We start from the raw sequence: 144,179 nt of genomic DNA on the forward strand, positions 1-144,179 counted from the left end.
AATTGTGTGCCATTTACGGACCGACATTAATGGATAATGGAAGGGTTAGGCAATGATCCAGAGAGTTTCGGGAAGGGTATTCAAATGTTCCTGACGATGAGCGTAGCGGAAGACCTTGTGTTCAGACAGATAATCTGAAGTACGTGTTAACGAGAAACTACGATCAAATCGCCGATTCATAGCAACTAAACTCGCCAAAAAGCTTCCACACGTGTCTGTAGGTACAGTATCGAATTATGAATGACAAGCTGGGTTATCACAAACTGCATGCGGGGTGAGTGCCAAAAATGATGACAGATGTTCACAAAGAGCAAAAAATGACACCTGCACGTTCATTATTTATCCCGCTGGGAAAAAGATGAAAGTGGTCTCTTTCCTCACATAGTGAGGGTGTCATCTTTCCTTCGTAAATCGAAACATTTTCCCATTGTAATGATGTTAAACTATTTGTCATTTTGTAAATACAGAGTATTTTCTTAACTACGTTAAATTCGTCGCTTTTAATGGGACGTCTCTTACATTCCATTACTCACATCTATATGAACATACTCTGAATCTTGGAATAGCAATTTGTATCTCCTTGTGAGTAAACGGTACTTTTCGTGCCCTTTCTCTTACTTCGAAAATGACTCTGTGCAGAGGTAGATCTAAAACGTAAAAACTGGGGGGAGCAGGCAGAACACAGACTATGATAGGTATATCATGAGTTTACTGTAAACTTCCAAAAATATATAAATAATAGCTTAAATTAATTTTGTCACTCAAAAAACTGGAGGGCTAAGTCTCCCCGGCCCCAGGCTAGATTCACCATTGACTCTGTGACGGAAATCATATGTAATAATAGGAAAGATGGTAATGAAAATCTGTGTTCAATTTCCGGTGAAAAAACGTGTGATTTGGATGTCGGGTCCCACATTAAGGTGTAGACTAACGTCTCATGTAGCCTGGGCACTGAACGCAAATGCTAAGCTTTAAGAAAAAGAAAATGAAATATATTGCACAATACTTGTTTTTTTGGGAACCAAATTCAGCACATATGAAACTTCCTATTTTATTGAAGCATACCTTTAAAAGTACGAAGGGTGTCCAATAAGTTATTTACCTAGACAGGTGAGGATGGGCGGATCATAATAATGCCTGATACGCACGCCAAGGCCATTGTGTGGAACCTTGAGGTTTGTCAGAGTAACAGTGTTGCCGTGAGCAGTGTTTGTCTTACGCCCCGTAGCGAATGTTTGTATAACGGTCCGTAAGGTTCAGTCTACCATCACCCCTGTGGTTTCCAAATGTTGAATCATTCTTCCTGCAGTCCGGACATACCCCCTAGTGTCTATTTCCTTTTCCGAAACATGAAGAAACACCTGCGGGGACACCGTTTCTCGTCAGACAACGAGGTCCAACAGGCTCTTTCCCAGTGGTTTGGCCATGACAAAGACTATTTTTCCTCTGAGATTTCTTCGCTGCACACAAAGTGACGACGGTGCATATACCTCCATGGGGACTACATCGAAAACAAGTGATGACCAGGTTGAACCTATCTGCATCCCTTCCTGTCCTAGATAACTTATTCGACGCCACTCGTACGCATGGATTAATATTATTATTGTTCAAATTTTTATTAGATGCGTTCCTAATGCTATTTATGAATATTTTAATATTAAACATTGTCTTGCCTTTCATTCTTGAGCTTTCCATTACAATAGTTCATTCTACTTTCAGCGATGATGTGAATTTCAAAAATCACAGTGTTTTCCACATATATTTTGGCAGCGTAACATCAATTCGCATGAGGCAAGATGTGGTACTTTCATGGGAAGAATTACTAGGTAAGACAATAGAAAATTCTACTTCAATTTGAGTTTTGTCTGGTTTCGTTTACTGTCACAAACTCTACGTTAAGATGGTTTTTAAAATATTTCCTCCACTTGTGTTTGAAATATAATATTTGCCCAAATAAAAAAGATATTATGGTTATCTGTAAAGAATAGTTTAATATAAAATACAATGCGTGAAGTACAGTCAAGGTGTAACATGACACCTACAGATATTTGGCATTGATATTGATCCATTGATTTCAGAGCATAGCAAGGAGTTACTACTTCAGTAGAAACTTCTGGGATGCTGATGGATCCATTGTTCCACGGTGATCTGTGCTTCCTTGTCACAGGAGAACTCTTTACCATTGTTTAGCAGTGTTCTGTAGTTCCTTGTCACAGGTGAACTGTTGACAGTTCAGTGACATTTTTAAGGGCCGGAGATATGGTAATCACATGTAAAGATATCAGGCCTCTACGGAAAGTGTTTGAGAAATTTTCATTGAAAGGTTTTAGCAGGTGGAGGATCTTCTTGGTCACATGTGGCCCAGCGTTATCCTGCAGCAGCAGTATTCCGTTCGAGAGCTTCCTTCTGCGCTTGGTTTTGATATGCTGTTTTAACAGATTAAATTTCTGAATTATGCACTCCTTCTGCGCGAAGAAATCTGGTAATAGCTTGTTGCGCTGATAAGAAGGAATCCATAATGCACCCGACTGCGCGAAACAACTTTCCCCCAACTGAAGAAATCACAGAAGGAGTGGGTCAGTGGATCGTGGGTCAACAGTATTTTCTATGTGACCTACTGCGACCCACCACCTACCGTGGCCCACTTTGACCCACCAACCCACTCTGCTCAGTGCGTTGTAGACAGCATCTTCTGAACACTGCATTTGACTACGATTTACTTTCATGGCCTTCATCTTTCTTCCTTTTACCTACCTGAGATGATTATATCTAAGGGAAAACACAAACTTCCGCACTTTTGGATAATGATATTTGTTATTGTAATAACAGCAGTAGGACTTACTACCTGACTTTCGAGAGACAGTCGAATTTTACACTTTTTTCCTTTCTTTACGTTGCCCTGCTTAACCTTGATTTAAAACTTCCAAATTTCATCGTATTTTCCACTGAAAAGTAGCTATAATTTAACAAGCAAGTAATTATACATGATAATTAAATTGAAATTAATCGTAATATGGTCTATGACAAACACCTTACCATTTTATATCTTGAAGGTCATATCCACCGGTATTGTAAAAGAGCGGTGCTTGAGCGATTGACCGTAGAAATTAAAACTCCAATTAGAAAGAATTTCACATCCTTGTTTTATTACAAGTGTAAACTCTTTAGTCAGTGGAGAGGAGGGCGTGAATCATGGGTCAGAATGGGCCATGGTAGGTCAGAGTGGCTCACGTTGGGTTGTGGGTCAGTGGGTCATGAGTCAAGTTTTCATTGACCCACACCATCTTTCGAGGAAACAGCACGCGACACCGTTCACTACAAGCGTTTTATGTGTATATATACACAATTTTTCTTGCTACTTAAGTCTTTGAAGCACGGTGATACTAATATTTTTATACCACATTTTATATATCACCGTGCTTCAAAGAGGTAAATTTAGTAAACTTCTAGCTAGAAAACCAGATGGCACTACATTTCTAGCCAACTCCACGCACAACTCAGCTGAACGTATACGACCTGGTTTATCATAGCGTAACTATCATTGTACCGACAGATAGCGTATTTTAAGATTAGGATACAGGGGCGGATCCAGGACCGATTTCTGGAGTGGGCAGTGGGTTTTCATAATGCTACTTTTAAGGGATGGATTTTATTTACATATATAAAATAAAAAACTTTCCTCTTCTGGGGGGGATTCCCCGATCGCCCCACCTGGATCAGCCCCTATTAGAATAAAAATATTTTAGAATGTTATTTTTAATAATCATACTATATAGGGTAGGGTAAAGTATCCAATAGTCGACCGAATTTGATTACGAAAAACGTATGTCGTTATTTTGTGCTCTTTCTTTAATTGAATATGTCAAAAAAATGTGTATAGTACTCTGTGCACTCTCTAGAATCATGGGATTAAGTTAGTTTTCAAAAATGTTATTTCATTAATTTATTACACTTTTTTATTATAAATGTGACAAATTTTGCTGTAGTCGACCACCCAAAATCTAAGTTCGACCACTACGTATACCAGTAGTCGACCAGGACTTCCAAGATATAAAATTGTCCAGCTAATTTCATAAATTGATACAAAAACACAATAGAATAATTCACAATATTCTAAATAAAAATTGTGGCTACCATTGGATCTAAACCACAACAGTTTTGTTTAAATAAATACAGGCCTATTCGACAAATTTGTGCAAATTATAGTTGAATTTGCGAAGATAGGCTATTTTTAAAGTTGAGCAAGAAACTAACATAACGTATTATAAATATAGTTTATAACAGCAACTAATGGCTTCTCCTCTATAGAATAGTTATAATTAATAATACAAATGGGTTTAAATAGTCATTTCGAAGGACAACATTGACTCAGAAGAAAATCCTCATCGCTGCTGTCGCTATCTTCGCATTGATAGAAACAGCTTGAGCATTGGGAATCTTCATACTCTTCTGCAATATGTGCTTCCAAATCAGGAAAGAACGCTCTGTGAATTTGGGGAATGCATGGAAGATGCGTTTTGCACAAACAGTCTGCACAAGTTACACATTTGGGCTGTAATTTATTGCTTTCGTCGATATCTCCTTTGCATTGACAACAAATTTCCTGTTTAATTGTAGCACGTTCCACTGATTCAGGAATACAAGAATAATTCTCAGGGATATCAAAAGCACTGTTTTCGCATGGGTTGGATGTTTCTTGCTCTTGATTGCCACTATCAGGAATGTTTTTCTGGTTCTCAGAACTTGGTATCCCTTTGTGTACTTTCTTTCTATTGCCAGAACGCTTGTTGTTTTCTTTCGCTGAAAACTTCTCAAGGCGAGCCTTTTTTCGATTTTCTTTTTCTTCTTCCTTCCTTCGTTTCATTTCTTCCTTTCCCTCATAATAATTTTTCCATTCTGCTGAAGATATGGCACATGGAATTTTGTTCGAAGATCTCGATCTAGTTCCCCGGCAACGTGTTTTCTCAGAGTCTACCTTTGTTGGCCACCACAGATGCTGCTCAAAATTTTCCAATGAAGCTTGATTACTTCCACATTCGGGAGGAACATATTGCCCGCTGCTGAGAGCAGAATCATTAAATGTCAATGGACTAGTGCTTGTATGCTTAACATCAACTGTTAAAGCCTCAGGAGTTGAGAGTAAGGACCCTTGTTCATTCAAAGTTTCACTGTTGTGTTCAGTTTGTTTCTTTGCTTTCTGTTGTACTGTCAGCCAGAACTGAAATAACATTGTTTCTTCATCACGTACACTTAATTCGCCCTGCGATTCTCTCACCATCTCAAATTTGTCCAATCTTTCCAATCCTAGTTCATACTTCATCACTTCAAGAGTATTTTTATATGCCGCAACTGTTGGCTCACAAGCTGATGGGGTTTCACTCGGAGATTGAGGTGGTGAGATTTCACACACACTTACCGCGTGGCTGGATTGTGAGGTGTTTGGTGGAATAATGCATTTTGTGTAATCAGCGGCATTTGGGTCAAAGGGAAAGAATCCACACTTTCGAAAGGCATTCTTTATGATTTCAGGGCTGGCACGATTTTGTATAACTTTAGCTAGAAGTGGACAAAAATCTAACTTGGTGAGGACCTTATACGAATTTTCGGCTTGCCATTTGTGGACAACTTTCCGCCAAGCACCCTTTAAACTTCTAAATACACCTACATCTGCCGGTTGTAATATGTGGGTCGCGTTGGGGTACAAGGCATAAAGAATAATGCCATTTTTAGAGCACAAGTTACTAGTGTTCAAGTTTAAATGAGTTCTATGTCCGTCAACGAGGAAAAGCACGGGAAACTTTGTATTTCTTCTTTTCAACCAAGGTAGCAAAACGTTAGTAATGTATTCATAGAATGTTTCAGATTTCATCCACCCACTATCAGATAATCCTAATCCCCATTCTTTTGGTACAGTATTTACCAAATCTTTAGGTGGCTTCACATAGGGAAACACTACCATTGTTGGCAAAATGCTTCCTGCAGCATTGAATCCAGCTAGAACTGTGATTGTATCCTTTTCTGTTCCAGGAGCCACTTCATATAAGTTTTTCCAACCTTTGGGTCCCAAAATTACCCCAGTTCGAGGACACAGTTGAAAGTTTGTCTCATCAGCATTCAGAATTCTTTCTGGATCTTCCAGCAAATTACGACAATTAACACTAGTTAGGTACTCCTTCAGTTCCTGAAACCAAGATCTGATAGCAGTCTCTGTAACACACGCACGTGCTTTAGATACTGTTTCCGCTGTCCTCTCAGTCACTTCTGGGTGCCTTCTCAAAAATGAATGATACCAGGCAGGACCAGGTCTTCCATTCCTGAACGGCGTCGTTCTGTTATTATGCTGAACAATGTGTTGAACTGCATTTAATAAATCGTCCTTCTTCCTTGGAAAGCCCAATTTCGCCACGGATATTAACCACTCAGCAAGCTTATTCTCCTCTTCTTTGGACAAGACTGTTTTGGGTCCCATTTGTCGACCTTCTGGACGTCGACCACTCAGCTTGTCGAGTAGCGTTGTTTTCGGCACACCGTATAATGCTGAAGCTTTACGCACACTCATGTTCCTTGATCGTACAGCATGAAGAGCACTTTGCAATGCTTCCTCACTATATTTGAACAGTTGTCTTTTTTGAATGGAGCCATCACGTAAGCCTCGTGTAGGTTAAGTTATTGTAATGAAAAAAGAAAGAAAAACATAAGTGGACCCACGCCATTTCACGTAAAAATATAGCTACACTAATTCCGTCGGCTTTCATGAATTACACTTATCAGACCTGCAAAGGAAGAAAACTAACAAGACTGGATATGACTTCAGCTTATTGGAGAAAAATAAACAAATTAATGAATTAATCAAACAAGTAGCTTCATAGTATGAATGAGTCTCTTTCTCCCTGTTAGCAAGTCAAATAATGGATCAATATTCTGCAAGGAGAGAACACTCAACATTCTTCAGCACCTAAATCAAAGGCATGAAATCCAAGTCTGAATAGAATATTCAAAACTACAATATCAAATATTGGCATGCAATAGGTATTTACAGACATCCAATACTAATCTCTCTCTCTCTCTCTCTCTCTCTCTCTCTCTCTCTGTTTCTAGTTCAATTTTATTCATGTGCCTTTTCAAAGTTCTTCAAATTCATTTTATTTCATTTTCTTACCACAAATATTACTCTTCTCTAAAGTCGACCACTTTGTTTCCAGTACTCGACCTCCCCGGTCGCCTACTGCTTCCGTTGCTTTAAATTGATTCTTTTGTGATCTCAAGAGCATGTTAACTTCAAACCTTTCAAGCCATATACTTTGTTAATTAATTTCTAACGAATTTTCAAAATGGTATTAGTCGACCACCCTGGTCGACTATAGAAATTGATCGTTTGAAAGAATGCAGTAGTCGACCTCCCCGTTTTTTTGTCCCAAAAGAAACAAATTTTATTATATTCAAATATTAAACTAAAGAACTAACCCAACATAAGCTATTTGAATATTAAAACCTGAATTAGTAACGACCATGATTGTATAAACACATTTTTCCTACCTGTTGTCAGTATTCCAAAAAAATATGATTCTTCTGTGTTTCTTCCGTCTCCTGCTATAGCCCTAAACACTTTGGCGCGTTTCAGGCTAACCGTGTCAAACAAAACAATACAAGTTTGCAGTGATACCAGACAATGTTTAAAGTTTTCACTAAGACATTCACTGGAATTCCCAATGGAATAGATTTAATCTTAACAATGTATTTTTTCCAAGTGGTCGACTACTAACCTAGGTCGACTATAGCCGGTTCCACCCTACTCAGAATTGAGTTAAGACATCTATGTGTCTCTTTAAGTAAAGAAAAACTATTATCTAAGCCATTCTTAAGGTGGTAAAGGGCATAGCAAAAAATAGGGAGAATGTTATTTACCGATTACAACTGAAGTGAAAAGAAAATACCAAAACTATAGAAGAGATTTCACATATTTAGGTGCAAGATATTAATTTATAACCACCTTTTGTAAAGAAGCACAATCGATAAGACAATTATTTCATTCAAGAACCATCTTTGACTTTATATTTTGCTCTGATTCACATGAGCATCAAATAATTAGAAAGGTACTACAAATGTGTTTCCCTGAAATCAAGTATTACTTACCTATAGAGTATTGCGTAGTTTTCTTTATAAATCTATATATTCACTAACCATGTTTTAGAGATCACTTGAATAATGGACTATAACTTTTGAAATATTTTGAAACATTAGACATATGTTTAACTAAATCACTCTATGGCCTATGGAACCCGCGGTTCAATGTCGTGTCACAAATGCTCTCCATTGACGTCTGTCCTTAGCCAATTGGATCTTGTTTCTACTTTGTATTCCTATTTCTGCGAGATACATCTTAATATTTTTCTCTCATCTGTAACTAAGTTTTCCTAATGGTCGTTTTCCAATTGGACTTCCAGTTAAAATTTTAAAACGTTCCTACTTTCTTCCATCCTGGCTACATGACCTACCCACCTGAGCCTCCTAGATTTGATGACCCTAACAATGTTTGGTAAGCGGTATAAATTATGCAGCTCCTCGTTATGAAGTTTCCGCAATTCCCCATTCCCGTTCCTCTTGGGTCCCAATATTAGTCTCAGGATCTTGTTCTCAAATACTTTCAGACTTCGTTCTTCCCTCAGAGTAGGCGACGATTTTTTGCAACCGTACAGGACAACAGGCATGGTTATCGTTTTATAAATTTTAAGCTTGAAATTCCTCGGCAGACGACAAAAGAATTTGAATTGAAAATAACAAGAATTTCCTGCTTTCAGTTCATATTTAATTTCTTTGTGGAAATGCTTTTATCTGTTAACATTGATCCTAGATATCTGAAAGTCTATTTGTCATAAGTATTATTTGATATTTTGACGCATCCATAATTTGGACTATTTTACAAATTAAAATTTATAAAATAACTAAGTGAAAAATAAGAATAATTGAATATATATGTACTCTTTTACAGGTTCCTTCGGAGGCATATGTGGACTGTTTATGGGGTTTAGCATGATAAGCATCTTAGAGGTGGTGTATTTTTTCATAATTAGATTTTGCATGGTACTGAAAAATAGTGTTTTGTTACCAGGACCAATTCCACCTACAGTTGTGAGAAAAATTTCTCGGTCCGAGATCGTAGGACCAACGCCTCTTGTTCACGGCCTGAGAAGAACTCGCAGCTTTAGGGAAACTGTTTTTAAAACCAAAGAAAATTCTACGTTAATAAAAACTTTAGGTAGTTCCACAACAAGAAATGATAGATTGACCAGAAGATTTTTAGGGTTTCCTATTGACACGGGACAGCTGCCAACGGATGTCATTACATTTTAGACAAATAGGCTACCATTATGTTATCAGTAATAAATGACATTGACTAATTCAGTGTTTCAACATGATTTGGACACTGATTTGGTCAGAAACAACTTTTGGTCATTGTTTAACATGTCCAAAAATGTCTGGAAGTGCCTGTCAGTGAACAAGGAATGTCTAGAATGCCTCCTTACAGTGGTTAATACGAAGTATTCTGAGAGTTTTAAAAATGTATTTGAAGTTAATATATATATATATATATATATATATATATATTCAATGAGCCTACAAGTACAGAAACTAGTTTTAAACAGTGTTAGGATGCTTTGCACATTACGTAGTGTCTAGAATACCTTCTAACAGTTGTTAATAGAAACTGCCCTCAGTGTGTTCAAAATGTACCTGAACTTCTGCTGTGTCTAATGAATATGGACAAAGAAACGAGTTTTAAACAGTTTTAGGGGATTTTATACATTACGTAGTGTCTAGAATGCCTCCTAACAGTGGTTAATAAAAACTGTCCTCAAAATGTTCAAAATGTATCTGAACTTCTGATGTGTCAAACTAATATATTGGCACAGAAACGAGTTTTAAACAATGTTAAATTTTACACATTACATAGTGTCTAGAATGCCTCCTAACAGTGGTTAATAAAAACTGTCCTCAAAATGTTCAAAATGTATCTGAACTTCTGATGTGTCTAGCTAATATATTGGCACAGAAACGAGTTTTAAACAATGTTAGATTTTACACATTACATAGTGTCTAGTATGTCTCCTAACAGTGGTTAATAGGAACTGCCCTAGAGTGTTCAAAATGTACTTAAACTTCTAATGTGTCTAACTAATATATTGGCACAGAAACGAACTTTAAACAGTGTTAGAGTTTACCCATTACATGGTATCTAGAATATCTCCTAACAGTGATTAATAGGAACTGCCTTCAGTGTGTTCAAAATAAATATGAACATCTGATGTGTCTAATGATTCTACGGGCACAGAAACAATTTTTAAACAGTGTTAAGACACTTTACGCATTACCATGTACACACTTGCAAGTGGCTTTTTCCCGTATACTCACTGTACGCATCAAAAGGTACAAAGACAGGATCGTGTGATAGGATGGGCGGTGGGCCTAGTTTTTGAGTGAGTAGACATTGCAAATTAGAACTAATAGGCGTGTATAGTAGATGGAGGAAAAAACAAGAGGGTTTAATTCTTTGAATGACTATCTCTCATTCCTTCGAATAGTCCTTTCATCATAAGCATCATTTTCACTGTTAGAGGTATTCTAGACATTTTTGTTGACTTATATAATACCTCAGAATATTCTTGAATATGTTAAACAATTTCCAAGGACCATTTCTAAAAACAATGTTCGAACTCTAGACTTTTGTAGTGTAATATCAACGATATTGAGTACACAGATTGAGCAAAATGTAGTCGCAACAAGTTCTCACGTCAGAGAGCTGTCTCAACATTACAAGATTTCTTAGCTGATAAGTGAATGTAAAGCGATGAAGCGTAGGGAATGGTAACGATTCCGTGCTACTCATGAAAAGCAGCGCTGCCATGAAATAGAAGAAGCGCAATAACAATATGTTTCGGAAAGACAGTCAACATGAGTGGATCAAGATTGAAGTCGCACGTGGGACCAGTGCACACTAATATTTTTAGGAACTTCGTAACGATCTTTTCGCCAAAATGAAGAAACCACTTCACGGCAAGCACTAAGAGACAAGAGAAACCTTTTGGCGATTCGTACGGAACATCGGCAAAGATTGGCGCGCTGCAGTTGTCGTAGAAACTCTCCACACGTGTCGTAGACAGTGATATGGATAGGACAAAATCACATTGAATTAATGTAACAGGTATTCTCCTTCTGTGCATAATGTCAGGTACGAATTATAACAATAATTTATCCAGTCCTTGCAAATTTCAGGTACCATATTCAAGTGCTGAGATGAACCGAAAGCTTCGGAATTGTAATACAAGCTGTGACCGTTTAGTACCCGGAATTTACTGTAAAAATTCTACAATGTTGTTAGCGCATACTAAACACACAAATAAAAAGAGGTTTAGGGACAAAGATGTTATAAAAATAGAGGATCTGTCTATAGAAGAAAATCGTGAAACCATACGTCACAGTTTCGCCTAGCCTACTCCGCCTGCTCCTTCCACTAAAATCGCAACGTTTCCATCCAAAGTAGAGAAGCCAATCAGATGCTCGGTTGTTATTTTGGTTTTATTGAGTTCATAGGATGAAGATACATATAGACAGATCCTCTATTTTATAAATTCTTGTTCAGAGCTCAAACAACGATTGATGCATCTCGTTTGACCTAAACAAAATAACATAAATGATAGTAATGCCTTATGAATAATCTCCGAGAGAAGTTATGTTTCTAACCTAGCAATTGCTATTGTATCATAACCATGACATTTACCCTCTGCAAGCTTTTCATTATCCCATTAGCAGATTGAGAATAGGCCTAAACAATATACTTGATTAAATATAGTTTAAAATTATGATTAACTTTATCCAAGGATGAAAGATATACAGCCTCTGTCCAGAAAGATTGGTGAATGTGTCTATATTTCGAATGGATTGTTGTCTTACCTGAAACAGTGGTTACTGCCATTCAAAGTAATTCCCATTGATGGTACTGCACCTCTGAGAACGGCTGAACAGGTCCTAGGAACTCCTAGCGTACTCGTCTTTAGGGATAGCCTTCAGCTGGATCCTAATATTACGTTTAATGTCTGAAAACCTCTGGCGCTATAGGGCTGATTTCAATTTGAAGAACAAGAAAAATCCTGGAAAGACAAGTCTGAAGAGTAGGGTGGGTGATTGAGTGACACACTCCGCTCTTAACCAGGAACTGCTGTACCAGGAAAGCAGTGTGGCTGGGCATTGTCGTGGAGCAGCGTTCAGTCGTCTTGCTTGGCGTACTGGGGGCGTATCCGCTTGATCCGTTGCAGCACACGCTTCAGTATTTCAACGTACGTTGCGGCATTTAATATGGTGCACTCAGGAAAGAATTCTTTATGAATGAGACCCTCAGAGTCGAAGAACACCACTAGCATTGCCTTGATGCAGGATCTCTCACTTCGCACCTTCTTGCTTTTCGGCGACCCTGGACCACACTACTCCATACTTTGACCCTTGCCTTCGGGGTTGTGTCTCAGGCACTAGGTCTCGTCACCTGTTACGATGATTTTCAGGAAATTTGGATCTCGATCCGCCATGTCGATGAGATCTCCACAGGTGTCAAGCCGAAGTCACATTTATTCCTGCGTCAAAGTGTGGGGCGAGAGTCGGGAGCAAACCTTGCGTTTATCCAAATTCTAGGTCACTATAACGTCTCACGATAAATTACCACTTCCTCGGTTATCATTCGCTCTGCTACATGACGGTTTCGTGCTAAAAGTTCCTTCACTTTCTGTGCGCAGTCCGGGATACGTGCAGTTGACATTTGGGGAGGGGGCTACTTCCATGGTGTCCCACCCTTCTCTGAAACGATTAAACCACTCAGATACATACTTCAAGATGACAGCACATTTTTGGTAAACTGTTGTCACCATTTCATGAGTCTCTTTCACTGATTTTCCAAGTTTGAAATAGAACAACATATATGTACGCGGTTTCATTTTGGTACCCATTTTTGGTTTCTTTGCTCGCATTACGTCTTCACTCTACAAGGTGCTGTTTTCACACGATAAGCACACTCAGAGCGCACAGTGAGGCCACTCGGTAAGTTGTTCAGGCATGTCCTGCCTGTCCAGCGCGAGATGCGGCAGTGGTGCGCTCTTATGACCGTGAACAATATGATGTCGTTCACCGAACTTTCTGGACAGAGGTTATATTAATCGAAATTATGACATTGAGATTGACGGTAAATTCTCCTGTGAAAGTTTTGAGAAAAATGGCTTTTCTAAGGCACTAGAAAGTGTGTTTCATTGTCACAAATAATAATATTGATTAATTTTATTCTACTGGAAAAGTTTGTGCATTTTTATGTACTGTATATGGGAAAGAAATCAGTGTTAAGAAGCAGATTTATCTGTTCGTTAGTTTGTTGTCTAATGGTAACACAGACACTAACAATAACACAGATACTCCTAGCAGTAACACACTACTCTTAGCAGCGATGCACAAACTACTAAAATGTTTTCCTGCCTATATAGTAGGAGCTACCGCCAACTTGAAAGTACTTTCCCTGAAATGAAAGGATCACTGTTAGAAACTTCTAGCACAGAACGGAACATAGCCCAGTACACCGTATTTTCATCAGTATATGTCGCAAAATGTATGTATTTTTAATTCTTCGCAATATGATTTCACATGCCATTTTTCAACATTTGTGACAGCTTGTAACTGGGAAATGACGTCGAAATTCACACATGGACTATTTTCCTTTGTTTTCGTGTGGAGATCGTATATATATATAGTGTGTGTGTATGAGTGGTTTGGGTGAACATAATGCTAAGCGCCACTTCCAGTGAAATTGAGTTATTAGGTGGAATTGGATTGGAATTGAACTACAAAACAGTATGTAGTTCAGAAATGTACCTGCAGATGGCAGGTGAAGCTCGTTTGGTATGTGTTTGGTATTGCATTGAATTGCATAGGAATTTTGAACGACCTTTCCCAGCTTACCTATAACACTGGAGAATTTCCGTCCCTTCGCCCAAACTAAATCTAAAATAACATTACTGTGCACACTTTTTCTAGAAGCAGGAAAGACAACATCTTTTATATACTAAAATGCTGCTTGAAGAAGTTCTGGGCTGGTAACAACAAATTGGTAACACCCATTATTTAAAGAAATTTTATTTAAGAAAATAACTGAAAGTGTTTCAATATTTTATTGTCAAATATAACTATGACATAATTTAACTTAAAAGGTTAAAGATTTATATGGAAAATGTATTATTCTAAGAATAAATGTTAAGTGTATAGTAAGCGACAAAAGTTTTTCTGTTTGGTAAAATATCTTTTGAAAGGTAGAATGAACACCGTTTCACCAAGTTTCAAGATTGAAAAGTACAGAAAATTCTATTCTTTTAAATTTACTGAAAACTGTACTCAAACTGTCCTTCCATTCTGAAGTTATTTACGAAAATAATTTCATCAAACAGAAAGAACTTTTGTGGCTGACTGTACAAGATATTCTTTAATTTTCCATTTATTCAGATATTTATTCATCCATAATGTATATTCCTAGTCAACATTAGTGTAAAGAGTTAAAGTTGTACTACATGTGAAAGAAATGTGTTTCTCTTTACATTTTAATTTTTTAAATGTGCATTCAAACCTGGATAACGTCGCTGCGCCTTGAAGAATCGCTATGTGTTAAATTTTCAGGAGAAGCAAAACACATTCCAAAGTCTTAAAATTTTGCCAGATACACGGTAACACTTGAAAAATACAATAAAATTGGTTCTGCGTATATTATGCACTGGACATTGTTGTACCTTGCTTCAACAATATTATATTTCTATTTTTGTGTCTATTGCACCTTTAGAAGCACATAGAGGATTTGTATATATTAATCAATACGTACATGATGAGGACCTAAAGCCTTTAATTTCAATCTATTATATTCTCATTGTTGTGGCATTGAAACAATTGAATATGAGACGCTACCTGACAGTTTTCAGGTTTATTTCCAACTCAAAACTCATTTTCGACAAAAATGTCACATAGCGGGTCTTCGAGGCGCAGCGACGATAAAGGGATCGAAAGGGACCGCTAACTTAATCTCACTTGTAGAGATATCTCACTTATGGAATTCCTTACTTAGTAGGCTGAAAATGCCGATGTATCACTTATAGAGGTATAATATTGAAGACAAATTTCCCAGTAATAGAGGTTTCTCAGCTATTCAGGTCCCACTTATCCAGATTAGACCAGTGGTTCTCAACCTTTTTTGACTGACAACACAATTTACTCAATGTCGAGGACATCGCACCCTTGTTTCATTTTTGTTATAAATAATTATAATAATGAATATATATTATAGTAGTGAAACCAATTAGTTTTTATAATGACTCCATATGGCACTGAGTATTATTGCTACCTCTGGAGGTGTTGACTTGTACGTACAATTTGTCTCCTATTTTAACTAATTATTATTAAATTCTCCATGATTTTTAAATTCTAAATTTCGCGACACACCTTTGGGGACTGTGTGACATACAAGTTTGTCGCGATACATCGGTTGAGAACCACTGAGTTAGGCTGTATTTCTGATTTATTTATTTATTGTTTACTTTTCCAATCTCAAGTTTAACTAAATATCTTAATATTAATTGAAAATATTTTGATATAGTTGAAAGTCTTCGATGGCAAATAACCGACTTCTTTGTTAAATTGACAACTTTTTGTACAGTACATTATAATTAATACTTGTATTCTACGTAAATATAATTATAATTTTAAAAATAAAGCGATTATTTATAATATTTATTGTATATTAATTTATTCAACATTCCTTATTTAGTACAATCAGTAATTTGTCTGGAAACAATAATTGCATCTTTTCATGTCCTAAGTGTTACCATAAATCAGTAATTTGATTGGAAACAATAATTACATCTTTTACTGTCTTAAGTATTACCAATAATCAGTAATTTGATTGGAAACAATAATTACATCTTTTACTGTCTTAAGTATTACCATAAATCAGTAATTTGACTGGAAACAATAATTACATCTTTTACTGTCTTAAGTATTACCAATAATCAGTAATTTGACTGGAAACAATAATTACATCTTTTTCTGTTAGTGCTACCTTGTCTAAAGGGCATAATCATGGGATATTAAACTAAAAATTTCATTTCATTTTTTGTGCTGTTTTTGCATTTTGTGAATATTATTGAAAAATACTCAAAAGTATTGTATGCCCTTTAAAAGAACCATAATAAACGTGTTTTGTTGCTAGAAACAGAGCTTTAATGCACTTTCTACTGCTCTTTAAGTTAATCAGGCCAACTTATCTTCCCAACTTATCTTAACTAGATAGTTAGGATTAACGGGACTTTACTGTTTTTGCAATCTCATACTGAAGATTTGAGCCCATTGTACATTTTAAAGACTGGTCTTAGATTTTTACTTATTTCTTTTAAGAATTAAAAACCTGAATTCAAGGCGAATTGCCAACTGGAATTTTCTGGATAGAAAATGTCTGGACGTCGTTTAGTATACCAATGGTCATTAAACATAGATAAAGGTAACCAAGAAAGTTCTATCGCTTTTGTGGAGGTCTGTGTTCTACTGGCCCTCACACCGTGAGTTGAATGTGAATGGAGATAAGGCGCGTATATCTAACATACTACCTGGTTGTGGCAGTTTAGTTACACCGTGAACTTGCGTAAGGACAGACTGAGCATGGGATCTCCACAGAGTGTCATAAGGGCTTGTATGCTTTTCGAGTTCAATTTTTTGTCAAACACCGCTGCAGCGGGACGCAAGATATGCCAGGCCTTTGGTGAGGGTATCGTGAATACGCGAACAGTGCAGCGGTGGTTCAACAAATTTAAGGACGGTAACGAAACACTCGAAGATGCTCCACGTGCCAGAAAGACTACCACATGTACCGGTATAAAATGAAGATCTTCAGGCAGCAATTGAGGCGAACAGTGGCCAGACATGTGAGGAACTGGGACTACAATTCAGTGTGAGTGGGGAAACCATTCGAAAGCAACTCCATCAACTTGGGAAGCACTACAAGTTGGGTCGATGGATCCCACATGATTTGACTTCGAGCCAGAAGGTAACGCGAGAGACATCTGTGTTTCTTTTCTGTCGCGTCTGAGGAAGAACCCATTTTTGGCCAGGATGTTGACATATGATGAGAAGTGGGTCCAGTACGAAGCTCCGCGGCGCCGTCATCATTGGTCAGCATCCCATGAACCGGTTCCATAACTGCCGAAACCACCACTGCACCAGAAGAAGGTCCTCCTGTGTGTTTCGTGGATTGCTCACGGCATCGTACATCGAGAACTGCTACCAGCTGGTCAGAGCATCAATGCAAGTGTGTAATGTCAGCAGTTGAGCTATGTTCAAGAAAAACTCGAAACTCTGGAGCGAGCACTTATGAATTGCAAAGGTGTTCTCCTGTTACAGGACAACGCTAAGCCCCACGTGACTAGTTTGACCCGGGACACCATTCAACGCCTTGGACGAGAAAAACTATTGCATCCGCCATACTCCCCGATATTGTACCTTCCGATTATCACCTATTCCATTCCTTGGACAATCACTTTAGAGGATGCGAATCAAATCCTAGTAGAGGTACAAAATGCACTTGATATCTTATTCATTTCACGGCCCACCAAGTTCTACCGCGAAAGAATCCCTGGCCTTCCAGAAAGTTGGTAGAAAGTCTTCGATGCGGATGGGAATTATTTTTGATGTTCCAGGTACGTCTTAGATGGCATATCGATATTCGAAGGTGGTGGGTGAAAAAGCGATAGAACTTTCATGGTTACGTTTATTGCAACAGATCAATTTTCTTATTTGTAATGGTTTCCGGTATATATTAGAATAGAACCATTATTTTATTAGTCAACAAAGACCATTTCCTGTGCCTACATCGTATTCCCGGCTGACCAATCAACATTCTCTTCAAACGATACATAACACCGAGGTAATTAATTACCTAATTTAATGTCTGAACAGTTCTTCCTACACTATGTACTCAAGACCAACTCGTGTTTTTCATTCATTTGTTTCGTTATTCATAAACAAGAAATTGATCGAATGCTTTTGATATATCACGTTTTCCTTCGAAAAGTAATCACTCTTGTTCTTTCATGAAAACACTAATGAATCAATGAAGAGTAATACACGTGTATTCTTCTTACACTGTTGTCAACTCGTTATAATCTTCCTACAAATTTATTAGTGCCGAGTTTTTCGTAAACAAATAGATTTATTTAATTAAAAAAATACTTTATAAGAATGGCTTGATCACAAAGGCGTTGCTGTATCTGAAACTTAATAGCTCATTATAACTAGTGTCGGATTTAGGTTTGATAGAGCCCTAAGCTACTGGAAGGGGCCCTTTAGCTTACGTAAAAGTTTTTTACGAGCAAGCTTACGTAAAGTTTTAGAGGCCCTTTATACGTCAAACTGTCTTTTTCAGCAACAAAATGTCACCGCTTTTTAGGTCTGAATATATGCTATATGCTAATTTAGGGAGTTACTAGATATCTAAATGGAACCAAGGGCCTATTAGAAGCAGGGCTGGGAAACGAGGGCTCCATTATAAGCTAGGCTGGATAACAGGCTCCTCATTACAAGTGGAGCTGAGAAATAGAATATCATTACTTGCTTCATAAAAGCCAAAGTACTCGTACATAACAATACAAAACACCATTGTTGTATAAGCGTTTTATCTTATTTGTTTTTTCTTGTTATTTGGAAATTACGTTACACTAAGTTTTCTTCTTTAAATATTTTGGACCCCCAAGCGAGTGAGGCTCTAAGCTATAACTTGTTTATCTTATAAATAAATCCGGCACTGATTACAAGCTTATACAGCATTGTACGGAAATTGCATTGTAGCGATTTTTCTACAATAAAACTTTTCTACTCCCTGCCTTTTTCCATTTGTATTCTCTAGTGTTACCCACAAGGCAAGAAATAACGTTTTGTTGTCTCGTTTCATAGAGAAATGAAAACGAAATTATAATTTCTTTTATCATGTCCCTCGTATATGTTCTTTAAGGTAAAGGAAGGAAATGAACGATGAAAGTGAATGATTGAGACAGAATTTGTAGAAAGAGAATGTGTAAGAAAACGTGAGAAAGCATGAGGAAACCCAAGGAAATAATGTTATCTACCTGGGATCGAGCCAAGGACTTCTCGTTTTAACAAGGACCCCTACTAATGAGCCACTGAGCTGCCCGAGAACAAAAGAGAAAAGCACGTGACAAATGTTCGCTTCAATTTCCTTATAAATTCCACAGTGATAAAATTCTGAAACAACTTATTTTTATGACGAATTACAAAGACGTACGATAAATATATTGATTACTCTTTTGCAATTCATGGAGAGAAGTTAGTCATAAAAATCGACTTTCCGGTTAGTAATTTTTTAAAAAATTCATAACTCCGTTAACTTTCTAACGAAATAATTTCTTGAAATTACTAAAAAACAAAAAAAAAAAAGAAAAAGAAACAAAAAAGATGTGTACACTTTCTGTTTGAATGGAAGTTAAAGACCATTATTGTTGATTTCAATTACAAAGCATATCATTGATTTTTCCAGAGATAGGCGGATTATTATCCCTTTTAATAGTCTTTTGTGTGTATTTAATTTGATCTCTATCACATATCCACCTTGTCTTCTAGTGGCAGCCCCGCCTACTTCAGAATAAGAAGTTCATTGATAAACATAGAGACATGGAGAACAAACAAAGGTGACAAGGTCACAGGAAATTAGAAGATCGTTTTCTTTCGTGAGATATCTGCTAAGATATTGAGGGCACAGCGGGAGTGAGGGATGGGTGAGTCAAGCTGAATCACACAGAAAAAATAAGAAGTTGAGTTTACCAGAAAACACACGAGTTTCTACCTTTCATCAAACGTTCGTTCATACCAGAGATTCAAAGAAGAAACAACCAGTCAGAAATTATTGGAGGAGATTGGAATACATATTTCAGGTGCAAAGAGAGTGTTAATTGTTGAAAAGCTCGTGGTCAACAAGACAATAGTGAATCAATATATCATGCAACGTTATACACATACTTCGAAGTTAGCTGTGTTTTGTATCGTAATCATTGAGAAGTGTAAGAACAAACTTATGTAGTTACTGTATACATTGCCATAAAACCAATGCTTATGTTACGTCGAAAATTTACTTGCATTAACTTTTCCTTTAATTTTGTTACTACAACAAATTTACTTTTACCAAGTTTTCGTTAAATCTTCTGATCACAACAGATTTACTTATATTAACTTTTTCTTAATTCTTTTATCGCAACAAATTTACTTATATTGATTTTCCTCTAAGCTTCGTATCGCAACAAATTTATTTTATAAGCTTTTCCTTAAAGATAATTATCACAACAAATTTACTTATATTAACTTTTTCTTAAATCCTATCACAACAAATTTACTTACATTGAGCTTTCCTTTAAGCTTGTTACAACAACAGATTTATTATATAGACTTTTACTTAAAGATTCATATCACAACAAATTTACTTACATCAACTTTCCCTTAAAGCTTCATATCATAACAAACTTGCTTCTATCAACTTTTTCTTTGAGTTTTATCATCAAAAAGTTACTTATATAAACTTTTCCTTTATTATTCTTATCAAAACAAATTTACTTATGTCTGATTTTCCGTTAAGCTTGTTATCGCAACAACTTTACTTAGGGCTTATATGAAATTTTCTGTAAAGCTTAAATCTATTTCACTTACATCAAGTTTTTCTTTAAAATTCAATCACTTAATAAATGCAATGAATTTTCTCAAAACCGAAGTCATTTAATTGAACTCTAGAAGACTTTTTTAACCTTAAAAGAAAAAGACGTTGTGAAGTTTCTTTTGTGTATTAAATTATTGTGTAACACTATGATTGAAAGCTAAATGTAGCAGGTGCTAAAATGTTTTGTGCATTTTTACATGAAATTAAAAATTAAATCTTGAACCAACGAAATAATTACAGAAATATGAAAACACGGAAAATATTAATGGATTGAAGTGTTTCAAAGTTGCAAATTATCATGAGCAGTTTAGTGAAAGAAAATTGAGAAACTATTTCTACATGTTTTGAATTTAATTTGTTTTAGTATTGTAAGTGATTGCAGGTGAAAATTCTATGGTGCAAAGATCGAAAGCACTTGATTTTCTTTAATACATGAGCTTTGTCTTTTCATGAGTGACTCTTGAGAAATATGAGAAATACTTGAAAACTCAAAGAATTTCAACAGTTTATACAAATCAGTGTTATAACTACATAATTTGTGTATATTTGAAAACCATAACTTACAGGACATTTCGGTGTACGGAAAAATACACCGCACTATCATAATTTGGGTCTCAATTTTGAAGAATTTGTTTTATGACACAAATTAAAATTACTTGTGAAACAGAAAGATCTTAGTTGTTAAGTTAACAACAGTGTATGCTTGATTTATAAAATTATGAGACGTACAAGTTTCAGACGACGCTCGCGAAGGCGAATGCGAACGGCTACTCCTTGGAACAAAAACTGCGGAAATCATTACATTATTCTGAAGTCAGTCGCTCAAGAATACTGCAAGAAATCTTCAATTCATGGCCTCAAATACATCAGCGAAGCGGAATTGTCCATAAGTGAAAGGTTAGTTACAATTTTCATGTTTTGAAAATTTCGTCTTTTCATTTGTGTTTTTATTTAAAAGTTTCTACTTTATATAGCCTACCTAACACATAGTCTCAGGCTATTTCCTTTCTTCCTCTCCAATCCCCTGAGCAGTGTGATCGCCGAAAGACGTCATCCCTCTTACATGACGGGCTAACATAGCCGTAATTGCCGAAAGCCCAGAAATCTAATTCCTAATCCTAATCCTAGTGACGTGATAACATGGCCATAGAAGCCGAAAGCCCAGAAATCTATTTCCTAATCCTAATGCTAGTGACGTGATAACATGGCCATAGAAGCCGAAAGCCCAGAAATATAATTCCTAATCCTAATCCTAGTGACGTGATAACATGGCCATAGATGCCGAGAGCCCACAAATCTAATTCCTAATCCTAATCCTAGTGACGGGCTAACATGGCCATAGATGCCGAGAGCCCACAAATCTAATTCCTAATCCTAATCCTAGTGACGGACTAACATAGCTATAATTGCCGAAAGCCCAGAATTCTTATTCCTAATCCTAATCCTAAAATTTGAAATCGTAAAGCAAAAGATGTTTTACTAATGCAATATAACAAATTCCCAAAATCAATATGTGACTTTGATTTCGATTAATGTGAACGTTAATGAAGCTTCTATTATTCGAGTCCATTAGCATCTGTGTGTCTGTCCGTCTGTTCCATGATAACTCTCGTAAAAGTTATCCGGTTTTCATTAAGCTTGGCATATGCCTTCCTTCCACTTGAGAAATATTCCTATTTTTTTCGGATTGCAAAGCATAAGGAGGTTAATGTATTAAAATCCAACCCACGTTGCAAGTTTACACAGAAGTTAGAATTTTTTTTTTTCTGCATCGGTTCAACATTGGTCCATACTAAAAGAATATATTAGCAGTCTCACTTTAAAACCATTGAGCACCACAAGATGCGAGAGCCGAATTGATGCTCCGACTCCATTCAGATACGAGTCCCTCGTATCAAACAGGGAAAGTTTATGATGCCTTACTTCAAATAAGTAATGGCAATAGAACAGATAGAATGGTCACCGTCGATGCTCTGTGTATAGCAAACCAGCTGCATAACTTTCCTTTCCTTTACTCACTAGTTATTTGGCATGATTTTTTACTCCACATAAACATAGTAATTAAAAGTCTCCAAAGCATTGATTCTCGTGTGTTGGATGCAGTTGGGGTTTCTTGACAATATATCTGAATACTTTGAGAGGACTAGAAATGATGCAAAGTTTCAATCTTACTTAGTTGATATGATGGAGTTGTCATCAGCATTAGACATGGATGACCCACGGATAGTTAATACAGTGCAAGCTCGAAGTCGAAAGAGGAAGAGACAATTTCAGTACAAGGCAGAGGATGAAGCTATTGAAGCTTGCACTATATTACCTATCCGTGCGTCATCCATGTCTAATGCTGATAACAACTCCATCATATCAACTAAGTAAGATTGAAACTTTGCATCATTTCTACTCCTCTCAAAGTATTCAGATATATTGTCAAGAAACCCCAACTGCATCCAACACACGAGAATCAATGTTTTGGAGACTTTTAATTACTATGTTTATGTGGAGTATGTTCCGGGGAGTACATTTACCAATTATTATTGACTGGTTTTTATCCTAAATAAAATATACATTGTTGACTCTTTTTCCGTAATCCCTGTGTTTGAGATTAAAACCAGTCAAAAGTAATTGGTGAATGTACTCCCCTAATAGTGAGATGGATTACTCTCCACCCACTCCAGATATAAAAATATGATCCATGATATATTGATGTATCACTCTGTAGTCACGAAATTAAGCAAAAGGTAATTCAAAGCAAATGAAGCAGCTATACAAATGTAGCAAAAAATATCCATTTGGATGTGGTGTTAGTAGTGCCCATGTAAAATAGATTGCACTTCAAAAGTAATATAAAATTAATCAGTGACGCTGCTGATAAGCTTCTGACTTAACTATTAGATTAATGTTTTTCTCAATTAAAGAAGTGAGTATCTAATATCTGATTTCTAATCTATCTAATACGAATAAAATAAAGTGTTATTTTGTCTGTGTATCTGTCTGTCTGTGTGTGGTCTGGGGACCAGACAAGTGGACCGAGAGATACCAAATTTCGGTCACGGGTACCTAGGTCCAGGCCCCAGACCAAGACGAAGCGTTTTTTTTTTTCAAATTTGGAACCATGGGGGTCTCAGAGGAGGGCGTTTACCAGGACATATAAAAGTAGTAGAAAATAACCGATATTACAGTCGAATCCATAGTTTTCGCTGTCACTGAGATCAATGATGAAACTCCCACAGGCGTTGACTTCCAAATACAGCCCCTATGTAAAGAATGGGTATTTCAGCTAGTCAAATATAAAAGAAACATCAGATAGTCTCTAAGGTACCATAGGCATAGACCACGGAAAGATGCAGCCGATACAATGATTGGTGGTCAACTAAGATTAACACCACTCTCTGCGCCTAAAATGGACGATATACTCAATACATTTGTATCCTGTATTAATTCACGAAAAGTTTGTACCTGCAAACACATTTTTCCTGTTCGGAACATGATAAGAGATTTCTGAGGTTAATGTTGGTGAATCTATCTCATTATATACATAAGTTTGTTTAAAGACAGACAGGAAAGTAAGCTCTTCTTGTTTCAAGATAATGCAGTAATTAATTTGGTATAAGTGCAATTATATCGTGGTTATATCCTGCATCCTTGTATACTAAATAATGCACAAATTTAGATTGAATTAACTCTTATTGTTGCACATATTTTTCTGGACTAGGGTTCCAAATTATCGATGTGTATTTTATTTGGGACGTATATATGCATTGTGCAGAATTTTAAGCGTATTAATGTTCTGAAACTTAATTTTCAGTCTCATTACAAACCCAAGATTCTTGTAAGCCTGATTTACAATCCGATTCAGATGGGCATCAAACACGAGAACTATAATCTTTAGTCCAGGAACTTTAGTCAAAAAATGGGTGTTTCTTCGGAAAAATTAGAAGCCAAGGTTTTTCTTCACAAAAACGTTCATTAGGTCATTCTAAATGACATATCAAAAGTCCCCGACTTCCTGCTGTACGCTTCCCCTTTTTTCGGGGGGTGGAAGTGGGGGAGGAAAACGCAATTTAAAATACAATCAAATTCAGCTTATTTGCATGTTAACCTAAATATTCCGAATAAAAAAACAAAATTTACCGCGAACGCTTAGCACATTCGCTCGTAAATGTTTCACAGGAAGTCCCAAAGAATATCGGGTCGGGTTTCGGAAATATGACGTCATCACAATGGCCGACACCAGAATTTGTAGAGTGTTGTGGGAATGGTTATAACTTTCCGCAGAATAGTGGTAAAACCGTCGTTTTTGTTTCAGATTGAAGATAATTAATTACCAAATGTACGGAATGAAACGTGCTGTCTGTATCGTTAATTTTTTTCGAGATACAATAACAAAAAAACTAGTTTTTGAGTACCTGATTTTAAGTGTAAATGCAAATAACTCAGTAATCACAAAATGTTTCAAAATATATCTTCAAATAAAGATTGTAGAACATTATAAAGCCTTTCCAACGTTACTTGTACCTTCATTTTTTTATTATTATTATTTTGAAATGTAAAAACATTATTGTGGAACAGCTTGATTGCAGCCCAACACTTATCTCTAGTCTTCGAAATGCGGATGTCTTGTGGTTTTATGCTAAATATAAGGAAGTACTGCGCATTCCTGGGTGGAGTGGATTCATAGAGTTGTTGACACAACAGGAAGACCACTACAAATCACGTGTCATGTTTTTGGCATTTGTAAAGAGTCTTGCAAGCGACAACACAATTTACAGCACTTTACAATATGTTCTCGAAGATAGTCTCAAGTATGGGCACAATACTTGTGTAATAACCTTTGACCAGCCCTTTTATATTAAAGTAAGGGAAATCATTGCTTCATCCGGTGAAAATTCTGGTATATCCAAAATAGTGGTCAGACTAGGAGGTTTTCATATGTGCATGTCCTTTCTTGGTTCAATTATTTTCATCATGACTGGCAGTGGACTCAAAGAAGTGTTGAGTACTATTTACGCTTCTCATTCTGTTGACAAATGTTGATGGACCATGCTTACCCTCGAGCTGTCAGAGGTCATACTATTCTGCTAATAGCTCTGTCTAAAATAATTTTCAATGAACTGTCTTTATCCAGTGAAGAACAACAATTTATGGAAGTCAACCTACAAGACCTATATAAAACAACACCTTCATTTTCAACAGTAGAAAAGCTATGATTCCTCAGTGATATTAAAAGTAAGTATTAAGATAAGTGTTCCCAACTAAAAGAGAGAGGTCCAACTGCACAATTATGGGTCCAGTATTTAGATATGGTGTTAATCCTCAAAGAGTTTATTAGGGCAGAGAGGATGGGTGATTGGAAGGATATTTGTCTGCAGTGAAGAGGATGATTCCGTATTTAAACGCCGGAGGACATTTTTTGTACGCTAAAAGTGTCAACTTGTTTGTACAAGACATGGTAAAGTTGGAGAACACAATGGATGGAGACACCTATAGAAAATTTACTGCAGACTTTTTCACCGCTAAGCGATCAGACAATTTTTTTAGTGGAACTCCAACAGATATGGTAATAGAACAGTCACTCATGAAGTCTTCAAAGATACGAAGAGGCTTTGTGCATGGAAGAAGTACAAAAGAGAATGTTTTAACTAAGTTTGTTGTTGGTTTGTTAAGTGCGAGCAACATTTCTGAAGGACTAGAAAACTTTTGTGGGTTCCTTCTTCATCGGGTGGTGTGTTGTCAAAACGATTCTTTCATGGATATTTGTTATAAATATGTGACATATGTAGAAAAACACTTCGGTCAAAGCACTGTCATCGTATTTGATGGATATGGTAATCCTCAGAAAAATGTAAAAGGCATGAAGCAACTTCGACGGTGCTCGAAAACAGCATCAACAACATTTATATTTGATGGAAACATGGTTGCGACTACGAGCCAATAAAACTTTCTCACCAATACGAATAACAAAAGTAGGTTGATTGGTTTGCTCACTGATAAATTGAAGGCTGCCAATATTGATGCCAAACAAGCAGAGAATGATGCTGATGTCCCGTTATCAAAAATTAATTCTAATTCTACAGTTATTGTTGGTGAGGATATTGATTTGTTAGTAATCATGATAGCTCAAACTCCGCCGAATTTAGATTTTTTCCCTTGAAGCCAGGAAAAGGAAAGACAAAGCGGAAGATTTACTCATCAAGGAGTTTAGAAGGTGTATGCAAAAATCACATTTTATTTCTACATGCTTTTTCAAGCTGTGATGGAACATCTGCCATTTTTTAGAAGAGGAAATCAGCTTGTTTGAAATTATTACAAGAACGTCAAAATTTAAAACATGTCTTAGAAATTTTTAATCGAAGTAATGTTTCCCATGCAGAAATAACTGAAAATGGCATACAGTTTTTTGGGGGGTTTATACGGTGCATCTGCAAATGACATTTCACTAAATGATTGCCGTTATCATTATTTCACCAAATTAGTGAAGAGAAATAAGTCTGTTGATTTAAAAGCCCTACCACCGACTTCAGCTGCAGCACAACAACATTTGTTTCGGGTTTATTACCACGTACAAACATGGCTCGGAAACCAACTAAATCCTGAGGAGTGGGGTTGGGTTATGAAAGACAATTTGTTACTACCAATTCTATCAACGCAGCTACCTGATCCACCGATTTTCTGTTCATGTTCTAAAGGATGCGGCAATGTGTGTGGATGTCGAAATCTGGGTCTGTTCTGCTCTCTTGCCTGTACAAATTGTCACGGACAATTCTGTTTGAATGTCACTCCAACAGAAGGAATCTCTAAACGTGAAATATTCATGGAAGCCGAAGAAATAGAGGTGACAAACGAGGTGGACCTCCTATAATTACAATTATTATTTTCAATCAGCAAAGGAACTCAACAAGTAAACCATTTCAGGTAAGTTGAATAGTTTACATTTCTTATTCATTATTACTCTGAATTTTACATTTCTCATTCTACAAACGATAAGAATCTATCGCCGAACGTTGTAAATCCTCATTTTTGTATCTGTGTCTGGGGTGTATGTGACTTACGGATTCTAATGCGATATTGAATCTTATAACCATTTTTTTTCAAAATTAAAAAAAATACTCTTATATTGTCTTTACAAGAGTCGGTCTATTAAATAAAATAACATACCTTCCTTACATTTCAAAATGCAAAAAATGCAGCTACAGGTACCGTTGGAAAGTTTTATAATGCTCTACAACCATTGTTTGAAGATACATTTTGAAATATCTTTTGATTACTGAGTTATTTGCATTTACACTTAAAACCAGGTACTCAAAAACTAGTTTTTTTTGTTATTGCATCTCTAAAGAAATTAACGATACAGACACTACGTTTCATTCCGTACAATTGGTAATTAATTATCTTCAATCTGAAACAAAAACGACGGTTTTACCACTATTCTGCGGAAAGTTATAACCATTCCCACAACACACTACAAATTATGGTGTCGGCCATTTTGATGACGTCATATTTCCGAAACCCGACCCGATATTCTTTGGGACTTCCTGTGAAACATTTACGAGCGAATGTGCTAAGCGTTCGCGGTAAATTTTGTTTTTTTATTCGGAATATTTAGGTTAACATGCAAATAAGCTGAATTTGATTGTATTTTAAATTGCGTTTTCCTCCCCCACTTCCACCCCCCGAAAAAAGGGGAAGCGTACAGCAGAAAGTCGGGGACTTTTGATATGTCATTTAGAATGACCTAATGAACGTTTTTGTGAAGAAAAACCTTGGCTTCTAATTTTTCCGAAGAAAAATGCTAAAGTTCCTGGACTACTTATTAACACAACAAGTTTAGTTATACAGTCTATTCTTTGTAGTGGAATACTTACTAATAATATGATAGTTAAATCCAGGTCTTTTTAAAGTGTGAAGTATTTTTGTAATTACAGTGATGTGACAGTGAAATAACTGCAAACTATTAATTTAATTTGTTAAATTTTATTTAATTATTTTCACAATTATCTTTAACAAAGTCATAAGCTCTTTAAAATTCAAGGAATAAAAACTTTTTATTAAGATTATACATTTCCAAACAGCTTCTATGATCACATATTTGTTAACAAACACAACTAGTTTCCTTGTTTACCTTCTTACCCAGCTTGACATATCCAAGTTCACTGAACGTCAAAATCATTATTTTGCAACCAAACATAACCACGGAGGACATATCGACAGGGGGTATTCGCCACGAAGTTTAGGAAGGTGCAAAAATCATCGGAGGCAAGCAAATCCCAGTATTGGAGGACGTCCAACCCCATGTCCCGAAAATACCATTCTGTTGATTCATCGCCGCAGACACATTTGAATTTATCATCTGAATAGTGGCATAAAGGTGTAAAAAAGCATCATTGTAAAAGGCAATTCATCAAGAATAAGCTCGGCTCCTCTGGCAGTCCAGTAAAATTAAAATCCAGTTGTTGGCTAACTCCAGTACATCCACGCTCCTTCAGGGAAAAAAAAAAATCATCATCCAAATGACCGAAACAACACCAGTCTAGTTAAATTTGTTAGGCTAGTGCTCATCTTTATCTTTTAATCATAACTTATTTCTCTCTCTCACCTTTTCCCCAACTAGTCATTTTCCAAAATTAAAACATTTGAATTTTATTTAAATTCAACCATAATTTCGTAGTTAAGTACCCTGTTGTGCATCAGTTTTATCGCCAATTGTTACATTATTCTGTATAATATGTTGGGCACAAAAGGAATTTGGATTGCCAAAACTCCTTTATATATTACTCTGTCCGTCCGTCCGTACTGGAGTCAAAAATCTCAAGAAATATTTCATTAATTATCACCAAATTTGGTCAGAATGTAGGGCAATAAAAAATTAAGAATCGAGTTGTTCGTTTTCTGAGCCGATATTCAAACTAGAAATGGTAGAAATAAACCATTTCCGGTTTTAACGTTGGACGTAATAGAGCAAGAACGGTAGTTGACAGAAAGAAGCGGTTTTATGCAACTGTTTATGAACATTCAGTTCCAGCCCACAAGGCTCAATATATAGAACATGTGTATAGGGCCTACGTTGATACTACGCTAATCAAACTTGCTACTTTGGTGTTGCAAAAGAAGAGTCCAAGTGTATGACTATTACGACTGTCATGACCATTATCGAATGAATAAAAATAGTAGACTAAATATACGAGTCGAATAACAAACTTGATTTTGTTCAGCAATTCTACTCGATTCAATTAAAATATTGGAACGGGTCTACAAAATATAATACTTAAAATTAATTTTCGCAATATAGAAATAAGGGCGTTGAATTAATCTGCCCAACACCGAAAGATAGACATGACTTCTGGAAGTCCGAAGTCCTCTCAACTCTGAATACCCGGTACGTTAAGCTCTATTAATAAAGGGAATCTAGGAAGTCCGATTTCCTTTGGAGAAGTAATAGCAAGTCAAGTAGGAAATTTACTTGTTAATTTCTGTCAGTATTCTTTTATTTATTCCATTAATATTTTGTATATATTGTTATTTTATAATTTAGTATGTTTATGTATTTTTATGTATATACTTTAATATATTAGATACACCCAGTATAATAAATTTTCTTCTTTCTTTAAATAGATAAATAAAAATTATTATCGTATGTAGTGTAATCTGTCTTGAACAATGTTTATGAGAAAACTGTATTCACACTAATGGATTGTATGAAGAGCTTTTATTACAAGTAAAATAAATAATGCCACAAAATTTAATTATCTGTACAAATTTAATAATTAATAACACTGCTCGACAAAATGAAAGTTTTTGAAAGCTGTTTTTGATTTGACACCTGATTTTATATAATTTGAGGTTGCTAATTACGAAAATGAAATTAGTTTCTCCCCATCACGTCAGGTTTTTTCACAAATCGAAAAAAATGATTGCATAAACTGTGTTATTTACACAACAACGGTGCTAATATAGAGTAACATCACGACTATATATTTCTAACGAAGGAACATTATTTTGCTTAATAACCAATCTGAAAATTGATATTCTAAATTATTAAGGTCATTGATAAACAACTTACCTCATTTGTGTCTCTGAATTTTCATATAGAGACTCCTGAATCTAGACTTTCTTTTGTGAGTAGTTCGTGAATCTTTACGTACCAACGCCCAACAATAACCCGCAAGCATTCTTGTACTCTAACGTCTCTGATACCGGGATTCAATTGCTTTGATATCCTGGTGAAATCTTTCACCATGTTCTTCACTTAAATCCCAAATTGGAAGCAAAGCTGTTTAAATGTGAATACAGAAAATGAATCTTAAGAATCATTTTGCACTAATGTTTTAAACTTCTGGAACATGTTAGACACAATGTACTTGTAATTTTCTTGTTTGTTTTTCCCGAGAAAATTGTGATACGTCCCTAAATGCAGTCCATGCTTCCCTTTCAACACTTGTTACACAATGTTCAAAGTCTAAGTCCTTAAACAGCTTTCTGACCTGAGGGCCAATGAATATACCTTCTTTTAACTTAGTACTTGAAAGTTCCGGGAATTTAATCACTAGATACTGGAAGCACTGCCCATCTTTATTCAGAGTTTGATAGACTGTTTCATTAGACCCAATTTAATAAACAAAGGTGGTAATATGACTTTTGAAGGGTCTACGAGGCAGATCTTTTTCACATTTTTACTTCCTCTATTGCGGCTTTTCCTGACAGGCCAATCAGTTTGAGTTCAGTGTTTATCGCGTTCTCTCCTGTCCCATTCGCAAATGCGTCATGGATATTTGGTGTATCCTTGCTGCTGTCCAAAAAGCGAATATATCACATTTAGATTGCCGCACAATAACCACTGATGATCCTCATATTTGATTTTTTTTTTTCAAAAGCATTTTCATATTTTCGTTAGACTCGTTTAAATGTGTAGCATAAGCAATGGGTACAGAAGATTGTTGGTTACTGTTGTGAAGAAGCACACCCTTCAAACTTCACTTGTTGAAATCAATGAAAAGCCTCCATTCCTCTGCATTACATTCATCTCCTGTGAGATTTATCATGAGATTTGCAAAAAACTAAATTCCCGCCGGCAGGAAAGTATTGAACAAATTCTTTCTCACGATGTGTAAAATATGAACATGATGTCTCTGTAGCCAATAAATTCTTTTCATTAAGCCTTAAACCTCAGATTTCCGCTGCTTGCTTGCGTAGATTCAAATTTCGCACTAAATCGTTTAACTCGGGTTGTGTAAAGAACTTCGTCTCAGCAGTTTCCTCTTCTCTGCCGTACATCTCATCACTACATTCGGTGCTACTAGAAGCAGAATCTGTAGACAGTGGTTCTTGCTGTAGGTAAAGTACTGAAATACCAGGACCATGTGGTACAGGTCGTAATACAGATGGCAGGTTAGGATATGTAAGGCTTTGTTTGTTTTTAGCGGTAAAACCATTAACTTCACACGAACAAAAATAACAGTCTTTAGTATGATCTTTTGCTTCACGCCATATCATTGGTATTCCGAAACGTAGAGATTTCTTCTTACTTTTTGTCCAGTTCCTCAGGTCTTCGACATATACTTTACATATTGTGTGTGGCGCAAATGATTTGCCTTTATTCTCTAACTGTAGTCCGAAATAGGCATAATATGCACGTTTCACAAACGATGTAATTTTTGTCTCTGTTTCGACACTAAATAACTGCCACAAATGTAGCAGAAATAATCAGGATTGTTCCGACACTTCATACGTTTCATTTCGATTCAACAACAAATATCACAGCTAGACACAACAACAAACATATGGCGATCAGCTCTTCTCTCAATCACAGCTTACATAGCGCCGTTATTGCGTTCTCAACGTATAACACGTTGCGATACCATTTAGTCCTACCAGATACTGTACATATTTTTTCACTATTAGCACATCTTTTATTACAAATTCAAAGATGATCAGGATATGGCATCGAAAGTATCTTTTTATATTTGTAATTATAATCAGAATTTCTTCCGAAATATACATTTATATGGCTATTTTCCTCTCACCTTCCCCTCTAGTTTAAGAAAACTGCACGTGATAGAGCCAAACTAACTGCACGTGATAGAGCAAACTCCCAGGTCAAAAACATTAAAAAAACGTTAATAGTTTCCAAACAGGAAAATCATTGTAGAGCAGTGTAATTATTCAGCAATAAGGAACAGCCAACATGTAATAGTTTATAATAATTCAAATAATAGTAATAATAATATAGTAGTACTATTAGTAATACTATATCGCTTAGGATAGAAAAATGATTACATTAACAAGTGAAAAGTAAAACCGCTCTCAGACAGAAAAATGCTGATATTCTGTTTTCAGTTTGTGCAAACAGTAGCATTGTTTTTGGCTCCCAGTAGATTTAATTGGAAGATTGTCAAAAAATTGTAATTGGTGTATCAATACTTGGTTGATGGAAGTTGTCATTTAATGTAGTATACAAATAATTAATATATAAACCAATTGTAATATTAATTATCAGGAGAAACCTAAAAACAAAAGAGTTGTTGTCACTACTTCTACATTTGATTGATTAAATTTGTATTATTCCAATAGAGGAATATAGGGTGTTACAAAAATTTGTCTTATTGTTTTGGGAATTGATCTCTCACATCAAACTAGGAAAAAAAAGTTCATATGGACCTGTGGTCGGAAGTGGATAGTTTCTGAGTTATAAGGTGCCGAAAACGTGAATAAATGAACTTTAAAAGTCCATAGTTCCACTACTATGCGACCTATCGTAGTCGGGTCAAGAGGTCACTCAGGCACGTAGCCAGGATTTTGCAATAGGGGGGGGGGGGTCCGTGACGAAATACTGTGGTTATCACACTAGGGGTCGATCATTCTAAACTATTTTACTGGCAACATATATTCGTTCGTTTAGCCAGAATTTCGTAATGGCGGGGGGGGGAGGGGAGGCGTGACATGAAATACTGTGGTTACACACCAGGGGATCGATCAATCTAAACTATTTTACTGGCAACGTACCTATATTGGTTTTTAGGACAATGAAATGAGGTTATGATAGAAAGTATTTTAATCAGAAAAACTATGATGAAATCTTGAGTAAAAGAATATTAAAAAAGTATTGAAAAAGATATAGTTTTCCGAGGTCATTTGAACTCGGTTCTATTTGTCTTCTTCTTTTTCTTATCTTCGTTTAATGCCGTCAAGGATAGCAATAAGATCTCTTTCGGGAGTAAAGACATCCCATAAAATGGATTAGTGTTGCTGCGAAATTCAAAATGACTCATATTATTGGTGATTCTCGGCATTTCTTAAGTTCTATCTGAGAGTCTATCTTATTGAAACGGTTTATCGATCGTCATTTGTAGTCCATAGTATTAACATGGAGATAGACGGAATTCGGAATGTTTCGTTACGCTTGGTGTAGCTTTATACTTTTGACGCTGATTCATCTTTTTCTCGTTTCGTTTGTTTCATGTTTCCTTAATATATTCATTTCTGGATCCGAAGGGGGGGGGGAGTCCGGACCCCCCGGACCCACCCCTTGGCTACGTGCCTGGGTCACTGAGGAACTAGTATGTGAACTATAAAAATATCCCAGAACCTCCCTTTACTTGTATAATCATTTTTAGAAAGGCTGTTTACGAGTACTTGATCACTCTCCACATATCTCTAAAAATGATTGAGCAAGTACTGGAGCATTCTTAAACATGGATATTTGGATAGTTCACATACCAGTTCCTCAGTGATGTCTTGACCCGACTACGACAGGTCTTATAGAAGTTGAGCTATGAACTTTTCATGTTCACTTCTCTCGCGTTTTCGGCACCTTACAACTCCAAAACTATCCACTTTTGAACACAGGTCCATATGAACTTTTTTTTTCTTATTTTGATATGAGGAATCTCTTTCCAAAAGAGTGTGACAAATATTTGTAACAACCTGTATAGTTAGTGACTATTCTGAAGAGTTACAACATTCACATATTATAAAGAAAGTACAACTGATGTTGTATGAACAATAACGTATTTTCTAGCAGTTTCTATTGATACGCAGATTTCATTTAAACTAGAATAAACAAACACATTTTGCTACACAAATGTTTATTTTAATCTACTTTTGAAATATTAATCTTTGAATAATGTTTTTTTTTTTTTTTCAGAACTATTTGGTTCATAGTTAATATGGCAGCTTTCGTAGGAGCAGGAATTTTAATCTGGTTTGTTTGGGACAAATACGATTCCAGTCCAACCATCACCAGTGTGGAAACAACTCATTATCCAATATGGCACATTCCTTTTCCTGCTGTCACTATTTGTAACACCAATAAAATTCAGAAGTCGAAACTCATCAGGGAGCTCGATAGACTGTGAGTATTTTTTGGGTTATTTACTTAATTGGAGAAATAAAATTATGCTAAAGATAATAGAAACCTAATAGAAAAACCATGTGGATTTAATTTTAATTTCTCATAGAAGAGTTCCCCAGACAAAATATTCTATGAGACCTAGCCCATAAAACTTGATCGATTACCAGAAATTGATTCTACAATAACTAACTAACTAACACTTTGGCTTTAAAACAAGAAGATTCAATGCCGCGTTCACAAAAAGTTCTCTATCCACTTGTGTCCTTAGCCAACTGAATACAGTTTCTACTTTGTATTCCTATTTTTACGCGATCCATATTAACGTTGTCCTCCCATCTGCACCACTTTACTTATTAGTAAATTTTACATGCGAGCAACTCAGTAAAGAAAATTTAATAAATTACTCCATGACGAAGACTCCAGGGGAGAGTCGAAAGCTTAAAGGAAATTCAGGAATTACAAAAATCTGTAAGTAGAAGCAGTTATTTTAATGTAAAAATGTCAAATGTAGGGGGATATCGGAACTTGAAAGTTAATATTGCAAGTTAAAACTTAGCAGCGTATGTACACACACACACACACACTCATATATATATATAGTGGTGGATTCAGGATATGATCAAGACAGGGGCTAAACCATAGTTAGCCGCATTATCCAGTGTAAAACAGCATTAGGAGAAGCTATAGCCTCTATAACCCCCTTGGATCCGCACCTATATATATATATATATATATATATGGGAAATCTCTATTCCGAAAATTGCACCTCCTCCTCAAAAAATTTCTGTATCCGTCCCTGATTTTAATCCTTCTAAAAGTTAAGTACTACATATTGTCTTATTTCGCTGGAAGTATGTCTCCAGAATGTGGTAGTACTTCTCTTTTTAATTTCGTAAATGAACTTAAACTATGTAGCTACTAAGCCTTATATTTCATTTAACTAATGTTTAACCAGAACGAGGTAAATTTTCGTATAGAAATAACTTTTAAATTTTTCAATGAGCACTAATTGTATATTATGTTTGAAAGTGAATAGTAACTGAATTTAAATTTTAATCATTATATATTAAAATAGAGACTAAGATATTTCCCTATTCGTATGTTCTAAATGTTGAAGTAACATTTGTGAGTAGGTACTACACTTGATATTGCAAGCACTACTGAGGTATACTTGTTGATTTCCTTTAAAAGAAAAAGAGTTATTTAACTATGAATCAAGAATTTTATTTGAATCATGCTTTCAATGCCTTCCTTGTTTCATTCAGTATCAGATTTAATTGTATAATGCCAAAAAAAAAAAAAAAAAAAAAAAATAGTTGTTGAACAGGTAGTGTCTCCGATCTCTCACTTGCTTGCAGAGTGATGATCCTAATTACTCTACTACCAATGATGATCCCACTATTATCAGCAACATTACTAACTTTTGTATTTTTTTTTTCACGATTTATTCTTCAACTGGCTTGCCTTGCTTTTATACGTTATTGTTTGTCTACTGATGCATGGTACATACGAAATAATATAAGTAAACATTGTTATTAAAATTTGTAATTAAAATAAAACTCTTATTAAAATTTCGGCAATATATACTGTATTTTAAAACCTTATAATAGTTTCGTCATTACCTTCATCAGACATATTATTTAACGTTAGATAATGTGACTGATGATGGCAACGATACATTTCCAAAACTAGAACACATTGTTAATACAGTAGACTCCCGAAGTATTCGGCATAATGTGGCGGAAGGGCAGATCGGATAACAAAAAAAGTCGGATAGGCTGGAGTTCTATGAACTCATTTCTTTATGAACATTAAACATACCCCAAGAACAATTTACAAATACAGTACTGTACGTACTGTACAGTTATAAACAGGAACAGTGGCAAGTGTACTGTATTGAGGTCCGTTACACACTGACGAAACAATTAACAAGGAGCAGAACCGCTGCTCTTTTCCTGTCACAACCTGTATTTTGCACACGACACGTAGGAGGATCATAGCAGACGCCCACTTCCAATGCCTTAACAATGTTGCCAATCCAACGCCTTGCCTTCCTCATGTAATTACGATAAAAGAAAACTAGGCAGGATGGTTGCGAGCAAGATAGTCAGGAGTATATTGTACTAGGTGTTTGCTTTGGCTAGATTTCATTTTTGTGTAACTTCAAAGCTAAAATAAACAGCCTTCAGATATAATATGTAATATGAAGCGGATTTCCATCTCTGTCTCCCAATATTCACTTACAAATACAAATACTGACAAGCACTTACAAACATTTGCAAAATCAAATATCTAAAAATCACTTATAAACACAGTTGCAGAAACAAATGCTTACAAACAATTACAAACACAAATACTTACAAACACTTACAAAACAAAAATGTTTACAAGCACTTACAAACACAAATACTTACGAACATTTACGCATAAATACTTACAAACACTTACACACACACAAATACTTAGAAACACAAATATTTAGACACTAGAGTGCATAAAATTGTTCTTTTAGTTGATCAAAGTTATTTCTAAATTTCTTAGAGATTGGAAAGCTCGTTCAAGATAATACGATTATATATATATGTATATATATGGTCAGCCTAGGATACCAAAAACAATATCACTTTTCAGCCTGAAGCATCTCTCAACTTACTGTTTTGATTGCCTACATTTATAGGTAGATCTTTCTTTAACTATATTAATATGCTGTTATATCTATGTTCATTGTTTTCAGTTGCGATCAACAAGAACTGGATTTATGGTAGAAGTTTCACTGCTTGTAATAAATATTATAACTCCTACAAAAGAAAATTTTCTAAATGCTTGATTTAGTTCAAAGAGATAAAGGAAATATTGGGTTTCTGAAATCATTTTATGAATTAGTCTAGTAGAAACAAATTTTGTACTTCTATCTTGTATTTTTTTAAGTCGATTATATTTTATATTTTCATGTGAACTTTGATGTCTGTTTGAATCGAATTAAATTCTGCTTCTATTACAGTACAATCGATGTGATAAGAATAATTCGAATTATTATTGTCCCTTGCACTTTTATCACAAGAAGTAATGAATCTAGAAGTAAAAATTGTTCAGGTTTTATTATTAACATAGTTAAATCTGTTTTTCCAGAACTTTGCCTCCAGGAGTGACTAAAGAAGAAGCTCTGGAAGGAATGAAAGTTTTAATTCAGCTTTTGGATCCTACAATTGAAGATCCTGCACCTTTAGATCTTGCTAATACAATTCTAAACATTAATAACGTCAGCATAGACAAATTTATGAAAAAGGTAAAGCATGTCAAATTCGAACAATTACGTTAAAAGATGTTAGTAAAACGAATATAGGGGAGGGGGCTACTATGAAACTATTAGAAACTATGGAGACTTGGTATCTACTCTGCAGATTCTATTGAAAAAACGTGGGTGAAGATTTGAGTTTTCTCTTAAAATTTTCAACAAATGAATATAAGTATAATTCAGCAACATAAACATTTCAAGATCTTCATGGCTAAGCGGTTAGCAAACGCACCTTTAGCGTGGGAGACCCGCGTTCGATTCCAGGCTTGAGTTCATTTGATTCGGATTCCACCTTAATCAGTAGGTCCTGTCACATATAGCCTCCCTGCTGAAAGGGATGTTAAACTGAAAATAAACTCAACTCAATATAAACATTTCAATTAAAAATCATATGTTAAGATTAAAATTAAAAGACGACATATTCAAGTCATGACAGATAATGTATATAAAAGTATCTAAGTTTTCTTCTCAAACAATCAATAACTGAAAATAAGACAATTTATAACTAAGCCTCAGACTTTTATGTAATTACATATTTTAATTGATTGTATGTAGCTGTACAAAAATGCAGATGTACACTCATGTCCAAAATGATTGTCGCATATCTATAACTGTTTTCTTGTAACAATATAATTTGATAATGATTTTGCAGGGCACTTTTAATACCGATACTATGTGTATAATCTGGAAATGTGTGTCTGATGTAAATTTCATAGGAAAATAGTTATAAATACGAAAATTAGAGTGAGTAAAACAAAATGTTGCTAAATGGACAAGAAAGTTTTATTTTCATTTTATTGTTCTTATTTACTGCTCTTTTGAGATGAAATTTGCCACATACATGTCTTTGCCTATTATACACAAACTAACATTATAAGAGATATCGGGCGAATTCATTATTATATCATATTCCTAGAACAACATATTTATAGACATGCGACAATAATTTTGGACATGAGTGTACATCGATCAAGACGTTTACATTGATATATGTAAATTTGATTTTACATATTTTACATATTTCACACAATGTTACATATTTTTATGATGCTACATATTTTCTACATATTTTGGGTTATCGTGAACTTTTTAAGAATATTCATTTTTAAAGTTTACTTAATAGTATAACAAAAGGAAAAAAGCCAGTTGCTCGGTTTCTTCTTTCAAATTTGTTCTACTTCTGACAACATTATAGAATATGGACAGCTAAATTCCAGGGGATATTCTGCCTTTTCACAGCTTGAAATAACTTGTGCTTAGAATGTTTCAGCTTTCGCGCGAATTTCAAAGAATCCAAGTGAGTAGAACAAGTGATCTGATAGAACCACCATCCACGGACTCTTGTCTCTCTTAGGCAGTGCATAGAACACACCAAGGTATCCGAAATCACATGCCTAAAACGACACAAGTGACATTTTGTATCCTTGCTATTTTTACCGTACCTGGAACAAACATTCATTTCATCTTTCTGTGGAAGGTAAAACAACATAAGAGGAAAGCATGCCTTTTCTTATCCTTTGTTTTTCATCCGATTCACTCGAGGAAAGACAGATGGGGCAAAATATATAGTAACTGTGGGAATGAGTAACAGTGGATCGCAGAAGCCGAAATGTCTTCTGCTTCTGACAAATTCAGATAAGATAGAAACACGTTGAAAATTAGAATTCAAAGATAGTCGACTAATTTGCACAGAAAGCTGCAATTGTCATTGGAACGGCAAGAAAAGAAACATATTTGATGGGCAGCCAGACAGTGTAGAGCATATGTAGGGGGAGAAACAAAGGGAAACTGACCCAAACTCGGATTATTTTGATCTTACTGATTGCTGGCGCGTTTGTTCATGCAGTCACGTTTGAATAGATGTATATTCTTAGTTTAGCAGGTACAGTTTGCTTTCTCAGCCATAGTGACTTTAGTTTTACGTCGTTTATTCAAATCGTCTCATAGCGTCTGATAGCTTGTCGTACATAGAATCACGCATAATTAAATACCCAGAGCAATTTGTTCATCGTAATTGTAGTTGGAGCACCCATTAGAAGATATTCGCAGTAATATTGAAGTTGTTGTTGATTTATTTAGTTATTTTACTGTTAAACGAATTGACTTTATTTTTGTACTCGAATATACAACACAGAAATCCAGATAGTAGACAATAAATTATTTGTAGACTCGTGAAGTGCAGAATTTGACGTGACTGGCATTCTGAACGAGTGTTTATCCGATAACGGCGACAAGATGGCAGCGGCCGCGTCTTCACTAGCAGCGAAATTAAAATCATGGATTGGAATACATGAAGCATTTACGACTGATGCTAAAGTCGTAGTATGTACAATATATGACTAAAAATCGGGTTATCTATAAAATCGCAGTTAGAGCAACATAAGAAAAGCACCCTCCACACTAGAAACAAGGAATTGCGTTCCGGTAGGAAGCAAATTCTTCTGACCCAAGTGCAGCAGGGGGCTTCTACAACAAACGAATTTTTCAAAGACTGTGTTGTGCAATGGTGGCTGTTAATATTCCTTGGTATAAGCTTCAGATACACGAATACCGGAAATTCCTAGAAAAATATTTTAAGCGTCAAATTTCCAGATGAATCGACGTTACGGAAAAATTATCTTGATATTTGTTACCAGGAAAATATAGAGAGCATTTGTAGTGAAATAGGGGACTCCCACATATGGGTGGCCATAGATGAAACTGCAGATTTAGCGGGCCGCTACGTGGCTAATTTAATTGTTGTCAAATTAAACGCTGAAGCTCCCTCTCAACCTTTTTTAATTTCTTCCCAGACACTAGACCGTACAGATCATGCAACAATAGCAAGATTTGTGAACAGTGGGTCGAAAGTACTTTGGCCTCATGGAGTTCAAGAAGAAAGAGTATTGGTTTCATCTCTGATGCTGCTGCTTATATGCTGAAAGCCGCAAGAGCTTTAATAGTATTGCACCCGGATTTAATTCATTTCACTTGTCTTGCTCACGCATTCCAAGGTGTGGCGAAGGAAGTGAAAAATAATTTTCCTCGGGTGAACCTTGCTCACGCATTCCAAGGTGTGGCGAAGGAAGTGAAAAGTAATTTTCCTCGGGTGAACCTTGCTCACGCATTCCAAGGTGTGGCGAAGGAAGTGAAAAGTAATTTTCCTCGGGTGAACAAACTTATATCCAGTACAAAAAAAGGTTTTTGTGAAAGCTTCACAGCGAGTGCAATGTTACAGACAACACTTGTCGGATGTACCTTTATCTCCTGAACCCGTAGTTACACGTTACGGAACTTGGATAAAGACGATCGTGTTTTACAACCAACATTTTAAGCACGTAAAGTCTGTAGTTGACATGTTCCCACCAGAGTCCCCGATTTCAGTAAGTGAACCTCAAGCAGCTTTTAATGATCCTGAAATTATCTCAAGCATAGCATAAATTGCAAGCAACTTTGGCTTCCTTTCAGAGAGCATAAAGAAACTTGAATCTTCAGGACTTTCATTGCAGGAGTCTTTCGATATTGTAAACAGTGTAAGCAGTGATGCATTGCTACAATTTTTGGTAGGTATACCATCGACCGTTTTCGAAAATATAGCATGTACTTACCCCGTATATGCTCGTTTTCTTATAAATTTGAGGTGAGTATACGCTGGGCTATAAGATTATTAGGTGGGTATACGCCGTATACTCCCATATACGCCCCATTACATCCCTGAGTGTAAGGGAAAAACTTGTAGTTATTAAAGGTGAAGCTGGTGACAAAGCTTACATAAAGTTTGAGCTGATTTTAGAAAGAAATACTGGATATGAAGCCTTTGATAGTGTGTGTGAGATTCTCAGTGGGGAAGTCGCGATTCCCATCCCAGAAGATATATCCCCCCAAAATATTCCCTTGTTGAAATACGCCCCTACAATATCATATGATGTTGAAAGATCCTTTCCAACGTATAAGAACATAGTCTCCGACAAACGGCTATCAATGAACTCAGAGAACATTGAAAAGTACTTGATTGTGTATTATAAATCAAAATGAATCGCGTAAGATTTTTTGCCGACGAAAAACAGCGAAGTTTTGTACAGTAAGGAACACTTCTGGGTGGCACTCCCATATGGAAATTTACAGCAGAAGTGTACCATCCACAAGTGTCCCTTACTGTACAATACACATTGCTTTTAACATATATATATATATATATATATATATATATATATATATATATATATATATATATATGGATTCATAAACAGGATATTTTAAATGATAGTGTGTGTTTGTGTATAATTAAATATATATACAGGGTGTTTCAGATAAAAAGTCCAGTGCTTGTAAATCCGAAACGGCTGAGAATAAAAAGATGAAACAAAAACTGAAATAGGAAAATGTCATAGGGCGCATCACATGGTGTTGTTGTGGTGACCTCCAGGGCCCTCCTTCAAGGGGGCCCAGGGGCCAAATTCAAATTTTCAAATAGGAACATGTATTGATTCATACCTAATTCAATAGTACTTGAAAAACGAAACAACTTTTGTAGGAAACAATTTTCGATTTGGGCCACCGTTTTTAAATGGCCGCAAAAAGTGGGTCCTATATCAGCTAGAACGTCCAGTGCTTATAAATCCGAAATGGCTGAGAATAAAAAGATAAAACAAAAACTGAGATAGGAAAATGTCATAGGGCGCATCACATGGTGTTGTTGTAGTGACTCCCAGGGCCCTCCTTCAAGGGGGCCCAGGGGCCAACTTCTAATTTTCAAATAGGAACACGCATTGAATCATACCTCATTCAATAGTACTTGAAAAACGAAACAACTTTTGTAGGAAACAATTTTCGATTTGGGCCACCGTTTTTAAATTGCCGCAAAAAGTGGGTCCTATATCAGATAAAACGTCCAGTGCTTATAAATAATACTACGAATTCCTTTGAACAAGTAACTTCCAAAGTATATATATATATATATATATATATATATATATATATACACTTTGGAAGTTACTTGTTCAAAGGAATTCGTAGTGTTATAGCTTGAACTGGAAAGTTGGAGATCAGAATATGCGAGTTAGTTATTTTTACTTCTTACTATAACATTATTTTATTGATTCATTTATATATATTGCAAACCTTTGTCCCATATAGCTTGTAGGTAGAACGTAAATAAAAAGAGCGTCCGGAATCGCTGACACCGGCCTTTATTATAAAAGTTCCACTATAAAAAGTATTTTACAAAAAATACTATACAGATAATTTCTCTAGTTTGCAGGGTTACATATACCGTAGAATGGGGTGATACCGATCAATATTTGACCTTTCTTGAGGGAAAACCAACAAAAATATTGAATCACAATATTGAAAAAGAGATATTAGTTTTCTATGTTGTTTCTCTAGCAGATGCTAAAAGATGACGTGTGATATTACGTTACGGCATGAGATATTAAATACAAATTTTTGATCGATATCACCCCGCATAGTGAGGTGATCCCGATCAGTCATGTATTGGTGCGGATGATCGGTATAACACTGAGCGGGAGGTGATACAGAGCATAAAGAAACATTTCAAACATATATTATCAGTAAATATCAAAGCACAGAACACACTAGAAAAAAATAGGAACGTACAATGGTGGTAAAAAGAATGTTCACTGTCACAGTTATTCCACACCTTGAAGATGGAGACCTAGAAATTCGACACCTCGCCGATACACCTATTTTTCAGTCACAATCATGACAATATGGCTGTAGATCAGTCAGATACATCAAGAATATCCGGGAACACAAATTTAACCTACTTTTTTCCACATTTTTTACGAAGAAACTTCACCTCTTATCTGTTGAACTCAAGGACTTGCGTCGCTTGTCGAACAAAGTAACGCGTGTGGGTTTTGTTCACAGGGAATTTTACACGACATTTAGCACATAATAGCCCTTCAGTAAGATGCATCTCCTCCTCCTCAGTGAGAACTGTTTCACCACCATATTTCTTGCTTTACTTATTTTTAGCATTGTCACAAACCGTTGTATATGGGACGTTATACTTTTGTGCTGCCTTTCGGATACTTATTCGACCCTTCTGTACCTCGCGCATTTTGTTCTTAAATTGTTGTACATTATAATTACGCCGAGTATGCTGACCAACTTGTTTCAAACACTTTCTCGGCATTATCGGTTTCACCCCTAAACTTGGCATAAATTTGTAAAACAACTTACCGTCACTACACCAGTTTTGATACTGTTATGCAAACTTACACGAAGCAATTCTTTTACCTTGTACTCCATTCTTTTACCTTGCCACGATATAGTGTCCTACCAAAAACTATAAACTACGTACTATAGTCACACCAATATAAGGAAAACAGAGTTCCTCAATTATTACGTTTCCACCATTAAGCAAATTTGCACTATACACAAAATCTGCATGCATCATGCTCTGACTTTCTATGCACACAGATCTCGTGTATAATCACCCTTCTTCTTATGATATCTTTCCTACACTCAACTTGAAACGATAGATGACAGCACTCTCACAATGTAAGTACGTGCAAATGATCGGTTTCACACTGCATGATCGGTATCATCCCGTTCTACGGTAGGTAGTCTTTGACCGAGAAGTCGCAGACAGGATCTCTACAGAGCCCCGAAGCAGGCTAAGCAGAGTGGCGTTAGGGACCCAAAGCTCCGATGCAAGCAGTGGGTTGGTTAGGTAGCCACATAGCCCCGAAGTAGGCTAAGCGACTGTGGTTGGGATTCCCGACAAAGCCCCGAAACAGGCTAGGCCAGGAGATAGGAAAAGCCAAGAGTCCGAGGCTACTAGGGGCCTGGGGTTAGGTTACTCCTAATGTTCCGACGCAAACAATAGGAGGGGCACCAGAGAACTGGTACCGATTTGCCGTCGTCCACCAAATTTATAGAGGTTCTCGGGTGGTGGTAGCGCTGATGCTTCGTTGTCATCGTCTGCTCCGTGAGAGGAGCCAGAAGCCTGTCGTCTGCATGTGATAGTGGATCATCTGATGTGTAGAGTCTTGCCAAACCATGTGGTGGTGTTTGTGAACATTAGCGTGAAGAGTTGTTTATACACAACACCACGTGGGACTTACACTCCCTGGCTTGTTTTAAAAATACACTGATAACACTGATAACACTGAAAAAATCACTTTTTCGAAGCACTATTAAGGCAGTGGAAGAAAGCACTAACAGTTATTCCCTAAACACAGGCAGAATCGGTGCATATTACATGTCACTCCTAGAGGAAGGGTTGTTTTAAGCTTTGCCGTTAATATACATATATTATAGCACGGCCAACAAGAGATGGTATCTGACGTTTCTTACCACATGCGGTGGGACATTGTAGCCCCTACTTTGATACCAGTGTTACCAACCACGATCACTCTGTCTTATACCATTAATTAAATGGCCACTACAGTTGCACCGGAAAAAACCTTGACACGCGAGTAGTGGCAATGCTACTGCGAGCTGTCAGAGACGTTCTCTTACTGGACGCACTATAGCTCACTTATGGTAAAGGGTGTTGGAGTCTGTGAAATCGTTTGTTCTTTAGTTGTATGAATGGTATTGAATGTGTCCATTGGAATTGGTGGAAATATATCTAAATGAGGTCTTTCAGATGTTTTCGGCCGAGCGAAGACGGAGATATAGTATGTATAGTATATATATATATATATATATATAAGCATAAAACTGTAGATATTTTCGATTTTTTAGTATTACATATTCTCTGTATATTACATATTTAATAACATATTTTGGGCATTTTTTACATTTTTATGTACATATTTTGCTGTTTGATATTACGTAAAAATCCGGGCCTTATTTATTACACACAAAGAGTGAAAAAGTGACCAACTGGACCGAGATTCGAGCCCGGGACCTCTGGTCGTTAACGCATTGATACGATATGCCTCAGGTCCCGGATTCGAGTTCCGGTCCAGTCAGTCACTTTTTTATTCGTTGTCTGTTATATAATTCGTACCTATAGAGAATCTGGCGTGTAAAAAAAATTGCTTCTTTCCTCCTTTCGTTATTATATATATGAAGTAAAATTTAATTAAGCGGGAGATTTGTTTTATTTACTTGTACCTTATTTTACGAAAAAAAGAGAAAGAGAAACTGGTTGGGACAATAGATAAGGAGGAACTGTATCATGAGGGACGTGTCAGAGAGTATGATGGCGGGAAAGAAAGAGAGGGAACAAAGGACATTATAATTATATCAAAACAGAGAAAACGTTCGTAAAGACAGGGAGGTTAGCAGAAAGCGTGGAGCATGCAAGCTTCTCAGTTGCAGCAAGTGACCTGCCAATAATGGCAAAATACCTATAATGATGATGATGATGAAGATGATCATATGATCACTACTTGGCTTATTAAGAAATCAATGAAATGAAATGAAATCTTTGAGTTTTACGTCACACGATTATGTCGGTTAGGCTAAAAGAAAAATTTTAAATGAAATGAAATATCTTAAGTTTTACGTCCCACGGTTATGCCGGTTAGGCTAAAGGAGATGGTGATGATGAGAGATGATAGGTTAAAGGAGATGGTGATGAGTAATGAATGAAATGGAGGAATGAATAAAGTGGGAGGAAACGGGAGAATCCCGAGGAAACCCACGTACACGGTGTTTGTCTACCGCAAAGTTCACTTGGCGGTGGCTGAAATCGAACCCGGGACACCAAGCACCAGAGGTGAACGCTCTACGACTGAGCCACCGCGGCCCCCATATTAAGAAGTCAGAGGTGAATGACACAATCAAGGCTCGGCTACATAATATTTTCTGTGAAAATAAATATTTTACTGACGAGTTTCCAGTATTTTGCTTAAAATGTTACCGAAGCTTAAATAACTGCAATATATGAATTATTACAAATTCATCTCAGTCGTTCGTAGCACTCATAATAAAATTGAAATTACTAAACATTCTAAAGATTTCTTGGATTCTGTCTTGTTTCCAAATCTTGCGATAATATTGGTTATAAATTAGTATACTACTAATTTAACACAGACATAACCAAAAATACCCTAACAATGCTAATATACAATTTAACCACGCGTTGAAATTAGTTACAGGAAGGTAAACTATCCGAAATTACAATTTGCCATTATACCGTGTTAGGGAAGTAAGAATGATACAAGTAAGGTAAATAAGAGAAATTGTGGTTTAGGAATAGAGTTAATCACTACTGCAAGAGGAAGGAAATCGGATTTAATTTTATTTCATTTCATTTCATTTTATTTATCCTCCATTCTGCACAAACTTGGAAATAATTTTCCGACAGTACATGGGATTCGTCATGGTTAATTGATGCAGTACATATATTAGACACATTTGTTAAACATAATTCACACATTTATACATTATAGTAATTTGAAATATCATTATACCAATACTACAGCATACCTTATACGTTAATGAACCTATCTTGTTACTTTGCTACTACTATTTACATTGTGACTATTTAATTGATTATATTCATCTATTGTATAGAAGCAATGTGACAATAGGTATTCTTTTAATTTTCTTTTGAATGTAACATTAGACTTGATTACCATGTTTGGTAACTTATTGTATAGCATAATACCAGCATACTTTACTCCCTTTTCGTACATTGCTGTTCTATGGTTTGGTAGATGAAAATTAGTCTTTTTTCTTGTGTTATAACCATGCACGTCACCGTTTGTTGTGTACTCATTTATATTGGATCTTACAAATTCTATTAAGCAATATATATACAAACATGGTAGCTAGTTCTTTAAAATATTTCCTACAGGACTCTCGGGGTCCTGCACCAGCTAGAATTCGTACAACTCTTTTTTGTAGAACAAAAATATCTCTACTTTTTACAGTATTTCCCCAAAATATTAATCCATATCTTAATATAGATTCAAATGAGCAGCAATATAATATTTTTGCTGTATTTCGGTTTATACTATTTTTGATGGTTTGTACGGCAAAACACATTTTTCTTAACCTATTCGCAATTTTTTCTATATGATAATCCCATTTTAAATTTGCTGATATATGTACACCTAAAAATTTTATAGAACTTACTTCTTTTATTTCGTTTTCTCCTATTTTTATACTTCCTTTATCTATTATATATATTATTTTAACTCATATTTTTAATGATACTTTGGTTGTCAAAAATGTTTAATTACCGCTAAAGGCACATGTCTGGAAATTGGCAATTCTGAGTTAATTTTAGCTACAATTATAGCTTAGCTACATTTTTACTGGCTAAACACTACGTGAAAATGGTTACATTTAGCCATAAAACGGCTTAATTGGCAACAAGTTTAAACATATAAACAAAGCAATCCCGTTTAATGTTGTTTAGGATTCCCATATTTGACCTGCTGTCCCTGACGTCCCCATCTAAGTATGGCGGCTACAACCAACAAGATACAAGAAGAAACACTCACAAACATTAAAAAAAAAAAAAAAATGTCAAATCGAAAGGTGTAGGAAATGAACACAGTGGTACTACTTTAACATTTGACAGAAATTTTGATAATTTAATATGTACCATGCATGTCTGGTCCATATCATGTATTATGCACTTATTTCTATTTTCTGTTTTTGTATAGTTGGCACCATCCTGTGAAGAATTACTTGTGAGGTGTATGTGGAAAGGGGAAAACAGATCTTGTAATGAACTTTTTGAACTTCGTAAGACAGGTGAAGGCTACTGCTGTGCGTTTAATTACTTAGGAACCAGAGACTTCAACAAAACGTAAGTTGTATTTCTATTCAGGCAAATATGTTAGAAATTGAGTAACTTTTCTTCATTTTATTTTACTTATTAATTTTAAGTTTCTGGTTTCTTCTCCTTACTACTTTATTATTATTATTATTATTATTATTATTATTATTATTATTATTATTATTATTATTATTAGTAGTAGTAGTAGTAGTAGTAGTAGTAGTAGTAGTAGTAGTAGTAGTAATTATTGCTGTGTCATGGTTTAAACCAGTCAGCTTAAGAATCTGATGGCCGTCCTAGCAAATGCAGATTATTTGAAGAGTTCTTCTCCAAAGAACTTTCTGATCATATGACAGGTGTCTAGTATTACTAATTATTGTAGGTTTGTTAGAATATATTTTGAGTTTATCTGCTCAAGTTGCGTCACAGTACTTTTAGAGACAATTGCAGTAACTGAATTAATGATTTGTCTTACTGTAACTTTCTGACATTTCCATAGCTTTCTTCCAGGTTATTTGTATGTGCTTATTTTTGTACTGAATATTGTATATTACGTTATGAGTTAATGGTATTACTTCATCTATTATGGTTACTTCTTTGTCAATTTCATTAATAACAGTAATATCGGGTCTGTTTGTAGGTACAATCACATCCGTTCTTTTTTTTCGATCCCAATAGAGTTTGTATTTGTCATTTTTAAATACTGGATTTAGCTGGTATTTGTAGTATGGCTTGGAATCGGCAATTAATTCCACGTCGTGTGCTAAAAACTGGTGAATGTTTTCTGCAACATTGTTGTGTCCTTTTAGATAGTATGTGGGAGTCATTATACAGCATGAGCCTGTGATATGTTCAAAAGTTTCTGATTTGTCTTCACATTTTCTGCATTTTTCATCTGGTACTTTTTGCTTCAGTATGTATTTACATTAGTTTCGGGTTGGTATCACTCGGTCCTGGATGGTCATTATAAATCCTACTGTTTCATAAAAGAGTCCAGTTTTTTTAAAGCCTAGGCAGTTGGTTGTCGTTTATCTGTGTTAATATCTTTTAAATGATTCTTAAAGATTCTGTGGAGTACTTTTTGATTTCCATTTGCTATGCTTTTGTTCGTTTGATTCATAGTTTTGGGTTATTATTATTACTATTATTTAATTATTTTTATAAACAAATTTTGTAATTAAATTAATATGTCCAAGTAATACTTTTTTTTTAATTTTTGGAAAATTCTATCCAAGTACAATGTATTGTGTTGTTAAAATTTACATACTTTTGGGTTTTATAAATTATTACTTTATGGTGCCTCTTTCATCTTTTAAAATTTTGTACAATACTTATTATGAGTTATTTACTTATGATTTTTTTTTTTTTTTTTTTGTGACCAATATAGCCTTTGGCTCTAGTGTCACTTACAGTAATAAATAAATATATTATGTGCTTCAGATATAATATTTCTGTTCATTAGAAGCGACTTCTATTAGAATACAATTCACAGTAATGAAAAGAACTTATTTTGCTATCTCCTGTCCATTTTTAGCTGTCTTCCCAAGGCAGGCTATATCTAGAAACAATTAAATCTATATTCTATCCATTTGTTCATATATATATATACAGTATTTTCTTTATTTTCCAGTGATGGTGATCCTTATGAGGAACTCGCAACGCCCAGAAGAATTAGTTCCACAGGCTATAAAGCAGGACTTACAGTGTTAATAAACTTACAGCCTCATGAATATTTCGCTACTTTGCTCTCATCGTACTGTGCTAAGGTAATTTTCTTTTCTTGGTATGTTCATGGTATCTGAGCAAGTGAACTCATCATAAGACACATTTGTCAGTCTATGTAAAAATTATTTTCAACGTCTTTACATAGTTTTAAATTAATTTCCAGAGACCAAAATAGCAAAATACACCCTAATGTACTAAATTTTACGGTAAGTCACATTACTTAGTCTTTATGAAAATTACTCAAAACGTTTCAGCGTAGCTTTGAATTTATTTCTTAAGACTAAGTAGCGGAATATTTTAGATTTATTTTGTCAATATGATCGATTATTTATGCTATTGTTTGGTAGATGCGAAGTTTGTGTTTCAGATACATGGAACAAAAGTATCTTGAAGCGAGCATACCCAACGAATTGGTTACTCCCTCCTAAACAATAGTAGTGGAAACTGTATCACAGAACATTAAACGATTTACTATAAGTACTTTCGTAAAATAATACTGTCTTCAAATCAAGAGCATTCTGTAAACATCCTCATGCCTTCTTAATACGCCAACATGTACCTGCAACAAATATCACATTCATTTCCACCTGAACCTTTTTTTCTGGATTCGATTCATAAATGATATATTCCTAACATGAACTTACGGCTAACTAGTACTGCACCCATTCTTACTGTTCCTACATAAGTGTCTTGTCAAATTAACAATTCTTCTTCAGCCAGCGAAGTAATTAGGCTAGCTGTCGTCCGGGGTAAGAACTCGCCTTAGCAGCCGCCGTGATCAATGAAACCAAAATGTTCCTTCAAATACTTCTCCAATATTTCACCCTCTTAATCCGGCGCCTGGGGCACAACCTCGTTTGCCCCACCCTAGTTACGTCACTGTCTCCAACCACACAGCCGTTTTCCTTAATGTGAGTGGCAGCCTTGAGAACGAACGTCTCCAAAGTCACATATACATCAAACATATCAAAAGTATGCAATACTTCCACTCAAGAGCTCCTACTCTTTTTATCACATTGAAGCTCTCTATATCATGCCCTGACCATTCACAGATCCCGTTCCTGTTCCTCTACATCACCTGTAAACAACTACTCAAAATCCTCTCGTCAGTATTTTCTGATTGGAGATACATTATCCGCACGCAATTAAATTGTTACAAAAAATCTTAGCTATGGAAATTAATGAATCGTACTTATCCCATATTTACCGCTTTACCTAGAACTGAAAAGATTTTTTCCGATCATTCTAAAAATTATTTACTCTTCTCAAACTTCATAGGGACGGCCTCTCAAACTTCAATACAAAACCATATATACAGGGTGTTCCAAAACAACGCCGACAACGTTTGGGAGGTGATTCCTGACAACAAGATAAGACAAAAAGTATAGACCAAACTGGCTGCACAAATGCTTGCTTTTGGAGTTATAGGCTGCCAAAAAAAATGAAAAAAAAAAAATGAACTTTCAATGTCCACAGTTCCAACGTATAGGATCTATCGTAATAAGGTCAAGACTTCACTTAGGAATTAATATGTGCGCTATCCAAAAATCGATATTTCAGAATCCAAAAGTACTCATGAAACAATTTCTATAGAGAGAATTTGGCTACGGTTATATAATCTGAAATGCTCACCAACTGCCTCTATAAAAGTTGCTGCGGATTCTGAAACTTGGATATTTGGATAGGGCACATGCTAGTTACTAAGTGAGATCTTGACCCGATTATAGTAAATCTCATTGTTTTAGAGCTATAGACCTTTAAGGTTTATTTTTTCATGTTTTCGGCAGCCTTTAACTCCGAAAGGAAGCATTTGCACACCCAGGTTGGTCTATAGGCTTGCTTTTCATCTTATGTTGGTGTCAGGAATCACCTCTCAAAAGTTATCGGTGTTGTTTTGAAACACCCTGTATATATAAGACCCGCAGAAATGCAAGAAGCCTATATGCTAAACTCATCCTATATCCAATTCCGTCGCAAAGATACAAATTTTCTATTATTCCGGAAGCTGCAGTTCTCATTTATAGCCTTCAGTGCACTCAATGCTCAGCTTTCTGTGGTCTCCATGACCAGAATCCAATACTCCTCCGAATGAATAATACGTTTTACTACACCTTTCATATAAATATGTTCTAAATTCTTCTCCCACGCCGTTCAAGTCTGTCAGAAAAAGATAATAATACACTTACAGTATTATACTACCTGTGAATGTTTCCTCTGGCCTTAAGCACATATAATACTCTACACTACTTTCAGTTTCATTGTCATATCATCTTTGCCAATTTCTTTTTTCTTTTTTTATTATTTCAGGTTTTACTATTATTTTGCGATATACCTATCATTTTGCAATATCTGTTATTATTATCATTGCCTCGTTAAACAATATTCTTGAAGCATTCTTAATGTTTTCTTCATATATTGCAATTTAATATATTGCAACGGAAGATTATGGCTCAGTGGTAGAAAAAATGAAATGAAATCTTTAAGTTTTACATCCTATGATTATGCCAGCTAGGCTAAAAGAGACTGTGATGATCAGAAATGAATGAAATGGTGGAATGAAGAAAGTGGGTGGAAACGGAAGAACTCCGAGAAAACAGACGTACACGGTGTTTGTCCACCACAAAGTTCACATGGAGAAAGCGGGGATCAAACCAGGGACTCAACGCAACAGAAGTGAACCATCTACCACTGAGTCACCGCGGCCCCGTCTCAGTAGTTGAGTACTCTGGTGTGAAGGGTGTGTAGGTCGATTTCTAGCCATATACGTTTGTGGTGGACAACATCGTGTCTGTCGATTTCCTCGGTGTCGATTTCCTCGGCATTTTTATAATTCTTCACTTTTATTAAGCATCTGTCTCCTTTAGCCTAAAGTGGCTCAGTGGTAGAGCGTTTACCTCTGATGCATGGAGTCCTTTGTTGGATTCCAACTCGCGCAACGTGAGTTTTATGGTGGACAAACACCGTGTGCTTGGGTTTTCCCGGTTTTCTCCTGTTTCCTCCCACTTTCTTCAATACGCCATTTCATTCGTTTCTCATCATCATTGTCTCCTTTGGGCCTAGCCGGAATAACCATGGGACGTAATATATATATATATATATATATATATATATATATATATATATATATATATATATATATATATAAAATATATATATATATTTGAATAATCATACATTTGTAAATTCATCTCTTCAATTAATATTTCAATTGTCTTTATTTATTTTTTATCTATGAATCCGTAGCATTAGCTTTCTCTTTCTCTACTAAACTCTTTCTATTTTCAACCTGGCAACACTATCTGAGATTCATTTTAAATGGAGTAACCACCTGGAGGCTTCACAGTTATTTTTTGTCCAATTTCTTTGTCTTTCCTTATTTCCCGTCGTATCTGATGAAATATTTAAAGAAAGTGCTTCTAGTACGTTCAAATGTTTGGTGTGTGTGATAATGTTTCCACAAAATAAAACAAAATGTACATAAATTTGAACAAAAACATACTAAAAGCACTGAAAAGATCGAGTCATATCATTTATTCATCTATTTTAGTACGTGTAGCTTTCGTGACAAATGTCTAATACTAAAAGAAAAGAAACAGTGAGAATGTAATGTTTTGCGTCGTAGTAGGCTTTCCTAAATAAAATGCTAGGCTACGATATACACGGATGCCAGAAACACCAACTTAAAGAATTTGTGGAAAACGGATTTTTCTATCAAAGCTGAAAAATACCAAGAATTGGAGCAATTTTGAAACATGGGAATGGGAAGCTTACTAAAAATTATAGCCATTTCCTTATTGCCTGCTCTAATTAAAATATTCGTAATTTAATTTTAAAAAACGACTAATGTGTTTCATAGAAAAGTATAAAATAATAAATAATTCTTGAGTAACTTGGATTTTTATCCAATAAATGTAAAATCAGTGCCAGTTACACACTAATAAATAGTATGCGGGAAGCAATTGATAAAAAGAGTTGGTATTTCATGATTTAGTCAAGACATTTAATCTGATCAACCTTAAAATTCTAGTTTAAAAATTATAATATTATGCGATAAGTTGTAATGTTCTAAAATAATTATTGTTCCCTCAGTAGAATATTATATGGCATGATAAAGAATGAATTAAGCTATAATGAACTTGTATTAAATATTTTGTATTTAAGCTTTCTTTTAAAATTCTAAGAGCATATAATTTACTATTTATTTTCAGCCTTGATGATAGCACATGGTCGAATCAATCTAAGTTTCTGATTATCTTCAGAAGCAGGAATTTAGTTCTTGAAACCAAATTTGGAAGTAGCTTGTCTTGTTTTAATACTTAGAACAACGGAAACAACAACAATAATAGCTCGCATGACAGAAAATATAGAGATAACATTCCAATCTACTTACAGATACATTGGTCATGGAGTACCCCGAGGATCAATCTTGGGACCATTGTTGTTTGTCCTTAACATAAATGATCTTCCAGAAAATGTAGAAACCATGCAGATCTTATTCTAGGTAGATGATAGAAGCTTGATTATTAAAGGCGAAAATATGAAGAAATTGAAGTAAAACGTAAGAAATGTTGAAGAAAAAATGAAACGATGGTTTGAAGTGAACAGGTTGATACTAAATGAATCAAAAACGCAATATGTATTCTTCCATAACAAGCAAAACAAAGCAAAAATTTTGAAACAACATAAGCTACTTCCTACTTTAGTGCCAGGATGTAAATTCTTACGTTTGAAAATAAACGGAAACTTAAATTGAATCAGTAGTTTTTGAAAAAAGTCATGAGCCAGAAAATTGCCAGTCCAACTTATTGTTGCTTTAGTTCAACTTTTTATTTATTTATTTAGAAATGCACAAGTTTTTCATTTTGTAAAATGACGAGAAAACTCTTCTTTTCCAAACAGAGGTCGATCATTTCATGTCTATCAGGATTTTCAAAAATTAAACAGTTTTTGTTCTTTTTCGATTTTTTCATAACTTTTATTCTGACTCATGATCTTTTCAAAACTACTGGTTCAATTGATTGAACCATATACTACCATGAACGCTAAAAGTAAATAGTAAATTATACGTTCTTACAATTTTAAAATAGAGTTTAAATACTAAATTCTTAATGTATGTTTATTACAGCATAATTCTGCCTTTATTAAGATACGAGATTATCTTTTGAAAATGACAGAATAGTCATCTCTGGCAAACAAGAAGAAGCCTTACGTATAATCGCTGGCATTAGTTGCTCATACTAATGTAGACAATTATTTGAGAAACACACAGTCGTCACTGTTCCGTCATTATACATTCTTTAAATAGCCTTATGTACCAAAAATGAAATAGACATCACCAACACTACACAGCGCAACTATAACATGAAATAAAAAAATCTATTAAAACCTACTTTTAGCCGGTATATTTTAGTACATCAAGCGCCACGAAGTGTGAGAATTAATATTTGCAATCACCTTCCTGCAGAATCTAGACCATTATGAGCTTTAAGAGAAAGGTCAAAAAGCTCTATTAAATAAAGTTTGTTGCAATGTTAAAAAAAGAAAGAAAAAATGGATAATAAAATTGTTCAAATTCGTATCCCCAATTATTAACTATTTTTTCCCATATGTACCTATGTAATAAGAAATTACCATATGAAATATAATGCAAAGTACATAACAATTTATAGTGGTGTACACAATGAAAGGTTTCTATTTTTCAATTTTCTCCGTTCAAAAAATATTAATGAAGAAATAAACATTTTACTACATCAAAATATTAATATGAAAATCCTTCAATAATATGAACCTGGGAACTGAGTTCGTAGCAACCCCCGCCCCCCTCTCTTTATTAAATTCGGTGTACGCTACTGATTGATTATATCACATAAGGAAAATATTCTATGAACGTAAACGTGTACCACATCCATAATGTATTTTGAAAATATGTATTATGAACTGAACATCCAAACGTCAAATATCTTGATTATGCCGTCACTACCACCATCATCATTCATCATCTAGGTATTTTGCTATTATTAGCAGGTCAGTTGTCGAAATTGTGTAGCTTCCATGCTGCACAATCTTCCGCTAACTTCTTCGTCTTCACGTTACAATTTTTCTGTTTTGATATCGTCCATTAATTGTAGTATCCTTCTTCCCCTCCCTCTCTTTCCTGCCACCATACCCTCTAGCACGTCCTTCATGACACAGTTCCTTTCTAGCCAATGTCCCAACCAATTTCTCTTCTTCTTCTTAATAATAAGTAAAATTGTTCTTTATTCCCCCACGATATTTAACACCCTCTCATTCGTTTAACGGTTGACCCAGATAATTCTTTCCATTCTTAGAGTCACGCGATAGTGTTGTTAGATAAAATAGGAAAATGTTAGTAAAGGAGATAGAAACTAATAGGAAGAATAGTCAGTAAGAGTACACAAGGAAGAAATCAATAATAAAATAAAAAAGAACGAAAGAAAAGAGAAAGAAAATTGAATACCTCTTGGCATAATTACTTTAAACGGTTTCGATAGTAACTAGTATTTTTCCGTAGGTACAGTGTTACTTAATTAACAAAACATTGGCTACTTGCCAGTGAATCCTGTCACAAGAAGAGGATATGTCGGAATTGGCGCTTCATTTAAAACAACATACACATAATATAAAACAGTGGCAACATTGATAGAATTTGGTTACCTACCTTTGATGTTGATGTATATTTTGAGTCTGGCAATAGTGACGTATACATCGGGACAGCCTTAAAGGGCTCTTTACTCAACCACTGCTTCTTTTCACCCCCATAACCCTCGGTTAGTCCTCGCGAGTGTGTAAGCTGTCACTGCTCTCAGTGTTGCCGTACCTCCGATCCACTTGTGTAGTTAAAGTCCGGCAAAATAAGGAGAAAGCTCAACAAAATAATAAAAAAAAAAAAACATATAATTCATCTAGGAAAGAAGGAAAAGGAATCGCGGCAACATTGGTTTCTAGCCAGAAGGGATCATAAATCTCTACCATGTGTTGCGGAGACTAGTTAGCGGAAGGTTCAGAGGGGTGGACAGGGTTTTCAGAATTCTTTGAAAAAGAGGTCTCTAAATATGACCCAAAGTTTAACATAGACACTGCGCTATCTTCGATTCATCTTCCTTTTGCACTCCGCTTTGCCCTTCACATTTCAGAATCTACTCTTTACGTTACATTCTGAGGGCTCTCTGAGGGCTTTTAGTTCTTTGAAGGCCAGGACAAAATCAAAAAATGTACTTGGGGGCCATTTTCCATATTCCTTACACCTCCTCATTTCGCCGAAGCAACTGATCACTGAATGTACATAAGATATACTGTACATATTCTGAGTCTTTGTTCTATTCGGCGTACCTTGCAGTGGTGGACCTAGAAGGTAAAAACTATGGAGAGCAGCCAGAACACAGGCTATGATAGTTGTATCATGATGATACTATAAACTTTCAAAAATATATAAATAATAGCTATAATTATTTTTGTTACTCAAGAAAACTGAGGGTCCTAGGCCCCTGCCCCGACCTAGATTCGCCACTGGTGCCCTACTTCTTGTTTCATATATAGAGGCCAATTATTATTAAGTATTCTGCCTTTGAGCAGGTCCTGAGACTAATGAGTTTCTTTTTATTCTTGGAGGGGAGGGGGGTGCGGCTCGAAATGTCTTTTCCACGTCAGCTTTCTGTTTTAACTTTCAGCTACAAAGATTTGAAAGTAATTCTATGAAACCTGCATTTTCTAGCAATCGCTTGATACCAACGCCCTTACCTTTTAGAGTGGACTTTTGGTAACCGAAAGGTTTAAAAAAAAAAAAAAATGACAGTTCAAGTCAAGTCTACATTCAGACATGAACGGAGTTTTTTAAAAAAAATATTATATTTTTCATTTTTGTTTGCAGACCAGATGAAACATACTCACGTTCCTTATTTGGTCGTCACTTTCTAAGACTAAAATCGAAACTTTGTTTCACAATAACATTTGTTTCATAGATGCATATGTGTTCTTTTCTTTTGTAGGCATTGTTCCATCTACCATATGATTTTGCGGATGGATCAGTGATTGAGAAACTAATCTCTCCGAAAACTGAAGTATTTTTCCGAGTTACACCCAGTATCCTTTACAGCACAGATGCCGTGAAATCAGTTGCGCTGGAGAAAAGGAAATGTCTTTTTAAAGAAGAAGTTGATATGACCTACATGAAGTATTATAGTTTCGACAATTGTCTGATGGAATGTCGTAATAATCACACAGTGATTACATGCGACTGCTCGCCCTTCTACTACCCAGATAGAGGTAAGAATGAATGTAACAAATGAAAGATAGAAGAACAATGAGCACATGAACAAAATAGTAAAAGCTATATGGAGAAAATAAATAAAGCATAACATAATCAAAAAACGTGCAAGTGCAGAGTCGTAGCTAGTGGTTTCGGCACCTGGGGTGAAGTAAAATTCGGTGTCCCTTACACTCATCTCACCAAGGTACTTTTTATTTTATTTTACTTTATTTTATTTTATTTTATTTTATTTTATTTATTTACATATAAGAGAAGCAGCTATTGTTATACACGCAGAATTTTTATCAAGCTGATTGGACAGACCACTATTATAACAGTCAAAATCGATCATTGTGTATTCTTTTACAAATAACAGCTGTTTTCAAAAGGCTTATTTTTGACTTTTCGTTAAACTTGACCAAAATATCTTTGATTTGTACACAGATCCACTAACGAGGAAGGTCCATAAACCGTGAGAGTTGAATTTTGATGAAAATTTGTGACAAGATTCAGTTCGAGTTGCTAAGTAACGTAGTAATAGTCACTCGATGCGCAAATGCTTCGTTGAGCTGCTACACCGACGCCATCTTGAAATCCTGTAGGCAATGTCCAAGAAAACCCTTTTAACACAAAAATGAAAAAGCTTTTGATATATCTGACTTCAGTATTGTAAACCAAGGTAAATCATTTATATGAGAGAGTACTTCCAGTGCATGACCGCCATCTTGAAAGGCGCCATATTGAATCGTCGTCAAATATGATAAATGGCAAGGGGGTCATGTGGGGTGTCAAATAGCACTGGAATTTACTCCTGAATTCATTTCCGTAACCAAAATTTAGATATCTGTTTTCACTTCACAGTTAAGAGCCCTCTTACCCACAGGAACATAAAAACTGTGCGAGTTAAACTTGTGTCATGAAACACGTTCGTGCGAGCACTTGCATGATTTTAACTCATGCAGTAGTTAATGCAGTACAATAGCAACTATACCAATCAGATCTTGAGACTAGTAAGAGAAATCGTTAATTAAATTGAAATGCCTGTAGTGAAAAATGGAATATCAGCATGCTACAAGTTATACCTATTTCAAAGTGCGATGGAATAGACTGTTGGTCGATGAAACACATGCCTAATAGTACTGACAAGCAGATAATACCAAAGGGATTGTTCGGATATATATTAGAAAAATTATATAAACTGGTACATATTAGTTGAACGACCAAAATGGTTCGGATTCCACTATAATCAGTAGGTCCACGTCTCCTTTAGCGTAGCAGGCGTGTGGGACGTTGAATTGTATCAAACCAAAAATATCTTTTAGGCAATTTTACGTGGTCCATTATAGTGTGTTAAGTTTTATTCTCCAATCTAGAAACCTTACGCAAAGACCATCATTGTTACAGAATATTGCGTTCCTTTCCAATACTCATATTTGACCACCTATAATTTACCGTGCATATTACGAAGTTAAAATACTTTAATGTATTTATTGACAGTTTCTCTAAATACAATCGATTTATTGCTGCCACATTGAACAATGAAGGAGATTTAAATTATCAGTTCACAGCCAATTCTTAGAAGATACACCTGGAAACTTAGAATTCACTTTTCTTGTGTCTGTTCTGCTATTAGTGATAAGAGAATGCATGCACAACTGCTAAAAATATGTGGCAGTAAAGATTATTACAAGATTCAATTCCAAGTTGCAATCCATAAAACAAGCCTCTTTCTTCCTTTTCCCTTCAATATAAAATAATTAAATATCTGCATCTTTCCACCTTTAACGATAAAACACTTGCATATAATAAGGGCAAGACTAGTTTTCATATCAAAACTGTGATAAATAACTGATTGTAGCAGGTGTTCACTTGTTCGGTGTACAAGTTATATGACAGAATTTTCATAAAGAAAATGCATTCTGTTGTGTATCATCAATTTTGTGCGCCAGTCCTAAAGGACATGCTTGCATATGCATGGCAGAAATGTGGGTACGTAACAGGAGCAATAGTTGAATCATTTACAAATGTTCTGAAGACTAGTAGAAAATAGTGTCTGTGGTCATGAAGATTGTGACGAAAGTGCATTTGTTAAGTGTTTGCACTGCTCCATGATGCTGTGTGCTAATCACTACGTTTTGGATCTCCATCACAATTGAAGAGCAAAAGGTTAGTAGGTTAATATTTGCTTATGTGCAATAGTTTATATTATTTTTCTAATATTTTTTCTATTAATTTTCTAATAACTTCAAGACAGATTCTTTAAAACCATATGGGCCGTTCCACCTAATTTATATTACAGTATTTAAATGCTATGCATAATCGCAACACACACAGACTCATATAAATATAGCGATTTTGAAATAGGTATAATTTGTTACAGTGCTGCTATTCCATTTTTCACTACAGGCATTTCAATTTAATTAACGATATCTCTCACTAGTCTTAAAATCTGATTGGTATAGTGGCTATTGTAGATCAAATAACTACTATTGCATTAGTTAAAATCATGCAAGTGTTTGCACGACCGCATTTCATATCACAAATTTTACTTGCTCAGTTTTTGTATGTTCCTGTAAGCGAGAGAGCTTTTAACTCTGAAGTGAAAACAGATATCTAAACTTTGGTTACGGAAATGAATTCAAGAGTAAATTCCAGTTCTATTTGATACCCCACATGACCCCCTTGCCATTTATCATATTTGACGACGATTCAATATGGCGACTTTCAAGATGGCGGTCATGCACTGGAAGTACTCTCTCATATAGATGATTTAACTTGGTTTACAATACTGAAGTCAGATATATCAAAAGCTTTTTCATTTTTGTGCTAAAAGGGTATTCTTGGACATTGCCTACAGGATTTCAAGATGGCGTCGGTGTAGCAGCTCAACGAAGCATTTGCGCATCGAGTGACTATTACTACGTTACTTAGCAACTCGAACTGAATCTTGTCACAAATTTTCATCAAAATTCAACTCTCACGGTTTATGGACCTTCCTCGTAAGACAACACTTAGAGAAATGCCTTTAGAATGTTCGAAGTGGGTAACGGCAGTAATTTTCAGTAATAATTGTAAACTTTTGTCATCTTATTTTATATGTGACCACACAAATAGCATTTTAATTTCGATTCTTTTAAGGTAAGAAAATAATTTTATGAAACGTAAAAGAAATTGAGAAAGAATCTTCTTTGCAAATTTCTCAATATCGATCGGATGAGCTGAAGAGTATGTTTAATGTTTGTATTTAAAATCCAAGATATAGTTTGGCTATTATATATGTTTGAAATTATAGTAATTACTTAATTTTTTAATGAATGAAAGTACTGAATTTAAAGCTACTTATTATTAATTAACATATTTAAAACACACTAACACACATACAAACACATTTATATAATACCGTAAACTGGGTATACTTTGGCCCAAAGAAGAGAAAGAATTGATTTCCCACGTTCTATCAGTACGAAAAGCTGTGGATCGAAGTATTAAAACATTGAGAACACATGGATATTGGCGCTAGTGATTTGTTTTCAGAACGTGGGAAGCAAAGTGCTAGCAATTGTTTAGCAAACATTTATCATATTTCAAGTTCCACAACTTTTGTTCATTGCATTGAAGTAATATATCCTGAATGCATAGGTAAGTAGAAAAAGAATAAAATAGTAATTAAGAGTCTCATTACTTACTTATTTATTAGAGCATTTAAAATTCTTTAAATTCCCTAAATAAGGGTTTCTCAGCCTGGGGGTCGCGAAGATAAGTGGAAGAGATAAATATAATAAGCATCTAATACCGGAAAATATTTTTAAATATTATTTTGAATTTTGTTCTAATAGGCATATTTTTATACATACTGTTAAGAACAACAAAACATAGGTCTACTTAACTTTTTCAACAGGCTTAGAGTTGTTTAAAAATTAATTTAAATGAATGAGGTACGATATGAAACTAATGAGAACTGCATATTAAAGTACTAGAAAAATACAAATGCAACAAAACCTGCATATTGAAATACAATTAAAATGGTTTCCAAATATGTAAGTGCATTAAAAACATACTATTAACTGCCAAGAAACGTATTGTTTTGTGCGATAGTATAAACATAGTAAGATATTCTGTAATTTAGACACCTTACACAAATACAATGACGTATCTAGGGGGCCAACGGGACTTGCACCCCGGGCGCCGAATTGGGAGGGCGCAAAATTGGGCAAATATTTGGGAAGCGCTTTGGTTTGCTTGGTCAGGAGAGCGCTAAGGCTGGTTTTGCCCTGGGCGACAACTAGCGTAGTTTTGTCGCTGCACAAATATAAGTGTAATACAACTGAAACAAGATAATACGTATCTCAAGTAAAACCTATAGAAATGTCGGTTTCAAAACTGTAATTGTATTTTGAAAAATTGAAGTGAAATGAAATCTTTAGTTTTACGTCCCACGGCTATGCCAGTTAGGCTAAGGGAGACGGTGATGATGAGAAATGAATGAAACGGTGGAATGAAGAAAGTGAGAGGAAACGGGAGAACCCCGAGAAAACCCACGAGCACGGTGTTTGCCCACCACAAAGTCCACACGGCGCGAGCTGGGATCGAACCAGGGACCTCAAGCACCGGAGGTGGACGCTCTACCACTGAGCCACCGCGCCCCCTGTAATTGTATTTTCATCGGATAGTAAGCAGTTCTCTTTGCGAGATAATATTGCTATAGTATCGAAATCGTTAGAAAACAGTAGTAAATATAAAGCTTATGCATTGCCTTGTCATTGTGAATTGTTGTTGTTTTTTATTTCAGTTTAGCGTCCCTTTCAGCAGCGAGGCTATATAAGACGTGGATTTAAAGCTTAACGTGAAATCCGAACCACATGAGCTCTCGCCGGCAATCGAACCCAGAACTCCAACGCAAAAGGCGCGTACACTAACCGCCTAGCCACAAGGGAGCTCAGAGTATGTATTTCGTTGATATTTCTGTTGATACGTGATTTCTGTACATAAATTCAAGACTTTGTTTTAATTCCGAAACTACTAATTGATCCCAGCTGTCGTGGAATGACTTACATGCCTGTTTTTGATGTTTCTGATTCAACATTTGATTTTGGCTGTGAACATGACACTTTTTATGTTGGCTTAAGATCATTAGACAACTACAGAACTGCTGGAATTAAGATGACATACGTATTGGTGAATAGAAGATGAAGGGAAATAGATGTCAATGAAAGCACGCCAGGATTTGTTAAGAAATCATTCATCAGTTTCAATTTTGATTTTATGTTCTAATTAAGAAATTTACAAAAACAGCTTTCGTCTGTGCAAGCAACACATATTATTTATCATGAATAGTCTTACTCGCCTAGCGGTGTTCAATGTCTAATTGTAGCTAATACTTTTGCTTACTGATGATGTATACTCTACGGAGCACCTAATAAATATGATTTAGGGCAGTGGTTCTCAATCTAATTCCTATCATGACCCTTTTATCACACCCTTTTCCTACCGATTCCATTATCATTTTTGATTTATAATAAGCATCTGTGGGATTTTTAATATATCCATTGCGGAGATCGATATCCACCTATTTCTATAACAGTAGAATCCATTTCTTGTAAATAATGGATATATTAATGGATTGGACATTAACTTCCCAAAAAGGGAGTGGATTAAAACCAAATTTAGTCAGTTCATTCATACTACAAATCCGATATATTCATATTCCGAATCCGATCCGTCATATTGTTTCAAATTGGAGGTCGTTTGAACATTTTAAAACTTTATAACTCCCTTAATTTTGGGTCATATGATGAAAAATAAAGTGATTTCGAATTTTGGTTAAAAATCTTGTACAGTTGTTAAAAAAAAAGTTATTGAGTTTTTTGAATGACTTGATAATGTGCGTCACGAAGATTGAACCAGACATTGCCGCACTAGTGAAATCACACCATGCTCAGATATCTCATTAGCTTTCATTAGTGTGATTGTAATTAAACTTATATACCAAAAGAAATGTGACAACCCTCCTAAAAAAAATCTCAAAAGATCAAGATCTCGCAGTTTTAGGTTTATCTAAACATTTAGTAGCCTCAAAGCATACCACTAGAAAGCTAAAAGTATTCCATAAAACATATTTGCAAATACAGATTGCAACGTACGTATGAAATGAAAATGAAATGAAATCTTTAAGTTTTACATCTGACAGTTATGCCATCTAGGCTAAAAGAGACGGTGATGATGAGAAATGGAGGAAATGTTGGAATGAAGAAAGTAGGAGGAAACGGGAGAACTCCGAAAAAACCACGCTCACGCTGTTTGTCCACCACAAAGTTCACATGGCAGGAGCTGGGATCGAACCAAGGACCCCATGCACCAGAGGTGAACGCTCTACTACTGAGGCACCGTGGTCCACGATATGCAACGTATGAATCGTACTCTATTAAAACAAAGAAGCTATAATCAAATATTGATTAAGAATCTTGAGATAAAGCCTGGAATCATACTTTTAAATTAACGCTACAAAGTTTTCCTAAGAAATGATAAAAATTTTTAAAAAATTATCATTTTATTATCATTGAAAAATTTTCCTTTCAGTAATTTTTTGTAATAACAAAATACAAATTCACTAACGAGACTGGTTGCTATGATTTATGGTTGTGTAAACGAAGAATCGTCGTTTTCCATAAGAGACTGTTAATACTGTTCTGTACATTTTTTGTATTAAGGGTTGTAAATACTTTGTATAATAGTGCGTAACAACTGTCAAAGATGTTTGCAGCGAACATCTAAACATTTAGTATGCATTAATATACAGAATCAACCAGTTCAGAATGATGCAAGAGCATTGCCAGAACGATCTTAAAATGAATTAATTTTTCTCATTAACTTCTGCAAGCTTTATACCAATTGTTCTATGTACTTTATTACTATATCCATTAAACAATATTCTTGTAATATATCTATCCAGTTATAATTTCCTTGAGTACTAAATTTTTCCCCTATGTTTTGTTTAAGAGTTGTGTTACAACGTTCTACGATATGTTGTTTTACAAAGACACTTGCTCAAAATGGAGAGCTCAAAATTGAAAATTCGTCAAATATCATCTCTCTATGACTTACGATTCCCGAGATATGGCTCCTTCAATCTGCCCTGAAATCGGAAATTTTTTTGGGACCAATATGTCGGGAACAATAAGAGTGTCGCGAAAACTTCCATCACTTCTTTCAGAAACTTTCTGATGTTTTATCGAATGTCTCAAATAACCGACACACAAACACACATACACACACACACACACACACAGAGACAGAGACAGAGAATTCAGTAACGAACTTAAAAAGAATATAGAAAGGCTAGCAGTGAAATCACAACTCGATCTATTTTGAAGCGTCAGTTTTCTACTGAGGATGTTGCCAGATTGAAGATGATATTATTACGAGAAATAACGTTAAACCAACGCCGAATATGTAAAAACTTTTATTTTCTATATGATATATGAATGTATGAACGAATAATATGAAAACATTAGCATATTATATATGTAATGGAGTTTTTGAAAACGGTGTTATTGACATTTTACATTTCCTCGAAGTGCATGCCAATTAAGAGTACACATGTATTTTTTTTCTTTCTCCATAGCAACTTTCAGGCAGTGTAACTTATCAGATGTACCTTGTTTGACGCTCAATAAACGTAAGTACTTATTTATATTAATTCTAAATTTGAGATTAAATTTTATTGTAAATTTTTAATGGAGATTTAACTTTTATAAAGATACACAAAATGTTAAATTGAAAAATGTCTTATCAACTGTAGGTTGGAATTGGTCTGGATCTGCAAAAAATTAGATGCACGTAAGCTCTGTATGAGAGATTATGCTGATGTATGTTGTGTTAAGAAAGAAACAGAAAAAAATCGTTAATACTCACACGATGATATCAGAAAGTAGCAACGTTATATACCATCAGATAGTAATCAGAAATGATATTCTAGTAACTTCTACAATGCAGTTACTTATGCACTACAGAATATAGTTTAATACGTGTTCTTGTTTTCTACGTGTACTTGTGTTTGCTTGTTTCATACAGTATACTTACATCGTAGGTCTTAATTAATATGATGACTTACAAACTAATTTAATTTGGTGCAAACTGATCTGAAACATAAATGCAGCCTTTCATGTTTTAAAGTTTTAAACTTAAGTTTGAGTACTTATAAAATTGAAAAAAAAAAAATCTAAAATATCTTAAATATAACATTAAAAATGCTAAACATTTTCCTTTCCACGTTAATTGAAAATATTTAGGCCTAAGTATAATTCAAGCCAAATATATTGAAAGTGTGTTTCTTATATTGAAATTGAAGTTTCAAGAACAAAGATGCACTTTTTTTGGATTAAATAATTCTAAAATAATGTATATTTTCTTTGTTAAAATTGAAGTTTCACGTAGGAAGACGTATGCTTGTAGATTAAATAATTCTTAAAAATGTTAAAGTATTCCTTCTGTCATAAAACGGACAAAAGAGATTTGGTGAGACGATCGAAGTATCAGAAACTTTAGTTTAGGGTTTTATATAGAGCACAGTAGTAATCAAATGTAGCGTATTTTATATAAACTGAGCTGATAATATGAATGTTCTCGATAATTTTACAAATGTATAATTATATTGCTTTCCACAGTTAGGTGCAAATAGTAAATACTGCATGATTTCATTATGGGAATAAAACTTAATTGCATCTGTCTTAATTTCTCTCTAACAAGACCTAGCTTTTTAAAAAATGACTTGTTCGTCGAGTGTGTTATTTTAAAAGACAATGACGAAAGTGAGGTATTTAATGAAATAAATTGACCTTGCTAGGTGTTTAATGAAATGAATTGACGTTACTATTCATAATTTTAAATTACAGCCAAAAACATAAATCAACCTGGTAAAGAAAGGACACTCAAACTAAAAAAAGGTGAGTTTGTTAAGAAAAAAAAAAGCACCAAAACTTTCACTTCACAGTTTCTACTATAATTCTGTGTTTATATTGCTGTGCTCTCTTATTTATTAAGAATAAATCGAAACGCGGTTCTCTGTTCTATAATATTGTGTCCATAATATCGTGTTGTGTCTGCTTGTCCTTTAGTTTTCATATAGTCTTTCCCAACTTTCGTTTATATTACACAGTACTATAGTGTATTTTAATTGTTACAATAAGAGTTAGTGTAACTATAAAAGTGTTATTATGATTAATGCGGATGACAAAGGATACCAACGTAATAACCAAGCTCGGGAATCGAACTTGGAATCCATCCAGCGCCCATGCATTGACAGCTTCGCCAAAAACAACCTGAATGCATACAAAGCTATCCGCACACAAATGCTGTTACCATGCAAATTGGTACGTAATTCAAACAAACCGAAGTTTTGTTTCAATCTCACCACAAACAACCGCAACAACCACAATATAGGAGTTATGTTAAAAACAATATACTTCAGCAATTAGATTCTATTATAGAGAATATAGTATAAAGAAACCTACAATAGGCGAACTATGCACATCAACATCGAGAAAATGATTGAATAAAATGCGTCCCCAGTTCAACTGATTGTATTTGAGATGTTTATAGCAGCTACATACTTACTTTAATTGTTGTAGGTTAACAAAGTTTTAAAAAATAAATGAATAAAGTAACTAAAAAATTTAGCAAGCACAACGCAAGTTTACACAGTATTAAACCATCTTTGCAGAATACTGTCTCTTTCTTCCCGTTTCCGCCCACGCGAAGCACCGCCCACGGGTCTAGAATCCAGGCGTAAAATGAAGTTTCATACTCCTAATATCATACGATTTTTTTTATTTATTTCGTCTGTACGCGTATTCTGATTGGCTGGAGGACTTTCATGACGTATAAGAAAGATATGCGAGAGTACGTTATCAAAATAGTTCCCACTGGTGAGGTTCAAACGTGAACAAAGAATGCATTGTAACGTAAAATGAAACAAAGCGCAGAAATGAAACGAAATGCACTCCTTTAAGTCCAATGTATAAAATAAAATGAATATCCTCAAAATTGGCTCAAATTAAAGATACTACAGTGTTATAAGATTTAAGAGTATATTTGAGATCTTAATGCAAATAATTCAAATGTAAATAAAGATATCAGCAATAAGGAACAACGTACTTGCGCATTCTTTTTCAAATCGACGAGAATAAGTCTCAATTTTAATACTCAAATTCGCAATAAGTCAAATTCTACCAAGTCAAGTTTTAATCAAATTGAAAACACAAGTAACTAAAATTGGGAAGAATTATTTTTTTATTTTTATTTTATTTTATTTAATTTTTTTATAATTATCACTAATTCACAAGAAAATATTAAAACAAAACTGTTTCGTCAAGCTTTAACTCTTCTAGGAATACAGCAGAAAGTCTTACAAAACTCAAAAGTTTCTTTTCTGACGCACCGGGTATCAGATTTTCTTACTGTTGTCTACGAGCTTATGTTGGCTTGACAAAATACTCGACAGAATTATTGTACATAGAAGAGGAGGTGTTATATTTGAGGCGCCTAGTATCAAAAACTGCCATTTTTTTTCTTTTTTTACCGAAATTGAGTTATATATCGCTTGTTATATATTTGATCTAAAGAAATTCCATGGAAACAGAATTTTGTTTAAAAGCTTAATATTTCATACTAAAAAACTAGTTCAAATATGGGACTTTGTACGCTTGTATATGGAGCTTCACTGCACGTTTTGTGAGATTACTCGAAACTAAGCGAAATGGATGTGGCATATTTTGATACTAGGCGCCTCATTTTTCCATACCCAGGCCTATAGACACCAACAACTTAACAACATAAGCTTCTACCGGAAGTCGAGCCCGAGTCTTCCTTACCGAAGGAGCAAAGACTAACCACATAGCCACGAAGGAGTTCAATTTTCAAAAATACAATCTCAGGTTTCCTGAATATTATCTAAATGAAATGTTAGAGAACTATCGTAAGTAAGAACAACAAATAAGTGCACTCTGAGTGTTGCCGTAGGAAGAGAACAAGGTTTGTGAATAGCAGAACTGACTTCAACTAAAAGGTTGCTAACTTGTTTGCCAATAATAATAATAATAATAATAATAATAATAATAATAATAATAATAATAATAATAATAATAATAATAATCATCACAAATGTAGGATAAGCTGTTTTGCGTTCCCAGTAAGTAATTAAACCTTCAATTACTTTCATCCGAGAAACCAAATTACAAAACTATACATGCAAAGTGTGTTAATATTTTTTCTTAGTTTTATTTATAAGACATACAATAGTAATAAAATCAAAGGATCAATAAATGCACTTTTCGATTAGTTTATTAAAATTATCTGTTGATTTTCTTTTTGTATAAATAGACTAATTTAGGGTACAGGAAAAAATTACAATTAAATTACTGTATTCCGTATTTTAAGAGTATATATATATATATATATATATATATATATATATATATATATATATATATATATATATATAAAGAGAGAGAGAGAGAAAGAGAGAGATAGATATAGATAGATAGATAGATACAGGGGTTGGACAAAAAAAAAAACTAAAACGTTTGCAAAAGTGTGACAATCATACCTAGTATGGTATGGGGCCTCCTTTTACGTCCAAAACAGCTTGAATCCGACGTGGATGGACGTATACTGCTCCTAAATCGTGGTGTGTGGCATTTTGTACCATTGTTCCTCCAAAACATGCTCCAGTTCCTTAAGGGATGCTGGTGGAGGGTAATGAGATCGAACACGCCTTTGTAACACAGACCACAATGGCTCAATGATGTTCAGATCTGGTGATTGTGGAACCCAGGGGAGGTGTGATAGCTCCTGGTCATGTTCCTCAAACCATGATTTCACCGTTTCTGCAGCGTGACAGGGTGTCAAATCATCATGGTAGATGCCATCACCATCGGGGAACAATATTTGGACCATGGGTAGAACCTGGTCCCCCAAAATGGCCTCATACGCCTTAGCATTCATCATTCCATGCAGGGTTATGATGGCATCTGCAGAAAACCACGATACTAGTGCCCATACTGTAACAGAACCACCCTCATGCTTTATAGTTGGGAGCAGACAGTCTGTATTATAGCCCTGCGACGGTGTTCTCCATACGTAAACACGACCGGTTGTTGGAAACAAGGTGAAGGTCGATTCATCGGACCACATTACGTGTTTCCACTGCAAATGAGTGCTTGCCTTGTAGTCCTTGCACCACTGGATACGCCTCTTCTCATCTTTGACCAGGGGTTTGACGATAGCGGCCCTGCCATTAATTTTCATTTTATGAAGTTCCCATCGCACTGTTTTCGATGAAACCGGGTTCTGTAGGTCGGAATTGAGTTCAGACGTAATTTTCATTGCAGTGGTCTTCTTTTTAACTGCTACAATCCGCTTTAATGCCCCCCGGTCCCTATCTGACATGATTATTTTTCGACCACTGTTGTGCTTTGCAGACGTCGTTTGCCCATGAATTGTGTATGCCCCCGTGACATTGGACACAGTGCTTTTCGATACCGCCACAATGTTCGCCACTGTTGCCACTGAACCTCCAACCAGACGGGCACCAACGATCATGGTTCTTTGGAAGTCTGTCGGGTCGCCCATTTTACCGCACCACTTTCACACCATGACACTCACAAGTGAACGGGTTACTGCTGACGGAAGAGGAAAATCCACATGACACATTGAAAACAGAAAACGATCGGCAACTGTTGTACAGTGGATGGCCAAATTTACGTGTCCTGTATGAAGTATTTTTAGATTTTTTGTCTACCCCTGTATATATATACAATGAAAACATGACATTAAGTCATAATTATAAATGACACATTGAAGAAGTTAGCGGGGTCAAAATATGCAAAACGGCCAGAGTTGTAAATAAAAGAAACATTCAATAAAATGCCAGAAAAAATGTCAGATTGCCTAACTACCGTATGAACAGTTCTTTGCAACGGATTGCAACCAGGAATGGTATTTAGTGATGTCAGCTAACATATTTATGTTTTCTGAAGTATCATGTATCTTGATTAGTCTTTCGTTACTGTCATTATTTGGAAGTTCTAGGCATTTACCAGACGCTGGGGATAGAAAGAAATGTGTTGTGGGAAATTGAAAGCTGAATGCTGAACCATGTTATCTCTCACGTTTACCTTTTAATTCGTGATTTAAACACCAAATTAAACACGTGAAGTTGTCCACTCACCCTACTTGCATATCTTTCTCCAACATACTTTTTTATATTTTTTATATTTCCCAATCTAAAGAAAACATTGAAAGGTAGCCAATACCACGAACAACTGAAAGAAGGAAACAACTGAATTTTTACATACCAGATCCTTTATGGGTGAGAATTCTATAACACACAAAGAGCGATAAAGTGGCTAACTGAACCAGAACTTGAACCCGGGACCACCGGCATACCCTGCCGACGCGTTAAGAGTAATAGAATCCTAGTCCAGTCGGTCACTTTTTCACTCTTTGTGCATTAAAGAATTCACACCTATAGATGATCTGGTATACAAAAAATAATCAGTTTTTTTCCTCCGTTGATTAGTATATATGGAATCATAACCGTCATAAGGTGCTCGGTATATGGACACAGAATTGTCCAATCAGAGCAAGGGTCTGTGGTACAACCCACGTGGTCCGATATGAGAGCACCGACCTCAAGAGTGAGAGAGTGAGTGGCTGTTCTAGGAAGCGGACTGGATATCATAGTGGTTAACGCATCGGCACGGTATCCTGTAGGTCCCGGGTTTGAGTACTGGTCCAGTCAGTAATTTTTCACTCTTTGTGTACAATATTAATAAGTTCTAGAAATATAAGAAAATACAATAAGACAACATGGGTAATTCCAAAAAACGTGTTTTAAACTTGGAAGAGGTGTTTGCAGGGACGTGTTGGTAGTAAAAAGGGACTTTGAAAGGGACTGGATTGATTAAACATATCACTTATTAATTTAGATTTTGTAGCACCAGTCCTGTCTTTTATTGAATATACCTTGTATATATTTGAAATAAATTTAAATATTGAACTAGACAATGTATGCATGACTTAATGAGTTCAAAATAAATTTAATGTTATCATACGAGATGATGAAACAAAATTAATGGATCCTCGCTATAATCTCTGTACCTTTAGTTGTTTATTTATTAGTAATGAACAATATAAAAAAAATTGGAAAACAGGCCAGTCTATACTTATAAAGTAGTAGTAAGTGAGTTAATCGTTGTCAGAGTTTTTTTTTTATTTTAGTGTTTATTTTATTCATAAAGTTAGTTCATAAAGCCTTATAAAGTACTTTTTCCTCAGAACTTCAGAATTAGGGAAAATGCATAATCATATTTATAAAATAGAAATCAATTTAATTAGTAACTTCATGAAAGAGTTGGGCAATTATCTGGTTACCTTTTACGCTGAAAATAAACTTCAAAAGTCGTTTTTGAAGATTGCAGAAGTCGCGGAAAAGTCATTGACAATTTTTATGAAAAAATTAAAAAAAAAAATATTAATTGATGCACTTATGATAAATTTATGACAAATAGTCATATCTATTTAACAATGAGAAGCATTTTGTAAATCAAGCTTTTTAAAAAATATTTTGAATATGGGAGTTGTAAGGTACAGTCATGGACGAAAGTAAATACGAGGTATGATCGATTAAAAAGGCTACAAAGCATAATACTTTTATGTTATTCACTGTAGCTTAACGAAAATTTATTTGTAGTCGAATAATATATCTGTCGGCAAGTTTGAAGACTTTGAATTCTGATCATGTATACTCGGGAATCGGACATTAAAAATGATAACTCCTCTAGAAAATTGGTCAAGAGTAAACCTGAAGTCAGTGATGCGGTTCCTGTAGACCAAAAACACTACACCTGCTGACATTCATAGACTGATTGTAAAGGTGTATGGGAAGGGTTAAATTTCAAAGCAGCATGTAGGGAAGTCGTGTTGTGCCTTCAAGGACAGATGGACCAATGTCTTTAATGACAACTCTGGACACAACAGAAGACCAACAACTCAATCATTAACGTTACTTTTGGAACAACTAGAGCACCCCTTCTACAGCCCTGACCTAGGCCCAATGACTTTCACTATTTTCCTGTTCTGAAGCAGAAAAATAGCTGGTTGACTTTACTTAGCATGTGATTATATCAAAACCACTACCTCACAGTGGCTACAAGAACTTAACGCGGATTTCTATGAAAATGGTACAGAACACATTATCTGCTCTTGTGATAAGCGGTTGAACAAAAACTGTAATTACATCGAAGACCATTGTCGAGTGCCCTCTATTATCAGGTGTGTTGATCTTTCAGCTGTCTCACACTTAAGCCATAATAGCCTTTGTAACCACCCTTTTTTTATCATTACTCCTAGCATATTTCATATATAATATGTATACGAAATATGGTACTTAGTTTTGTCAATGACTCCAAAGTCATACATAATTAACCATGGAAATAGATATAAATGCATAGATGTGCTACCCGAAAATAGAAAGAAAAGTACTATTATCTATCTTCTGTTTCCTAATTTTAAAATAGAGAGATTTGTTACTAATTTGAATAAATTATTGTCGGATAGTGTTCATTTTTGTTGTATTCAGATGCGCATAGTTTTTGAGAATAACTGAACAATTGAATGATTCTAGTGTTCTCGGTAAACAAAAGAAATACTAATTCAGATGCATCTTAATTGTTATTATAACAAGTTACATAGAATTAAAGGGAGGTTACAAAATAAGAATTACAGAAATTATAAAGTAGAACAATTCAGCCTGTCCTGGAGGAAGACCTCCATGCATGGAACTTCTTGTGTGTTGCTTCTTAACATAATTAAGTAAAAGTTACTTACAGGATAATTTGATGATATAAGCCGAGGTCCGTCATGACAAGGTTTTCCAAATTTAATGGTCGACTATCATGATCATCTTGACTATCTTGACTATTGCGACGCTATTGACCACTCTGTCCAGTCTGACCATTTGTTTACTATTTGTTTAGTTTAAATACCCGTTGTTTTTGGCTTTCCACCTGTATAAGTCCCTTGTTTTGTTTTTGTATCTTGTCCTTTTCACTCTCATCTTTTAATTTCACTTCCTTGAAAGTAAACTTCTTTATGAAAACTCAGCTTGTATATTTTATTTTTAATTTCAAAAGTTTTTAATATACATTGATGAGTTGAAATTACCTTACACTTCAACTCTCTTTCATCTAAATACTGTCCGTTATAGCTTTAAAATTGCGTATAAATTACATAAATGTGAAATGTGACCAAAGCACACATTTATTATTACTAATATCTGCGTCGTTTCGGTAAAAATAGATAAAAATGTTGATATTGTCCGTTCACTGTAGCTTGGCGCTGTGTTTTGAGACAAAACCTGGCCAGCGAATCTTAGCAGTCCTTCCCCTACTTTCCCCTTATAGCAGTTGTAACAGTGGAACTAACTCATCAATTTTAGCACTAGTAGGGTTTGGTATTTGCAAGTTGCATAAATTTCGAAAGAGTTTACTTCTTCTCTAATCAGGACCGTAACTTGTGTGGGACAGGGGAGGGGCAACTTCCCCCCAGGGAGGTTCCCCGCCGTTCGAAGGGGCCCATTTGGAGACGAAATTTTCTTAATCCATATACAATACGAACATGAAATTATAAATGAAGCATTAAACAGTTTCACTACATTACATAAAGCAGCGCACAAAAGGTAAATAAAACAAAAGTGAGCCTTGTGCCCACTTCAGTAAGAAACGTCTATTGTTAGGGGCCCTAGAAATAACATTTATTCGTATGGCTTTGAGATTTGTCAATGCTGTCCCCTTAATTAATTTGTCATGTATGGAATGAGCCCAAGGGCGTAAGTAGCGGCCCCGCAGACCTTGCCGTGAGGGAGGGCCGTCAGGCTCCGGGGGGCATAAATAGTAAGAAAAAGTTAGAAAGAGGGGGGCCAAGAATGAGAAAAACAACTTTTTCTAGGAGGCCCAAATACACATATTAATGCTTGCCCCCCAGAAAAAAAAATATAAGTTACGGCGCTGTCTCTAATGTGAATTTATTGGTACACTTCTGCTAATAGTTAACTATATCAGGTTGGTCTCTTTAAACCTGTTGGGCCTTGGAGAGAAACAATATTACAGGAGGATAGTATTCATATTTTAAGAAGGTGGGGAAAGGAGAGCAAGGATGAGAAAGATGAGAAGAAAGAAAGAAAGATAATGAAAGAAACACTTCTACATTTACTTCATAATGAATTTAAACACACACAAACGAAAAAGGGATGTCGGAACCCACCACCATAATATTTGTGGAAGTGTTGACAACATAATATTCTGGCGTAATATATTTCCCGCCAATTCTGGGGCCTCGGTGTTTGGCCCAATTCTGGCCTTGCAGCAGTGGCGGATCCAGGGGGGCGATCATGGCGATTGCCCCCAGGAAAGGAACCTTTCTCATTTTATATATTTAAATAAAACCCAATCCCAGAGTTTGGAGCTCTTAAAAATAGCTCTAAGTAGCAGTATTAAAACCCACCGCCCTCAAGAAGTCCGTCCTGGATCCGCCCCTGCCTTACAGAAGCTACTATCTAGTCATTCACCTCGTGGGACTGAGGAAAACCTTAATAAGGAATACCAGCCAGAGCCGCGTTCATGCCCACGCTCGATCTACCTATTTTAATGCCTTTTTTCGTGTTGCACAGTGTCTGGTAAGGGCACCCAAAAAGGGCAAATGTGTACAGCTTTAAAATGTTTAAATGTTAAAATTCGCTTTATATTTTACTTTGAACACTTAATTCAATGTGTATTATATTCTTCTTACAGCAGCATGGTTTATTTCCTAATACTTTAAGTCTATGGTTGTTAGCATTTATAATTATTGCATCATACTAATCCTTCTCAAAGCTCGTTCAATTAGTATGAAATTCTACACTTAGCAGTTTGCAACATTGCAAACCTTCACCAACAGGCAATATGTGGGGAGAATATTTCCACCTATACTCGCATCGAAATTCCCAGCCCTTGTTTACAATCAGTACAATATGTTTCTGTCGCCTTATCATGAAAACAACGCTGTCCAGCGAACCTTACGGTCTTCGCTACCTCTGTTTATTGTTTACAACACAAACTGCCATCTTCCAATATTGCCAGGCGTACAAGGTTTTCGCACACTTTCGAACAAGAACACTTGTACAAAATTGAGTGTGCATTATATGTAAGATTGTATTACATAATAACTAACTCAATTTTTCATAACGTTAATATCTCAGTCATCTCAAAAGCAGCAATTTATGTAGTAATAGCACTTGGTCCATGACTGTGCAGAAGTAGGTACATTTGGTTCGGAGATTCATGTGCCTGGCAACCATGAATTAACCATGTAGGGGTGAGAAGCAAGGTTTTGACGCTCGCACTACAATTGTTGTTTGTAAATAATCTTCCATCCTAGAGTGAACAGACAATAATGAATAAGCTTAATGCAGTTTTTCGATGTATTTTTAATTATCCTAATAGTTGATTTAAATACAGACTATTATTGAAGCTAGCATAGCGAAATACCAGAATGAAGGAAGCACAAAGGAATAAATTATAACGTACAAAACAGATTTAACGACATCTTACAATTGCAAGTGTGATAAGCAAATCTTAAGAAACAAGAAGTACTTACATGTTGAGATTAAACTAAGATAATTGCATTGTGTGCGGAAAACCTCCGTATTTCTCAGAACTTCTTTCAAGTTTGAAGATAACGTAGATTAATGAAAGATATAATTTACAAAGTTAAGGTCAGTGGCGGATCTAGAAAGTAAAAATTAGGATGCTGCCAAAGTCCAGAGTATAATAAGTATATCATGAGCTTACTATAAAGTTTCAAAAGTATATAAATAATAGCTTAAATTATTTTCGTCACTCTGAAAAACTGGGGGACCTAAGTAGTAGGCCCCCCCGTATATTGAGCCGAGTCAGCAAAAATTTTCTCGATTCTGATTGGCTGAGAGAGGTCACGTGACGTTAGGCCCCGCCCACGCGGGAAATTCAAATTTTTTAGGTCACGTGGTATGACGTCATGAGTCACCCTGCGGGAAAATCCCTCACCCGGGATTTTTTAATGTTCGTTTCCTTTTACGGGTAAGATGTGTGTTTTGATTGGTTGATAGCTGTCACGTGATTTTAGACCCTGCGATATTTGAAATTCGTTCCCTTTTACGGGTAAGATGAGTGTTTATGATTGGCTGATAGAGGTCACGTGATCTTAGACCATGCGATATTTGAAATTCGTTCCCTTTTATGGGTAAGATGAATCCTTTGGTACCACGATGATAGAGGTCACGTGATCTTAAGCCCTGTGACTTTTGAAATTCGTTTCCTTTTTTACGAGTAAGATGAGTGGTTTGGTACCTCGATTCTGATTGGCCGACAGAGGTCACATGATCTTAGACCCACCACACACCCCATGAGTGAAATATAGAGCGATATGTCGGTGATCACCCTAGACCTGTATTTTAGAATTTTGTTCCCTTTTTATGGTTATCCTTAAAGTTCCCATGAAGGGCTCAACCTCCTCCTTAAATAACCCTTTTATGGTATCATGATATTGTACTGAAGTTTACATTAAATATTATCGTTCTCTTTGATAGATAAGATGATTACCAGCTTTTTTACCTTGATGGAGATCCTGTCCTTGAATTAGTAGCCTATGTCTCTGGAAGTAACAATGGTGAAAGAGGGGTGTCGCTTGTAGATTACTTATAACACATTGTTGTGAGTTTAAGCGATTTATTGCTCAGTAAGCGCTTCATTAATGGAAACAGTGTTGCCAGATTTTTCTTACCTAAACTGCTCCGATTCTTTTCGAAACGGTTCCGCAGAGTACAAGAAATTTTAAACTAAAAAATTTTTTCGAACTAAAAAAAAAATTTCAAAACTAAAAAAATTTTAAACAAAAATTTTCAAACAAAAAATTTTCGAACTAAAAAATTTGAAACAAAAATTTCAAAAAAATTCGAACTAAAAAATTTAAACTAAAAACTTTCGAACTAAATTTTCAAATCAAAAAATTTTCGAACAAAAAATTTTCGAACCCAAAAAAAATTCGAACTAAAAAAATTAAAAATTTTTCGAAAAATATTTTAAACTAAAAACTTTCGAACTAAATTTTCAAATCAAAATTTTTCGAACTAAAAATTTTAAAAAAATTTCGAACCAATTTTAAAAACAAGTTTCGTACTAAAGATGTAAACCGCATTTGAAAATTTTCAAATTAAAAATTTTTCGAACTAAATTAAAAATCAAATTTTGGACACTAAAAAAATCTTTAATTATTTTTTCGAACAAAATCATGTAAACCAAATCTTGAATATATTTTTCACCTTAAATTTTCAAGATTACCATTTATTTGAAAACAAGTGTTCAGGGTTTCAAGAAATAATAAAACACATTTTTTTTTCAACTTGTTGTATTTAACGAAAGGTATGTGCTCTTCCTATACATGTTTATTAACATAATAAATACAGGATCTAGTTTAATGAATATGTTGGACGCGTCATCATCTTCGAATCTTGTAGCCGTATCCTGGAAAGAAAAAGAAGAAACGACGGATTACTTTATGAATTTCTTTTTTTTTCTGAAACAATAAAAATGAGTCAATATTGATAAGAGAGAAATAAAACTTACTCGTAAAAGATGGATCTGTTTAGGCTCATCTTCCTCCTCGGGTACGAGATGACAGCATTTCTTCCACCGATGGATGTTTATGAACTCTTCTGGGTACTGCATTTTTTCTTGGTGTTGCTGCTTTATGGTCAAGGTTCCTCCTTCGGTACGAGATGACTGCATTTCTTCCACTGATGGTGTTGGTGGTGGTTTATAAACTCTTGTGGGTACTTCATTTTCTTCTTGGTGTTGTTGCTTTGCGGTTAAGGAAGGGAAAGAAGAAAAGGAAAAGGAAAAAAAGAAATGACGGCCTTATTGGGTATTTACAGTTTTTTCTTCTTCATCTTCTTTTTCCAGTTCCATCTTTTGTTTTTTAACGTACCCGTACGGAACCGTATCATAGGAATTGAATTCTTTAAATCGACGTTTTGTGTACTGGATACTGTACATTTTTTCTTCTTTGCGTGTGACGATGGTATGGTCTTTAGTCCTGCATATCTTATGGGGGATAGTGATGGTGACTTGTCCACGGCATTGATTTGTAATCATTTCTTTTAGCGTGTTGAAATTTAATTGCTGTCCTGCATTGTAATTTAATGTAAATCCTCTAATTTTGCATATGTAACTGGTGACGTTGGTATCCGGATTGTATATTTCTAGGCTGTAATTTTTTGGTCCTCCACTGACAAATGTCTTGATGTATGCTCGTGGTCCGTAAGATTCCATCTCATTCGATAAGCATCCCAAGTACGTTGAAGGTTCAATGGTTGGCTCCCCGGGCTTCTCCGTAAATATTACAGAATCCGTGTCGAAATATAAAACACGTTCCTGCAACATTTCCAGGTACTTGTACAGTTCCAGACGTGCCTGACATGTTGTAAATGCACCTAACACGACATTGGTGTTTCGGTTTTGAACAGGCACATGTTCATTGTACTCCCAGAACGCATACAACATCGTATCATTGATGGGTACAATTTGATGGAGTTTAATGTCGGGGGAAGTGAGTTTTTCATAAAATTCTTCCGGCCGATCAATAATTGTGGTCTGGCTAAAGTTTGATCTTTGGCAAAGCTTTCCCCAAAGAGCATTAACACAAAGCTTAGATAAACTTCTTCGTGCAGGATTATTTTCAATTTTGGACCGATCCAATGCAATACCTTCACGCTCCAGGACGGTTTGTATGAATTTTGATTTGTCTTCTTCGGTGACACAGGAACTGGGCCAGCCAGACGCTTCCATTTTCGATTTCAAAAATGTATTGATATATTCCGTGAACAAGCCACCTGTTTTCGTGATGGGATCATATTGTTCAATGTCATAATCCCAAATTTCAAAAATTTCCACTGGTTGATATCCTAATTCTATTGCTTTCTGGATTTCATATGATACCCATGTTCCAGTGAGGCATCGCTCCTGGTCGTTGTGTGTACACGTTGCTGTAGGGTCTGGGTTCATTTCTTCGGCACACGCAGCACACAGTGGAAACAGTAGTTTCTTGTTACATCGGTAAGGCAGGAGACCATGATAAAGATGGCGACTTGGTAATATCGACATTTTGATTAGACCATTGACTTTATTTATTGGTGGTATATTTTCATCACCCTGTAGATAAATTCGTGGATGGCCTACAGGGTATTTAGCACACTTATTGATGTAAGGATAAAGCGAGACAATATCGAAATATTTTATTACTTCCCCTGCTTTTTCATCGACTTGGTGGTACAATTTCACGCAATTGGTCCTTCCTCCAAAAAAACTATCTCTTGGATTTAATGGTCTGCGGTTCATGTACGGGTGATTCTTCAGATACGTCGCCATTGCAGGATTTTGTTTTAAGAACTGATTAAATTCACACTCCCACATTTCATGTACAATGTACCCCAATTCACGCAGTCTTGCATTTTTTCTTTGCGTTCGTTCATAACGGAATTCCATAGTGTCTTCTGGATTGCTGTAGATGGGCTGATTACGGCCTGTAGTAAAACATACTTTACACCCGTGGTAAAAACAGCCGGCATGCTCGTAGACGTGCTCCTCTAACGTCTCAGGATCTTGGTAGTAACCATCAACATGGAATCCCGCAATAAACACTTCTTTTTGTCGGGCCGCATGTAAGATTTGTTTTTCTTCGGTTTTTTCAATGTAGGCCAGCCATTGCATTGCAGCGATCGATTGGGTACTTCTCCATCGATAGCCATGTGCCGGTAGAATTCCTATGGTATTAGGTTTAAGGAAATTCCGGCGGAATACTAGATTGGAAGCACTGGCAATCGTGATCGTCTCCAAGAAGGGATTCACTTTGGTTTCTGTTTCAAATGACGTCATAAACGAAACGCATGCTTGTCGCAGTACATTGACATCTTGAATACAATACTTGAGAATTTCTTTCTGGAAATCAAACGTATCATTACGATGATCGTTGTACCACTGCATGAACTTGTTTCTGTCTTCGACGGCCATTTCATCTGCACCATAATACTTCGTTTCTGGAAGTGGTCCAATATACGATTGATTCTCCTTGGTGTTGAAGAAATGCGGGAAGTAGCCTTTGGTTGCGGGTAAATTGAACGCTTTTGACAATTTACTTAATGCCATAGGCAAGAAGTTCAACGAGTCAATGAACGTCAGATTATTCAACGTTAAACTCAGTATCTTGGTCCCATTTAATATGACGTCAGGTCTCCATTGGCATTGTTCTACCATAGCCTTTAAAATAAAATGTCCATCGTATCCCTTAGCGTTGTGTGCGACACAGAAAATCCTATTTATATTGGGACGACGTTCCCGCAAGTACTGGAGAAAATTATAAACTGGATCCTCTCCTTGGAAAATATGCTGACGCTGACCACACGTACTGCAAGACTGCTCGATATTAGCGTTTTCAACACATGCATAACATACTTGTTGTGCAACCAATAAATTTGGAATGTGTACATACGTATTATCGCCAATATTCGTGTCCTGCATAGATTCTATATCATAGAATATCAATAAGGCTTTCTTTGCGTGCATGAGTGAAGGAACACCAGGTTTCAAGCATTGTCGATCAGGAAGCATAAAACATTGATGGGATCCTGGAACAATCTTCTTACAAACATTGCAAAAGATCTCATTGCAATCATGAATGCGTTCTCCACTTCGTACAAAGGAATATACTCTGTAACATCTAGTACATTGCTTCACCATTTTGCATACAGGTTCCCCTTGATGATATGGAGCATTACGATGATTGTTAAAACATTCTTCGCCGTAAAATTGACGATTGCAGTCGTTACACAATATCGGTGTTTGAGTCTTGTCGCATAGAGGTCTCTGTAAGCATTTGGAGCATGTTACAGGACAATTTTTTACATGTTCATTACGTTTACTATACTTTTTATGGCACGCTTCACAGTAGAACTTGGTTGCAAAACAAGCAGTTAAAGATTGAATGATATCAAAATGGCCAGCCAAACAAATCAAATTTATGGGAGTGCGATTTTCGTCGTTGGGCCCCTCGTACATGATATCATGGCCTGTGAAACTGGTATACACTGTAATTTTATATTCTTTGAGGTATGCCTGGAATTGTCGAATTTCATTTACACTGGCACCATGATCCAAATTCACTCCTGCATTTGCACATAACGCATCGACTTCACCGTCCACAACACATTTTGATTGATCTTGATATTGTCTGTGTCGTTTCATATCTACATTCTTGTACTTTTTCAGGCCAATAGCAATAACAATGGAGTACGCTAGACACCTTGAATCTTGATTTTTTACACGTACAATCCCTCGCTTGCAACGTAACAATTCTTCGTTTTGAAGTATTCCTTGCCGCAAACCGCCATAGCCACGTGGAATATCCACACGATGAAAATGAACGGTGAATGGTTCGTGCAGGAGAAATGCATTGTTACTTTGTAACACTCTTTCAAAGGAGGCCCACATCGTTTCCAGTGTCAAGTTTCGCGCTTGGCGAAAACTCACCCAAAACGGTTTATTCGTGTTGCGTGGTGATATTACTGATAAACCAACCATCGCCTCATCGTCGACATTGGCTAATAAATGGTCTAGCATTGCTTGGAAACTATTATGTACATACTGTATGATATCGGTTCCTACGGGCGGTGCGTTGAATTGAATTTCGAACATTCTGCCCTCAATGTTAAATCGTCTATAATGACGCGTGATTTCATTGCGAACAATAAAACCCGATTCGGCCATGTTAATAAAAGGAGAAAACAAACAAACAGGTACGGTAAAACAAATATGTAATGTGAGGAAAAAAGGAATTGAGCAGCGTGAATTTACTACAAAAGAAAAGAAGAAAGAAAAAATCTTAATCACCTGATAAACAGGAAATCATAACATTCATGATAAATTCTTAACTAAGCAATTCATGTAAAGGTCCTGAGTTTGATTCCCTGGCGGTGACGTTCAGAATCTCATTATGAAAGCACGTGTACTAGAAATCAAAGTTTTTTTTTTAAATAATTATGTTACTGAAATGAGTGCTTTATTGTCGTCAAACTCGAGACCATTACATCAGCATGTAACTGACCTAACATTCTATAGTGATAAAAAGAATGCATGAAATGAATGAATGTTTCATCAGTACTGAGATGTTAGAAAGCACGCGTAAGCATTTTTTTTCCCCACTCACAACGACCTTTAAATGATACGTTTGCAAGTTGAAGAGACTCATCGAACATTAACGTTACGCATACGTAATTGTCGAAACAAAATCTGTATAGCGTATTTTTTTTTTTATTGTGACTAAGCGGTTAGCGTACATGGTTCGGACGTGGAAGGCCCTGGTTCAAGCCTCGGTGGGTTTGCTTTCCACGTCGGTGCATGTCAAGCCTTTTCTGAAATTTAATATTCTCACACGTTATCATACATTCTTTTCAAAACTAAGCTAAATGGTTGACGTACACGCCTCATAATACATACATAAACGTACATAAATCGTCTATAATGACGAGTAATTTCATTACAAACAGTAAAACACGATTCGACCATGGTTAAAATGAAAACAAACAAACAGGTACGGTAAAACAAATATGTAATGGGAAAAAGGAATTGAGCAGCGTGAATTTGAGTTGATTTTTTTGATTTTTAGTTTAGCGTCCCTTTCAGCAGCGATGCTATATGAGACGCGGACCTACTGATTAACGTGGAATCCGAACCACATGAGCTCCCGCCGGGAATCGAACCCTGGTCTCCCACGCCAAAGGCGCGTATGCTAACCGCTTAGTTCGGGAAATCATAACATTCATGATAAATAATTAACTAAGCAATTCATGTAAAGGTCCTGAGTTTGATTCCCCTGGCGGTGACGTTCAGAATCTCATTATGAAAGCACATGTACTAGAAATCAAAGTTTTTTTAAAAAATAATTATGTTACTGAAATGAGTATTTTATTGCTGTCAAACTCGAAACCATTACATCAGCATGTAACTGACCTACCATTCTATAGTGATAAAAAGAATGCATGAATGAATGTTTCAACACTACTGAGATGTGATAAAATACGCGTAAGCATTTTTTTCTACTCACAACGACCTTTAAATGATGCGTTTGCAAGTTGAAGAGATTTACCAACCATTAACGTTACACATACGTAATTGTCGAAACAAAATCTGTATAGCGTAAATCTTTTAACCAAATATTCATGCACTCTTTTTTATTTAAGCGGTTAGCGTACATGCTTCTAACGTGGAAGGTCCTGGTTCAATCCTCGGTGGGGTTTGCTTTCCCACGTCGGATCGCTGTCAAGCCTTTTTTGAAATTTAATATTCTCATGCGTTATCATACATTCTTTTCAAAACTAAGCTAAATGATTGACGAACACGCCTCTGGCCTTGGTTCAATCCCGGGCGGTTGCTCGAATATCACGTTAAGCTGAAGGGACGCTAATGCTTTCAAAGGGTATCGAACCATATTATTCTCAGGCATAGTTTCTGAAATTTTGTAATGCATTCTTTTCAAAACTAAGCGCACACATCTTTGGCCATGGCTCAATTCCCGACGGGTGCTCGCTGAAGGGTCGCTAAACATATCATTTCTTGTGCTTACTTCTAATGTGTGGGGGTTCCTGATTCGTACTCCCACTTTCCCATTCCACTAATTCCTTCATAGTCTAAATATTTCGTACTAAAAGTAAAACAGTGTATGAGTGATCCACCCCCACAAATATAAAATAAAAATGATTTTCGAATCTTGGGTGACAAATAAAATCTCACTGAACTTACCTCAAATTCAATGAACAAAAAGTCGGTGCAGTAAAGCTTAAATGAAGACACTTCTAAAAAAGCAGATCTTCTTCACTTCACAGTTGAGAGCGGTGTAAGATTTGAAAAATGAAATTTAGATTTTTATTTAGGTCGTTGTAAAAACGATGTCATCATCAACCAATCAGAAACGAGGAAATTTATAAAATGACATCACAACGAACCAATCAAAACGCTCGCTGCTTTTGTCATGAATCACGAACGAAAACGATGTGTAACAATCGATCGTGACGTCATTCAAGTTTCTCAATAGTTACAACATCTAGTATCACAGTTCTGATCCCAAATGCTTTCTGTCAGGATCATGTCACTACTTGTCGTAACTGTGACGACATTTCATTTTCCTCATATTCCATACGAGAATGTCAATGTTTGCTTTTTTTCATGAATCATGCTGACACGTTCGTAGTAAAACTAAAGTAATGCGATCCGCTGACGTTTGCATTTTCAATCATATGTACTTCTATGTCGTCACACAAAGAAGTCTATCAGCATTTTATTTTAATCCACGTTACACTGTCAGATTTATTTTCTTAAAGTATATGTGTATCCTTTTCAAGGACCATGGTTCGAAACCCACCAAGCACGATTAAAACCGAATTCATTCATAGCTAAGCGGTTAGGATACACATCTTTGGTTTGAAAGACCTGAGTTCGATTCCTGGAGAAACATTTCTTAGGATTTTTCTAAAACTTGGTTTAAATTTCTAGTTCGAAAATTTTAAAAGTTTAGTTCGATAAAAAAGCTTGATTTGAGAAGCGTTACACTGTCAGATTTATTTTCTTAAAGTATATGTGTATCCTTTTCAAGGACCATGGTTCGAAACCCACCAAGCATGATTAAAACCGAATTCATTCATAGCTAAGCGGTTAGGATACACATCTTTGGTTTGAAAGACCTGAGTTCGATTCCTGGAGAAACATTTCTTAGGATTTTTCTAAAACTTGGTTTCAATTTCTAGTTCGAAAATTTTAAAAGTTTAGTTCGATAAAAAGTTTGATTTGAGAAGCGTTACACTGTCAGATTTATTTTCTTAAAGTATATGTGTATCCTTTTCAAGGACCATGGTTCGAAACCCACCAAGATCGATTAAAACCGAATTCATTTAAGCGGTTAGCATACACATCTTTGGTTTGAAAGACCTGAGTTCGATTCCTGAAAAAACATTTCTTAGGATTTTTTCTTAAACTTGGTTTAAATTTCTAGTTCGAAAATTTTAAAAGTTTAGTTCGATAAAAAGTTTGATTTGAAAATTTTTAGATGTGATTTACATCTATAGTTCGAAACTTTTGTTTTTAAAAATGTTTTAGTTCGACAAAATTTTGTTTCAATTTTTTTAGTTCGAATTTTTTTTGGGGGTTCGAAAATTTTTTGATTTGAAAATTTAGTTCGAAAGTTTTTAGTTTAAATTTTTTAGTTCGAATTTTTTTGAAATTTTTGTTTCAAATTTTTTAGTTCGAAAATTTTTTGTTTGAAAATTTTTGTTTAAAATTTTTTTAGTTTTGAAATTTTTTTTTAGTTCGAAAAAATTTTTTAGTTTAAAATTTCTTGTACTCTGCGGAACCGTTTCGAAAAGAATCGGAGCAGTTTAGGTAAGAAAAATCTGGCAACACTGTTTCCATTAATGAAGCGCTTACTGAGCAATAAATCGCTTAAACTCACAACAATGTGTTATAAGTAATCTACAAGCGACACCCCTCTTTCACCATTGTTACTTCCAGAGACATAGGCTACTAATTCAAGGACAGGATCTCCATCAAGGTAAAAAAGCTGGTAATCATCTTATCTATCAAAGAGAACGATAATATTTAATGTAAACTTCAGTACAATATCATGATACCATAAAAGGGTTATTTAAGGAGGAGGTTGAGCCCTTCATGGGAACTTTAAGGATAACCATAAAAAGGGAACAAAATTCTAAAATACAGGTCTAGGGTGATCACCGACATATCGCTCTATATTTCACTCATGGGGTGTGTGGTGGGTCTAAGATCATGTGACCTCTGTCGGCCAATCAGAATCGAGGTACCAAACCACTCATCTTACTCGTAAAAAAGGAAACGAATTTCAAAAGTCACAGGGCTTAAGATCACGTGACCTCTATCATCGTGGTACCAAAGGATTCATCTTACCCATAAAAGGGAACGAATTTCAAATATCGCATGGTCTAAGATCACGTGACCTCTATCAGCCAATCATAAACACTCATCTTACCCATAAAAGGGAACGAATTTCAAATATCGCAGGGTCTAAAATCACGTGACAGCTATCAACCAATCAAAACACACATCTTACCCGTAAAAGGAAACGAACATTAAAAAATCCCGGGTGAGGGATTTTCCCGCAGGGTGACTCATGACGTCATACCACGTGACCTAAAAAATTTGAATTTCCCGCGTGGGCGGGGCCTAACGTCACGTGACCTCTCTCAGCCAATCAGAATCGAGAAAATTTTTGCTGACTCGGCTCAATATACGGGGGGGCCTACTACTGACCTAGCACCCCCACCCCCACCCGGCCCCGTGCTATATCCGCCGCTGATTAAGGTTGTCACTTTCTGGTTACTGAATACCATCCTATCTCGGTCTAAGCTAGAAGATCCTACTGACGTACTACTGACTATTGCCAAATAAGAGAAAACTGAATGATCGAAGAAAAAAACCCTTTTGTTCATGTCGACGATAGTTTCTATATATCTCGCTTTTTGGGTTTCACTGGTTTATTTTCTATTTTCATATACTATTTTGATATTTTCTCTCTTCTGCTTTCCTTTTCGATTTTCTAGGAAACTAACTTGGTTCATATTTCTTTTCAAACACGAAAGTGTATATACGGGGTGTTTCAAAACAGCACCGACAACGTTTGGGAGGAGATTAATAACACCAAGATAAGACAAAAAGTATAGACCAACCTGGGTATACAAGTGCGCCCTTTTGGAGTTATAGGTTGCCGAAAACATGAAATAATGAGCTTTAAAGGTCTATAGTTTCAATACTATGGAATCTACAGTAGTCGGGTCAAGATTTCACTTAGGAACTAATAAGTGCGCTATCCAAAAATACATGTTTCAGAATCCTAAGGTATTCACGCAACAATTTTTATAGAGGTAGTTAGTGAGTGCTTCAAATTATATGCCCGTAGCCAAATTCCGTCGATAAACATTGTTGCGTGAGTGAGTTTTAAAGCTATGGACCTTTAAAGTTCATTTTCTTTATGGTTTCGGTAGCCTATTACTTCGAAGGGAAGCATTTGTGCACCCAGGTTGGTCTATACATTTTGTGTTATCTTGGTGCTAGGAATCACCTCCCAAACGTTGTAGGTGTTGTTTTAAAACACTCTGTATTTACAGAAAAATATATAAAATTGAATATATATATATATTCCTTCTTCTCGGAGAAAAATTAACCAAGTGCTTTACATTCATTGGATATGTTTGCTTTCTCCTTTCCATTGTATTTTTAAAATTTAATATTCTATACATAAGCTTAATTTATATTACAACATTACAATTCTGACAATGTATCTTTGTCTTCTAGTAATGTGTCTGATTAAGACAAGGATATGTTACCGAAACTGTAATACAGATCACTAATAATAAGCATTTCCTTTGGTCAGTATTCTCATTTCTAAATAAGTGACGTTTTTCACATATGCAATTGAAGATTAAATATGGAAATGTTTCAATCAAAATGTCTGTTTTCATCACCTTGTAGATAAACTAGGAACAATGAAACCGTCTGTGGACGTAGAAGAACTCACTAAAGAACTAGCGGATTCTATTGACTGTGATCGGTGTCTGCCAATGTGCACAGAACAAACCTATCGAGTTGAGACCTCTACAGCTACTTTGCTGGGAGAAGATTACGATGGACCACGTTTCTTGTAAGTACATGAAGTCAGACATAATGGTTTATCTGTAAAATTGGAAGATCGAATGTTATAATTGCGGATAGATTAGTCTCAACATTCCATGACTCAACTATATCTAATAGTATTCCTCAGTACTTTACTGATTTTCTTTGTACTTGTATTTGTTTCTTCATCTACTTCTTGAGGGCACACAGCAGGGGCGGATCCCCCAGAAGACGAAACTTTCTTATTTTAGATATATAAATAAAACCCATTTCAAAGTTTGGAGCCCTTAAAAGTAGCAGTATGACAACCCATCGCCCCCCAGAAGTCGGTCCTGGACCCGCCCCTGGCACATAGTGGCTCAGTGGTAGGGTGCTTACCTCAGTTTCGTGGAATTCCTGGTTCGATCCCTGCCCAAATAAGTTTATGGTGGACAACAGCATGTCCGTGGGTTTTCTCGGAGTACTTCCGTTTCCTCATTCCACCAATTCTTCCATCATCATTCACTTTTATTAATCATCGTCCCTTGGGGGCGCGGTGGCTCAGTGGTAGAGCGTTCACCTCTGGTGCTTGGGGTTCCAGGTTCGATCCCAGCCCCCGCCAAGTGAACTTTGTGGTGGACAAACACCGTGCTCGTGGGTTTTCTCGGGGTTCTCCCGTTTCCTCCCACTTTCTTCATTCCACCATTTCACTCATCTCTCATCATCACTGTGTTGACTATTGTTAACATCTTTTAACAATCTGTGAAATATTAAAATTTTTTATTGTATTAAAATTAAAGTATCAAAAACTTTTGATTAAGCATGTACAAGAACTACACATATAGTTATTGTTGGAATATAGAGAAACTTTAAAATACAAAAACAACTTTAAAATAGACTACAAGGATGTATGACGTCCTAGTTGTTTTTGTATTATAAGCCAGTGAAAGTACTTCACAATTCATATAAATACTTCCCAAAATTTTACTGTGAAAGTAAGAAAGAAGACGGGAAGGATTACTGGCTGACGTCTATATTCATCGAGATATGAGAATGTATTTCATACGAGTACTTTCATGTAAGTTAACCTTTTTAATTTGTTGAATTTTGTCTTGCATTGAGAATGTATTTAAATTGTTCTCATGGAGGTCTCCTGCTAGGCCTATTAAATTACCAGATCCTTCAGATCTCGGTATAGTAAATCTTAACTTGTCTTGAAGATAGCAGACATCTTTAGTGCACTAAATTATTACTTATTTGAATTATTAACTTTGAACATGTCTGCAACATTTGTAAGATGTTTTGTTAATAATCTGATTTGTTATCTAATAAACTTACATCAAACTGAATTTAATTTCAAGACATTTGAAACCTAAATCAATAATCTAAAAGAAACCCACTATACTACCCAATTAAGATGATTACTTATCTGTAAATCAGTACAATATGCATCATTAAATCGATCCTTAAATATCATTAAATCGATACATGGCTCCGACGCGAATGGTAAAAGACAAATTCAATTTTTATAATCAGTATTTTTTTTGTTAGACTAAACCACTGAAATTAGCATTTAGCTATTGTGGTGTGATGTGATCATTTGATATGATACTTTCATGCTTTATAATATATAAAAAGGCAAATACATTCTCACTCAAGCAAACTCAACACGTTTTATCAATGTCTTTATACATGTGGTGTTAAGTTTTGCATCTTATATTGCATAGATAGTTTTTTCTTGTGTCTTTTTATTAGAGAAAGTGTCTATCATTAGAGTTCAAAGCAATGTCACGTAACAAGCAAAAGATTTCTCAAAGTACGTCTTTAAGTAATTCCGTACATACTCCTGTTTCATCACATTCTTTCTTGGAAACCTTTTCTAACGAAAACGGCCAGGATGCTTCAGAATTTCTAAAAAGCTTTGATCGATTTGCACTCATTCATAATTGGAATGAAGATACAAAGAAACAGGTATTTAAACTTTCGTTAGGCAAATTCCCGTATACTTGGTTAGATAACAATCCGGACTATTTAAATTTAACATGGAAAGAATTACGCGAGAAATTCTTGGATCAGTTTTCACCAAACCGTTCATCGCTGCAAGCAACTTTGCTATTTCAGCAACGATGTCAGTTAGAGTCAGACCGGTTGACACAGTTTCTCTATGAGAAGTTCGACCTGTCGCAAAGGATTTCTCCGCCGATGCCTTTCAAATCATTTGTACTGCAAACTATTCTTTCCTTGTTGCCTAGATATATTCCGCTATTTAGCCAGCATACTTTTGAGAATTTTACACAGCTTATTGACAAAGCAGAAATAATAGAACGATCAGAGACGTTAGTTAATTATCGTGTACAGAATGAAAAAGAAGTTTCTTTGCAACTTCCTTCCTCTAGTGTAGAAAGCAAAACAGATCCTTTAGAATCGATATCTAACCAGTTGAAAGCTTTACAGATAGCAATCAAAAAGCAAAACTTAGATGAAAACACAATTGCAGTAGCGGTTGAAAAGCCCTCCAGGCATATTCAACAAGGTAAGAAGAAAAACAAACTACGGAAACAAAGTAGGTCACGATCACCTTCTCACCAAAACAGTCCTATACAGCAGACACAAACGTGTTGTAAACATAACGGTGGACAAGGCAAAAATAATAGGAAGACAACAAAAGTTAACAACCAGTTTTCCAAAGGAAAACAAAACCCTCAACGCTTTTATTCTCAATATTTTGTCCCTCAACCTCCATCATTTCAATATATGCATCCCATATTGTATAATCCAGGAACATATCCTGTGATGAACCCGCTTTCATCCCCTAGGAATAATTTCCTAGCCATAGAGGATACAACAAAAAACGAGTAGCATTAGGGGTTGATTTTACCCAATCTCGCATGCAACCCCTGGGTTTTCAGCATTCATTACCTATTTATTCGGTTTCAAACACGTTTAGGCAAAATTCTGTTTCGGTTCCTTCCATGAACAATAAACATACTTCGTCCAGTAGGCTTAACCCAAATGCACCAGCATTTGTTAGTACCAAGGCTCATGTACAAGAGTCTTCCTTAGTGGCGTTTCACACTTCCGTGGCGATTCCCACCACTGTGACTGAAGACTTGGTCACTGATCTGCACACGAAAAGTAATCAGGAATCCGTTTCAGGTTCAAACACTAGTGTAACAGAGTCATCAGTAGACCATTCCCCTGTTAGTGGTGTTTCCCACAATTTTAGTGCAAAAGCCACTATTCATACTTTTAAGCCTTTAGATCAAAATAATAAGCAACAAATTAGTGTTGAAACGCAAACGAATTTTCAGTCTGTAGATGTGGATACCGAGATAAATAAATTAGAAAAGGCCGTTCCCCACCACACTATCTCCTCCGGGACGCCTGAAATTAATGACCAAGACGAACAGTTTAAGAATGCTTTTCCTATTACTCAAACATCCACTGAGAATGTAGTGATGACTACTTGTAATAATAAATCTCATAAACAGGAGGTTAATGAACGAAATACAGTCACAGTTCCATTACTGTTTAAAAATCAGTTGCCGTATATTAGAGGAAAAATAAATGGTACAGAATGTAATTTGCTTCTTGATACAGGTGCACAAGCATCGCTGCTTCACTATTCGTTAGTGCCTAAGAATTGTAAAAAGTTTACATTACATACCAAAGTATATGGAATATCTTCTACTCCCCTAAATCTTACAAAAGCTGTAATTCTTCCAATTGAGATAGAAGGCAAGATTTTTCAAGTACTTTTTAGAATTTCACCAATAGCAAATATTCCAATTCTTTTGTCAAATAATTTTCTGTTGCATCATAATGCTAATATAAATTATCAGGCCAGTTCTTTACAGTTAGAGCATTTCGGTAATAATCAAAGATTGCCAAAAGAATTCAATAAAGAAACTTCACTTTCGGCTAAAGTCTGTAAAAATTGTAAATTTAACTTTTATGTGCGCCAAGGTGTCGTTATCCCACCCAATTCAGTGCGGTATGTTAGGCTTACATTAGATACGCATATTCCTGACACAGAATTTCTTGTACACACTCCAATATACAAGAATATGCAATCATGCGTTTTTGTTCACACAGCTTTAAGTTCTAAAAGCCTATATCTTCCAATTATAAATCCCACTCCTAGTAGGAAGTTCTTTGCAAAAGGGTTGCATATAGCCCAAGGCGCTTTGCTTCCAAAAGATGTAGAAACATCAGAAATATATACAGTTAGGAAATTATTTGAACCTACTAAACAACAGGTCAAACAGAGAGTCACAGCACGCTTTGAAAAAATTAAGCAGCACATAGATCATTCCAAATTTCAAATTAACCCTGATTTGCCTCAAGAACAACAAGATAAAATATTGAATGTACTCAAAAAGCATCCTACTTGTTTTCAATGGCACGATAGGGATTTTCAAAGCATTGATAGCTTTTCTGCTAGCCTTAATATCGTGGATCGTACTCCGTGGACAGTGCCAACTTATACGATACCTTTTAGACTTCGTGAGCAAGCTAGGGCAAAGATACAAGAAATGTTAGATAATGGCATTTTAGCTCCATCAAATGCTTTATATCGTAATAACTTATTGGTGATTCCAAAGAGAAATTCGAAAGATGTTCGTGTTGTTTTGGATTTACGCGTTCTTTCGCAGAGGTCGCAACCTATCAATGATGTACAGCCTGGGACACAAGATGTTTTAGACCAGTTATACAATGCAAATTTCTGTTGTCTTGCGGACCTCTCGAATTCTTTCTACCAAGTCCCGCTTGATGAAGTAGACCAAGATCTAACTAGTTTTAGTGTTAGTCAATTAGGTTTTCCCCATACATTGCTAAAACTACGTAGATTGCCTCAAGGTTTTCGAACTTCTACCTTAATTTTACATAGAATTATAAAAGAAATATACAGAGATTTTTCGGAACAAGACTTTCTAAATTACATTGATGACCTAATATTTAAAAGCAGCACCTTTGAAGGCATGTTGCGTGTGTTAGAACGTGCTCTAACCACTGCCGAAAAATATGGTCTTTTGTTTAATTTAAAGAAAACTCAATTTGGTGTTCAAAAATTTAAATTTCTCGGCCATATAATACATAAAGGACAGATATCTCAAGATCCAGATAAGGTTAAAGCAATCACCGCCTTAGAACGTCCAAAGACCGTAAAGCAACTTAAATCGTTCCTTGCTATGATGCAATTTCATCGTGCATTTTATAATAAAATTAGCTTAGTAGCAGCACCCTTACATAAATTAGCAGCTAGCAAACAAAAGATAATTCAGTGGACTCCTGAATTAGAGGATCGATTTGAGCAGCTTAAAAAGATGGCAACAGCAACCAATACTGCAAATATACAATCCAGCTGCAGAACACATGGTCATAACGGATGGATCCCAGATAGGCGCGGCTGCGGCTTTGTTTCAGAAACTGCCCCATGAAAAGCATTGGTCTGTTGTACAATACGCCAGTGCTACTCTTCCACCACGAATTAAAGCTCGACCTATATATCAAATCGAACTGTTTGCAGTAGTTCTTGCCCTTAAGAAGTTCTATAAATATCTGATAGGTGGTAAATTTACATTACTTACAGACAATCTTGCTTTAACAGCCGTTAAAAAGACCACGAATTTGACAAGTCAAATGACAAGGTGGTTATCTTTTATTCAGCTCTTTGATTTTGAAGTGCGCCACATTAGTTCATCTAAAAACATAGCAGATTATCTGTCTCGTCATCCGCTCTATCTCTCTCAACAAGAATATGAGCTGATAGATGAACAAGAGCATCCACTAACATTACTTGTGTTAGATGGCAGCACAGATGTACCAGCATTACAAAGAGAGGATCCTACATTCTCTACTATATACAGGGTGCTCCACAATGATGAAAAAGATCATCCTAACTATGCAAAATGGTCAAAAGGATATGTGATACAAGATCACAAACTTTATAAGATATTTTTCTCACCGTCCGCTCCTAAACTAAGACTTTGCATACCAGCATCTCTCAAAGATACCATCTTTGAAGAATTTCATGCTGACAGTCACCCTGGATTTCAGAAATTAAAATTTCTTATAAAAGATCGTTATTACATTCCCAATCTTCAAAAATGGCTGCATAAGAAGATAAACGCTTGTATTGACTGTAATAAATTTAAACGAAATTATAGACCCAACAATATTCACGTTCAAACTCACTACCACAACAACCTATTTGATGCGTTCTTTATAGATGCTGTAGGAAAATTACCAACTTCTGATGGTTATAATTATTTCTACATAGCTACTGAAGCTATAACGTCATTTTCCATCTGTAAACCTGTCAAAGATATGACGGCTACCACTTTTATAGATTTCGTACAGAATGAGATCATTCTCAAATATGGTGTACCGCGTAAATTATATCTTGACAAAAGTCCAAACCATCTTGCAGCGAAAACTCAAGAATTTTTAAAATCATTAAATATTGAGGTTTCTTATGCACTTCCAGCATCACACAAAACTATAGGCTCTGTAGAACAAACAGCACAAAAGATACAAAACGCTCTTCGTTTTCTTACGAAGTTAGACCATTACAAATGGTCACATTATCTCCAACAAGCTGTTAGTTTCTGCAACAATACCCCGCATACTCAGACAGGAACATCCCCCTTTTCCCTCCTCTTTGGAGTGAATTTTCGATATCCAGTCGACAATATTCTAAGAATTCCCAAGGAAGATCCAGATGTTAATGACAGATTACTACAATTGGATGAACTACGTTCATTAGTTAACTTTCATAAGCATAGGGCCTTCCAACAACTTAAACAAACAAGTACTACAACTACTTATCTGCACAAAAATAAATAAATCACTTTTTTAAGTATTATTTTCATATTATTTTAATTTAATAAGTGTTATAGAAATGTAAAAAAAAAAGTTTTTAAAAAACTTTCCTCGGGCCGGGTTTGAACTCGCGCCAAAAGAGACTTTCATTACTAGCATATAGCGCTAGCCCACTCGGGCACGAAGGCCGACAGCAGGAAGCCTTTGATTTCTACTATTTTAATCTAACGTGGCAAGAAGTGGATAACACCAACCAATCAGAATTGTGTTTCTCGTTTCTACTTCCGGGAGCATTACTCTCCCGAGCTAGTCCTGATATGAATCTCATACACCGGAACTTGTTTTCGCACGAAGACAACTGTTGCAAACTCAAGATGAAAACAGTCTGTGGTGATTGTGATCTCTGGTGAGTCACTGATGCGAATCGATGTTAAATGGAACACGATTCGCGATCGTTATTTTCAAACGAACACGTTTACCCGGTACAGAAAAGGACCACGCTGAAACCACAACGCAAAAATGGCCTTCCATAACGATTAATAATAATAATAATAATAATAATAATAATAATAATAATAATAATAATAATAATAATAATAATAATAATAATAATAATAATAATAGTAAGCTAGTGGTGACATTGCGATTTACAGCCTAATATAGCTACCTACAACTTCGTCAGATGTAACCGGAAGAGATTTCTGAGCAGCAGAAAGAGGTCGAAGAGCCAGCCAAACCATATATTCGGAGTTGGCAGGTCATTATGAGTAAGAATATATGCAGGTTGAAGTCAATTCTGGTTGGAAATCTCAAACCGGAAGTGGTTGCAAGGCAGCCGGATTCACATATTCTGGGTCTCTAGGCCATAAGGAGTAAGAATATATACGCGTATAAATATATATTAGGGTGGTCTTTATTTATATGCTGAAAAATAAATTTAGGAATTTCCTTGGACGAGCCCCCCTAAAATGGTTTCATATGGGACTAAATTAAGCCAGGAGAAAAATTAGATCCATTGAATAATTTTAAATGATGCCTCAAGCGACCTAAAGTTTTGAATCCGATTACAATAAATAATATATGGGAAAAATCTGGAAGAAACCTTTGTAATTTAGAAACGGCTGAAGGAAATGGGAAAATATCTTGGATAATGGAGCTAGAAAAAGAGACCACAATCTAATTTTGTATAGCATTATCATGGTGGCCATCTTGAAGTCCGCCATCTTGAATTCAGGTAAAAATTTTCAGATAGTAAGAGGGTCATGTATGTGACATATCGTTTTGGGGTAGCGTTTCATCAGAAGCACAAATCTGGCATTATTTTCAAGTTACCTATAATTACCTATAATTACCTATCAAGTTACCTTCTCTTTCTGCTGCTTCGTTTGTTACGTGAATGAATTTAACTATTGTCTTTCCTTGAAGATAGTCATTATTATCTGACCATGAAATCGGATCAAATTCAAGAAACTCTATGGTTATTTTAAATCTGTCGAGGAAAATTTTTGTGTTTGTTGTAACAAAACCACTGATTTCTCTTTTTCACAAGAATTTTTATGGTATCACCTCTTGCGTCAAGCTTCTTTGCTGTTCCACGGTTTCTTCTTACAGTTTTAATTATTTCAATCATTTCTTTGTTTTTCCATAATGCAAACTTCGTAAAAAAAAAAAAAAAAAAAAAAGCTACGTGTTCCTTCGGTAAGTACCAAAGATGGCGAGAAAATTTAGAAAGAGCCACTTCAGAAAGTAATTCAGCATTTATTTGTCTATAACTGTACAAACTTTTCAAAAATTGAAAGTCTTGTAATGGTTATTTGATGCTTGATCACATTTAAACCAAGCTCGCACATATAGTGGTATCAGAAAAATGCATACTCTCCGAAGATCCATACTTGCCTCGTTAAACTCAATTGTTGGTGAAAGTAAAATGTCTTTAAACAGTAGATTGCTTTTCCCATCCACCTTTCATGGTGAATTGCTCCACGCAAACGAAAGAAAAGGTCTCGAGGAGGTATGCCACCCAAGAATATGATGACCAGTCCTAAAAATTCCCTGTAACCTCTCCGGTGTCCTGCTTCTACAAGTTTGATAGCAAAATCTAACACTTCATTTTTTACATCGGAAATGTTGTTCCTTACATCACCGTTATCATCATCATCAATTCCTGTAATAAAGTTAGTTCAATCTATTTTAGATCACTCGTTCTGAAAACGTATAAATAGAGGAACGTCTGGTCCAGCTGTAAACCAAACACAATACTTATCAATACACATTTTAAGACCAATTCATAAATATGGTGTCTACAAGGAAGGTATAGATTTTTTTTTCGAGCTTCTGGTCTAACAGAATGCAACCGCCGTTGATATCACCCATATTGCAGGGAGGAGTGTCACAACAAACTGCCTGCAAGAACTTTAAGCAATATGTTCTTCTCTTGATGTTGACAAAATGGGAATACCAATTAGCCTCTCCTGACCATCCTGTAATAATTATTGATAACCGGTCGATAATCACTCTGCCAGTCAAATTCGGTAGTAGTTTTCCGTCCCAATGCACAACTAACGCATTTGATGCACTCTGAAATTGTTTTTTTGTGGTCCTGTGCAACTTCGCTACGGATTTTCTCTCGGCATTAGTGAATCGAAGACCTATTTATTACTAGTTCCTATACATCATAGCCTAATGCCTCTGCGGTCACTGTCAGATCTATTAGTGACCTAGTATCAATCAAGAGCAACAACCAGTCTTGGAGTAATAAAATTAGTTTTTCCTCTTTTACATCTCTAAAGAGGGTCCGGGCACACACGCATCCATTTTTACATTTTCTCTAACATTCTCAGCTGGGTTTTCCTCTTCATTACTTGAACTGCTTACCTCCATGTATTTTGGTGTATAAAGTTCAAACAATTCATCTTCAGAAGTGCATTTTCTTTTGCGTTCCTCTTTCTTTTGAAGCCGTGCATATCACTTTGGTTCTTTTTGCGCCAAACTCATGTCTACCAAGTATGTTATCAGGTCGTCCCTTCTGTCTTTGAGATAAAAGAAACTATCTTTCTTGATTTCAATAATACCTAGAGTATTAGCGTGTGCTATATAAAATAAATCAGGCAAGATATTTGAGAAGGTTACTACTTCTTTTTGCCTTTGCACTTTACTCGAAGTTTCATTGTTCTGTAATGCTTACCATTTCTCATACAATACAATCAGCTTGTCAACACTGCATTGGGTATCCTTTACCGGGATTCTTGCCTTTTGCCAAAATATCTCAGTTTCTTTAACAGCTAATCGTGCACTCTCCCCTCACTGTCAGATTTCTGTTCTCAAGTTGTGGAAAAAGACACTCATTACTTGCTTGTTTGATGGTAATTTACTTCCCAGGATCTAATCATTGGCACTACCAATTCAATAAATTCCTTTTCGACACATGGTTGTATCCGCAGATTGATTTTTCCATCAAAATTCGCCAGAAAATTGAAATATTCAACTGTTAACCCTGACAATTGAACTAAAATAACCTTTGAAAAAAACGTTTCATTTCCATCCGTAGATAACAATACCCAAGATTCGTATATACACTACCTTCTCTGTGGCCAGAGTTCCTCCTGTAGCATAGAAATACTCAAATAGATATGAAATATTTTGGTGAGCTTCAATTTAATATTAAAAATTGAATATCAGGCATCAAAAATACTGCAAGCAAACAAAACTTTTTGCCTACAAAATTATAATTAAAATATTTTCTATATTTATGCATTTACACTTTAAATAACTAAAAAAGAACTTGCAAAGTATAAACACATTATTTGCTACTGCCATATATTGACCAACTAAGAAACCAAATTAACTAGAAAGTAATTACATTGTATTGAATATGACAGAAATAAATATGCTAGTCTAATACTAAATGCATTAATACAATTATCATCGTTACGGTATTTATTAAGGTTAATATATGATTGAACAATACTGCCAGAAGCACAAATCTGGCACTATTTGAAAGATACTTTTAGTCGTGTAAGAATTATTACCTGTAGAAAGGAGAAATCATTTCACAGGTAATAATTCTTAAATGACTAAAACTATCTTTAAAATAATGACAGATTTGTGCTTCTGGTGAAACGCTATCTCAAAACGACCTTCTATGTCACATGACCCTCTTCTTATTTAAAAATGTTGACCTGAATCCAAGATGGCGGACTTCAAGATGGCCGCCATGCCAATACTATACAAAATTAGGTCTGTCTCTTCCTCTAGCCCCATTATCCAGGGAATGTTCGCATTCACTTAGGGAGTTTCTAAATTACAAGAGTTTATTCCAGATTTGTCCCTGTACTATGTTTGTAATCGGATTCAAAACTTTAGGTCGCTTTAGGCACCATTTAATATTATTCAATTGAGTTCATTTTACTCCTAGCTTAATTTTGTCCCATATGGAATCATTTTAGGGGGCTCGTCCAAAGAAATTCGGAAATCAAAATTTAAGGACCACCCTAATATATATATATATATATATATATATTAACCAACGTCCGAGTTGTCACTTTCAACGGGAAATGGTCAACATGTACCCCCTGTTAACCTCTAAAACCGGAAAAAGTCATTGGAAAATGGAATCCATATGTGGAATCCTGATCGGACGGAGACGACTACGATTATATTTTGATCCCGGTTTGGCCACTTTTGGCCGGACGTGATCTCTCGAAATCCAACCGAAAGTGGCCATCGTAATCGAATTATATTCGTTGTCGTCTCCGTTCGATCATGCTTCCAAATATGCAATTAATTTTCTGACCTCACGTCCGGTGCCGGAGATGAACGGGAGGGTGGTTACGCACCAGGTAACTACATTAAGGAAACCTTTACTCACGTTCGTCGGGCTCGATAGTAAGATTATAGAATATGTAATAGCATGCGCGGTATGTACTATTATATGTTTACTACTAATGGTAAGTACGAAGTGCATATGTAATAGCATGATTGTGTGGGGGAGGGCTGGAAACAAAGTTCCCGGAATAGCAGGGGCGCCCGAAGAAAATTTTCTAGGGAGGGGCCTATCTCCATGGTTGCTATATTAAGTCTGGTATTTGCTATATCACGTATACAATATGCTAGTCTAATACTAAATGCATTAATACAATTATCATCGTTACGGTATTTATTAAGGTTAATATATGATTGAACAATACTGCCAGAAGCACAAATCTGGCACTATTTGAAAGATACTTTTAGTCGTGTAAGAATTATTACCTGTAGAAAGGAGAAATCATTTCACAGGTAATAATTCTTAAATGACTAAAACTATCTTTAAAATAATGACAGATTTGTGCTTCTGGTGAAACGCTATCTCAAAACGACCTTCTATGTCACATGACCCTCTTCTTATTTAAAAATGTTGACCTGAATCCAAGATGGCGGACTTCAAGATGGCCGCCATGCCAATACTATACAAAATTAGGTCTGTCTCTTCCTCTAGCCCCATTATCCAGGGAATGTTCGCATTCACTTAGGGAGTTTCTAAATTACAAGAGTTTATTCCAGATTTGTCCCTGTACTATGTTTGTAATCGGATTCAAAACTTTAGGTCGCTTTAGGCACCATTTAATATTATTCAATTGAGTTCATTTTACTCCTAGCTTAATTTTGTCCCATATGGAATCATTTTAGGGGGCTCGTCCAAAGAAATTCGGAAATCAAAATTTAAGGACCACCCTAATATATATATATATATATATATATATATATATATATATATATATATATATATATATATATATATATATATATATATTAACCAACGTCCGAGTTGTCACTTTCAACGGGAAATGGTCAACATGTACCCCCTGTTAACCTCTAAAACCGGAAAAAGTCATTGGAAAATGGAATCCATATGTGGAATCCTGATCGGACGGAGACGACTACGATTATATTTTGATCCCGGTTTGGCCACTTTTGGCCGGACGTGATCTCTCGAAATCCAACCGAAAGTGGCCATCGTAATCGAATTATATTCGTTGTCGTCTCCGTTCGATCATGCTTCCAAATATGCAATTAATTTTCTGACCTCACGTCCGGTGCCGGAGATGAACGGGAGGGTGGTTACGCACCAGGTAACTACATTAAGGAAACCTTTACTCACGTTCGTCGGGCTCGATAGTAAGATTATAGAATATGTAATAGCATGCGCGGTATGTACTATTATATGTTTACTACTAATGGTAAGTACGAAGTGCATATGTAATAGTATGATTGTGTGGGGGAGGGCTGGAAACAAAGTTCCCGGAATAGCAGGGGCGCCCGAAGAAAATTTTCTAGGGAGGGGCCTATCTCCATGGTTGCTATATTAAGTCTGGTATTTGCTATATCACGTATACATTTTCGTGAGCCGGAGGGGGGCCCGGGCCCCACTCTGCCCTCCCCTTCGGGCGCCCATGCGGAATAGCTCTGTGGATAGAAAATATGCTAAATACGTAATGTTGAACATCATCGTCGATGAAATACCTTGCGCTACAAGACAGCAATGAGACGGTTGCAGTGTTCGTGCCTCTGCTGAATGCGGTCTCGAAGTCTTGCTATGTCAGCAAAGTCAGAATCTTTGACGATTCGCGTTGTATCTTCGCACCGATGTGAAAGCGGCGACCTTTCAGCTTTAGCTTCATCTTCGGGAAAAAGGAAGAAGTCTACATGAGCTAAACATGACGAGTATGGCGGGTGTGGAAATGATGATTATGTTGTGGTTTAGGAAAAACGTCCGAACAAGGAGTGCTCGATGAAGAACGTAGTTGTTATTTGGCTGCTTGGTCTCGATAGTCAAAGAACAATTACTCAAGGGTTCCGATTTTGAATATCGGCTGGGGTATGGTTGTTTGTAGAGTTTCAAACCTTCATAGCAGTGCTAGAGTACAACCAAGACGGGCCGATATCCTTCGTTACTGAACTGGTCCAACAATAACTTTGCTGTCTTTTTCTTCTCATTATTATTTCTACTCATCATACTACTAATATTAATAATACTAATCATACTACGACTACTATTACTATTACTACTACTGCTACTACTACTACTACTACTACTACTACTACTACTACTACTACTACTACTACTAATAATAATAATAATAATAATAATAATAATAATAATAATAATAATAATCGTTATAGAAAACCATTTTTGATTGTGGTTTCAGCGTGTCCCATTTCTTCACCGGGTAAACGTGTTTGTATGGAACTAACGATCGCGAATCGTGTTCCACTTCATATCGATTTGCATCAGTGACTTACCAGAAATCACAATCACCACCGACTGTTATCATCTTGAATTTGCAGCATTTGGCTTCGTACGAAAATAAGTTCCAGTGTATCAGATTCACATCACATCCAAGGCATGTATGACCAGAGTACATAACTTTCAGGGGCTATACGTAACGATCATTATACTTCATGTTCGATGACGTTGCGGATCGTTGGACTAAGCATGTTTCCATCTTTCAACATGTCCTTACACTTGTACAAGTTTCAGTGCGATACTCGTCGAGGAGTTGGATAGCTTCCCTTGTAAGAGGTACCTAGCTTTGAGCTAGCATAAGAGGGGCACGGTAGCTTAGTGGTGGAGTGCTTACGTCTGGTGCTTGGAATCCATGGTTCGATCCTTGGCCACGTAAGCTTGTAGTGGACATCATCGTGTAAGTTGATTTTCTCGGGTACTCCCGTTTCCTCCCACACTCTCATTCCACCAATTCTACCACCGTTATTCACTTGCATTAACCATCGTCTCCTTTAGCCTCGCGGGTATAAACGTAGAACGTTAAAGTGAAAGATTTCATTTTATTTCATTTTCATCTACATCTTTCTACAACAAATTGAAAGCAAACACTGTTTCATCCAGACATAAAAATATTCCATCTTTTCACACATACATTTTTCAACTGTCATTTCTAAAGTCCAGAAGGTATAAAGTCGTTGGCTTCCCGCGTTTGGACCTGCTCGTCAATGAGGGTGTGGTAAAAGGATAACCAATCACCACCAACAGTCTACTGCGCTCAGCGAGCCACGAGTAACCAAGCCGGCAACTCCCCATAAACGTCACTACAACTTTTCGCGGGAAGCCAACGAGGTTATATCTTCCGTACGGTAGTTCCTAATTACAAATTATGTGATGGATTTTGAGAAAAGAAGAGGAAACTAAAATGAAATGAAGTGAAATTTTTTAAGTTTTACATCCCACGGTTATGCCGCCTAGTCCAAATGAGACCATGATGATGAGAAATGATTGAAATGGTAGTAATGCAGAAAGTGAGAGGAAACTTGAGAACACTTAGAAAACCCACGTACACGGTTTTTGTCCACCACAAAGTTCACTTAGCTAAAGCTGGGATCGAACTAAAGATCACATGCACCAGAGGTTAACGTTCTACCACTGAGGCACCGCGGCCCTAAGAGAAAATTAGTCTTTGTCAGAGATAACAATTAGTCGGTATTAATAAGATTGGAATATAAAGTAAACAAAAACGTATCGTATAATTTACATTATGATAAGTTGCAGCTCAACAAGTTTGATAGCATACTTTGTTGCAATACCAGAATAGTAATTGAAAGAAGAAAGAATGGTAATTGATGTTTACTTCTAATATATTCTCTAAATCTTTATATAGATTGTGGTTTCTAGGGGGGGAACTTCCAATATCTTTTTAATGAATTCAAATTACTATGAAATTTATAAGTATAAATTTGTAATTTGCAATCGTCGTAATTTGCTGATGGAAAATTGCAGAAACTTTTTTGTCAAGTAGATAGTAGTAGTATTACTTTGTAGTATTATTACCCTAGTTTTTCGAGTTTAATGTCTAATAATTTTAGTTGTCCACTGCTTAAAAACTTTAAAATGAAGTATTTGTTTCTTGATAGAGCGCAGGCGATTTGTCCCTTCTGAGTTGTCCAGTAGGGAACAATTATATCTATGCCTGCGCCATTTGCATAAAATGTATAGCTAGAAGTTTCTGTTTGTATGCTTTTATTTATTTATTTATTTATTGAAGTTCAGAGTGTCTTTACAGCACCGTGGCAATATGCGACGTATAGTAAGGTATACCTTATAGTAAGGTAGAATCCGAGCCACCGTAATGTATTCAATACTTGTCAGCTTTGATGTATGTGGCAGGTATTGAACGCATTAACAGTCTTAGAAGCAGAAAACGATAGAAAGAACTAAGGTTTATGATAGCTTTCGGTTCTACAAACATTTCTTTGACATCTGATTAATAGTATAAGACAGCGGTTCTCAAGCTAATTCCTATCACGATCCCCATTTTATCACACCTTCTTGCCAGCGACCCCATTATAATTTCAAGTTGTAATAAGCTTATGTGGGACTTTTAATATATCTATTGCTGAGATCTACCGATGTCTATCTATTTCTATAGCAGTAGAATTCATTTCTTGTATATAGTGGATACAGTAATTTCCCTCAAAACGAATGGATTAAAACCAAATTTGGCCAGTTCATTCACTTTTCGCTTATCTTAGCGACCCCCAGGTTGAGAAACACTGGTATAAGGTATCTAGATTTTTATTGTTTCAAGCCCTATCACTATATTGAAAATAGATAAAATATTGTATCTAAGAAGTATCATTATCATGTGTACCCCAAGTGAAGGAGTTTGGTTTACATGTCGTGATATTTTCCTACTTAAGATTGAAACCAGAAGAGGTAGTAGGTATCTACTACTTCCAAGTTGAATAGATTGATTAGAGTGGAGATGGAATATATTCTTGGGACCCTTAACAGATTAAGAAAACGGTTTCTTATATATTACCGTTTTTACTCTGTTGAGATCAACCTTACAACCGATAGTGATTCATTTCTACTACGACCGGTTTCAATAGAGGTTAAGAGAGTGTAACGTATACTGGAACCACCATTTAAAGTATAACGATCAATTTATATTATACATATATTTTACGTTACATTCCAGCCCACAGTCCGTGTAAGTTATAAAAATGTCAAAACGATCCAATCACATTAAATCAGGCACGACAAATTATATCACTATTACCTTTATTCTTCAAAACTTCATTAATTACACTTTTCTTTTTCGGTTGTCATAGCAACGTTTTTTAAACAAGTAACTATCTACTGTTATGATAACTATAAATGCAGATTACACTTATAGAACCAACATATACTTTAACTATTGAGATTAAATCTTATCTGTTTCTATTTAGAATCAACAAGATATATACCGCCTTATGCAGAGTCGTTTCGAACTTTGATTAGCTTCATACTAAAACACTGACTACTGCAGGAGACTTATGTTAGTCGAGCTCTTTAGTATGGCGCTGATCGCACTTCAAAATGATTCTGCATAAGGAACATATTCTTTTCTCTTCTTCTTCTACACGACAGATAATGTACTTTTATGCACCGTTACCCAAAACCAAGATATAAAAATAGAAGAAATTGCAAAATAGATATAGAATATCGTTGTATAAATGGCTCCTGACGAGGACTTCTTAAATTGGTTACAATTTAAGAAAGAATTCTAGACCGTTACATAATTTTACATATAAGGTTGCAGTACTTTTCGAATAGTCCTCATATATATATAAATTGCAATACATATATATTAATTCCATTTTATTTCATTCTTATATTCATTTAACAATTAATTAGATTTTAATAGTATAAAATTATCGACGTAGAGGACTAATTAAAAAACATATGGTCAATTTGTTAATTATTTAGGTCCTGAAATAGATTCTTCAAATCAGTATATTATGGGAGCTCATTAACAAACCAATTCAGTATATGCTGACATATTATATAACTTATTTCTTCCATTTGGGCATAATTAACATAGCTTTGATATACAATATTTGTATCGATGCATACATGTAAATAGCATAGAATTCAGAAGAAGTACGAATTACAAAGAAATTATAACAATATTCAAAGTGAAATAAAACAAAACTTGATCAATATCTTTATCAAGAACAATACAAATAAAGAAATTATTATATTAAGAATCAGCAAAGTTTATGTGGGTTAGAATACCGTATAACATGTTTTATTTATTCAAGCATATCTATCATAACCTTTAGTAAACGATTTTCGTATTCATATTACAACGTGCTGATATTTAGTATCCATCATTTTTATTTGTATAAAATTCAAACAAAGTACTAATGACAAATGAAATTATAATTTTATTCAAAGTGAAAATAAACAAAAACCAATTGAATATATTTTGTCGGACGCCACAACATTAGCTTAAGTTATATTGCCAGAGTTCGGTTAGGTTGCATTGAATTACACAATCATGAATACAGTACGGCGTGTCCTTTACTTCAACAGTACTTTGGTTTTTATTTCGAGAATTTCTGCCATCTAGGTAACTATTACGAAATCCAATTCGATGGAAATTAGATCTATTGTTTGATTGATTAATAAATGTTGTACGATTAATATTTCTGTTGCTTCTGAAATTAGGTTCAGTTACATTTGACTGATTCCTAAATGTTGCACAATTACTATTTCTGTTGCTTCTGAAATTAGGTTCGGCTATATTACCGGTACAATTGATAATGCACTGCTTCGTATTCATGTCCGATAAGTGTTCCCCATCAATCCAACGGAATGAATTTTACGAAGATCCTGGGCCACGTTGTCTGATCCTGAGCTTCTTCATTATTTTCCTCATTGTTGTCCCGGTCTTCCTCCAACTGAATGTCTAACGCTGCTTCATTTAATGATTCAGTCGAACTAAACGGCAATCCTGTTTGTTCCATTTCCTGACGAAGAGTCATTTTAATTCTTGATGGATCCAATCATCTTTTGAAAAGCAGGCACAGCGGGCTCAGTGTTCATCACGCCTTGCACCTCCTCATTCGTTACTCCTCGAGGTTGATGACTGGAAACAGGAGGCACTACTTGGTTTTCAACAGGAATTTCTCAACATGCTACATGACTTGGAGACTCAATAGGTGTACGTTCTCTGATCGCCTGCTTCGTAAATTCTTCACCTTTCACCAAAGCAACAAAGCCATAATTGGGAAACCATCGTGCATGCTCTTGCCACGGTCTATCTCCCTTCTCCCAATGTCTAAGTCCTCCGTCACAATGGAAACATCTAAGATTATCAATTACACCAACATAGTAAAACTCAGACTGGGCCATTTCTTCTGGAGTTTCTACCACTTCCATAGAATTTTGTACAATTGTAAATTTTGTGTTGATTTGCTGTGTTATCTGATCTAATTTATTATCCATTAGCTGAATCATAAGCTGTGTAATTTGTTCCAACCTAGTATCTTTTTGTTGAAATCGAGTATCAATTTGCTGAAATTTTTGTTCAAATTTAGTGTCCATTTGTTGTGTTAGTTGATGTGTTGTGAATTGAGTTACTTTATGGAACATTTGCTCTAGCTGAGTATCCATTCTTTGCTGTTGCTGCAATATTTGCTGACCAAGCTGTCTTATAAGATCAACCACGTTCGTTGATGAATTCGTACCTGGTAGTTTTACATCACCACCTTCTTCATGCATATTTTCGTTTCCAGAAACACTCATTTTTACGTTTCTATAAATTCTTTTCCCACTTCTGAGTAAAGTATACTCCCTGTTGATCACTATGCTGAGATTGCTTTACTATACTTCAAAACTAATCTCAAGGTCCTGGTCGGTAAACCACCATCTAAAATGTCACGTCCTGGGCGAGATAACACCATCTATAATGTAATGGCTAATTTATATTATACATATATTTTACTTTACATTCCAGCCCACAGTCCGTGTAAGTTTTAAAAATGTCAAAATGGTCCAATTACATTAAATCAGGCACGACAAATTATATCACTAGTACCTTTGTTCTCCAAAACTTCATTAATTATACTTTCTTTTTCGGTTGTCATAGCAACGTTTTTCAAACAAGTAACTATCTGCTGTTATGATAACTATATATGCAGATTACACCTATAAAATCAACATATACTTTAACTATTGAGATTAAATCTTATTTTTTTCTATTTAGAACCAACAACATATATATTATTTTTTCTTCTTCTTCTACATGACAGATTGTGTACTTTTATGCACCGCTGCCCAAAATCAAGATATAAAAATAGAAGAAATTACAAAATAGATATACAATACCGTTGTAAGAGAAGGTGGTACCGGTACCTATTCGTGGAACGCTAAATCGATTAAAACAAAAACCTTGTGCCTGTCTCATAATTTTTGCTCTATGAAAAAATCTTACTGAGACCGGAGGTTGTAGTAGATTTCTATCACTTCCGGTTTCAGTAGAGTTAAGGTTGGATATAAAGCACATTCTTGGGATGCTTGATCGGTTGAATGAAACTGTTTCTCATTATCTAATCTGTAGTGATCAACTTAAAAATTGCAAATGGCTGATGTTTACCACTTGTGGTTTGAACATTTCATTTGTCAACGTTCTCAATTTATAACTTTTGACTTTCTACGTCCTGCTTAAAACTGATGGTGATCTATCAAATACTTCTTCAGATTTTTCGTCTTCCGGATAGAAAATGACTCCCTAAATGCTTCGTGTAGAATATTGAGAGGTCAGAAACATGGTTATTACGCAAAAATGATAGACTGTCTGGAAGGTTTCGAAACGTGGGTGTGGAGAAGAATGGAGATTTTTAGCTGGGTCGAGCGGAAGACGAATAAGAGGGTGTTAGAAATAGTGGGAGGAAAATTAATAACTTTAAATATTAAGAAGAAGAGGAAGAGAAACGGTTGGGACATTAGCTAAGAAGGAACTCTATCATGAGTGACGTGCTAGAGCAGTGATCGCCTAACTGTCGATCGCGAGCTGCTAGTAGCTTGCGGGGAAATTTTCGGTAGATGGTGTTAACGCTTCGGTTGACTAACCTTGATTCCTCCACTGAGCTCACGCTAACGATAGGGGACGCTGACTACAACTGTTTGTGTCTGCTGCGCAACTGTCATTGTTAGTATTATCTCACAGTTGACTGTATGAGCTTGGAGTTGTGCATATTGTGTTTTCCGTGTGTATATTAGAAATTTGCTAAACATTATGTTTTTCATGTGTATATTAGACATTTGCTAAACGTTATGTTTTTCGTGTGTATATTAGACATTTGCTAAACGTTATGTTTTTCGTGTGTATATTAGAAATTTGCTAAACGTTATGTTTTACGTGTGTATATTAGACATTTGCTAAACGTTATGTTTTTCGTGTGTATATTAGATATTTGCTAAACGTTATGTTTTTCGTCTGTATATTAGACATTTGCTAACTTGGAGAGTGTAATTTCATATTTACTAGAAATGTAAGTTTATAGGTAATAAACATTTTTTTAAAGTTGGTAGTCCTTTTGGTTGGTAGCTCACAGTAGGATTTAAAGACTGTACGGTAGCTCTGAAGCTTCATAAGTTTGGCGACCACTGTGCTAGAGGATATGGCGGCAGGAGAAAGAGGAAGGGGATGAAGGATGGACGATATCAAAACAGAAATCGTTCGTGACTACAAAGAGGTTAGCGGCCAATAATGGCAGAATACCTATGATGGTGATGATTTATGAACACACGAACAGATATGGTAAACACATTAAGTTGGAAAACCAAACTCAAACCAAACCAAAATTGATTGGCACGTAAAAGCTGTAATATATTGAATTAACCATACTTCAAGTTAGATGATAACACAAACAACGTAATAAGTACACATTGATGCACTTTTATGTAATTGAATAATAAAATAATTATACACCTAGAATGCATATTCATTTATAGACTGTTGCAATATTTCTCCCTCTTATTTTTCTGAGAACATTTTCAGTCAGGACTTTCAAACTATAACTGAACATTTTTTTTTACAAATCTGGAAAGCATATTTCTACGGAAACGTATCTTTCTATTCTGAAACACAAAGAATAATAATAAAGTTGATATCAATCATGGAACGGGAAGTATTAATACACTAAAAAGAAAATAATAATAAAATTAAAAAATACAGCTAGCAGTGGCTGCCATTTTTTATATTCTGAGAAGTCTGCCTCAAGACGTTATCAGAAGAGTGAGAAGAATGAAATATTGCAGCTGCGCATTTCAGGCAAAAAGTATTTTATTATTCAATGAAACAAGAAAGCGAAATTGTTATTATGTATTAAAAATTAAAAAAGAAACATTTATACCTGAAAGAAGATATAATTTCTCTCTTTAGTGCTGGTGATATAGACATTGGTGATCGCAGCATAATCCATGTTTACTATGGAAGTTTATCTGGAGTCAGACTACGAAATGATGTCATCTACACGTGGGACGATCTACTTGGTAAGTGAATTTAAAATACATTTTTATGTTAAAATATTTACTTATCTGTTTGTGCTTGATTTGATATGGAAAATAAGAGTAGAAAATTAGTGTAGAAAGACATTTTGTGCATTTGGTAACATTGGCCATGAGATGCAATACAAAACTTCGTAATGTTGCACAAAATATTTTGAATAATATTTGTCTTGCCCCTTTTCTATGACCTATATTTTCTTTGTTTAGCGATGGTTATTGGTACTTTAACCGTGGTAAATTATTCCAAGCTTATCACTAGGAAAGGGTTAGGAATTAGCTGTTTTATGAAGATGTACTAATAGCTACAGTAAGCTCCTTAACTTTAAATATGATACAATGTTGCTTTTATTTTCTACTTTTATTAACTTTCCCCCAACTTTTAATGAATAATAAATATGTAGAGTACAAAGATTTAAATGAACAGTTTCGTCCTTTTCTAACTTTCAAAACACCGTTCTGATATCAGTATGTTCAAAACATTTGTTTGAGCTGTTATGCCTGGGATTTAATATTCTAGTTCTATGATTATAGCTATATGATCGGATAATATTGTGTACAGTATTTTTACTTAGTTATTAACAGAAGTTCCCGTTATTCGTACTTAAACACGGGTTTAATGTATATATAAACCTAAAATTTGAACCTTGTTTGAAATTGCGCCTTTATCTGATTTGGAAGCAGAATTTTCGAAACTGCTACAACACGTGTTATTTGCTCAATTTGGATGAAGAGTTTATATACCAAATTTAACACTTGCAACTTAAACAAATCTTTGCATTGGACATTTTCTGAATAAGATCGGAAATTTGAGTATTATACAAATTGCTCCCCTTTAGAGAGGAATTTTAGAACAATGAAACACATTTTCCGAATATTTTTAATAACGAACTTATATGCTGAGTTCCATCTCCTTAACTTTAGGGATTCGTGAGTTATTCTATCCCTAAAATAAATAAATAAATAACCTATAAAGTAATCAAGAAACAGTTTTTAATCCATTACTTTCGTGATAAAAGGTGTTTTCTGTTTAGACGTCACTTTTCTAGCAATAGTATTATGATCTATACTTTGATGAATGACTTACTTCTATTCTTTATATAATAGTGTACATATATAATAGTATACATATAATAGTGTACATTGTTATATATTCAGAATAAATCTGAACTTACGCTAAAATTATTTGCTATTATCTTGTATTATATTGGTAATAAAAATTTGGTAAATATGTTGATAAAGAATTTTAGTAATGTATTGAATGTTATTAATATATATATATATATATATATATATATATATATATATATATATATATATATATATATATATATTGTATCATTCAATAATTTCATTCTTTTATTTATTATGATGATCTTCTGCGGTTGACAATAGTTACTTTTAAAAAATAAAACTGGTTCGTAAAAGTGTCTTTATAAGATTTTTCACACCAATTTCAGTTCTATGGCTTTTGTCTGCTAAATGTTGAAAAATACTTGATGAAACGGTATTATTATCTTTTGGCTCTCTAATGTATTTTCCTTTAACTTTGCTTTTGCGTTGTTTTTATCATTCCTATGTAGTTTCTTTTACTTTAGCAAGAGATTGGAAATACTCTTGAAAATATTTCTCTATCTATGAAGCAATTAAGAGCCTAACAACGACTTTTCTCTTATAAGATGTTTTTAATGTTTGTTTAAGATTATAATGCTCTTATCAATATATACATATTTTTTAAAAAAAAAACTTGGGCCATAATAGAAGACCTATCTGATAATTCTATAATTTTTGATTCTTTATTTGCCAATAATTTTGCTTCTTAGTCGGTTTTTGTAACGTATTTATAATAAAAATTAGGTCAAGTTAGGCGATTGGGCAAGATTTAGTCTAGTGGCTATTTTTATATTTATATGCCTAAATTTCAGAACAAACAGAATCTCTGCATTAATAAGGTAAAGTCATTCAAAGTAAAATGATACATAATACTTCTCTGTGCAATATGCGAATCATTTTGTAAACTTGGTAACAAGGTCTCTCTTCACATTAATTTTTTTATTTCGATATGTGCAAACAAATAAAAAATTGACTTGCCTTGTTAAAGCAGAGAATCTTTGGATTTTGTTTCTATCTGGTAAAATCAGATTTAGTTATAAATAATTAATTTTCTTCAGGGAACTTTGGAGGAATTTGTGGTTTATGCATCGGCTGCAGTCTTATTAGCGGAGTGGAAATCCTTTACTTTTTCACAGTTAGACTCTTCATCTTGATCAAAGGGAATCCAGACAAAATGAATAATGAAAGTATCCAATCAAATCAAACTGCCAAAAATAGGATTGTTCCATGCCCATTAAAGATAATGTCTGTAGATCAAGAAGGTACACTATCGGATATTGCTCAGATCTCACCTATTGGTGTACACGGAGGATTCATGTGGTCCGAAATATTGCCTAAATAGAACAGAATATTAATCATTGTGATTTTTAAAGAAAATGCGTATTTAACTAGAATGTTGCGGAGCTCGAAGTTTATAACTGCTTTCGAAAGATATTTATAATAAGAGGTATAAGCTGATATGAATTGATTCTATATGTCCCTGTTCGGGCGCCATTTAGTGGTTGATGACTGTATTTTATCAACATTTTCATTTTATTGAATGATTCTGAAAGAAAATAACTTAGCAAAAATGGTTTACAGAAATAGCAGATGATAATATCAGTAATAATCACGGTTAATGTATTCTGTACATTTTAGTTTTATTCAAAATACGTTAGCATTGAGAGTTTAAGAAGAAACAGCGAGTCTTATGCGGTTGTTTTTCAGTTAGTTCTCAAAATGGCTATTCCTATCCAAAATAATAAGTTACCAGAGTTAGATTATTATTTCATTCCCCTTACAGAACACTTCATTTAAACAATTCACGCTACAAGTATTTATTACGACAAAATCTAATTACAATTACAAGTAACACCATAGGAAATTTATGTTACTTCCTTCATCCAGACAGACCATGGTTTGATGGTTTGTCATTCTTGTTAATTCTTGCAACGATAAGACACAATTTAGTTGAAAAATCACCATTTTATGAATGTGAAATTATTACTTAACATATCTTTATAATTTTAAGTTCTCATTCTGGATAATTATAGGAAGAATGTAGAAATTAATTTTATCTTAGGGTAATGTAGAATGCAATCTCAAAATATATATGAAGATTGAAAATTACCAACATGAAATATAAAATCAATAGAAATATTGACATTCATTCGCCTGTCTTTGATATCAGACAGTACTCAAAATGATGTTTGAAATTAATATTGAAATAAAAATAAATATGGTGTATGAATGATGGGAAATGTAATTTTATATCTGTCTATTGTGGTATTTAGATTATTGTAATATTTATTTATGCAATAAAGTAATTTGTTTAATGAAAGTTTAATTTCTCTTGCTTTTATCTGGACACAATGAGTGTTCGAGTCGAGTCATTCAGTGAGGACGCACTTGCAGGTTCTCTCTCCGGAACACCCGAAGTCATGAGAACAATGGGTGTATCGTTGGAAGTCTGGCGAGCCAGAATTGGCTTGTTTAGAAATGCATGAAGGTAACCTCGTGTTCGTTCCCTGATTGCAAACCGAACTACACAGAAGCATACTTTGTTTATGGTATGGTGATTCTTGCGTTATTAATTATTGGAGGAGTTGAACAACATCCGGTAGTGAGCGCAATGACATAAATGAAATTAAAGAGATGTTAAAATCTCTTAGTGCATCAAATGAAACACTGGTGAAAGAAGTGAAGATGACGAGGGAAACTGTATCTAAAGTAGTGGACAGGGTTACCGCCATTGAAAACGAACTTGGACGCGTAACTAATGAGCTCAGTGAATTTCAGGACGTTGTTAATTATTTGCAACACAAGATGGATGACCTAGAAAACAATTTTATCTCCTAGATAAAATCTGGTGTTTCATGGTATACAAGAAACTGATCATGAAACTTGGTCTTACATGGAAAAGAAGATTTGTGATGCGTTACATGATAGGTTTAATATTAATATCGATGTTGAACTTGTGCAAAGAGTTCATCGAGTAGGCAGAAAGCTCACAAACTCCGGCCTATTGTGTGCAAGATATCAAGTGATAAAAAGAGGGAATATATTTTTAAAAAACCGTAATAAACTATTTGGAACAAGAATATTTGTGAATGAGGACTACTCAACTTTAGTCAGGAATGAACGAAAAAAAAACTGCAGTTTTATTTGTCAAAAGCGCGTCCAGAAGGCAAACATGCATTTTTACGCTTTCGCCATCTGATTATTGATGGGGAAAAATGGTCACTCTCAAAGCTTGAAGACAATGACTTCCACAGCGGTAGGGATCAGGAAATGGTGCGGCAAGAAGACAAGGAACGCAGTGCAATGAAAACTTTTAGAAACTCTTGAAGGATCTGTCAATCAAGAACAAACATCTCACAGAGAAAAGATGACGCCGACTCTCCCCTGCCAAGAAAGAAGTTCCAGGTTTCCCAATATTGATGGTGCATTTTTCACATGATGAGAACGCTGTAGCAAGGAAACAAAAAAAGGGGGGAGTGAAAAAACAAAACTTTCAAGAGAAAAAACTGGAAACGATGTGACCATTGCAAATGAAATAGGGCTATTGAACTCTCAGCCGGAAACTCTTACGTTATCCCAAAGGTAAGCTTACAAAATAAAATTACTGCCAGTGTTTTGATACACAATATACAGGGACTTTCCAGAAAACTAAATATTACTAAATGCAATAAAACCATACTCCGAAATTATCTGTCTTACGAAACACTGGTGTGCCCGTGGTAACCTAGATACCATAAATTTTAGTAACTATAATGTAATAAGTAGTTTTTGTAGAAGTAAAAGAAAATGGAAGGTTCTCTAATACTAGTAAATTCAACTAGACAACGCTAAAGAATCAATGGAATTATGTAATATTTCCACAGAATTTGAATTTGAGTGCTCAGCAGCTTTTTTTGAGAAACTCAATTTAATTGTAGTAGCTATTTATAGAAGCCCACAAGGCACAACTATACTTTTTTTGACACATAATATCTTATTAGATAAAATACGAAAAATACCTATAAACATCTCTTAATTTATGAAGACTTCAACATTGATTTTTTAATAAACACGAAGAAAAGAAGGGAAATGATAAACTCCTACAACATAAATTATATAATCAAAACAACAACTCGAATAACTTCTAACTCAAAAACAGCAATAGACAATGCGCATATTAGTTTACATGCAGCATAAAATATGAAATCATTGTTGGACTCAGACCACACTTGCCAATTATTAGAAATAGACTTGGAGTACAATCACACAAACAATAACGTAACAATAGAAACTAGAATACTAAACTATATATATGGTTTCTAAATAATTTTTTGATTTTCTAAGAAACGTAAGTTGAAACGCCATGTATGAAAAGCATGGGGTAGAAGACCATGGGTAAAGAGTTTAGAAACTAGTCAACATTCATTAAACTTTATAATTTGTACGTAAGGTCCCGATTAGAATATGCGTGCGTTATTTAAACACCGAATGTAAATAAATACTTACAAGCAATATAAAACATACAATTTAAATTTCTAAAAATGCTTACGTACAAGAAAACAGCTTTCTATCCCAAACAGATTCCCTACGTAGACTTAGTAAGGAGTTTGAATTTCCTAACGTTGACGAATCGACGAAAGATGTTTGATTTACTATTTTTATATAAAGTATTAAATAATAAAATTGACTGTCCAGAGCTACTCACGAAAGTATATCTGAACGTTCCAACAGGCAGAACAAGACCAGGGAATACTGGTATATTTTTCTGGGAAAGGGCACGAAAAAAATATTCTCAGTAAATCTCCGCTGTGGAGAATGTGTGACTCCTACAATGAATTGTCATAAAACTGATGTTTTAGATATATTGAGTATGTCAGAATATGTATTTAGATACAGGATTATTACCGAGTACATGTCACTCGGAGTGAATTGATTAATTGTACAGATGTATATATGTCTATGTATGTATTATACGACACTATAACTAGGCATTAAGCCTGTTGTGTTGTTTTTCTAAATAAATAAATAAGACAAATTTTGCTATTTTCTTACGCTCAACAACAGTTTCTACAAATTTCCAGAAACAAAGCGTACAGTAAAGAAAAAAGCACATAGAAGTTGGATAACGCAAGAAATTAAGGAATACAGTAAACTGAAGTGAAAATTACCGAAAGAAAAAAATGTTTCACCTTATAGAAAAATCGAAATAAATAATTTTATTAAATTCTGTAAAGCATTAATTAGAAACATTAAACAGGTGCACTACACTAATACCATTACTCATTCTAGGAATAAAACCAAGTCTCTCTAGCAAGCTGTCAGAGATCATATACACATAAAAGATAGAAAAGTAAGTAATATTATAAAGTTAATCATTGATGATACAACGATAGATAAACCTATTCAAATATGTGACTAATTGGATCGACATTATGGAAACAGTCGACAAGCTAGTAAGAATTACAGAATCCGAAACAGCCATTAAGCTGTTAGGAAACGTGATACCGCCTTCTGTTTACAGCATATTTCTTACACCAATATTAGAAAACAAGGTGTTGTATAGTAAATTGCAGTAAAATAAGTCAACAAACGACAAAAATCGACAAATATCGACAAAAATAATAAAATTACGTAAAGAGTCATTGACATCACATCTAACTGACTTATTGCATCAGTGCCTAATAAATGGCGTCTTTCCTGATGCTCTTAAGATAGCTCAAGTAAGACCAATATACAAGAAGGGAGGGACCACATCCGTTGAAAATTACAGACCAATTTCGCTGCTACCTGCTTTCAGTAAAATATTTGAACACCTAATCAAGAACAGACTATTAGACATTATCATACGCCAGAATATTGTAACGAACGAGCAACGCGGTTTTCTGCCCAACAAAAGCATCCAAACCGCTACCTATGGCTTAATAGACCATATACTGAAAGGAATAAAAGAAAATGTTTTGTACTTTGTATTTTTTACGATCTGAGTAAGGCATTTGATGTGATAAACCGTGATATTATACTGAAAAGAAACTAGAACATTACGGCATAAGTGGGAACTGTCTGAAATTATTCAAATATTATCTAGAAAATAGGAAGCAATCAGTCGAAATTATGAGAAATACAGGTGATACTCAAATGAAATACAAATCGAGTTATCGAGAAACAAAGTATGGAGTGCCACAAGGCTCGGTTCTAGGTCCACTCCTGTTCCTACTACATATAAACGATCTATCTACCAATATAGATATCAAAATTATACTCTATGTTGACGATGCTTCAGTTATTGTCAAAGGATAAGATACAAAAGCTCTTGTTAACAATGTACATGACATAACAAAAACACTTCACTTTTGGTTTGATAGTAATCAGTTGGTTTTAAACAATACGAAAACACAATATATACTTTTCCACTCAGAACACGCTAAAAATATCAATAAATCCGCAATAAATCTAAACGACCCATCCATACAGCTAATCAACGAAACAAAATTTTTGGTATTATAATAGATGAGCACTTCAGATGGAATAGTCATATTCAACTAACTATACATAAATTAAATCCGAGGCTGTATTCTCTAAGAGTGCTAAAAGGAACTTTAACTCTAAAAGGCTTAATAAAAAAAATACTGTGGGTCCATATACTTTATCATAAGGTATGACATCCTATTTTGGAGTAACGCAACTGAAAGCAAATTTGTATTTGTTAAACAAAAACAGGTCATCCGTACAATTGCAAACTTACATTACACTGCAAACTGCAAATCGTATTTTAAAACCTTAAGGATATTAACAGTTCTATCTATTTATATACAGGGTGACCGCGTGACTATGTTACAAAATTTAAGGTATGATTCCTGACACGGAAACAAGAAAAAAAGTTCAAATAAACTTTTGTCCAGCGTACATAATTTCGGAGCTACAAGGTGCCGAAAGCGTGGGAAAATGACATTCAAAGCTCTATAGCTCGACTATGGTGAATGATAGAGCTAATGCGGCATGGTCACGTCAAAGACACCGAAGCTGCTGTATTCAAAAATGCTTAGGTCGAGATCGTGCAATTCGTGCACAAGGGATTCCCCAAAGGAGCGTAGGGATTCCCGGATAATCTGTCAAGAAAGATGGGTCGAAAACGATACGGATGAATAGCTGTCCCAACTGCTAGCAATAATGCGTCTGTACTAAGTCGATATCTCGCACAAACATAAAATGGCGAACAGTTTTATACGTGCCATGTGTGGTTGCATAACGCGCACTAAATAAGAGTGGGAAACATGAAAGAAAAATGTGAATAAATTGGTACAAATGGTAAATACGTGATATTACGCTGTCCTATTATTGAACAGACGCTTTTAATAAAAGGTAATAGTCATGAAACTTACTAAAATGTTGTAAAAGGATCACACTATTAAAGTCTTTCTTCCATGTATTGTTGTCATTGAAAACAAATAAACAAAACTGAGCGAAACAACCATAATGCAAAAGAGGTTTCCTAAAAACAAAAGTCACAAGAATGGGAATAATGTTTTTAATCAACATTTTACAGCAGGGTTGAATGCAGCCAAGAACATCATCAATTACCTGTAAACGAGACAAATCTCCCAATTATCCTACAATAGGTGATGGACATGGCGTCCCTCTACTTCAACACAGGCGTTACAGCGTCGCAGTAAGTTCTGACGCATCCGCTGTAACAGCCCAGGAGCTGTTCTTATAGTATCACAGGCAGCGAGTATTCGTGCTAATAGTTCTTCTGCGTGCGTTGTCTATAGGCGTTTCATAGACAAGTGTTTTGACATGACCCCACAAGAAAAAAATCAAGTGGAGTCAAATCTGTTGAACGTGCAGGCCAATTACAAGGACCGCCTCTTCCAATCCATCTGTCACGAAACGTTTGATTCAAATACTCTCGAGCACTAGCTGAAAAGTGGGCTGGGGCGCCATCATGTTGAAAACACATCCGTTGACGAACACCGAGAGGGACATCCTCTAATAACTCTGGAAGTATGTCTTGTAGGAATCTCGTATACACTGGTGCAGTTAATCGTGGTGGTAGTAAATATGGACCTATTATCTGATCACTGATAATACCCGCCCACATATTTATGGCGAATCGGTCTTGGTGACCCCTTTCTACAATTGCATAAGGATTTTCGTCTGCCCATACATGACTATTGTGACTATTAAATATCCCGTCTTTCGTAAAACAAGCTTCGTGGGTGAAAAGCACGTAGGAAGCAAACTGCGGATCAATTACAGAGCGTTGGAGAAACCACTCACAAAACTGAACGCGAGGTGTAAAGTCAGTTGGACGTAAGGCCTGAACCCTCTGCGGATGATAGGGGTGTAACTGTTGCTCGTGTACTACTTTCCAAACAGTATCTTGTGCTACTCCCATTTCACGTGCTACTTTCCGGGTACTTACTGTTGGGTCTTGGGCGAAACGATCAAGCACTTGTTCTTCAAAGTCCGGAGTCCTTGTGGCTCTTCGTCTTCCTTGGTCGTAGTATTGAAGTTGTAAATTCCCCGTGTCTCGTAAGCGTTGAAAAAGTCTCGTAAACATAGTATGGGCTGGATGTCTTCTTTGTGGATACTTCAGTCGATATAACCTATCAGCTTCTCGACTGTTGCCATTTGCTTGACCGTATACAAATATCATGTCCGCAAGTTCTGCTATCGAATACTCCATTTGATCTCACATTCGAACAAGCAAAGCACAAACTACACTAAGGAACTCGTACGCTACGAACAAACCACATGAAGAATGACCTTCCACCTTCCACAACGCCTTCTAGTAGGGTTGTCTTATACTTTCCTTACCTTCGATTGTTTTCTACGACAGAAGGAAGAACAAATGCTTGTGATCGAACCTGAAAACTGTGGCGTACTTCAGGTGATAACACCGTCTGTGAAAACAAAATATCTTCTAAACGATAACAATATGACATGTTAAGCATTCTAGACAAAATCTCGGAATCAGTCCTGCAAAACATCGGAAGCAGCGACTAAAACCAACGTCCTGATAAATTGTTTTTCCTTGTTCTTTTTCAATGTTCGGGTAACGCACATTACGGCTAATGATAAGAAACGGATATTTTACTGTTGTTCTCTGGCAGTGGGCACATTAACATGGGATGGCGAAACAATCCCCCTCTCGTAAAAAGTATCCTCGGCTCGTATCATCAAATAAAATAAGATTTCTGCCTGGAAGAAAGCACCCATATCCCCCGGTTTTTCCCCTTAGTTTTACTTGCTTTCAATGACAAAACTACATGGAAGAAAACAATGTTAGTGTGATGTTTGTATAACATTTTAGTACTTTTCATGATTATTCCCTTTATTAAACGCGTCTATACGTACAATGAACAGGACAGTGTACTATCATGTATTTACCATTTGTACCAATTTATTCACATTTTCCTTTTTATTTTCCCACTATTATTTAGTGCGCGTTATGCAACCACACATGGCACGTATAAAACTGTTCGCCATTTTGTATTTGTGTGAGATATCGACTTAGTACAGACGCATTATTGCTAGCAGTTGGGACAGCTATTCATCCGTATCCTTTTCGACCAATCTTTCTTGACAGATTATCCGGGAATCCCTACGCTCCTTTGGGGAATCTCTTGTGCACGAATTGCACGATCTCGACCTAAGCATTTTTGAATACAGCAGCTTCGGTGTCTTTGACGTGACCATGCCGCATTAGCTCTATCATTCACCATAGTCGAGTCATTTTCCCACGCTTTCGGCACCTTGTAGCTCCGAAATTATGTACGCTGGACAAAAGTTTATTTGAACTTTTTTTCTTGTTTCCGTGTCAGGAATCATACCTTAAATTTTGTAACATAGTCACGCGGTCACCCTGTATATGAAGCAACCGTTTTCAGTCTAACGCAAAATGAAGATGAAGCGAAAGATCATCATTATAATACTAGAGATCAAAACAAAAAGTCTTACTTTACTAGATTATCACTGGTATTATATCACTGGTATCACTGGTATTATATATAGATAGATAATATTTTATCTATCTATATATAATCACTTCTGTAAATCATATTATTTTTGTTTTATAATCTTACATAAATACTATGTACATGTGAACTGAACCCTCTAAATACCATGTATTGGTTAGATGGAGTAAATAAATAATGATAATAAATAATAATAAAATAAGTTGGGTCATTTTACAAATCTTAAGTTTAAACGGATGAAGAATGAACATCATAGATCATTCCAACTAAGATCAATTAATAACATATTATGTTCTGTTATAGTAAGTAAATAATGTTTCGATAACCTTGTCTTTTTTTTTAATTCGTACTAGCTGAATCTACGCTGTCTACTCAGCGCATCGTTCTGATATGACCATGAATCTCCTTCCCACTGTGCATGTCTCCTTACTCACACAAGTAAAGAACAGGAGACTTACAAAGGAAGTGAATTGCTATATACAAACATACAAACATAGCATTTAATGTATAAGACTTGAAGTGAGTTTGTAACAAATTTTTAAAAGTGACTCGATATCAAATGGAAGTATTGTTTTGTAATAAATCTATATTCGTCCGAGTACACCTCATTGCGGCTCTTGGGGCCTTTGAAGTTGTTTGCATGCAGTAGGTTTTGCCATTCAGATTTAAACACAACACCTGCAATGTACGACAATCCGCTTTTCTATTTGTTGTCTAACAAATATACATAAACAATATCTTCTTCCTAGCTACAATATTAAACTTACGTGCTCAAAACTGCCCCTAAAATGTTTAATAGAACAATAACAGCACGATCTTTGAAACTTTTTTGAGTGAAAACTGGGAGGTCTATACAAAATTTGAAACAGACCAGTGAAAACAGCAAGATTTTAGAGCTTGTTTTTTCCGAGATTTCATTGTCGAAAAGAATTCTACACTGCACAGAGGAAACAGTATGTCAAATAAACACAGGTTTTCAGGAGGCGATTTTTTGTTTTACCAAGCATAAGTATGAATCACTTTTAGTAACAGTACCAAAACACAATTATTCAACTCACGTTTAGAATTGACTTATACCAAATTAACTGGAAGTGCAGGATGACACTAAAATCTCCAATTTTGACTTATCTCATTTAGGTCATTTTTTACCTATACTGCTTCTCCTGCGCAGTCTAGAATTGGCCATAAACGTATAAACGAAATTGGCCACCAACATATAAACGGAATTGATCACAAACATATAAACCTAGTATTTTAATACATAGATGTTTCATAAAATCCACATTTCTTTAAGAAAATTCACATTGGTCATGTCTGATACAAGTACAGTACAAAAATTAAATACTTATCTTGTTACTTTTCTCTCTCTCTCTCTACATATATATATATATATATATATATATATATATATATATATATATATATATATATATATATGCATATACATAGGCCTATATATGTCGTTTTCATAACCTGAGTGATACCACCCTTCCAACACATGATACTCTGTTCATCCCTTCTTTATTTGACCATATGCAATAAAAAAATCTTCAAATAATACCCATGAGAAACCCTAAAAAAATTAAAGAAGATGGACTCGATCATCAAATAGATTATTTGAGTTACGCTCATGACTTGAAGATCGTAGGCTTCGATTTGAAAATTCAATATTTGAAAATCCGTTAATGAGAAACTTTCTAAGAAGGTCTTATTGAAGATTGCTTTTAGATAAAAAGTTAGGGTGGTTGTTTTAAAGAAGTTTCATTGTTACATATATTGTTGGAGATATAATTTAGTGACGCATTATCAAAATATTGTTACAGTTGTTCATCTCTCTATCTTGTAGTATTAAGGTATCATGATGATAACTATGTTTCGTGTTCTCTTAATGTCTTAGTGTCAATTGCTACTGCTTCTCGAGCTCTTTAAAGGTTCATTTACAGCTCTTTACACTATCTTAGCGCCTCACTGGTTGTTTCCTCTCCTCCTTACACTCTCTTAGCGTTTTTCATGAAGGTGATATTGATTCTTGCACTCCATTAGCATCCTAATGATACGAGAAGCGTTCAATAAGTTATCGATCTAGACAGGAAGGGAAGGGTGGAGAAGAATGACGCCTGACGCGCATGCCAAGCCCACTATGGGAAACCCCGCTGCGCAATTTGAGGTCAGTCGGAACAACGCTGTGGTCGTGAACAGAGTGTTTTTGTGACGCCGCGAACAGTGGACCAGTTCCTGGCTCAGCTGGTGACTGGGGACGAAACCTGAATCTACCATTGGGATCCTGAGAGCAAGCAGGAATCCATGCAATGGAAACATCTGCAGGGACAACGTTTTTCATCGGACAACGAGATCCAACAGGTTGGTTCTAGCGGTTTGCAGTAGGGTTGGCCAGAACCGGTTCCTGGCGGAACCTGTTTTCGGGTCTGAACGAATCCGGTTCCGGAACCGGTTTTTCGGATCCAGGTCTGGAACCGGTTCCCAAGATCCGGTTCTGGAACCGGGCTTTCGGATCCAGGTCTGGAACCGGTTCCCAAGATCCGGTTCTGGAACCGGGCTTTCGGATCCAGGTCTGGAACCGGTTCCGCTGTAACCGAAACTTTGTGACCATCCCTACGCTAAACCCGAGCTGCTGGCAAGCTGTAAACAGTGTGCTAGATGAAATGGTGGAAGCGACAGGCGGGCGCCCAGGCGGAGGCCGCTTGTCTCATTTGGCTAAATAAACTGGGTAACTGACAAACTCATTGGCTAAACAGGCAAACTTGCCAAGTCATTTGGCTAAACATCCACTGGTGGACCAAATTTTTTTTTCTGAGAGCACAAGCATATCTGGGCGGGAAGGGGCACAAGCGTATGGTCCTCTTTGCAGTGTTTTGAAGGTGAATATTTTGCCTCCTTTACGGGTCTTTGAGAAATAATACTTTTTCTCTGGAATTACTCGCCGCCCTCAAAGTGGCCACGGTGCATATACTTCCATGTGGACTACAACGAAAAGCAGTGATGACCAGGTGAGCCCATCTGCATTCCTTCCTGTGTAGGTTAATAAAGTATTGAACGCCTCTCGGTGTTGCTACCGCTCCTTGTTCACTCTTAGCGTCTTTTTGCGTCCCCACACCGCCGGGATGATCCACCGCACACTACCCCATACGCTTTCTACCCTTGATTAGGTCCAAACTACACCAAAATCTACTGTAAACGGAGTAAACCCATCCCATATAGATAATCAGAACCAGTGTGATCACCAATCTTCCCAAACAACAAGGGTGGTGCTATTAAAATCAGAACTATGTATTTGTTAATAGGTTTGTAATACACTACTGGCACCATATTAGATTTCTATTACATACAAATAACCTTTTACTTGTTTACCAACTTTGCATTTCTTAAATACGTTGCCATCAGTGAATGTTTAGAGGAGTAAAGGAGTAGTAAAGAATAGTTTGGTTAGATGTAACGTAAATTATGTAAGAGATTGAAAAGCTTACACGTTCTGAAGATGATACGATTGAGAATTATTATGGAAATATATATATGATTGTAGAAAATTGAAGAAAGCTATGAAGAGTGTAGTGTTAATACAAATACTAACACAATTATGATTAAAAGGGAAAAGAAACTGCGCCAACCAAAATTGAAGAAGAGACTAGTGTGCTTATGTAGTAATTATTATTAATGAAGAACTGAAATATGAAAGGACAAGGATAGAAGTGATAAAATATTTATTTACGGAGAAAACACGTTAATTGATGGACTTCTGAATTGTGGAACGGTAAAGAATTATCAAATGATTTGTGTACAATAGTGTACTATATGAAGTAGTAAGAGCGATCTCAAGAAGAAACGTAGGAAACTGTTAAAGTCTTTTTTGAAATGTAATTATAAAGAAGAATTGAAAATTATCTGGATCGATCAGAAACCAAATGAGAAAGTGAAAATTTTGGAAATTTCAGAGTTAAGAAAATATGAGATTAGAACATTGTCTAAGAGGAAAAGGCATTCGAAATGACATGATAAAAGGTATAGTGGAAGGTAAAGGATCTAGGGAGAAGAAAAAGTGTAACTGACGAAGTATTAAAACGCTTTTTTGCTCATGAAGAGACTTGATAGTCTGATTACTTACACAAAACATTAATTAGTTTACGTTCGAGTGACTTGGCAATGCTACTGCCATCTGAGTAGGTGAGGTAGAATATAAAACTACTTTCGTTACCAAGCTGGTGTCTTTGCAGACTGCAGAGCGTCATGTTGAGCTAGTTAAATATCGCCAAAATTATGCCATTACTGGGAAGGTAGACTATGACCAGTAACGGACGAATTACTTTGGTATTATTAATGCAGGTTGGGGACAGATTAGAGAAAGTAAAACAAGAATACCAACATGTACGTAATAAATAAATTTTGCACATATTTAAAGAAATTGCATACATGGATATATGTACCTGTAGGCTATGGTGTTTGGAAATATCTAGGTGTTTCTATCTAGGACCCCTTCGAATATACTAGCGAAAGTGTCGCAAGTGGTGCTTCGTGGAATTCATGGACTAGTAGGCCAGGAGTATCCCCAACCCTAACGTGACATGGCCCAGATATTAAAATAATCTGATCCCCAATGTAGACATCCCTTGTATGTACACAGCCAACAAGAACTAGATGCGGATCAACATGGACAAAGCGTCAAGCCATACTGCAAGGCATCCCTTCTGTTTTATTATGACACGGAGTAGGCAAAGGGTATACATATTATTTTCTTTAAAGACACTCCAGTAAAACACTTAAGAAAACTCAATAGATTTTGGCACAGACTCTTAAAACGACGTCTATAAGATCGCCGCTCCTCGTACCCTCACTGGTGAGTGAAAAACTGCTTGAAGAAATAGGATGGAATTCTTATGCATGTGTTTCAACTTAAATCGTTACAGTGGAAATTGTGATGTCGGGTGATAGTCCATAATACATGTGGTTCAATAGAACACAATCCGTAGCGGTGCCAAGGCATTTCATAGGATAAATAAAGTTTGCAAATCGGTTGGATATAAACCGATCGTTCTTTTGTGTATTAAAGATAATATTGTTTAACTCCACATCAATATCAAAACTGACACCCATTTTGTATGTATATTATGCAGCAACAGAATAAGAAGTATTTTTGTAGTTTAAATGTCATTGAAAAAACAGCAACGATACAATAAATGAACTGCAATATAGCTGCCATTTTGTATTTTCCCATTGTTATCAAGGAAGCCTTTTTATATAATGGACACGTGTAAAAGTATATTATGGTAATTGTATGTTTGCTGTTATTGCGTAACCATTACGATTTACCATTAAAGGAATCATCATTCAACCAGTAATCTTCTCATAACTTGGAAAGTCATTAGGAAATCAAAGTAAAGATATATTTTCCATTATTACTGTAGTGTATTACAACCAAACAAAACAAGTCAGGAGCCATAAGAAAGTACAACAGATTTTGCTACCAAAGGTTTTTCTGACATATGATACAGTTTTCTTTCTTTCTTTTAAAAAATAGCACGTAATATTAACTTATTCTATGTTTAGTTTGCTGTCAAAATATTTTTTTTGATTTATAAAACACTATTTTGAACAGTAAGTGGTAAGTTTTGTTCTATTCATAGTCTGCTATTATATTAGAGTCCGTCAAAAATAAAGTACTATATTCACAATTTAATAGCGGTATCAGAGAGTTGCTTTTGAAGTTGAACTCTATAATATGTAATATGGTATTTCCTCAAGAGATATCGGTAGTCTCATGACTGTAAAATGTTACGTTTCACGTGTGGTAGTGAAACAAAATGGCCGGTTTGAGCTTGACATTTGAGAAACGAAAAAGTCGATTTTAAAGTGTTTTCCTTTTCAAGTTTGAAAATGTCGCTGAAGTTCAGCTCACAAGCAACGTACAGAACAAGGCAGGATCATATCCGACTCAAACTTCGCCCAGAGGACACATAATAGAAAAGAAGAAAAAATCCAAATTTTAGCTGCATCCATCCAGAAACACCGGAGATATGCTCCGCAACATAACGCACCACGCGACAATATGATATAAGGTACGCGACATATGCCCATTTATGTCGAAAACTGAAAGGATGGGCAGCACCAAAATGATATCAAATTATTTGATATGTTATAACACTGACTTGGCAGCCAACTTGAAAACCACGATCTTGGATATAGCGTATGCTATTGAAATGAGAAGCGGGATGTGTGATATATCAATGTAAGGTAAAATGCAAAAGGAAAACCACTTATGTAACCGCGAAAAACATATGTATAATGGTGTGGATGGGACGAAGTGTGGAAGAGTCGGGCAAAACAAACGTGTTATCGAAGGACAGAATAGGGCAAGACCCCACGACAATAGTACACGACAAGTAACTGCAGCAGTGTCTGTACATGAAAGTGTATCCGCCTTGACAGATAATGTTTTTCGAGGATATTGGTATTCCGTTTGAAACAGTGGAAACCACATTTTCAACCCACGATACGAGCGCTCGTTTAGTGACTATATAAACTACAAAGGATTATCTCTTATGGAACAGCAATTCGGTAACTCGCTCCGGAGTGTAGGAGATATCATCTTGGATTGGTGATCAAAAGCACGACCTACCTGGGATTGAAGCCCCTCCTAGACAACGTTTTGTATATTTTGTGTACAATTTTCTTATTGTTTCGTGTAAACAAAGGACATTTCGGCCAACATATGTTTAAACAACACTATCTGAAGCAAAATGTGTACGAATGAGAAAGCCAGCCAGGTTCTAGCTTACATTTCATTACGAATATTTCTTTTTCTTTGCGCGGTTTGCTACACTGTTTCGCGACGGTCCCAAACAGTCACAATATCAGGGAAAGGTAGCATTCTGCATTGACCCGATGAATTCCATAGTTGTTGCAGTCTCTCACTAGAAGGCTAGTTTACCAGACAATGAGACGACTCGAATTGTGCCTACTGGTTTCACTTGCACATATGGAACGAAGTGAACGTGACAGCAGGGGCCGGCCAGTGAGAAGTGATAGTGTGTTTGTGGCATACGCAAACAGAACGCGCAATATTCTATGTAGTGAATGTGTCCGCAGTATCGTTCATCTACAAACACTAATGTAGAGCTGCAATGGTGAACCCTCTCAATCTGGTGTTACTGATACAGAGTGTACTTCTAAAACAAGTGTACGTCCAATTGACAGAACCAACAGTGGACGGACGACAAGCAACTGAACACATACTGGAGATTTTGAACAACCACGATGTAACAAAAGTGAATGTGGATTAGACTCTCGAAACCAGTAGACACAATTCGAGTCGTTCCATTTTGTGGTAAACTAGCCTTCTAGTGAGAGACTGCAACAACTCATGGAACTCATCGAGTCAATGCAGAACGCTGCCTTTCCCTGATATTGTGATAGTTTGGGACCGTCGCGAAATAGTGTAGCAAACCGCACAAAGGAAAAGAAACACTCATAAAGAAATGTAAGCTAGAACATGGCTGGGCTTTCTCATCCGTACACACATTGCTTCAGATAGTGTTGTTTAAACAAACGCGAGCAGAGATGTCCTTTGTTTACACGAAACAATAAGAAAATTGTACACAAAACATCAAAACGTTGTCTAGGAGTGGGCTTCAATCCCACGTAGGTCGTGCTTTTGGTCACCAATCCAAGATGATATCTCCTACACTCCGGAGCGAGCTGCCAAATTGCTGTTCCATAAGAGATAATCCTTTGTAGTTTATGTAGTCGCTAAACGAGCGCTCGTATCGCGGGTTGCAGCTGTGGTTTCCACCGTTTCAAACGGAATACCAATATCCTCGAAAAGCATTATCTGTCAAGGCGGATACACTTTCATGCACAAACACTTTGCAGTTACTTGTCGCGTATCATTGTCGTGGGGTCTTGTCCTATTATTCTGTCCTTTGATAACACGTTTGTTTTGCCCGACTCTTCCACACTTCGTCCCGTCCACACCATTATACATATGTTTTTCGCGGTTACATAAGTGGTTTTCCTTTTGCATTTTACCCTACATTGATATATCACACATCCCGCTTCTCATTTCAATAGCTTACGCTATATCCAAGATGGTGGTTTTCAAGTTGGCTGCCAAGTCAGTGTTATAACATATCAAATATCTTGATATCATTTTGGTGCTGCCCATCCTTTCCGTTTTCGACATAAATGGATATCTTGCGACGTTTACCTTATATCATATTGTCGCGTGGTGTGTTATGTTGCGGAATATATCTCCGGGGTTTCTAAAATGGGGGCATCTAAAATTTGGCATTTTTTCTTCTTTTCTATTATGTGTCCTCTGGGCGAAGTTTGACTCAGATCTGATCCTGCCTTGTTCTGTACGTTGCTTGTCAGCGGAGGCGTGAATCAGAATCAGCTAGAAGAGTGACAAATACATCTACATGCAGAGCCATAGCTTGCAAGTTTTACTGGGAGAGCAAGGATTATTGTTTGCCCCCCCCCCTGAAAAATAGCCATGAAGTTGGGTCCTTAGAAAAATATGAAATTTGGGTACCATAGACTATAAAACTTTAATAGGCTTTTTTCCTGCTTCTAGGGGTTCCAGTTGTATTTTACTGAAGCGGAGTCTAGTTTACACTTATGTTTTATCTTAAAAAATACATTTTGTTCAGATGATTTACAGCAGCAGTACATTAAGATATAATAAGTTTTTTTTTTCGAAATGATGTAGTGGGCTTCCATGCTTCAATAGTTAAGTATGAGAACCTGAATCAAAAAAACATACCGACTACACTTTTTTTTTTACATTTTCTGTTTTGTACACTCTTGTTCCAAAATTATTGTCGCATGTCTGTTGTTGCATGAATATAATTTGCTAACGAATTCTCTCGGTATTTCTTATAATGTTAGTATGTGTACAATCGGTAAAGACATGTATGTGGCAAATTTCATGTCAAAAGAGCAGTAAATAAAAACAATAAAACGAACATAAAACTTTGTTGCCCATTTAGCAACGTTTTGTTTTACTCATTTTAATTTTCGTATTTATAATTCTTTTCCTACGAAATTTACCACAAATATAGATTTCCCGATTATACACATAGTGTCAGTATTAAAAGTAAACTGCAAAATCATTATCAAATTATATTCTTACAAGAAGACAGTTATAAATATGTGACAATCATTTTGAACAAGAGTGTACATCGTAGGCATGTTTGTTATGGGGCCCATACACGTAAACACATGCCTGAAGAAACAGCCCGACTTGCATGAAAAATGATAAAACCACAGGAAAGTTAATCGTGTATGGCCTCGTTCATTTATGTTGAAAGTTCTCAAAATCTTCTGAAAACATGCTTGATGTTTTTGCCGTTCTGCATGCATGTTTACCGTGTATGAGTTCGTTCATGCAAGGCGGCTGTTTTATATTTAGGTCCGCCAATCACGACAGCGGAAGAAATCACGTGACTCTCTCCTCCGTCGCATGCCAAGGTCGTGCAGTTGCAGAAAGAAAAAGCACGCGTTTCCTCGTCCTCCACATTTCTCAAACTACTTTCAGTATGCTGGACAGCATGTTGGTACGTGTGAGGGCAAACAATTCTTTCAAGATGCATGATGAAAGAAACCTTTCATACATGTTGGTCATGCAAGTGCGTGCGTCTATGGCGCGCTTTACAAGCACATACATAATATTACAACCTAAGCCCGACTCAAAATTATTTTTTTAATACAGAATAGTTTCAGCTAAATAGAATAAAATCCCAAGTCAAAGAACTAAAAATGTTATTGAATTCAGTTGAAGGATTTAGGGCGTTTCTGAATTCAGGTGAGTCATATCGCTACAATAATGTACTTTAATGGTTGACAAAAACTTTCCGCTACAAAGGGCCCCATGTACACAGACACATGCATGAAGAAACCTTCCAACATACATGAAAAATGATAAAACCACAGGCAAGTTGATCGTGTATGGAATGGTTCAGACGTGAAAGTTATCAAAATCTTCTCTAAACATGCATGATGATTTTGCCGTTCTCCATGCATGTTTACAGTGTATGTGTTCGTTCATGCAAGCTATTTTATATTTAGAACCGCCAATCCTGACAGTGGAAGAAATCAAGTGACTCTTTCTTCCGAAATGCCAAGGTTGTAGGTTGTAAAGTTGGACAGCAAGTTGGTACGTGTGTGGGCAAAAAATTCTTCCAATATACATAATGAAACAAATCGTCCCTGCAAGTTGGTTATGCAAGTGTATGCGTCTATGGTTCCTTTAATACTTTATTAAACCATAGTCGCAAACAACGAACAAAAATGTAGCCTCTCAGACATTTAATAACACCATTATTGAATTCTTTCGCCCGTCGTTTGTAATTGATATGGCAAGGTTTTTTTTTCTAGCTCTTTGATTTCGGTACTTTTCTTTATTCGTAATATCACAACACTCAGAACATTACGTGAATCACCAGAATCACTTACTATTATACCGCAATACAGTGGCGTCATTTCAAGATTTGTTTCGAGGTGACAAGTGTTTTAGAAATGAGTTTTTTGGGGACAATTTCTTCAAAAAGTTGATTTTGTTGTTATTTCATATATAAATATTTCATTAAGAATCCTATAATATCGCACAAAAAACATGAAACAATCCACAAGGAGTAATTTCCTCGCGGTGTGAGTTTTCTTCGATACGGTCTTTCGAGAACACCTATTAGAAAATATAAAATTTATTAATATTTCGTTAGTAAAACTTTCTGTAATAACTGCATCACGATATTCTATTTTAAGTGCGGTGATTCGTACCTTTCAGTACATGAATTATTATTGAAGGGAAAATACATTTACAGTATTTACTGTAATATAAGTGCCTCCCAAATGCAGGGCTAAAATCCGTAAGGGGTGCTGGTAATCGCACAGTTTGAAAAATTGTACAAATAATACACGTATCAATAAATGCTTTTTAGTTGTCTTGTTTCGTAAGGTTGTTTTATTTTTCCTACTTCTTTTACGTTTCAATTTTAGTTTTACGATGAATATAAACGCTTCGTGCAAGTTCGCTACCGACACAAAAAATTATACTTCCAAAAAGTACGAACGTCTCATATTTGGGACGCATTGGTTTTCACTAAGGGCCAGCGTCCCATATGTAAGACGCTCGGGCTCGTTCTAGCAGATGGTCTGTGGGTAAGGTAATTTTCTTATGACCGGTCTATAGTGGCGGTTTATGTCTATGAATCGGTCCCTCGTAAAATCCGCTGTGTCCCATATATGGGACGTTGGTAGCCAACGTGTTAAGCATATTCCTCAGCACGGATAAGCGTACTACAGGTTATTATCTGGGTAGACACTTCTAATAAGTCACTATTTTTGTAGCCAATAATAAGCCGTTATTGATAAGTTTCATAAATTTTCTGTAGTAGTCTTAAAATTAGGTGTTTTCGCATAATAAACGGGTTCTCAAAATCGACCCAAATATTTAGGAGCCACTTATATACGGTGGCCCAAAAGTAGGTATACAGTACTGTACTGCATTTTATATAATTTGTTATTGTTATCAATCAGATAGACTTAGTTTCTTTATTATTTGTTGTTAATGTGTTTTTACTTACATCTTAAACTCGGAAGAGCCTAAGCAAATAAACCCATAAACTAGAATGTTATACGTGATCAATGCAGGAGTGTATACCTACTTTTGGGCCACCCTATTGGAGGGATACTTGTATTAGAGTAAACATGGTAATTAGAAAAAACAAATTAATAATTTTAATAATTTAATTTGTATGTTGCTCTTGCAGGAAACAACAATTTCCAGAGAGAAAATGTTACTGAAGGCACTCGTATTGCCTATGGTGATCACTCCGTTCCTCCTGGGCTGTTTCGTTCAGATCATCACTTGTCACGTAAAGGAACTTCTTCCGGACAATAAAACACTGAATTTCCAAGATTATACTTTACTGTCCTGTTTCAAGTATCTTAACACTCAGTGGTTGACAAGTATCATTGTTGATCAAAATGTACGTTTGAAGACCTTGGTTCTGGAAACTGCATACGATCGAGGTGTTACAGTTAGTATTGTTAATTTGTCTTCTTTACAGAATGTAACTAATGACAATAAACCAGTTAAACTACTTTACAGCACTGAAGCGAAAAGTATAGTAACAATCTTAGTTACGGGTGTGGAGACATTAGACAAAATCATAGGAAATGAGAATTATTTCCCTTCCGGAAATACTGACAGAACTATTATTATTATTATAATAATCCAATACGTTAGTAACGTAAAAGAAATATCTGAAACAGTGTTTAACCTAACTTGGTCAAAGGGCTTTGCAAACGTTGTTCTTTTCGTGCAATGTAAACTCAAGTATTTGAGTGAAAGATTTTGCATTAAGGCTTTAACATATAACCCGTTTCATAGCCAAATCAGTGAGGTGAATTTTGATCCACAGACAAATGCCACCAGTTGTTCAATTATCAATAAATATGTGCCACTTGATATCAGCAATTTAAACGGTTATCCATTAACCATATCAACTCATTCTAGTGATCCCCCTCATATGGAACTTATTCCTTTGCATAATGGTAAAATCATATACAAGGGACAGTTAGGAAAAATGCTGGAAGTTTTAATTCAGCACATGAATTTTACACCAATATATACTGCAATTTATGATAAAACGTATCCTATATTAAAATTCAAAAATGGAAGTTGGACATCATATTTGGGTGATCTAGCAGAAGGCAGAGCACAAATTGCTGTAGAACGAGTTACAATTAATTTTGAAAGATTTCAAGAATTTAAATTTCTATTTCCTTTACGTATATCATCACTTGTAGTTGTGGTTCACAAATCTAGGTCCATACCCAAATGGATGAACATTGTTTTACCTTTCAAAACTGAAATTTGGATCTTGATTCTAGGTATTTTCTATACTATGATTTCTACGTTTACCGCCTTCGAATATATTAAAAAGCATTCCTTTAATATAGTGAAAAATGTATTTCTGTTTATTTCCATATTGCTAGAAATGTCCTTTTGTGAGCCACGTATATTTTGGAAAAGATATTTATTGTATCTGTGGGTATATTTGTCACTTGTTATCACTTCAGCGTATCGTGGATGTCTCCTTTCTTACCTAACTGTTCCAAGATTTTACCCGAACATCAGAACATTCAAAGATGCAGTTGAAGAAGATGTAATAATTGTGTCGGGTAGCGTTCTTTTACAACGTTTGAAAGTGTCAGCGAATCCTTATCTAAAAGCACTTTACTTAAAATCACGTACACCTTCAGATGGGTACTCACCTCGTGACGAATTCTTACAAGATCGAAAAGTGGCATTCCTAATCAGCGATTCTAATATTTATTATGCGAAAAAGTTAGCAAGTTTATCTAATAAACCTGTTGAAATTAGTGCATTAGATGAAAACATTGGATTAATAGTGATAACATTTTGTGTGACTAAAAGTTTTCCATTCGTGGAAACAGCAAATAGCATATTATCTAGAGCAGTAGAGGCAGGTTTACTAACAAAATGGCATTTTGATGCTGTCTATGAAATGGTAGGATATAGTGAACGATCTATCAGTTCTCACAGTCGTGTTATATTATCATTGGATCACTTTTATGGTTGTTTTATGATCCTTTTCACCAGTTTATCATTAGGATTTGTAGCTTTCATTCTCGAAGTATGTGTTCGAAAAGGAAATTTTTAATTTGAGTAATTGTTCTACAGAGTCCGCCTGAAGTAAATAAGATTTCTGCCACTAGTATTATCGCAAAAAGAGAAACTTGAGGGGAAAACCAATAGTGACGGAAGAAAGAGGCAACCATCAGCGCGTTAGCCAATAGAAAGCAGTGAGAGCAAACGGATAGCCAGTGAATGCGAGAGGCGCTTCACGGAAACAATAACAGGTATTATGGAACAGCATTTGGTGTCAAGGTTTAAAAAAATACGGTAAACATATTAGAGGAAGTTTATGGCAATAAGTACATGTTTAAATTTGAGCTGGAACAAAGGCTTCAAATACAGGGTGAAGACATAGAAGATAACGATCCGGATTCATGCAACGGAGGAAAATGTCAATCGAGTGTGCGAATTGTTGGATACTGACCGACGCCTGAGAGTCTGTTTAGTACGATGAGAGAAGTTGGAAATCCTGATGATACCATTTCATGAGATTGTAACCGATGACTTGTAGACGGGAAGAATGTGTGCAAAACTTACGCCCATAAGTTTTCTGACTACGAAATGCATATCAATACTTCTCCACCCACCATAAAGTTCGGATATCTTACCCTGTGATCATCTCCTATTACCAAGGCTAAAGTGAGACTAGGAAGGACATGCTTTGCGACCGTAGAGCATATTCAAACCTGAACAGCATTTTAGAAATGGAGTTCCAGCATGCATAGACAGATCATTGGAAGCGTTCTGTCATTGCGGAAGGGCCTGATTTTAACTAGTATTAAGTGCACTCGACAGTATTATCAATAAAAAATGTATAATACAAGGGCACCCATCAAGGGAGCAAGGTGGGGCGCTTGCCCCCCTCCTTTAGAGGAAATTGTGCTTCTGAAAATCGAAAACCCAATAGATATTTTAGAATAGTACCGCAAAATTTGAGACTATATTTGAAATGTCGCTTATACTTGTCCCCCCCTTGGAAACCACAACATGGGCGCCCTTGGTATAATATTCTTTTTAGTCTTAATCTTACTAGTCTTATTATTTTCGGAAAATACCTTGTAGTTCAATAAAATGTGAGGAAAGTGTAACGTATAACGTGTGACATTCAATATTACCTTTGTTTGTGTGTATCTGAACTATTACTGATTTTCGTGTTATTCCCATCTTGATTTGTGATTATGGACACAAGGCTTTTGGTCCTGAACCAGCATCATAGACGTCGAATACATAGGTACTCCGAAGATCAAGCACGCATTGAAGCACGCAAGGAATTCTTGCGGTAAAATTAATTAGATCATTAATGTGAGTTTTACTAGAAAATATAATATACTTAATTACACGATTAAATCTTAAAGAGATAAGGCAAACACTGGTCTATATTTCTAAATACATCTGAAATTAAAGTAACGAAATATCAATGTTTAGTTTGAGTTTACCTTACATCATTTTATCCTTGACGGTCCTCAATGGAGATCACCACAGAATGGAAAGTACTGCTCTATTGATTCTATTACAAAAAAAAAAAAAAAAAAAAAATAGAATAGGAGACCTCCTGCTTTATCTTAAAAGTATCGAAGCGTGAGTACTCATCGAAAAACAAAATAAAATTCTTCTAATATGTCCAGCAATAGTAGGCCATTTGAAATCTACTTAAATTTACGATAATGAAATATAACTGCGATGAATGATGAGGTACTGACTATACAATATTTAACTAAAAGTTGTCAAACATAGTATATCCATTTCATTGTAAACCTACAGAGTTCAGTAGGTGTAAAAATTTACGGACTGTATTTTACTACAACGTTGACTCTTTTCTCGCTAACCGACCCGAATGTAATATTTTAGACATCTTTCAATTAGATTAAACAAAACTCGAAGAAATAGAAAATGCTATACGAGCGTTGAAACCAAAAGAGTCTTGTGGTCCTTATAACATTCCCCCTTATGTTGTGAAAGGTTGCAGTGATATATTTAAATATCCACTTCGCACAATATTTAATATTTCTATTAGAGCAAACACTTTCCCAGATAAATGGTAAGAAAGTTTAGTCTGTCCATTACCAAAATCTGGAAACATGAGAGAAATAGAAAATTTCAGGTCAATTGCTGATCTGTCGCCCTTTGCAAAAATTCTTGAAAGTATATTATATGCGCGAATTTTATTATACGCGCCAATGCGCGTAGAACCTGTTCTTTCAACTTATCAACACGGCTTCTCACGTAATAGGTCTACTTCGACAAACTTATCAATTTAACAAATTTTCTAGTAACAGAATTAGATAGAGGCGGTCAAGTACATGTCATTTATACTGATTTTAGCAAGGCATTTGACATCGCTGATCATGAGGTCTTGCTACTGAAAGTAGCATCTTTTCGAAACAAGCAATGGAGTATCTTGTATCATACTTGCATAACCGAAAACAATATGTTTCATACAAAGGATTTGTTACTGAAAAATTTAATACTCTATCAGGAGTCCCTCAAGGATCTAATCTAGGTCCTCTGTTGTTTCTTTTTGTTATTAATGATATTCCTCTATGTATTAAAACTTCTCAAGTTCTTATTTTTGCCGACGATCTCAAATTATACTCCGAAGTAAGTTCAATTGATGACTGTGTGAAACTTCAACAAGGTCTAGAGAGTATTCAAATGTGGTATGATAAGAATAAATTAGTCCTGTATGTTTCCAAATGTAAATCTGTATCTTTGTGGAGGAAAGAAAATAAAATTAACTTTACATATACAATAGGTGTCACTTCCTTGTCTACCCCAAGTACTGTCAAGGATCTGGGAGTTCTTTTTGATAGCAAATTAACCTTTACTCAACACATTGACGCAATAACGAGTAGTGCATATAGAAACCTAGGTTTAATTTATAGAATACGACAGGATTTCTACAAACAATCAACATTTATAAGGTTATATTTTTCGTATGTGAGGTCAAAATTAGAATACTATTGTACTGTTTGGACACCAAATGTCATTAAATAAGCTGATGCAATAGAAAATCTACAATTTAAATAAAAAATGCTTGCATACAAGAAAACCTGATTCTACCCAAAGTATGTCCCCTATGAAGACTTGGTAAGGAATTTTAATTTTCAAACATTAGAAAAAATATGTGTTTTTGATTTGTTGTTCTTACATAACTTATTAAATGGTAAAATTGATTGTCCAGAACTAGTTTCAGAAGTATTATTACGTGTCCCAACAGGTAAGACTAGAACAACAAACGCTGGGACATTCTATTGTAGAAAAGCAAGAACAAAAATATTACATAAGTCACCTCTGTGGAGAATGTGTGCTTCATATAATGAAATAATAAGATTTCATGTAATAGATGTGTTTAGTATGTCAGAGAACAAGTTCAAAAGAATTATCATGCAATAACTTTTGTATAATTAGATAACGTATATTTGTGTATGTATATAATGTATGTATAATAATGTATGTTAAATAATTCTGCATACGACACTATAACTGGGCATTAAGCCTGTTGTGTTGTCCTTATGAAATAAATAAATAAATAAATCAAAAGTACTATACAAGTACAGGGTGTCCAACATACAATGCAACCCAGAGTTTGGGATAGTAGAACTTTTGAACCTGAAGCGATACACAAATAATGGTTATACCAAAATGAAGCCTTGTCCATGCACATATTTTTAAAATAAGAAGCAAGGATTGAAGTCCATTAGGAACCACACAATGTTGCCAGATGTAACCAAAGGTGTAAATCAATTTTTTTGGAAAGCATGTAAATTGACTCATAACTCATACGTATGGATGTTCTGTCGTTAACTTTCAGTTTGTTTAGTTGGAGTAATTTGGAAACTATGGAGAAGAAAAAAGAACTTTTCATTTCCATCAATAACTAATCAGATGGGGTCTCTGTAAGGGGCAAGTAGGGAAATCGTAGTTTTCATAAATTAACACTCTGCATTGGCAACTCTGCTGATGTTTCAGTGCATCAAAAGGTGTGTTAAGGATCTATCTACATTATTCAATTCCTGAAAAGAACGAGAAAGAAACTTTGAAATTATCATGATAAAACTTTTACTTACATGCAGCCGGCAACACTGCTACTATCACGAGATGAGTTATTAGCTCCATAGCAGATGCTGGAAGTGCACCCTATTTTGATTTAAACTCTGATTCACATGTTTCACATGTAAAGTTGGCAGTAACTTTACCAAGAGTAGAAATATTAATGTTCTCAATATCACTGCGAATGTTCGTTTCCAGGTCTTGCATAGTTCGAGAATTGTTCTTGTATACCTCTTGCTTTAAATAGCCCCATAGAAATAAATAGCAGTGTTGCCGGGTGTATATAATTAAAAGTTTTATCATGATAGTTTCAAAGTTTCTTTTTCGTTCTTTTCGTCTACATTGCATAATGTAGACAGAGCCTTAACACATCTTTTGATGCACTGAAACATCAACAGAGTTGCCAATTCAGAGTGTTAATTTATGAAAACTATGATTTACCTGTTTGCCCCTTACAGAGGCCTCATCCGATTAGTTATTGGTGGAAATGGCATTTTTTTCTCTTCTCTATAGTTTCCAAGCTATTCCAAATAAACAAACTGAAAATTAACGACAGAACATCCATACGTATGAGTTATGAGTCAATTTACATGTTTTGCAAAAAAAAAAAAAAAATGATTTACACCTTTAGTTATATCTGGCAACACTGTGTGGTTACTAGTGTACTTCAATCGTTGCTTCCTAGTTTAAAAATATATGCATGAACAAGGCTTTATTTTGGTATAACCATTATTTGTGTATCGCTTCAGTTTCAAGAGTTCTACTATCCCAAACTCCAGGTTGCATTGTATGTTGGACACCCTGTACTTACATTGTTAACTTTAATTTATTTTCTACCATCCTATATTTTAATATTTCAGTTGCTCTATAGTGTACCTTAGAATCCAACTAAAATTACTTATTTCAACAATGAAAAACGTATAATATAGTAAAAGGGAGGGGTTAACGGAAGACCGTAAGCTTGGAAGCTTCTCAGTTGCAGCAAGTGACCTGCCAATAAGGGCAGAATACCTATGATGATGATGACTGTAAAAAGTCATTGTGAAAATGATTTAATTCTAACAATTCTAATACTGCCTTTAATTCTAAAAATTAGGAAATCAACAGTGATCTCTGTGTGAAATTAACTCCGTTTTCATTTTCACAAATGTTATTAAATCATTTATATCAGGTTGAATGATTAAGGTAAAGCACTGAGTCAATTCAGGGACTGGATCCAAGGGCGCCCATCAGGGGAGCAAGGTGGGGCGTTCGCCCCCCCAAAGAGGAAATTGTACTCAGGAATATCGAAAACCCAATAGAATTTTTACATTGGTTACAGCAAAATTTGAAACTATATTTGAAACGTCGCTTATATTTGCAACCCCTTGGAAGCCCCAACATGGGCGCCCTTGACTGGATCTAAAAGTTTTAACTAGCAATAAAGTTGAAGAAAGAGACAATAAATCTTTTAGTTTAACGTCCTACTATTTATGTCCTTTAGGCTAAGGAAGACGGATAATTTAGGCAAGTGAATGACCATCAAAGAATTGGTGTTATGGAAATGTGGTATTGGAGTAACCAATCCTATACGTATCAACGTTACGAGAACAAACAAAATACATATTCTTGTCTGTGGCTATGAATTACGGAAGAGCATTGACGAAATGCAACAAAATCAAATAGCAGGTGGGCCGCGGTGGCTCAGTGGTAGTGTGTTCACCTCTGGTACTTGGGGTCCCGGGTTCGATCTCAGCCCTCGCCAAGTGAACTTTGCGGTGGACAAACACTGTGCTCGTGGGTTTCCTCAGGGTTCTCCCGTTTCCTCCCACTTTCTTCATTCTACCATTTTCTTTCATCTCTAATCAATCACCGTCTCCTTTAGCCTAGCCGGCATAATCGTGGGACGTGAAACTCAAAGCTTTCCAAGTAGCAGGCAAGTCGGACTCTGTCTTCGAGGACTTCCAAGCTTTCTGCTCAATCCTCGGAGGAGAAACCAGTTTTGGTGGTCACCTAGGAAAGATTTGAAAATGTAATCAGACGAGTAAAATCTATTGCTTCCGTCAACACAAACGAAATTATATTTAAAATATTTTATATTATTCAGTAGCTATATTTCACCAATATCTGTTTCCAAAAATAAGAAAAGAAAAGAATATAATGCCTAAATTGGCAATATTTCTATATTTTCCGCTATCAGTAAGACCTGCAATTTAAAGTTGAATTTGACCACTGCAGTGTGTTCGATCCGGGCAGTGATAATATCAGAGGGTAACCCAAAGGAAATCCCTCAAAGGGTCCATATATCGTATTGTGCTCATTGTAGATTCAAAATGAAGGGTAAGGGGAAAAAAGAAGGAATGTCACAAAATTGCATTTTCGAGAAAACGGCATTTTAATATTGAAAACAGCGTAAAAAGAATAGGGTTAGTCAAATTTTTTGCCCCTTTTACATGGATATTTCTACATCTACGTATGCATGGCATATATAGTCAAATAGTACCAAGAGTCACCAACAGATAGGACAAAGCACCCGAAAAAGCACGCGCATGGACATTCCTTGTTTTTTCCCCTTACCCTTCAAATATTTTCGTAGTGCTACTTTTCCCTTCAATCTATTGGTTGGATTTCTCTCCTCCGGAAAAATATCTGCATTTACCACTGGATCCGAGACATGATGATCGCACTCTGCCTAGTAGACCATGAAGAGGAGTAAAGAGAATCAAAGTACAATAGAATTCGTGATTATGCATTGGGGTGGTAGAGCTCCCTTTTTGTACTATACCGGTATTCAAAATTCAATGCCGAATTCAAGTGTTTCTGCTTCGTCATGCCTCTTCAAAATATACTGATAATTCTGATATGTTCTAGACGAAGGCGGCGCTACAGGAAACTAAAGAAGATAAGCTCAAAATTTTACAATGTATGAAACTGCATTCTAAGTTAGTTTCCTGTTTGCTTTTTTCAAAATAATAAATTTTTAAAATAATAATATATCCCTGTGGAACTCATTTTCTTAGTCGGCCTTGATAGTTTCAGGTAAGATGCTTAATTGATAATTTACAAATTAGTAGACAAGTGATAATTACGAAGACAGTATCTAGGCAATCGTTATAAAATATTAAGATACTGATAGAATGTGTAGGCTATCAAGAAATGCTGTGCATGGTACACATTGAATTCTATATAAGCTGCGATAAACACGTTCAGATTTTCAGAATACGCCACTGATATTACTGGAAGCTAAGATGAAACATATAATACGAGGATGAATCAAAAACTAAGCTTACGAGGACGATATTTCTGGAGTTTCGTCTGTTATAGAGGAATGAAGAGTGTACAGTAATTTCAATAAGGTAACTG

The 144,179-nt window shown here is 35.5% G+C and overlaps 2 protein-coding genes, 1 long non-coding RNA gene and 1 other non-coding gene across 4 annotated transcripts; 3 read left to right on the top strand and 1 right to left on the bottom strand.

Annotated features, from left to right (window-relative positions):
- Positions 1-1,726: 1,726 nt before the first annotated feature.
- Positions 1,727-9,508, top strand: LOC145667477 (uncharacterized). The gene is made up of 2 exons (XM_081734954.1): positions 1,727-1,826; positions 8,990-9,508. Exons 1-2 carry the CDS (start codon positions 1,787-1,789, stop codon positions 9,349-9,351), a joined length of 402 nt encoding a protein of 133 aa, XP_081591080.1. The 5' UTR covers positions 1,727-1,786; the 3' UTR covers positions 9,352-9,508.
- Positions 9,509-21,533: 12,025 nt separating this feature from the next.
- LOC145667957 (sodium channel protein Nach-like) lies at positions 21,534-89,946 on the top strand. Its single transcript, XM_081735382.1, has 8 exons — positions 21,534-21,673; positions 34,914-35,120; positions 38,250-38,406; positions 48,993-49,138; positions 50,739-50,874; positions 58,840-59,116; positions 66,721-66,774; positions 89,774-89,946. The coding sequence occupies exons 1-8, from the start codon at positions 21,534-21,536 to the stop codon at positions 89,944-89,946; spliced, it is 1,290 nt and encodes a 429-aa protein (XP_081591508.1).
- On the bottom strand, positions 63,671-63,742 carry TRNAR-CCG (transfer RNA arginine (anticodon CCG)). Its single transcript has one exon. It is a non-coding gene; the product is annotated as a tRNA-Arg (tRNA).
- An 877-nt stretch (positions 89,947-90,823) lies between the features above and the next one.
- LOC145668978 (uncharacterized) lies at positions 90,824-115,476 on the top strand. The gene is made up of 3 exons (XR_014128121.1): positions 90,824-90,971; positions 111,922-112,031; positions 114,215-115,476. It is a non-coding gene; the product is annotated as an uncharacterized LOC145668978 (long non-coding RNA).
- The last annotated feature ends 28,703 nt before the right edge of the window (positions 115,477-144,179 follow it).

This window comes from Thermobia domestica, chromosome 13 (assembly GCF_964235325.1).
Source record: "Thermobia domestica chromosome 13, izTheDome1.hap1.1, whole genome shotgun sequence".
NCBI lineage: Eukaryota > Metazoa > Arthropoda > Insecta > Zygentoma > Lepismatidae > Thermobia > Thermobia domestica.

Bases quoted from the DNA above. Each gene is read 5' to 3' on its own strand.
- LOC145667477 (XM_081734954.1), top strand. From the start codon at position 1,787: ATGAGGCAAGATGTGGTACTTTCATGGGAAGAATTACTAG. The intron at 1,827-8,989 runs GTAAGACAATAG...ACTCTTTTACAG, and splicing joins TTCATGGGAAGAATTACTAG to GTTCCTTCGGAGGCATATGT.
- LOC145667957 (XM_081735382.1), top strand. From the start codon at position 21,534: ATGCGAACGGCTACTCCTTGGAACAAAAACTGCGGAAATCATTACATT. The intron at 35,121-38,249 runs GTGAGTATTTTT...CTGTTTTTCCAG, and splicing joins ATCAGGGAGCTCGATAGACT to AACTTTGCCTCCAGGAGTGA. The intron at 49,139-50,738 runs GTAAGTTGTATT...TTTATTTTCCAG, and splicing joins ACCAGAGACTTCAACAAAAC to TGATGGTGATCCTTATGAGG.